Here is a 121896-nt window from a genome sequence, read left to right on the forward strand (position 1 = left end):
AGCATTAACCATAAAAAGAACTCATAAAATTGGGACTTTATCAAAATTAAAAGCATCTGCTCATCAAAAGATATCATTTAAAAATGAATAGACAACTCAAAGACAGGGAGAAAGTATTCATAACATGTAAATCTGGCAAAGGACTTTTAGTCAGAATAAAGAACGCCTATTATACAATAATAAAATAACAAACAACTCAATTTTTTTTTAAATGGGCAAAAGATGTGAACAAACATTTTCCAAAGAACACAGGTGAGTATCCAATAAGCACGTAAGAAGGTGCTCAAGTTCATAAAGTTGTTAGAGAAATACAAATCAAAACTACCATGAGATGTCATTGCAAACTAACTAGACGGTTAAAATTTAAAAGATTGAAAACCAAATGTTAGCAAGCATGTTGTGCAAGCAGAACTTTTGGCATTGCTGGTAGAAATAGAAAATGGTATAACCATATGACCACTTTGAGAAATTGCTTTGAAGTTTCTTAAAGAATTAAACACACATCTAATCTTATGACCCAGTAGTGCCAATCCTCGTGTTTATCCAAAAGAAATGAAAACATATGTCCACAAAAAACCTTGTACAAGAATGTTCATAGCAGCTTGATTTATAACCCAAAACTGAAAACAACCCAGCTGTCTATCAGTAGAATAAACAAACTGGCATATGGATACAATGGAATATTATTTACAAATAGAGTGATGAGCTACTGGTACCTGCAACAATATGAATGAATCTCAAAAACTTTCTACGGAGTGAGAGAAGCCGGACACAAAAGAGTACATATCATATAATTCCAGGTATATGAAGTTCTATAGCAGAAAACCATTTTATGATGCAATCACAACAGTAATTATTTCTAGAAGTAGTGCAGTTTGGGAAAGGGTGTGAAAGAATTTTCTGGTTAATGGGAATACATCTCCATCTTGATGATCTTATATGGATACATGCATTTCTCAAAACGAATTCAACTGAATACTTAAGATTTGTGCATTTCACTGTCTGTAAATTATATCTAAATTAAAAAACAACTCATTTTCTGCAAATAACCACGTTGTGCATTCTCTAGCCCTTTAATCTTTACACTTTCAATAAAGAGTACATTAAGTTTAAAGTCTACTCCCACACACACCCACTTCATCTTTCAGCCTTTTGGACCGTGCTGGAAGGAGTTATCATGAACATTGTGTGAGAAAATAGGGGTCACTATGTCACTAGTCATAAACCAAGGTGGACCAGAATATCAAATAAAGTAAGCTGAATCACCAATTTCAAATAGAAAGAGGCATAAGATAAGAAGGGAAGTTCTTCTTTTGGAGAAACCAAGATGGCAGCATAGGTAAAAAAAAACACAACAAAAAAAGAAGTACAGATTGGCAGTTACAAAATAGTCATGGGATGTAAAGTACAGCATTCTGGAATATAGGCAATAATATTCTAATAACTATGTATGAGTCACATGAGTACAAGATTTATTGGGATAATCATTTAATAAGTTATATAATGTCTAATCACTGGGTTGTACACCTGAAACTAATATAATATTGTATGTCAACTGTAATTGAAAACTTTCTAAAAAAATTTTTAAGTGCCAGTTAGCAAACACAGATGGGTTTCACATGGACCAACCCCTTTCCCCACCACTTTTTGTAAGTTTTCACTTCCCTGATTCTATGGGGCCCCCACTCACTCTCCTCTGCAGTCCTTCATTCTCTCTTTAAAACACCCAGTTTCCTCTGTACAAATCAAAGTTGAGCTCAGTTCATGCTGTACTCTTTCTTCTATTGCAATAGTACCGTACTGATTAAAATCTGCCCTTTGCACTTTAACTAGTGTCCAGTTTTGTCTGCCTTTGACACTAGTTTTGCCACCAAAAAAGAGGTTGAGCCGAAATCGGTTTGGCTCAGTGGATAGAGCGTCAGCCTGCGGACTGAAGGGTCCCAGGTTCGATTCCAGTCAGGGGCATGTACCTGGGTTGTGGGCACATCTCCAGTGGGAGATGTGCAGAAGGCAGCTGGTCGATGTTTCTAACTCTCTATCTCTCTCCCTTCCTCTCTGTAAAAAATCAATAAAATATTTTTTTTAAAAAGAGGTTGAGCAGAGAAGAGCTTACAAGGGGCTTATAATCAAATCATAGAGACAGGACACACAGTAAACGTAAACACAGCTACTACAGGGCACTGACAAAGAAGGAGGTCAAAGATTTTGTAGTAATGACAGAATTTGATCAAGAACATTTTTTGGAAAGGAGAAATCTTGAGAAAGCAATGAGAGGATATGTATATATAAGGTGTCCCCAAGAAATGTATACACACACTTTGAATAATTATAAAGGCAATGTTTATTAAAATACATTTCATTTTCAAAATTGAACTATCAGCTGTTAAAGTGTACATTTTGAGGGACAACCTGTATGGTTTAGAAAAGAGCAAACATCCCATCAGCCCAATACAGTCTTGTTGGGGATGGAAACCGATGGTGTGCATGGATGTTTCTGAATGACAGACAGGAGCGTGAGAGCGGAGGGGTGAGGGTCATGGAGCATCCCGTAACACTGGAGCTGCGACGGCCACTTTTCCAGCCTCCTCAAGGAAAGGCCCTGCCCTTTGCAACAGGCTGATTGTGCACAAATGGGAAAGGCTTTCCTGCCTCAGGCAGAGACTCCTCTGAGCACCTTCTGAGAAGGAGAAGTGTGTATGGGGGATGGGGATGGGGGGGCGCTCAGAGAAGCTGGCCTGGCCTACCTGCGCATTTCAATGGGCAGCTTTTGTGCTGGGACTCAGAACACAAACATCTTGAGCTACTTGGGGTTGAGGTGAAGGTGAGGGGTTTACTTGTTTACTTTCTATTATTTTTGTTTGTTTGTTTGTTCCTCCCCTAGTTTGCTTGGCTAAGGCCACAGTCTGAACACCTAGAGCAAGCACGTCAAACTCTTGGCCCACCGACCGCATGTGGCCCACAATGAATATTTCTGCCGCCCAGCCAATATAACGGTATTAAGAAACATTTTAATAAAAATTTCGTAACTTAATTTTTACAATATCCTGTTATACATATTATTAATAACGAACTACAACGTTCACAAATGACTGATTACTATAATCGTGTTTTATTCATTTCCCTAATGCGCCTGCGTGTAGCAGGCACACCATTTCTCTCCACTAATACTAGCAGCGAATATTCTAGCAGCCAATTGCCACGTCATTAGTCTTGTACTGACTTGTTTGGTGTGCGCAACAGGAAATATTTTGCTTTCAGAGAACAAGAAAAATAGGTTTATTTGCGTTATGCTTATTAATTTGTGCAGTTATTCAGTGCCTGGTAAGTTAATGTTCAAGAAAAAAATATTAATTTTTATTAAAATGTTCTATTATTTTATGTTAATGATTACTCATTTATTTCAGCCCTTTGTATTCAGCATGTCTCTATCAAAATAAACCTACGTTTCTATGAAAATTGAAGCTTTTGTTTTTTTGTGCCCCACATAAACTTAAACCTTATTTGGCCCATGTTAACCTTTGAGTTTGACATGCTTGACCTAGAGACTCTCCTAATCTTATAGCACAGTTTGCATTTATCTCACCTATAAATCCCCCCAGGATTCTTGTAAGTTTCCAAGTCCTTCCACTGGATTTATCTCTGACATCTCTAAAACCATCTCTACATCATTTCCAAGGATTCCCTATCTCAGATCTCCATGAATTCATGCTGTAACCATCAACTGCAAAAGTTTCTTGCGTCATTGTTTTTATTTCTCCTCTTCACCTCCTCAATCCTCTAAGACACAGATCCTATCTTGTCATATCCCTGCTGAAAACCTTCAGTGTCTCCCCTTTACTTCACTAATAATGTCCAAACCCTCAGCACAGAGGCACACCTGGCCCAAGACCCTCTCTGCCTCACTACACATCACTGCTCCCCTCCCTGGCCAACCCTCATCACCTGTATCCCTCTCCTTGTGTCTTCTAGGCGCGGGAGAGTTACCATTTTAAATCAGCCAAGCACTTCCATTTCTCCATACCTTTACTTGCATAGTTCCCTCTACCTCTAATGCCTTCATCTCTAGACCCCCAACCCCCACCTCTGACCAGCACGCTTTACATACCCTCCCATACCAGCTTAAGCATTCCTTCCTCCAAGAAACCATCTCGACTTTTCCAAACAAAACAAGTTCGTCCTTCCAGTCTGCTCCCAAAGTTCATTGCCCTGTTACAATCCTCATTGCTTTCGACTTTATTCAATACTGTAAATACATCACTCGTTTAGTCTTTTATGAGATTGTAAAATCCTTAAAGGTAGACATGGAATGACACACACAATTTGCCAAATAATGATATAACGCCTCAAACTGTTTACCATTTCTTTGTGTCTTAATCTTCGCTTTCCATCTAGATTGTAAATTTTTTGAGTTAAGTGCTTTCATTCCTTGGCACCTTCATTTTTCTCCCCTTACTGTTGTATGAACCTAAATTATTCTTCTATCTGTAAAATGATGGATTAGATCACAGGGTCCCTATCTAGGTCTAACATTTGGTCATTCTAAGAGCAAACAGTGGGAATCATACTGATTCTACAGGGCTGCTTAGGAATATTTATACTTAGGAACTGAATAGGAAAGAGAACCAGGAGCCTTGACGATGCCCCTCTTGCATGCTTCCTTTTACTGCCAACTTGCCTTGTGCCGACGCTGACCTAGGTGCAGTGGACGCAGCAGACAAAACCCCACAGAGGCCCTGCCACCTGTGGGTCTTGCAGTCCAGGTGGGGAGACAGACAATAAACAAAGACATATGGCCTGGTCAGGGGACAACAATGCTAGGAACCAAAAATACTACACTTCCACTATTGACAGCAATAACAAAGTTAATATAAAGCTCTGTGAGGCACTGGAGAGTGAGGAAAGGCAACGCTATTTTACAGTGGCAATCAGGGAGGGCTCTCTAAGAGGATGCTCGCATGTATAGAAAGCACCGCCGGGTGGTCCCCAAGGCCAAGGCCATCCTCCCCATCTTAGGAGGAAAACACTGCAGTGTGGTGAGAGCCACAAAGAGCTCTGAAGGTCCGTGAAGAAAAGAATGAGTAAATAAATGATGGTATAGCCACAAAATAGAATATTATACAGTCATCATAAATGCTGTCTTATAGCTTTTTTATACCTGGAAAAATGCTGACTCAACAAAATATAGAGTGGCAAACTATACTATATATAATCGCATCCAAATTAAAATTATAATTATGTATGTATGTGCACAGAAAGTATACTAGAAGGAACCACACAAAATATTAGTTGTGCCATTGGATTTGGAGAAGTAGCACCCTCCTTACACTTTTTGTATTTTTAATAGCTTCTACCTCAACCATGTCTCACTTATTCTTTTTTTTTTAATTTTACTTAAAAATATTTTTTATTGTGGTAAGAACCCATGAGATCTACCCTATAAAAAAAATTAAGCATATAATACAGTATTGTTAACTATAAATACAATGTTTTATTTTACTTTTTCTTTAAAAATATGCGCATTAAAAACAATTCAAATCATATAGATATGCATACTATAAAAAGTAAAGCTCTCCTCCTGGTTCCTCTCCTCAGAGATTTCATGTTAACAATATTTTTCAACTGTATTTCTATACCCTTAGAGAAATTTTAATGCAGGTACAAGCATACATAGTATTATCTCCCTTCCAAATGGACTTTCATAACATATGCATCCTTCTTTTTAAATTTCCTTTAAAAGACAAATATATTGTGGTATCAGAACATCAAGAGATGCCTCATTCTTTTTTCAACCCTTGTGTGGAATTCTCTTGTTTGGTGTTCTCTAATTTATCTAAACAGATGGTTCCCAGCTTTTTGCTATTGCAACCAGGGCTACAAACAGCAACTGCCTGCAGTTCTGGGTGTCAGCAGAGTTACTGATGTTCAGAGCATCTGAGGAGAGACCATGGTGCTCAGTAGGTGCATGCTGACCTGACTTTGCTGAGGCTCAATACTCCTAGAGTTCTCAACCTGTGGATCTCGACCATCGGAAAACACATAGTATAGTGTGGACAAAAGGGACCACATGCTGACCTGACAAGCTCAGGGGAGGACTGCATGGCAGTCTTGCAAACTCGGAGACCTAAAGTCACCACAAAGGATGGTCTGAAATTAAACTTTAACTAAAAGCAGTTATGGTGGGCAGTTACGTCCTAGGCCAGTGTCTTCACTGACAAGGTCAACCTTTACTGTAACTGAGCCTATCAGTCTTTTTGCATCTATGATAACATATCCTTGAAATGTCTGGCTAACTTGTGACTTCCCTTTATCTGGAGCCCCTGGGGCACAACCAAATGTGCTGGGCCCCAGGACAGATACCACAAATTCCTTCACCATCATGTTAATTGTTCCTGCACCCACCTAAGTATGTGTCCATCATTTTACTTTTTATCCAATCCCAGGGGTTTCCCTGCTTTGCTTATCCCTCCTCCTTAATCTGTCACCAATGAATTTCATGTAACCCACCTATGTTCCTCCTTTGATTGCAATGTATAAATACAGATGTAACCCCGCCATTCTCCAGAGCACTATCTCAGTTCGTTGAGGTTCTGCTTCCTGGCATATGTCGACAGTTTGGCTCAAATAAACTCACCAAATATTCTTTACAGGTTTCAATGTTTTTTTACGTTAACAATAGCATATCAGATATTTACATTACGATTCATATCAGTAGCAAAATGACAGTTATGAAGTAGCAGCGAAAATAATTTTATGGTTGGGGGTCACCACAACATGAGGAACTGTATTAAAGGGTCACGGCATTAGGAAGGTTGAGAACCACTGGGACGGACCGTGTCTTCACAGACCTGGCTTCTCCACTGATTTCTAGGTCAAAATATTATTTCTCAGGGCCCTTCAGCTATGGAGTCATTGCTGAGATTGGCCAGAGCGCCCACTGAAGTCAGGAGCTACACAAACATGCCTGTGGCTGTGTTTGCACTGGGTGCAGACCCTGCATGTCTTCTCTGAGTCTCTTAATTGCCTCCTTTTATTCTTTCTCTAGGCTGAAACCACCCACCAGGTTGGCTTCCACTTTCAGACTCAAAGCACCAGTCTTTGGGGTATAGGATTTGGCTTTTTGGTTAGCCACTGGGGAGCCAACCCAGCAGTGAAGGGAGTCCTTCATCAATAAGGACTAGTGGAGAAAACCTTAATAAGAGTTGAGATGAGTAGCATTGCTAAGACAATTCCCCCCACCATGTCTCCTGGGACTAGCCAGTACTTCCTGGAAACTCCTCCAGGTAAGTCCAGCACCGAGCATGCCTACCCAGCCCCCTGTGGAGTCTCTCCACAGTTTGTTGTGAAATAGCAGCCCAGGAGGAACCACCGCATTGCTTCACAGTTCTCCTTGCCCTGCTTCCCTCTCTCACTCACCCTCAAGTCCTGAAACTTGCACATTCCAAGGAAAGTATCAGCTCTTGATCTCTGCCTCGGGCTCCGCTTTCTAGGGGATCTGAGCTAAGTTATACATGAAAAGGAAAAATAAGCCCTCCTTTTTTCAAAAAGTAAAACAGCTACCCTATAAGGTTTTTTGGGGGAAGAATTCTCAGGAACAGATAAAATCCTGTGTGTGTTCATATGCATGTGAGACATTCATGAAATGTAACCAATGTTGGCCATCATTGTTTAAGCAATAAAAGAATCAATGATACCAAAAAAAAAAATCCTTGTACAAACATATATACATAAACACATACCCTTCTCATGCATACATATGTATAGTTATATACATATTGAACTTTGTGAATTCCCTGGAGGATCAATTTCTAAAAGTGAAATTGGATCAAGGGATATATGCATTTTGTACTGTGATAGGTATTGACAAATTGCTCTTTCAAGTTTTCACACAATTAACCTAGTACATTAGTGGTACTACATCCCCAAATCCCTTGCTGATTTTGAGTACTGTCAAACTTTTTAATCAACTGGTTTTGAAAATCCTGTCGGCATTTTTATAGGATTCTCTTACTGTGTAGATTAATTTAGAACTGGAGCTATCTAAGACTATTGCTATCTAAGAATAAAATGTATACATTTTTAACATTTTCAGCAGAATTGTAAGTGTTCCTTCACATGGGACAGGTATATTTTAGTTAGTTCTGTTAGACTGCAAGGGGTCATTCCTTCCATTACACTTTCTAAGTGGTTTGTATTTTTATGTATTCATTCTGAAAGCAACTACCATTCTGAATGTTCCAATTGCTTCTAGTAACCGTTCAGTTGATTCTCTTGGAATAATACTACATTATCTACAAACAGTGACACTTTTGACTCCTATTCCAAAACAGAGCCACTTAATTCATCTGCCATTAATTCTTTCATTCAACAAATAATTGAGTTTCTACTGTTTGCCAGATAAGGAGTGAGGCTATGAATGAAATACCTTTGGATACAATTTCTAGCACTGTGTTCCCAGTAGAGTGTAATACACATCCTTGTCTTTTTTAGTTAATTTTCACAGAAAAATTAGTGTTCTTATGTTTCATTATTAAATGTTATATAGTGTTTTCCTTGGAATATACAAATCTTTGTCAAGTGAAGGATATATTATTAATCTATACCTTATTAATTATCAAAAATGGATGTTGATTTTTTAAATGCCTTTTTAGCATTTAATAGGATGATTATAATATGTTCCTTAATCTACTGGTATGGCTGATTATATAATACTAATCCCACTTTACAATTATTTCTTCATTTCTTCTCTGTTGAATTGTGTTGCTAGATTTTATTTACCAATATTTTAAATCCCATTGCCATTTTTAATTGATTTTAGAGAAAAAGGAAGGGAGGGGGGAGCGGTTGAGAGAAAGAGAGAAAGAGAGAGAGAGAGAGAGAGAGAGAGAGAGAGAGAGACATTGATTTCTTGTATGCACCCTGCCCAGGGATTGAACCCCCAACCTTGGCATATCAGGACAACTCTCTAACCAACTCAGCTCCCTGTTCAGGGCCCATTGAGATTTTCATGTAGTCTTTTATTCTATGTACTAATATTTCATTCAGGATTTTAGCATACATGAGATTTACCTATATTGTTTTTAAATTATTTAAATGATAAGAAAAGTATGCACTCCCTAAAACTAAAGGACATCAATTTTTGTATTTTTGTGCCAGCAGAATCCCAAATTCAGAAGCAAACAGAATAACAGCAGGAGGAGACTTACACCCTCTACTTAAAATCTTGACTTAATGTTGCTCTACGAGACTTTCAATGAGCTTAACCTTTGATTTGCCAAGATGTAAGGGCTAATCACCAAGAAGTAATGCACAAAGCTTACAGCTGAACAACATGTGTTTATAGTCAAGCTGACCTGATTTTCAGTCTTGACACAGTCATTACTGGCTCCATGACCTTGAGAAAGCCATTAACCTCTCTGTGGTCTACAGAATGGAGACCATTCCTCTAACTACCTTATAGGGCTCTGATGAAGGTGAAACACGATAACACATTCCAGTGGTTAACACAGAACCCAGTGTGTTGACATGTTCAATTAATTTGGCTAATACTATTGGTTAATAGTTTGTTATCGCTACTCTTCTTCAGAACATTCTACAGTTAAAGAGCTCTGGAATCCATATGCTGTAGGTTCTCCTAAACTGAAATGCTTGCATCGTCTAAGCCCCCTTGGTTAACCATACTGCAGGTCGCAAGTCACAGCTTCAAACTCTAGTGAGGCATTCTGGCTCAGAAAATTTACAAATTTAGAAAACATGGATATTTGCTATTCTTAGTTATATCAGCTTTCTTTTTCAGAAATTGAAGCACTTTGAGCCAACACTACACAGAAAAACAAAAGTGATTAAAACAAGAAATTTAAAACACATACATAGGCTTATCTGCCTAAATTAACTGTGAAAATACATTATATCTACAACTGGCAATTGAGTTGACATGGGCTATAGATCTGGTAATGGTGGTAGTTGACAGTTTCAGCCAGTTAGGCTCTTCTTAAGGACTAAGACCAAAAAAAAAATGGAGTCTTTTCTGAATTTTCAGATACAAGGTGGGTCTGTAATGACTGACCCACCTTGCTTAGTGAATTCCACAGAACGTCAGCAAAGCTCAGAAACATTTCTCTCCTCCCAGCTGAACTTGGCAAGAATTTATCATAGTGGCTGCTTACAGATGGTTTCCAGAAACACAGCTGAAGTTTCAAGTCTGGGCTCCATTGAAGTGGCCATATGCAGTTTTAAAAAAGAAAAAATGTGGAGGAGATGGTAGGTGATTCCCTCTCTTAATTTATGATTCCTAAATGCACTTGTCTCCACCCATGGCTGCAGCTAATCAGGACCCTAGAGACCACTGGGTTTATATACATATGACTGCAGCAATTAGAAATGCTGAGCTTATGACCAAAGGAAGATAAATTCTCTGAAAATCATTTTTAAGGCCTGCACAGATGATTGTATGGATATGTTTAAGGAAATGGCCACAGGCCAGGTTTAAGTCTGGTGATATTTACACAGCTCCTGGCACAACCTAGGATTGCTCATTCCTATCCTGCTTTGCATAAGAGTAACCAAATTATATACACTAGCCAGTGGTCGGCATATTCATTAGTCAACAGAGCCAAATATCAACAGTACAACAATTGAAATTTCTTTTGAGAGCCAAATTTTTTAAACTTAATCTATATAGGTAGGTACATTGTTATTAACTTAATTAGGGTACTCCTAAGGCTTAGGAAGAGCCACACTCAAGGGGCCAAAGAGCCGCATGTGGCTCATGAGCCGCAGTTTGCCGACCACGGCACTAGGCTGTTAAAATAAAAGCATATGCACTGAGATACTCTAATCCAGGGGTCCTCAAACTACGGCCCACGGGCCACATGCAAATACAAATATTGTATTTGTTCCTGTTTTGTTTTTTACTTCAAAATAAGATATGTGCAGTGTGCATAGGAATTTGTTCATAGTTTTTTTTTAAACTATAGTCCGGCCCTCCAACGGTCTGAGGAAGAGTGAACTGGCCCCATTTAAAAAGTTTGAGGACCCCTGCAGTCTAATCAGTACTGGGAAAGTGGTGTAATTCCCCATCCCGGGCATTTGCTGTTATGAATGAAATGTGGCCAAAGGTCCCATGATGACCAGACACAAGGGTTTGTTTCTGTCCAGTAAATGTGTAACAGGGAAACAAAGACAACTCCAAAGGCAGTGACCTGGGTGCAAAGGATTTGTTGTCCAAACACAAAAACCACCAAAGTTTTTAATCAAAATTAAAGTGAGAAACTATAATATATATATATGTATATATATATACATATATATATATTAGTTATTTCTAACTAATGTATATATGTATAAATTGTGTTCTTATAAACAAAAAGACAGGAAGGCAATAAAATAAAACATTAATAGTGAGTTGCGGTATAATGGGTAGTTTGAATTATTCTCTTCAAACTTTAGCATTCTACAATTCAAGTTTTCTACAATAACTCTATATTATCTTTATAAGCAAAAACACATACAAAAAGACAGCGGTACTTTTTTTTTTTTAACTAAACAGACTATCTACACAAAAGCTGGAACCATTGCACATTGAAAAGCAGACTTAACCTGGAGAGGAGAATGCTAAGTGACGTAAGCCAGTCCCAGAAAGACAATATCACATGATACATGGAATCTAATGAACAAAATAAACTAATGAACAAAATAGATCCAGAGACATAGAAGCATGGAATAGACTGAGGAATTTCTGAGGGAAGGGGGGGCACTTAAGAATGTATATGCATAGATGCATAACCTATGGACACAGGTGAAGGCCTGGGGGGAAAGTAGGTGCAGGGTGGAGGGGATCAATGGAGGGAAAAAGAGGGGACATATATAGTAGTTTAACAATAAAGATAATTTTTTTTTTAAGCTGACATAATCAGCAATTCCTACTGTAGAGACCTGAGTGTGATCCTCAGCTGAGGCTGCCTCTAGCACCCTACCTGAGACCAGCAAAGCCTTTGGCTGAGAGATGCTGGCAGTCAGATAACACTCCAACTGGAAACAATGACTTGTTCTCTCTAGTAAGAGAACACGGAATCACCCCTCCGGATCTGTCTCAGTCTGCATTTAAGGATCAGTACCATCTTAAATAAAACAAAGACTCTGAAAATAAAACAGGTTCATTATCTACAACAAAGAAAAAGGGCCAATGGAATCATGCACAATACTCCTCACTCTTCCGATACTAGAGATGTGAAAAAATATTGCCCAGCTGGAAGATCAGAAGCAACTTGTTACTATGCAAAGAAAAGGGGAAAGTCTACAAAGGGATGAGAAGAAAGCACATACTTTGAAACACATTCTTGCTCAGAAAGAGCAGGAGCTGATGTAATACTTGATACGCACTGAAGGGTTTGCCTCCTCTGAGGCAATGGTTGACTATTTGTTGTTGTTAATCCTCATCGGAGGATATTTTTGCATTGATTTTTAGAGAGAGTGGAAGGGAGTGGGGGAGACAGAGAGCTAGAAACATCGATGTGAGAGAGACACATCGATTGGTTGCCTCCCACACGCACCCTGACCAGGACCTGGATCAAACCTGCAACCAAGGTACGTGCCATGACCAAAATCGAACCCAGGACCCTCAGTCCTCTGGCTGACGCTCTATACACTGAGCCAAACCGGCTAGGGCGATGGTTGAATATTTTAAGGAAAATTTAAAAGGACACTATTTGCAACTGTACTGGACTCAACCAGGCATGAACTTCCAGAGACACCCACGCATGGGGAAGGAGACAGTTATCAACCAGTTTGTGGCACAACCTGGTTTTCACATACCCCTTCCTGAAGGATTTATTATTGACAGTTTTGGAAGAAAACATATACTTGTTTTTTTATCAAATAAACTCAGGAAAATGGTACTGAAAAATCTATGAGCTTCAAAAGTGGTTCACTCAAGTGTTTACAAAGTCCACTAGTGTGCCTCAGGAAGGTGTCCTCATTGGCCAAGTCGCCTGGGAACAGACTGGCCAAAAGAAAGCCTAGACCAGGGGTGGGCAAACTTTTTGGCTCGAGGGCCACAATGGGTTCTTAAACTGGACCGGAGGGCCGGAACAAAAGCATGGATGGAGTGTTTGTGTGAACTAATATAAATTCAAAGTAAACATCATTACATAAAAGGGTACGGTCTTTTTTTTTTTTTTTAGTTTTATTCATTTCAAAAGGGCTGGATCCTGCCCGCGGGCCGTAGTTTGCCCACGGCTGGCCTAGACACTCATACTTCAATCAAATTGTCTGGTAGCAGTAGCAAAAACTCACCAAAGTGTGCATAGCTCCCGTCTATAGATACATACTACATTAAGTTGAAATATCCCAAACATCTTTACCAATCTCTTTTTCTTAGCCGATTACAAGCTTGGATTTTCACTCACGAATTTTGTGCCATCCACTTAGAAGAAATGCACTATGATTTTCATAGTACATTCACTACACTTGAGAGCCCATTGAGTCTATATTAGATGTTTCAGAATTTAATTATTTTAATGAATATTTTTGGCATTCACAGATATTTGTAATTTAAAAAATAGCTTTCCTATCGTATTCTAACCATTCTAATTATCTCCTAAAGGACTGTATTCTTTTCATTCTTTGGGTCTTGATGGCTTTTGTACCCTCTGACAGAATACTATATTTTGCCTTTTATTATTGTTGGCGTTTGTATTTATTTCCTTCATGAGGCTGAAAGCTATTTAAGGCAGGATTTATCTTATCCATCTTTGTTTGATCTCTAACAGCTGGGAAGTGGTAGAAATTCTGGAAATATGTATTGAGTTGAATTGAATATAATTACTTGGCATAAACAATATGCTGTCCTAGATAAGTGATGCAACATATCAAAAATCGCATTAATTATAACATGCACATCCATCACTCAAAAGCCTGCTCATTGCCCTGCATTTTAACTTCACCAACAGTCTCCCAGATACCTCTCTATTACCTTCACAAATTCTTTCCTTCACTGGCCAATGTAGATCTGTTGTTTCTACTCCTGGAGTTTCACTTTTCTCGTCTCGTTTTTTTCTATCTTACTATAGGTTCAGCCTTTCGTAACAGGCTCTGTGTAAGACCCTCCTAACTTGTCTTTCCCCCATCTGGTGCATCCTCACCACTACCAGGGGAGCCTTCCTAATACAGGTAGGATGTTAATTGTTTTCTTCCTGAAAAACCTCAAAACATTCTGTTACCCCAAAACTAACGGGCTTCTCCCAAGACCCTCTACCCTAATCTCGAGCCAACTCTCTGCCTAATTTCTAGCTAACCAGGTCCACAAGCCGCACATTCTGACCGCATGGGCCATTCACCAGCTCCCAACATTTTACACACTTTCATCACTATGTCTTTGCCTCGACAGTTCCCTAAAATTTCAAAAATTCTATTATGAAGCTCAGATTCATGCAGAGTCTAGTGCAGTGATGGCGAACCTTTTGAGCTCGGCGTGTCAGCATTTTGAAAAACCTGAACTTAACTCTGGTGCCGTGTCACATATAGAAATGGTTTGATCTTTGCAACCATAGTAAAACAAAGACTTATATTTTTGATATTTATTTTATATATTTAAATGCCATTTAACAAAGAAAAATCAACCAAAAAAATGAGTTCGCGTGTCATGGGTTCGCCATCACTGGACTCTAGTATAACAGAAAAAGGTAAAAGAAAGGCACCTAAAAGTTCTTTACCTATCAGCAATCATGCATTTCTTTAGCAGTAAGAGTACAGAAGAACTAAAGCCAGAAGCAGACACGCTCAACATTTCCCTAATATAGACCTATACCATATAGGTATCAAACTCCTGGAGTGTGAAAATGTGATTATACACTTTTAACTCTGGAAAGGCAGGGATTTTTTTTTGTCTATTTTGTTCCCTGGTCTCTCAAGTGCCTAGAACAGTGCCTGCCACATAGTAGAAACTAAATAAATACCTGTTAAGATTCACTTAATGTGTGCCCACTCTGTACCTGAAGTTTCTCTTTCCTCTTCTCACTTCTATCCATGTACACGAAACCTGGGGACACTGATAGGCATAGAAAGCTGTGCCCTGCTCTTGAGGAGCTCATAGTCCAGCACAGAGGGATTATTTGAAATAACTTGAGTGGGGAATCCTCGATGCTAGGCCTCAGTTTCCCCACCCATCATGGAAGAAAGTAGACTAAACCCTCTACAACCCCTGGCCTCTTAAACTTGAAAGTTCCTAGAGGCCCTATGCCCTCACATAGCTGTATTCCCCACAGTACCTGATGCAGTGATACCTTACAACTAAGTGTTGCTTATTGCTGTTTTTTAAATTGACCTGGTTGGGCTGCAATTGTCTAACTTTTAAAACAGAAACAAAATTAGACAGAGAAGGAAACCTCTCTGAGCCTTATATTAAGAAAAGTGCCCTGATGAATAGATCCCAGGGTAGGATGCGAGGCAGCACAAAACAGAAGAGGCAGAAAATCTTCCACACTCAGTGACCAGCTGCTTTGGGCAAATTGCTTAGCCACCTTGAGTCTTGGTTTTTTCATGAATACAGGGAGAATAATCAAACCTACTCACAGGGTTGCGAGGACATAATCAGATAACGAATGTGAAGTTGTCTCTAAGTATGAAGAATGTTCACTAACATTAGTCAAGACTATTCCACTGGTCAGCTCCCCAAGTGTGGCTACAGATCCGCCTCACACCCCTACAGCCTTCTTCCCTGGCCTAGTCAGTCAACCAGGTAGAGTATGGGAGAAGTTTATATTTTATCTGTTAACTTCCCTAGATTTAAACTATTAGCTGTCTCACATCTAGAATTTAAAATGTAGCTAAAATCAGGTTTACTATTGTTGGAACTATTTGTTGATTAATACGGGAAAAGAATATAAGAAAGTCAGGAAAGTAGATTACAATTAGGCATATTTGGTTCATTTCACTTAGGATTATGACATAACAAATAATAATAATCTATAATAATAAAAGCATAATATGCAAATTGACCGAACAGCTGTCCGGATGTCCTTCCGGACGACTTTCCGGACGAAGCCGGGGCTGCAGCTGTGGGATTGAGGCAGCCGCCACGGCTGCGAAGGCCTACTCTTGCACAAATTTCATGCATCAGGCCTCTAGTAATAATAATAATAAAAGAAACTATTCAAAGAGGATGAAAAAATATATTTGTGTTGATGAAGATATTTATTGCAACATTATTTACCGTGGGAAATCATGACATTCCTATCTAGAAGGGGAGGAGCTCCAAAGTTATGCAATGTCCTGGGACCTCAGGGAGAATGCCTGTGGTGAAGCAGAACTTCGTCAATGGAAGTTCCTGAGTTTTAGATTCAAGGCCTTGAAATTTGTGTTGAGCCAATACCTTAGGCCTGTGGTCGGCAAACTGCGGCTCTCGAGCCACATGTGGCTCTTTGGCCCCTTGAGTGTGGCTCTTCCTAAGCCTTAGGAGTACCCTAATTAAGTTAATAACAATGTACCTACCTATATAGTTTAAGTTTTAAAAATTTGGCTCTCAAAAGAAATTTCAATCGTTGTACTGTTGACATTTGGCTCTGTTGACTAGTGAGTTTGCTGACCACTGCCTTAGGCAATGGCTGTGGTGCAATCATTTAATAGACATTTTGAAAAAGATATTGTAGCTGATTGGGGGTTGAAGGAGGGTATAGGGAGGATAAATGGTGATGGAAAGGAAACTTGACTTGGGGTGGTGAACACGCAATACAGTGTACAGATGATGTGTTGTGGAATTATGCACCTGAGACCTGTATAATTTTGTTAACCAGTGTCACCCCAATAAATTCAATAAAAAGGAAGAAAAAGCATAATGTAGCAACATGGAGAAACATTATAATTAACTATTAAGTTATTAAAAATAGCAGAACCCAAACTGTACAACTGTGTAAAAGATGTATATTCAAGTGGACAAGAAAGCTGCAAAATCAGTGTGAAGAAGTAGTCTGATTTGTTCATCCAGAATATCGAGAGTGAATTATTGTCTCCCTTTTATTTGGAGGGCTGTAATGTTGCTTAGATGATTTTAACCCATTGTACACCATAAGCGTCTGTAGATGCAAGTGGCAGGCCTTCACCACACGCCACGTGCGTCTATAAAAAAAAAATGTTTTCCCTAAGTGGCAGCCATGGCCAACTTTAAAATCATTTTTCATGAGAATTTTCAGCTGAAATATTCAAGAACACCCGAATTGTGAGTAATATGTTTATTTTTATAGCATTCATTGCAAATTGATTTTTTAAATTAAATTCAAAATATTGTGGCGTGTGGGATGGTTTCCGTTTTGGACATGTGGTAGTTAACTGGTTAAAATCTGTACTCATTCAGACAAAGCAAGATGTGGACTTGGGAGTTGATGAACACTTCAGAAAACAGAAAAAGCCCAAGGGAGTGGTTTCTGCCCTTCCCACAAAGACTTCTAATTAATGTTAGTGAGTAAACACCTGCGTGGCTTTTGGAAAATAGCTTAGATTTGTCAGAGGACAAGGGGACAAGACATAATACAGAACCATAACCATTAAACTCTCTCATAAAAAAAAAAAACCTACAGTAATTGCTACCACAAATTTAGAACCCAGAAATGTTCACACCACGACAATTTAGTGGGCAGACATCATAATCACATTACGTATAACACCATGTGGTTCTCCCAGAGCCATCCAGAAGAATAAAGAACTTGGATATTTATGTGACACAGGTGCTGCTAGATGACAATATTTAGGTATCTCTTAATCCAGTGGTTCTCAACCTTGGCTGCACAGAGGCCCAGAAATCAGGATTTTAAAAAGATTCCCAGGTGATTCTAATATGCAGCCAAGGTTGAGAACCACTGTCTTAATCCCTTAGCACCTGTAGCTGAAATGCATTCATTGGCATTACAGGCAAAAAGAAATGAATCAAGGAGCTTTCTAATTTATAAAATAGTCGTTTTTAAAAATCTCCTCTTTGGAGCCACGCCTTAATAGTTCATCTTGGGCAATTAAAGCATTTCTTAGATGAGGACTTCTTCCCCATGCCTCTCCCTTTCCTGGGAATCTGCAGTGCTCGCATTTCCCAGTGAAGAGGGACGTTGTGGAGACTGGAATCATCATCAAGTCAAGTTAAATCAATTGTTACGTAGAGATTCAAGCCTAAGTGGATCTTCTTTACTCTCAGAAAACTATCTCTAATTCTTACTTTGTCGATAGCAAATGTAACCATGGAAGCCTTAGACGCTGTGGAACCCAGAAATCGCTTTCTTCTCAGAACTGACAAAAACAAACAGTTTGCTAACTCAATTACTTGTGATTTCTGAAATGTTATGCAGTCCTAGCCAGGATGTGGCCATCACAGGAGGAGCTAAGGGTCAAGCCCCACCGAAGATACTGTTTACACCAAGTCTAGGATGAAGGAATTTAGATGGTATTTAAATCCCATACTCCTTCATCCCACACCAGCAACAACGCTGTAGACAGCTGGTCCAGGAACTGACTTCTGATAACTATTGGAAGGGTCAGAGCTCAGGCTTTATGGGGATCTTTTTCTTAAAAAAAATAAAATAAAATAACACCAAGCTACACTAAACTAATCTAAAATAGCAATAAACAGAAATAGACTAAAAACTTATTCGGTGCAAACTTTTTAGCAGTTCTACGGTGCTTCTGATTTAATTCGGGCAGAGAATGTCCCTGCATTTTTTTTGTAGAATATTAAACATATTCTGGGTGTGTATATATATATATATATATATAGGTTTTTCTCTGGTGAACTTAGGTGAAGTTTTAATTATGGAGAAGCATAATCATTCTGAGCAGGGTGGACCTGGTTTTCTGGTTCCAGCCTTGACCATTCTTAATCGGGGCAAGGCCAAAGACATGTCTGTTACCTAGACTGTGTGGAGGGCAGTAAGGATGTGCTGGGGCGGGGGCAGGTGCCCAGTGGGGCTCAAATCCCCGAGAACCCACAAGATCAGCCCTGCATCACATATCTCACACTGGCTTCCCTGAGCGACAGACTAAGTTGAATTTGTCTCTCGCCATTGTCCCCGCACCTTCTCACATACCTTTGTCCTTGGGCCCAGCGCACATCCCTGAGGTTGAGTCAGTACCTGCTTGGCTTCTGGCTGGTGGAAAACCTCACAAATAGCAAGACGATGCTGAACACATGAAGACTATCGTTCTCCAAGAGCAACATTCTTAAAGCGATAACGGTGCAATTTTGGAGTAGTGGATTTCTATAGTTGGATCAGGGAGTCATAACAGATGAGCCTTTTCAGAGTTCTGTATAAAAGATAAAATGTGTGGCACTGGTAGAAACGTCCCAAAGCTAGAGCTTCTGATGGAAAGTATCGCCACGAACACACTGGAAAATCCCGTACTTGGGATCAAGGTCACCTGTGCCTCACCTGCCTCACCTGTGCCTCTCACCACACCTGTGCCTCTCATCTCAGATTAGCAGGCTCTTTCACACATGGTGCTCATTTGATCCCACAACCATTAAGGAACACGGTGCTGGGCTTACTGCCAAGGTATCCCATTACAGTAGAGAACACACTATCTCTAGAACATTCTCACTTCAGCTGAAAATAAAGCCCTTCCCAGATTGAATGTTACCGTGCCTTCGCCCCGCCTACCCAGGCTTTTCCTCACATGCCTTTTTCTCCAAAATTTATTCCACCGAATCCTAAATTCTTGGGTTTCCCACCATCTGCTATCCTCTTGCCCTCCCGGTGCCACAGACATTAGGGAAACCTGCATCACAGACAATTCCTCACCCTCTCTCAGGGTTCCCAATTGCCCAAACCAGTGCTGTCCAATAGGAATAGAATGAAAAAGCCACATGTATAATTTTAAATTTTTCAGTAGATGCAATGAAAAAAATAAAGGATAGTAAGTGGAATTAATTTCTTAAAAAGACATATTCTGGCCCTGGCCAGTGAGGCTCAATGGTTGGACCGTCGGCCTGCATACCAAAGGGTCTCAGGTTCGATTCCCAGTCAAGGGCATAATACTCCGGCCTGATCGGGGTACTTGAAGGGGGCAATCAATTGACGTATCTCTTTCACATCAATATTTCTCTTTTTCTCTCTTTCTCTCTCCCCATCCCTCCCTCCCTTCCACTCTCCCTAAAAATCAATGAAAAAAAATATTCTCGAGTGAAAAACAAACATATTGTGGTAAAATGTACATAAAATTCACATTTTAACAATTTTTAAGTGTACAGTTCAGTGGCATTAAGTACATTCATAATGCTGTGCAAGCATCACCATTATCCATTTCCAGAGCTTTTTATCATCCCACACAGAAACTCTGTGCCCATTAAACAGTAACTCCCCATTCCCCTCCACTCCCACCGGCTCCTGGTAACCTCTATCCTATTTTCTATCTCTATGAATTTGCCTATACTAGATATTTCACATAAGTGAAATTATACAATTATTTGTCCTTCTGTGACTGGCTTATATTTCACTTAGCATAATGTTTTCAAGGTTCATCTATGTCATAGCATGTCAGAATTTCATTCCTTTTTAAGGCTAAATAATGTTTCATTTTATACATACACACCACATTTTGTTGATTGAGTTATCTGTTGATAGATATTTGGGTGTTGCCTCCTTTTGGCTATTGTGAATAATGCTGCTGTGAACATTGGTGTACGAGCACCTATTTTAGTCCCTGCTTTCAATTCTTTGGGTATAAACCTAGAATTAGTCAAATTATTTCTAAAAGTATATTTTACTTAACCCAATATATCCAAAATATTATCATTTCAACATGTAATCAATAGAAAAAAAAGAGATATGTTACAGACTTTAAAATCCATTGTACATACAGTACTTCTCAATTCAAATGATATTCACCAAAATTCTTGATCTGTATTTAGATTTCATAAAATTTATAGTTGGAAAAGCAGATTTACATATCATGTTCCAACTACACTTTAGAATGTGTAAATTAATTAAAATTAAATCAAATTTAAGATTCAGCTCCTTAGTTACATTTCAAGTGCTCAATGCCCACATGTGGTTAGCAGTGGTTCTCAACCTGTGGGTCGCGACCCCTTTGGCGGTCGAACGACCCTTTCACAGGGGTCGCCTAAGACCATCCTGCATATCAGATATTTCCATTACGATTCATTACAGTAGCAACATTACAGTTATGAAGTAGCAACGAAAATAATTTTATGGGTGGGTCACAACATGAGGAACTGTATTTAAAGGGCCAGAAGGTTGAAAACCACTGGGTTAGAGGCTTCCATATTGCCCAGTGCGGGGCTAACCGCTGGGTAGAAATGTCTCCCTCTGGCCCCACAGTCAGGCTCCATCCTCCCTTACTCAGCCTGCCTCCCACTATTCCCCAACATGTACTCTACATCAACTGATCCTGAACATCAATTCAACACATCTGTATGGAGCGCTGGCCATGTGCCAAGCATTGTGCTACCCCTGGATGTAATGGCGAGCAAAATTATGTTTGCGTGGAGCTCCAAAACGGTGGGGCCAGCAGACTAAAAGCAAGTCACTGCACAAGTAAAATATACTGTAGACTGTTATAAGCCCAATGGGGGGAAAGGGTGCAATAACAGGACAGATGGGCATGGAAAAAATGACCACACAAACAGTGTCTCACAGATATGATAAGTGGCGAGGGGGTGGGGGCGGGAAAGAGTCCGACGAGAGCTCTGGTAGCGGGCTTTATTTAGAAGGGAAGCTTCTCAGAGGGAGCAACTGAAGCTGAGGTGGAAGGACAGATGAACTGGGGGAAGGGGGGCAGAAGGGGGCAGACATGGTAGTGAAATGACAAGGAAGCAGAAGGGACAGCATGTGTAAAAAGTCTTGGGTGAGAAAGCTTTTATCTCTGAGAAGCAAAGAGGTGAGCCGTAAATGCCAGTGTAGACGGTGGTGCCCCAGAGGAGGTAAGCGGGTCAGCAGGACCAGCTCTTGTAGCTCTTCACATCTTATTAAGGATTTGGGATGTTGCAGCAAGTGCCATGGGAAGGCTATTAAAAGATGTTTAAGGTGTTGGGTTGGCATTTCTTTTTAAAGACCACTCTGGCTGCTTGGCAGAGAAAAGTCCTGACTCCTCAGCTTGGAGTCTTAAGGGACCACCTTTCCTGCCTCTGCATCTGGACCAGTGGTTCCCAACCATTGTTTTGGCCATGCCCCACCTAAGCATCTCTAAAATGTTGATACTCCTCTCCCCACCTCCACCCTCACCCCTCACCCCCGTGACATATAATTCTTATTATTCAAAAAGTGAACTATTTTCGTAGAGGAAAAGGCCATTAACTTGCTCTAAACAAGCTTCCAAAGAACATGGCATCCCTGAAAGAGAAAAATAAAAGAACGAAAGGACAGTGAAAATACTGAGGAAGAAATCACTAAGAAATTGTTTAAAAAATAACACTAATAATATGAAGTGATATGAAAAAATAGCAGTTTCAAAACATAATAGAGAACTGAAATGTATATTATAAATATGTCACAATATATATTTATATACTATATATGAGGCCCCTAGAACCATAAGAAATGCAAAACATTCACTGTTAATAACTTATTCTCGAATTGCCCCCCTTAAAAATCAAATTGCCCCCCTGTGGGGTGTGTGCCCCACGTTGGGAACCACTGATCTAGACCCACACTGCTGAGTCAAAGTTCATCACATCCACCATCACTCTTGCTTTGTATTTATTGTCATTTTAGAGGCTGCCTTCCTTTACTGTTCTTCATACACTTGACTCACTAATGCACTTCACCACAACTGCAATCTTTTCCAGCGTGCAGGAAAGATTTCTCGCCTATCCTTACGTGCCCACAGCCTGGAGCAGATATACTGGGCCAATCTGTTCACTCGGATTGAGTTAAGTCTGCTTATAGCTTGCTACTTTCTCTCCCCCAAAAGCATTCCGTGACCTAATTAACTCTGTCTTTGATCCAACTTTTCTGTACTCCGCTCGCCACAAAGACTGGAGTCCTTGAATAAGCCTTGGGCAGCCCTCCAGCACGTGGGCCGGTAATACTGAATTACGAAAAGGGGTTTTGTTTCAGGTCAGGCTAGGGTTATGAAAGGCATCAGCCCATAAGTGACCCAGCATTTCAGGGCTTCAAGGAACTCTCCTCCTACCCTTCAAAGTCCTGGCATGAAAACTATGCCCTTAACAGAGTTCTCAGGAAATTCAAACCCATCTCCAAGAGGCGCTTGCACTTGGCTACTCACCATCCTTAGCTAAGGACTGCAAAAGCATTGGATTCCTTTCCACCTTCCATTTACTGTGGATTGAAATTTCATGATGGGGGGGGGGGGGGGGGAGGGTGAGAGAGAAGAAGGGTGGAAAGGGCCCAAACTTTGTCACTTACAAATTGTGACCTTGGCCAGATTTATCTCTGAGCCTGTTTTGACATTCAAAACAGGTGATAATGCCTCCATCTGCAGATGGGTTGGGAGGATTAAATGAGAAGGGAAAATATCTAGCCTGAGTTGTGGTCACACTGCTTTCTGTGCCTTTAGGGCTTTTTGGGGGGTGTGGGTGGTGGGAGGAAGTAGCAAGTGACCTTTGCCGCCAATAGAAAAGCTACTAGGTTTCCTCTTATTCCTCCTAGTGAATAAGACATTATGAAAACTATCTCGGAAGGGGGGGAAAAAGTCCATTTATGAAACATACTAAGATAAATATTTTCAATATCACACGATTTATGATACAAAAAGTTAATGTGATTTTAACATCAACAGGAGCAGCCTTTTATTTTACCCTCACTCTCAGCAGCCTGGACGAGCATTAACAAAATATACAGTGCAGGGCTGATTCACGAATTCTGAACGAAGACTGTGAAAGCTGAGTAACGATTTAAGGCTTCTCTCCAGAGGCCCTTCCCTAGCAGCAGACCTGGGCTGGGCTGCCCACGGAGACATCATTTCTTGCTGCTTCATCTCCAGCCGCGCGGCCCGGGACTGACAAGGTCCTACGCGCGGAGCTGGATGCTCTGAGCTCTGCATCCGAGGGGCGTGGGACCACCGCGAGTCAAGGCCACTTCCAATCACCCCCAAGGCCGCGGCCACCCGCCGATCCCAGGACTCCGCCATCAGGATCGCACAGCTCTCCTCCCCCTGGCTGAGCGCCTCCCCCATCCCCATCTCAAGCCCCCGGGGGGTCAGCGGGAGGACGAGGTCCGGTCATTGCCCGGGAATAACCCTGCCCCGGGGAGAGCTCGGGGCGGGGAAGGGGCGAGCGCGCCCGCGAGGCCCCGCCCCATCGCCAGATGCCGCGTCGCTCGTGCACGGTGATTGGCGGGTGCGGCCGCGGGATGAATGGGGTGACCGCGGCGGGGGAGGAGGGGGGGACGCGGAGGGTGCAGGCCGGGGGAGAACGCCCGAGGGGCGGGGGAGGCGGCTCCGCCCTGCGGCGCAGGCGGCAAATGGTCCCCTAGCCCCGCTAGTGCCGGAGGGGGTCGCCGGGCGGCCCCGCGCGGGTATAGAGGGCGAGAAGTGCTGTGGGCGCTGGAGCGGAGTCGGTCCAGACGGAGGGTGGGAGCGGCCGGGAGGCGAAAGCTAGCCTCGCGCATCTCTGAGATCCCTACTGGGTGCTCAGAGTGCAAAGATGGCCCCGCTCATTGGAAGAGCTAGTATTGGAATCCGCGTCTGGACATTCACGTTTGGACACGCAGCTATTTTTCATCCCTACACCAAGGACTCTTTTATGACTTAACATTTTATATTCGGTCATTCAAGAAATATCTATTGCGCGTAGACTTTATGCCTGCACACCCAGTGAACAAGGGCAGACTTGTTTGTGCAATCCTGAATTTAAATAATTGGGGAAGTAGGGATACCAGTAAGTAAAAACAATTACAGATTGTGAGAAGTGCTGTAAAATAAGTATAGACTAGTGGCTGAGGAAGGGGAAGTAAAGAGGAGAAATTGCTTTAAGCGAGCGTGATAGGAAAGACCGATGTGAAAAGGTGACTTTTAAGTTGAGGCTCAAAAAGGGAGAGACGAGCATTTTCCTGTAGAGCTATTGTTGTAATGTATCCCGCGAATCACAGAAGGACGCCTCAAGAAGTAAAATTAAAGAGTCACATTTATTGCAATCCGGGACTATGAGGGGCCATTTTGCTTTCCCAACTCTCATAGTGATAAGATTGTGGCAAAACCAGACTTATACTGTATAGGCAAAGATCACAAAGGTATTGATTACATCTCAAGGTTTGGAATGAGGAACCTGGTTTGCAAAAAAGCAGTTTACAGAAGCAGAAGCAGCATGTTATCTAAATTACAGTTTTGGGTCTCCTGAACACTGAGTCAACAGGGACATGTTAACTGGAGCCCTCTGACCTTGGGATAACTGTGCTGTCCTTCCCAGGTAAAGGAAAATGTGCTTTCTAAGACCAGTATGACCACTACAAATGGGATTTTACATTACAATCAATAGGGTATTTAATCAAATGGGATGATTTATATAATTTAGAAAATCAAAATAATGTTTCTATTGTTAAACAAAGCAAATAAGTACAGAAGCCAAACAGCAGGGTTAAAGTTAAACTATAGTTTCTACCTGAGATGATTGTTACCATACTTCACTATATCCTTGTGGCTGTCATATCGAGGATCTCAGTTACTAGCTGTCTATTAGCCAGAGACCACCCATAGCTATATGAGCATCTCCAATGCAGCACCTTGCTTCATCAAAGTGTGCAAGCCAAGAAGCTATACAGAGAGTGTTGGCAAAGGCCCTATTACTCCAATCCCCTTTTCTCATCATTTACATCTGAATTCCCATAGCACTTTTTTTTGGAGGGGCAGAGCACTTTTTACAGCAAGTACTATAGTTTTATTATCTCAACTAGAGGCCCAATGCACAAAATTTGTGCAAGGGGCTGAGCCCTCACAGCTCCTCACTGCCCCGGCTTCATCCAGAAGGTTGTCTGGACAGTCGTCTGGACTGTCATTCTGCCATTCAGTCTAATTAGCGTATTAGCTCTTTATTATATAGGCTACCTAGCACATACCAGGTCTCCAAAGAATATTCAGTAAATATATACTTAGCATCCACTGACTTCCAGATACCCTGCTAGGTGCCCAGGGTAATAGAAAAAGTGAATGGCCCGGCGGAGTGTGGCTTAGCAGTTGAGCATCGACCCAGGAACCAAGAGGTCACCAGTTCGATTCCTGGTCAGGGCACATGCCCAGGTTTCGGGCTCAATTCCTAGTAGGAGGTGTGCAGGAGGCAGCCAATCAATCATTGATGTTTCTCTCCCTCTCCCTTCTCTGAAATCAATAAAAATATATTTTTAAAAAGTAATAAAAAAATTAAAAAGTGAATAGAGCATTCATGAATGTTTTCTGAATATTAATTTTGTCATCTTATGCTTATCCTATACACCCACTGTGTCACCCTTTATCCCCAGTCTTTGGGAATTTTTCTTTATTATATAACCAACTTTCCAGGCTTTTATGCTCTCAGAGCTTAGTTACTTCTTAACTGGCTTATCCAGTAAACTAATTGGGCCTACCCATTAGTGAATGAAAGTACAATGCATTATTCTTCCCATGTAACGTTTGTGTTCATTTTTATGTTTGTGTTTTGATAGTAACATGCAGTGCCTTGATTTAAAGTAATAAATGAAATGAAAATTTGAGGTACTTGACTAGCCCCTTGAGTTGAGAAAATGTTTATTGATGGGTTGGAAATAAGGATTCCTTCCCACTAAACCTTCATTCAATTAAGCAGAATCTTAATTTGTTTACAGAGTGGCCTGCCCTCTTATCTACTGCCTCCTTTTGAAATTTGACAACTTACCTCATATGTGTAAATGTTTTTCTGTGATATGAGAAAACTATACTGGGAAAAACAAATTCTGTAGCTGAAATATTGACATAGTTATCAAAATACTAGGCCTATCTTGATTGTTCTGACAAGTAAAGTAACTAAACTATTTCAATTCTTCTGTCTCTGATTCTGTTTTTAAAAGTAAAACTATTGATGCCATTTGTATTAGTTATGTATTGCTTCTTAACAAATTATCCCAAAACTTAGTGGCTTGGAACAACATTCTTTATCTCAAAGTTCCTGTATTTGAGGAATCCTGACATTGCTTCCCTGTGTCTCAGAGACTGCAATCAAAATATTGTCTGGGCTTGTAGTCATCTCAAGGCTTTATTGGGAAGTTCATTCATGTGGTCATTTGCAGGATTTAGTTCCTTGTGGCTGTCATATCGAGGATCTCAGTTACTAGCTGTCTATTAGCCAGAGACCACCCATAGCTATATGAGCATCTCCAATGCAGCACCTTGCTTCATCAAGTGTGCAAGCCAAGAAGCTATACAGAGTGTCAGTAAGATAGAAGTCACTTCTTTTCTACCGAATCTTGGAAAAAATCATTCCATTATTTTTGTCAGATTCTTTCTATCCTTTATGAACAAGTCACTAGGTCCAGCGCATCTGCATGAGTATCAAGCACCAGAGATCACTGTCAGAAGCTACCAACGCTGTTATCAAAACGTTAACTAATTAAATAAATTTGAGATTCCAACAGTCTGTCTTGCATATCCTGAAACAGCCTATGTCTTAATTTGCTTTCTTTATCATAAAGAAAACAGTCTTTTGAGAGTCTAGTTCAATAAATATTTGTTGAATGCCTACTATGTATCTGGCATAGCACGATGCTAAAGGAGCAAAAATAAATGATACACTTTCCAACCTTGAGTTGGGGAAAAGTATAAGCAAATAATTATAATATTAATATTATAAATGATAAAACAGAGTGCTCTGGTTATGGAGAGAATAGGAAAGAAATGTTCTGTTCTAGGTCATATTTAGAGAAGTAAAAAGTGTAGGGGGAGATGGAAAAAAGTGAAAAATTAGATATAGATTAAGACTATGTAGAAGCAAGGCACTTTATGACACAGTATGCATATAACTAAAACATCACATGACCTAGAATGACAATCACTACAGCTAATATTTGGAGAGCTTGTTTCATAAATAATAGAATTAGCCAAAGTATACCTGTATTATATCATCTTCTCCAAAATCATATAGAACATACTTCTCAACAACAAAAACCACAATACTACTCTGCCTTGCACATCATTTTTGGTTAGAAGTTTGGTTTCTACTTCTTAGAAATCTTTAGCCCTTTTTTTTTTTTCTTATTCCTCACCCCAGGATATGCTTAGGGAGCGGTAGGGAGAGAGAGAGAGAGAAACATCAAGGTGAGAGAGAAACATCTATCAGTTACCTTTCGTACATGCTTCAACTGGAAATCAAACCTAAAACCCAGGCATGTGCCCTGACCAGGAATTGAACCAACAAGCTTTCATTGATTCATTGAACCACTCTGGCTGGGCTTTAACTTTTTAATATGTTATAGGATGTAAATCAATTATGAAATTTATCTTTTGATCATCAGCAAGGTTAAGACACATTGAGAATCTGTCCTGGTTTAATATCTTATGTTTAACATAGCTAAGCCCTGAAGAAGTTGAGGACTGAGACTTGAATTCAATCTTAATTCTGCACTAACTGGCTCTGCAACCTTGGGCACGCCACTTAACTCTTGCCATCTCATTCTGTTGCTGAAAGCATAAAATGAGAATGTATTGGGAAAGGCCTTAGAAATTTCTGAGTAATAAAAAGAGAAAAAATTAGATTCATCTTGAAATAAATATGACAGTTTCTATTGCAAGAGAAAGTGCTTAATATTCAAGATAACTGCTACATTTATAGAAGAGTAAGATATCCCACATTCATACCAATTTAAGACAACTATTTCTCCTTCATGATAACTGTACTTATAGTCTTGCAGGAAGTATAGCACTTTTAAAATGTTAACTATTAAAAAAATGTTAACTATTCTTTGGACCACGTTAATTTTTCAGATGTTAACATTTCAGAAAAGAGGCAGAAAAAAAACATATTATCTTGACTTTAATGGGGTACAGAAAATTAATACCCATAAATACTAATTTTTAAATTATTATAATTGGTATTTTCTTTCTCTTAGACTGAATTTGTGGCTAAGTGGTTCTTAGTGAAAGCACATCTTACTGATTTGCATTTCAATTTTTCCATTCATGTGTTCATTTTATTAGCCATTGGATAAATATTTATTGAGCTCTTCCAGGTGCCGGGCAAGTGCTGAGGCGGAAGGGTGCGGGGGAGGGGGAGGGGACGGGGGAGGTACCAGTGTTGCAAAGTCTGTGCCCTCACTGAGCTTAAGTTGGGGAGGTGATAAACAACAGTAAACAAGCCTATAGGATGTCCGGCAGTGATAAATGCTAAGGAATAAAATAAAGCAGAGTGAAAGGTTTCCAGAATGTGGGAGGCAAGAAAGGAGATATTGCAAATTTAGAGAATGATCAAGGAGAACTCCCTAAGAGGATGACATTTATGGAGATCAAAATCAACCACGGGTATAAGCCTTGGCGCTTTCTGGACAGATTAATCTATGCATTGGGGAAGATTAAGTGCAAAGACCCTGAAACAAGTCTAATGCTTGGTGGACTCAGGGACTAAAAAGGAGGCCATTGTGGGTGGAAGGCAGAACAGCTTTAGAAGGTCAGAGAAATGGTAAGGTGTTAAGTCATGAAGGACCTTGTAGGCCACTGTAAGGGTTTTGATTTGTACTCTTCCTGAGATGAGAGGTTGATGGATGGCTTTAAGCCAACAAGTGACATGATCTGGCTTTGCTTTTAAGAGGATCCTTCAAGCTGCTGGGTTGGAGGCAAAAGCAGAAGTAAAGGTTGAGGAAGAGGGCTATTACAAAATTCTGGGCAACTAATAGTGACTCAAACTCATGGTTTGGTAAGAACCATGAAAAGTTAACGGATTCTGGATATGTTTTGAAGATTGAGCAGGCAGGATTTGGCTGATGCGTGGATGTAGGACATGAGAGAAAGAGGGGAGCTAAACATAACTCTAAGGTGTTTGGTTTGGGAAACTGGATGAATGGAAGTGTCATTTACAGAGCTGGGAAGACCATGAAAGGAGCAGGTGTGGGGGGAAATTCAAGAGTTCGTGTTTTATTATTCTCATCTTGAGATGCCTTTTGGACACCCAAGAAGAGAAGTCATTAATAGGCAGTAAAGCACAAGTCTGGAATTCAGGAGAAAGGTCTGAGTTGGAGAAATACATTTGGGAATCAGCAGAATATAGATGGAATCCAAAGCCATGAAAGGGGGTTGATAATATCACCTACCAAGTAAATTAAAATAGGGAGCATTGATAATACGGATTCCTCTTATAGCCCAGTTGTTCCTGGATAGAGTACTAAAGACTGCAAAAGAAAAGATTAGAGAATTCAGAAATAGTTCAAACTGTTCATTCATTCAGCTGGTATTTATGAGCCCCCACTGTTTGGCAGAGGTTCTGGTAGCCATTGGGAAAACAACATGGCAGACCAGGCATGCGCAGTGCCTTCAAGTAGTTCCCATCCACCAACATGAACAGTCAAGGACAGCTGTAGAGATAAACCTCAGTACATATTACTGAATAGCAATGAAGAGGAGTAGCAGCAAATGGACTCCAAGGTCTGAGGAAGAAAGGAGACTACCTTTACTCTCCATCTGCCTCCAGCAAAGACAAGCCAGGCCAATGGGAACCCCTGGTAACGATAACAAAAAATACAAACTAGAAAATGATTGGAAAAAAGAAAGAACACAGGAAAGAGCAGAAAAAAAAGAAAAGAAAGAAACCAATGGTGGCTGCATAGTAGCATTCTCAGCGTAATTAGATTATACTTGCTCAGCTGGGGTAGTTCAGATGGCGGTACACTGAAGAGTTGCAGTTTGGTTCCGGTCAGGGCACGTCTGGGTTGTGGGTTTGATCCCTAGGAAGGATCAATGTTTCTCTCTCTCTTCCTCTCTCTAAGCATGTCCTCAGGTGAGGATTAAACAAACAAACAAACAAAAATACTCACTAGTTTATCCTTGGCCTATATGTTAGTCAACTTTCAAATGCCCAGAGGTAAGCACAGGCCTCTATCTTCTTTTTTTCAGTTTTTAATTTTTCCTTTTTTAAATTTATTTTTTATTGACAATATTAAAGATGTCCCCCATAACACCCCCCCCCCCCCAGTTCGTCCCCCTCCACCTAGCCCCTGCCACACCCCAGGCCTTCACAACACTATTGTCTGTGTCCATGGGCTATGCATATATGCATATAAGTTCTTTAGTTAATCTCTTCTGGTCCACTCTCCCCTCTGAGATCTGTCAGTCAACACAAGCATATATCTTATCACAAGAGATAGGTTTCATCATGTCATGCAAATACTTCCTAAGCACATACAGTATTTCATCCTTAAATGAAACAAGAGTCACTAATTAGAATTACATTCTAATGAAACTTTCGATTGTATTTCTTAATCCACCTACAAATGCAATAACAATAGAATAAATTTCCCAGGATGTTAAATACTTTCTTTCTTAAGAGTGACAGTGAAGCAACCTTCTAGTATACTTGGAAGTATGTGGTGGGAGGAGATTTGGGACCACTGATGAAAACTAAGAGCAGAAGGAAAAACGCTACCAGAGTTTAATAAAACACAGCAGAAGGAGGAACAGAAGTAGGAAGAAAATGAAGATGATTCAACAATCACTTCTAGGGGGGCTCTCCCATATGGATGCTATAAAGAAATGGATAAGAGTTACAGGGTTTTATTACTGTATCCTAACTGGGTTCATTTTCGATAGGGTGGTTATAAGGACTGAGATGACTCCAGCACAGTGTCTAGACCCCAAAAGGCCAAGAATCTGATTCTGATGCCAACTAAAACACTTTCCTTGAACACTGGCATTGAGTCCTAGGCAATGAGTCCTAGGCATCTTTTGATTTATTTCGAGTGAAGTTGAGGAATCATTTCAGTTCTACTGCTTCTCTTGCAGCTTTATCATAAATGTAATGGTGCTACAATATGGAGCAATTCATCCAGTGGTCATGATAATTAATTTACACTGTTGGGTATAAGATGAGTTGGGGGAGGGGGGAGATTCCTCCTAACATATATGTATTGGGAACCCTACGTCTTTTGTTGGGGGAGAATGAGAACATGATCTTACTAACTTAGGTTTGAGAGAAGTCAATAGGCCTGGGACATGATTATCATGAGAGGGTTGAAATTCTGGAGCAGAAAATGGAAGCACCAGAATCATGATGGTAATGGGGAGGGGAAATAAGAGTTCACTTATCCTATATAATAAAGAGATAATACACAAGTTGACCGTCACACCCTCGCACAAGATAGCCTCCCCCATGTGGTCACAAGATGGCCGTCCCATGTGGTCACAAGATGGCAGCTCCGTGTGGTCACAAGATGGCCACACCCATGTCATCACAAGATAGCTGCCATAAGATGGCTGGCAGGGGGTGGCAGTTGGGGGTGACCAGGCCGACAGGGAAGGGGAGTTGGGAGTGATCGGGCAAGCAGGGGAGCAGTTAGGCATCAATCAGGCTGGCAGGGAAGTGGTTAGGGGGTGATCAGGCAGGCAGGCAGGCAAGCAGTTGGGAGCCAGCAGTCCCAGATTGTGAGAGGGATAACTGGCAGTTGGACATTCCCCAGGGGGTCCCAGATTGGAGAGGGTGCAGGCTGGGCTGAGGGACACCAACCTCCCCTCCCCCTCAGTGCATGAATTTTGTGCACTGGGCCTCTAGTTCAAAACATATTTATTAAGCTGTTATTATATACCAGGGACTCTACTAAGATCTACAGATAAATAACCAGCAAAATATAACATATCCCCCTCCAATGCTTTACAATCTAAAGCAGTGGTCTTTAAAGTTGGGGTACAAGCACTCCATTGACTGAACAAGAGGTACAGTCAGGAAACAACTACAGTGCTGAGTGGAAAATGCTATAATGGAAACCAAGATACACAGATCAACTAAGAGCTATCTATCAAGGGACATGTGAAAATGCATCCTTTGGGGGACAGGAATAAAATATTAGAACTTTATATTTACTTTTATTTTAAAATAAGAAAAATATTTAAAATTTAATGTATGACTTGACAGTTTTATAAGTCAGTGATTTTTCAACCTTTTTCATCTCATGGCACACATAAACTAATTACTAAAATTCTGTGGCACAACAAAAAATATATTTTTTGCAGATCTGACAAAAATAGGTATAATTTTGATTGACCAAGAAAAATTAATAGTAATTACCTACCCTTTTTGCTTCACAGTAACTTTTTTTTAGAGTCTTCAACTGTTCCACTTTTATTTATTTATCTTAACCCTCAGCCAGGATATTTTTCCATTGATTTTTATTTTTTTAAATTTTATTTATTTATTTATTTATTTATTTATTTATTTATTAAGGTATTACATATGTTTCCTTATTCCCCCATTGCTCCCCTCCCCCACTCATGCCCTCATCCCCCTGGTGTCTGTGTCTATTGGTTATGCTTATATGCATGCATACAAGTCCTTTGGTGGATCTCTCCCCCTTACCCTCACCCTCCCCTACCTTCCCTCTGAGGTTTGAGCATCTGATCAATGCTTCTCTGTCTCTGGATTTGTTTTTGTTCATCAGTTTATGTTGTTCATTATAATCCACAAATGAGTAAGATAATGTGATATTTATCTTTCTCTGACTTACTGATTTTGCTTTGCATAATGCTCTCCAGGTCCATCCATGCTGTTGCAAATGGTAGGAGTTCCTCCCTTTTTATAGCAATGTAGTATTCCATTGTGTAGATGTACCACAGTTTTCTAATTCACTCATCTGCTGATGGGCACTTAGGCTGATTCCAAATCTTAGCTATTGTAAAATGTGCTGCTATGAACATAGGGGTGCATATATCCTTTCTGGTTGGTGTTTCTAGTTTCTTGGGATATATTTCTAGAAGTGGGATCACTGGGTCAAATGGGAGTTCCATTTTTAGTTTTTTTGAGGAAACTCCATACTGTTCTCCACAGTGGCTGCACCAGTCTGCATTCCCACCAGCCGTGCACGAGGGTTCCTTTTTCTCCACATCCTCACCAGCACTTGTCGTTTGTTAATTGCTGATGATAGCCATTCTGACAGGTGTGAGATGGTACCTCATTGTTGTTTTGATTTGCATCTCTCGGATGATTAGTGACTTTGAGCATGTTTTCATATGTCTCTTGGCCTTCCTTATGTCCTCTTTCGAAAAGTATCTATTTAGGTCCATTGCCCATTTTTTGATTGGGTTGTTTATCTTCCTTTTGTTAAGTTGTATGAGTTCCCTGTAAATGTTGGAGATTTAACCCTTATCGGAGATAACATTGGCAAATATGTTCTCCCATGCAGTGGGTTTTCTTGTTGTTTTGTTGATGGCTTCTTTCACTGTGCAGAAGCTTTTTATTTTGATGTAGTCCCATTTGTGTATTTTCTCTTTAGTTTCCATTGCCCTGGGAGCTGTATTGGTGAAGATATTGCTTCGGCATATATCTGCTATTTTGCTGCCTGTGGATTCCTCTAAGATTTTAATGGTTTTTTGTCTCCACAGTAACTTTTTAAAAATATCAGGTGCCTATTTTTGTATATAAAGATTTCTGGTACCAATAATTAACTAGTCAGACACACCCTTATTATGCAATGTGACTAATAAGATGCAACTCTATTATATGACCTATATATTTATGGTTCAAGACATGGCATTCACACCCCAGCTGTTGATGTGTGGCCTGTTGTCATTATTTTATTTGACAGTCTAAGGGAAATGAAGTCAGTGCCCCTAACTAAGTAGTCAGGTATTGTATGTTTAAAAAAATTATTGCAACACATTGGCTGAAAATCACTGACATGTCCATAATTTGAAATATAGATATTTTGGTAGTAGGGGCTTAAACTTTTGGATGGTTGAGCACAATAAAAACAATTGAGTGTGACATAAAATGAGATTTTTGGAATGTCAAGTTAAATTTGAAATTTTTAAAACCTGGACCGATAGAACTTGGAAGGGCAACACAGAGCTGAACCAGCCCTGGCCTTGGGCTGTTGGCAAAAAATTCTTAATCTGTGTATCTTGGCTTCCACTGTAGCATTTGCCACTCTGCACAGTAATTGTTTCCTGAGCGTGTCATTTTACAGGCAGAGGGGGTCCTTGAGATTTTTTTATTTCTAACACCTAGCATAGTACCTAACAAACTGAAGTCACTCAATGTTTGCGGAGTCAAATGGCAATTGTCTGCTAAAAATCTCATTTGTGTATGTTTAAATGATCTGATTTGTATATAGTCTGTACACCTGCTTTCCTACTGCAAAGGCCTAGGGCCTGAAACACAGCTGGCACATGATAAACACTACATTGTAAATGTAAAAAAAAATTTTTTTTTTCTACGTTAAATGCTTAACTAAGTTGGATCCAACGACATGGAGTAGTAGAAATATAGCAAGAGGGCACAAGGAGAAAGACTCTTATTTCTGGGACAATATGGCGAAAGTGTGGAATACAAGGATGATACAAACCTCAAATTATCCAAATATCAATGAAAAACAGCAAGGATCTTCTATTTGTGCCCTGAGCACAAAGCATTTTGTCTTAAGTGCTTAACTTTCTATAGCTGAAAAGCTATCACTTAGTCCACCACGGTTCTTCCTTTTACAAATCCTTGGAATAATTTCTGGCGAAGAAATGGCATCAGAATCCCTGAGAAAAACCAGGGTAAATCTATCCACAAGGGAGTAAAGCTATAAACACCAGTTCTGAGTGGTTTTTGTTATTGCCTTATCTTGTTCAACTGCAGACCTTACTTGCGGTGGTCTCCGCAGGCATTTAACCCTTTTAGCTAAAACCAAGGAGAACTAGATCCCTTTCAGAACCGTACCAGGGACGGCTACGAGAGGGGGTTTCTGTCGTCCAAACGCAACGACACAACCATGCCACGCCTGGCATGGAGTGAATCAGAGTTCAGGGCATGGGGAACCTCACAGCCGCTATTGCGCAGGCTCTGCATCCCACGCAGGCTTATTAGGAAGAAAAGGGATAAAATTGCCTAGAGACACGTGAACCAAAGGGGACCGACCCGGGCCTGGGCTACCCACTGGGGGCGAGTCTGAAATTTACAATCACGAAAGTTCTATTGTCTCGCGATTGGCTCTGGGGCCGCATGACATCATAGCGCTTGATTCAGCCTCCGGGCTCCGATTGGCTGGCCGCGCCATTGTGACGTCACGGTCAGCCCACGTTCTGATTGTAGATACCCGGCGCCTTCCTCTTCCCATCGCCGCGGTGCTGGGCGAGCGGTGCCTCCCTCCCACGTCGTCCTCGGCTCCGGCTGGCCACGGGCGCTCCCGCCGCCTCCTCGCCGCTTCTCCGAGCTGCTGTGGCGCCTGGAGCGGAGAGGTAAGCCGACAGCGCCAGGAAACTTCGCCTGGGGCCGCCGCTCGGCCATGACACTCGAGCGAGCTTGTGGCCGGGACGAGAGGGCTGCGAACCGCCGTTAGGTCCTGAACCTGGTGCGGAGCGACAGCTGCCGGCGCGGCCCGCGCTCCGCCGGGGAGGCTTAGGCGCCCGGGTGGCCCGCGCCCGCCAGCCCGGCCGGCTCCGGGGGCCCCAGCCCGGCCCCCCAGGACGGACGGCGGGCGCGGGGAGAGCTGTGCGGGCGCCTCGGGGGGTTCCACCGTGCTTCGGGCTCACCCGCTCCGCGTGTGGAAGCAGCAGGCGGGTAGTTTTGTACACTTAGAGGCGCCGCGGGAGCACACACGGTGCCCAGCCCGGAGGCGGGATGGATGGGCTGGTGCGCTCCGACCCGCCCGCCCGGTCGGGATGAACTCGCGGAAGGGCGGTCCAGGGAGGCGCCTTCTGAAAGAGAGAGCTTTCTTTGGGAAGAACAAAACCTGGGTGAGTTCGGAGAGTCTTCAAGGATCGGGGATCGCTAGTCTGATCCGCACCGAGACCCTGGGCGTGCCCGCCTTTGCCCCGCGCTGAGCGGGCAGTGCCAGTGCAGGGGACTCTCCTGTCTTGCCTCTGCCCCCACCCCCCCGGGAGAGGGGGAGCCTGTTAGCCCCGGACCACTTCAGTGTTTATTAAAACCAGATCATTCGGGGAGGGATGAGGCCGGTGCGAATGCGAGGGGGCGGGGCCTCGAGAGGGACCGGGCGGCCCTTTAAGGAGTTGGGGCGCTGGAGAGGCGGGAGCGGGCGGCGGAGAGGGTGGCGCGCGGCCCGGGAGTGGCTCTGGGCCGGGGGAAGCCCTTGCGTAACGTCTATTGCGAATTGTAAGGAAAAGTGCTCTTTTACAGTTTCCTTGTGAGTAAGACTCACCCTCTTGCTCCCGGGACTGCCCGAGTCCACCCACCCGCCTTGGGGTGGAGGGAGTCATGCCTGGAGCAAGAGTTCTTTCAAATTGTATCCTGCATCCGTTCTGTGCTATTTATTGCACTTTAAGGGTGGTGGTTTCCCCTCCTCACGGTCGTTGTTCAGCTTATCTTCCAGCTTCTTGATTGCAAATTTAAAGAATGCAGTTGGCCAACTTTGGCGTGGGGGTGCGTATGGATGAATACAGTGCATGACGTATGAGCTGGGCTGGGGAGCCGGCGGGAGAATGGTGCGGAGCAAGCAGCCTTAATTCTTTAATAGCGGGATCCGTGGCAGGAAGTGCTGTATAGAGTTGTACGGAAGAGCTGGTGTTGCTTGTTAGGCTTTGTAACTGTTCCCCTAATCGCTTGGTAGATAACCTGTTGGTTTGCACTTGTTTTTCTTGAACGTCCCAGCCAACAGCATTTGGTGCAGAATCTACAGATAACGCACGCGGCCGGTTCTGCACGCCATGCCTGTGGAGGATCACTTTTACTTTCCATCTGTGGTAGCGGCGGGAGGTGGATCACTCTCTTGGTCAGCTTGCCGCTGCCTCGGACTCTCCAGGAAAGCTCCACACTTGAAAGAGAAACATCACTCATGTCCCTTTGAGATTCCTACCCCCAGGTCATAGCTTGTCATTGCCAGGAATTTTTCTGTAGTGTTTTCTCTTGCATTTCCTTTTCTTTTCCATTTCTAACGGAAGGCAAAAGGGAAAATGTTGATGATGGTTACAGATGACCAATTTTACAGAATATAGGGTAGAACTTTGCTGAGAAGTTTGATTGTCAGGTTTTTAAGAAAAATACCTCATAACTTCAGACTATCCTCATCCCCAATTCAGTTTCCTTGTCTGTCTCTAAATAGAGTGTCATGTTACAGAATTGTTGATTTCAAGAGATGATACAAGTGAGAGAGCCTAACATGGGTCTGCCAAGTGTTTCCTTCTCCACTTTTTTTTTCTTCTTGGGGAAGGGGAAGTGAGGTTTAGGGGATGTGGCCAACAATGACATCCGAGAATCTTAAATAACGGAGAATATTCAAAACTAGGTTTTCATGAACACAAATTTCAGTATCCCTATGAAGTCACTTTTGAAAATGAGGTAAGTTATCTCATTCCCTGGGATGAGTAGAGTTTTTGTTTTTTATTAGAGACCTTGATTTTTGGATGTTTGACATTTGCAAGGACTTTTCAGGGATCTTTTTTTTTTTCATCTCCACCTGGTTCGCTCTCGGCATAATTATTGGTTGCCCTCTGGCTGCTATAGATGAGCATATCAGTCCTTGGGTGTCTTATTTCCCACTTGAATTATACAAATCAAGGTAAACCTGGTAACCTTCCTTTAGGATAACTCTGATGCCTAAGTAGATGGTAAAGAGTTCGAGTAATGGTTTTACTTCTTTCTTACTCCGCCACATTCTTCCTCTCCCCTGAGAAATTTTGTAATTATTTTGAATTTGGGTTCCTCCTCTGTTGCCTACCAACTCTTCTGTTCCTGATGGGATCATCTTTCCATTAGTTACCCATAACTAAGTCTTTACATACATTCAGTTTTAGATAATTTTGATGTGAGTACCGTCCTTTAAATAGTTGCTTTCCATACATAATTCTTATGCCATCCTGTTAAAAGTGTTATCCTTACCTTAAAGAATGAGAACTAAGGCCTAGAAGTGCCAAGTGATTTTTCCAAATTCATCTCTCTCTCTCTCTCTCTCTCTCTCTCTCTCTCTCTCTCTCTCTCATTATACCTACCTGCTCCTTTGTCTATCCTTGCACTCCTAGAACTTGTTCAGTGAACTATGTGCCATTTATGTAACTCTGTTACTCTGTAACTTACAAATCTAACCCCATATTTAAAGGACCATCTTCAAGCCATCCAAGATTAACAGTTTGTCATCATTCAGATCTGCCTAAAATCTATTCCCTTCCTTTTAGCCCATATTTTATTCATTCTTTTTATTCATTAACTTGTCAGTTACTGAATATGGTGTGCACGCGCATGCGTGTGTGTGTGTGTGTGTGTGTGTGTGTGTGTTTGAGAGAGAGAGAGAGAAAGAGAGAGAGAGAGAGAGATTGATTGATTGCAGGAGAGGTTGTATTATAAAGTTGAAAGACATCAAAGGGCTTTCTGAATTAGCTTACACTTTAATCCTTTCATACCCATACCTAATCTGCACCTTGGGCTGAAAGGAGGTCGGTAGCAGATTACTGGAGGACTTGTCTAATTATACCTGATAAAGCTTTATGGCAGAGCTATTCACATTAGAAACATCAGTGCCTCATACTCTAGAATTGGTTAGGGTGCTTTTTGTGCAGGAGACAGACAACCCAACTCAGATGGGCTTAAATGAGCACCTGACCCGAAAAGTCCTAATGGCAGAACTTGTTCTTGTTACTCTGAAGTGTTCTCCAGTGTTGTTATATTCATAGTCTGATTTTTCAAGATGACTTCCAACAACAGTTTAGACCAGGGGTGGGCAAACTTTTTGACTCGAGGGCCACAATGGGTTCTTAAACTGGACCGGAGGGCCGGAACAAAAGCATGGATGGAGTGTTTGTGTGAACTAACATAAATTCAAAGTAAACATCATTACATAAAAGGGTACGGGTACGGTCTTTTTTTTTTTTTTAGTTTTATTCATTTCAAACGGGCCGGATTCGGCCCGCGGGCCGTAGTTTGCCCACGGCTGACTTAGGCCATGTTTACCTGAAGAAATTAATAACTAGATAAATATGATAACCTGGGGTCCATCCCAGAACTGAGGAAGTGGATTTACAAAGCACCTCGTCCTAGGCATTTTGGCTCAGTGGATAGTGTTTGCCTGCAGACTAAAGGGTCCCAGGTTCGATTCCGGCCAAGGGCACATTCCTGGGTTGTGGACTCGATCCCCTCCAGTGGGGAGCGTGCAGGAGGCAGCCAATCAATGATTCTCTCTCATCATTGATGTTTCTCTCTCCCTTCTTCTTTGAAATCAATAAAAAAAAAAAAAAATCACCTCATCTACCTGGCTGCTATTACATCTTAAGGAAGGGCCTGTGTGGACATGGGAGAAGTGAGCCACGGCGGTGGCAGTAAAGGCCTCAAAGAATGTTAGTAGTAAAGAAACAATTGGATTAAACTAAATAGAATTGAACTGACATTTGAATTTAGGCTTACATTTCATAGAGGAATCTTACGTCTAGAGATAGAGGACAGGCATTCTTTCAGAGAGGGAGTTTGGAGAGTAAGCAAGTGTAGAATTATTGAGCAAAAGGCAGGTAGTCCCGTTGGCAGAAACTGATAGAGAGGGCAGAAATGGAAGAAAAAATTAGAAAGGCAAGTTGTTGGTGATAATAAAAATGGTTAACTTTTATTGAGCTATTATGTGTCAAACCCAGCACTGAGCACTGTTTACATGGATTTGTCTCAATGACTAATGATTGTTACTATGAGCATTTCCACTTTACAGGTGGGGAAATGGAGGCTCAGAGACACTTGCCCAAGGTCACAAAGCATTCCAGCCAGGTTGTCATATCTCCTAGCCCGCTGGGAGGCCCCACTTTGAGCCATGGCCGTGAACATAGACTGGAGAGAGCTAATTGAACTAGCTTGTTGCTTGGATAAGGTCTGTGTGACTTGGAGACCAATTGGATTTCAGGGCCAACAAGAGGAAGGGCACTCTTAAGATTGGGTGGTAGAAGAAACATGGTATCATAAAGGGAGGATGAGGAAGCTTTGTAATCAGGTGGAAATATCCTAACAGTCCAGCTACATGTCCACACAAATCATTTCTTCCTCTTGAGTCTCAATTTCTCCTCTTTGCAGCCTCTCTTAACTACTTTCTTTGTTGTTGCCCTTCTGCAAGTACATGTTTCTACCACATTTCATTCATTTTGAGACAGTTTTTCATGTTTTAGCATATCTGGGTAGAGATGCAGCTTATAATCAGTGCATCTTCAAATCACTACAAGCATTTTCCACACTTTAATATTACTGTAACTAGGATGCTTCCCACCTTGTAATGAAGTATCGCTAGTGAGAAAAGGCAGATCCCAGTATTGCTAAAGCTCATGCAGCCATTTGCTGGTGGATCCAAGAGTAAGAACCAAGTCTTCTGGGCTCCTTCCATCAGCTAGGTTACCTCAACTCACATAATAGGTGTTAAAATAAACGTTGCCTCATGCTACAGGATTGTAATAAAGCACATGCACATTTCTTTTTTGATTGCAACTCAAGTAATGTGAGAATTTTGGAAGGCATGGTTGTTTAAGGTAGGATGCCTCACCTTTGTATAGAACCTAGCTGCCATGGTTTCTTGTTCCAACTTGCCACCAGCCATAAGAAAATCAACTCTGGGCATTGGCCTTTTTTTCTTTAAAAATACAAGATTTAAACCAACGTGACTTCCAAGGCCCTTTCAGAAGTAAATTTTTTCTTTTCCCTTTTGCCAAGAGCAAATCCTTTGTTTCAGTTTGACCAAGGATAGGGACTGAAAGTTGAGATCACTCAGGTCTTAGAAAGGTAGATGTCAGAATCACTACAGTTTCTCTTTAAGTGGTTAAACATAACCCGGGAGATGTTTTGGCCTAGCAAAGTGACTTGTTTAGGAAGATAACCTGGCCTCATTTTGAATTACTGTAATAGGAACTCCCATCCATCCATCCATGCCCCCAACCCCAATTTCAATCCATAAATTTTATTATTACTAAACTATTTGGTTCCTACTGGCCTCCCGCTGGCATGTTTTGTCCATGGGAAAATTTTTATTTGACTTGTAGGCATTCACTTTTAGACTTGTGTGCCTGGGTTTAAAATATTCGTGCATGGTGAGTGTTCAGAAAAACACAATTCCCACCCTTGCTCGTCCTCCTCCCCCACCATTGTTTGAAGTACAGCTGTGTGTGATGTGTTTAGTCTTGCTAACTGGGATTTAGGAAATAGTTGTTTTCTCTTCGGATTTTTAGTGCTGGTACTGTCACCTTTTCTCCATTAGGGGAATAACCATTTCTTGAAACATAACTGCAATTTCTAACGATAATCCTTATACTGGGTCAGCACCCTACTGTTAGCACATGCCAGTTACAGGTTCCATCTCTATGAAGTTCTACCTTTGCCCTTTCCTTTCCCCATTGTCAACAACTTCCCCCTGTTAGAATCTTTCATAAGCCCATACTAAACAGACCTCATAAAGTCATGTTGGAGAATTGGCCTTTATTTTATGAGTTATTCTGATCCCCAGATTACCTATTCCCCTTTTTTCTTGGCCCAGCAAACAGTACTACGAAGTAATTGTTATGAATTTTTCTTTCCCCAAAGAATAGTTCTCATGATACCAAATTCAGTAATTATTAATATGTTTCCCTGGGGGGTTGGCAGTGTTTGTCCCTAGGGGTAGTGTTCAGGGTACCTCTGCTTCAGTCTTTGGCAGAATAAAGAAATTACTTTAATATTTAAATTACTTAAATACTTAAATTTGACACCTCCGTCTGCCCAATTTGTGAGCTGATACATGCCTCTGTAAAAATTTGAGTTTACTTTTTATGAAAATTCTGAGTATTTATCTCTTCTGCAGATTTGAGGTTCATTGATAAGAGCATCTACTGTGCTTTTTTTTTTTTTTAATTTAAGCAAAGCTGTAGGAAGCAGGTTGAAGAAAGTACCTTTCAGGCTAGCAGCTACCCATCTGGATAGGGTTCCAAATCTGCCACCTATGGCTCTGTTGGCTCTGGCAAGGAGTTATTCCACCTCTTTGAGACTTCTCTGTAGAAATTGGAAGTGATTTTACCTGTGCCTACTATGGAGGGTATTCAAACCATCAGTATTACACATGAAAGTTATCTAGGGAACTGACTTAATTTGATGATCATGGTAAAGAGATCCCTCTATTGTATAAGATGTTCACTGAAGCATTGTCCATAACAGCAAAAGATCAAAAGAGTAGAGTAAATGTCCTTCAGAAGAGTAAATCACACTACAGCTGGGCAATGGAATACTTTGCAGTTTATGAGAAGAATGAGGCTGATCTGTGGGTACTGAATACAGCTGCTCAATACCACATACCGGGCACTTTTCTAAGGCCCTCTATGTATATTTATTTTGGCCTCACAAACCCCCTGAGGTAGGTACCCCAGTTTTGCAGATGAGGAAACTATAAGGCACAGGAAGGTTAAGTGACTTGTTTAAGGCTCCACAGCCAGCAGGTAGCAGAGTCAGGATTCAAACTCAGGCAGGCTGCCTGCAGTCTGCTCGTTACCACCTTGGCATGCTGCACGCGGTTAGACCTAAATAGTAATCTTTGCATTTGCAGCTCTTGATACACAACTGGAAGAAACAAAGCTGAGCTTCTTACTCATCATTACATTCTGGATGTTGACAATATATTCAATATAGAACTTTTGACAGTAACTAACTGTTAGGGAAAAGTAAGCTAATAGGGGAATAACCTTTATGATCAGTCCTTGAAAAAGTGACCTTTTTGTTTTTTTCCTGACTCCATTTTTAGAGATTTTGCCCTTTTGATATAATCAGAAGTGCAAACACAGAAGAGCTCTATAATTATTGGTGTAAGAAATCAGTGTTCAAAGCCCAGTTGCCAATTGGCTGGACTAGCATGACTGGCCAAGGACATCTGGCATCGGTTTCTTTACCTGGCCTTGCCTGGGTTTGATTTACAGAGTGGTAAGATCTCAAAGGTGTGGCCTGGGAGGGACGGGCACCCAAATCCTCTAGTGAGCCTCTGTCTCCAGACGGTCTGATTTCCCTTGGGTGGAGGTGTAAGTCATGTATATTTTGAAAACATCTACTAGGTCAGCTGACACAGGTCCTACTAAGGGCCACTTGTTCAGACTGAAGATAGACATGTTTTCACCACCTTCAGTTCTCTTGGGTCATTAGACTCTGTTAAGTGCGTCTTTATTATATTTCTGGGTGTGGTCTCTAGGTCTGACAGCATTATGTTGGCTATGAGTACCATAATTCCTGAAATAAGAGAATCACAAAATGCACAGAATGGCTTATATATTAACATGGAATATGACAGGTGATAAAACAACTTCTATAGACACACTCTAGGGAATAGATGAATAAATGATTATTAGATTGTGCTTGCTTTTAAAAATGCCACAGTGTAGCCTTGCTGGCATGGCTCAGTGGTTGAGAGTTGACCTATGAACCTGGAGGTTGTGGTTTGATTCCCCGTCAGGCACATGCCTGGGTTGCCAGCTAGATCCCCAGTGTGGGGCATGCAGGAGGCAGCCAATCAGTGATTCTCTCTCATCATTGGTGTTTCTATCTCTCTCTCCCTCTCCCTTACTTTCTGAAATAAATAAAAAAATATTTTTAAAAAATGCCACGGTGTAGCAGGCTTTTTTTTTTTTTTAATACATTTAACTCTGCCTCTCCCTCTCCTCATTCACCCCCACACTCAAACAACATTTATAAAATGTAGGTGTTTAGATTCAGTTTTTAAAAATAAATGTGTTTTTATGTCACATACCTTATTTATATTCCACAGGTTTGAATTTATGTTTCTCCACCCTCTTTTAATTTCTACCAAGGCAACAACACTGCCTTTGTATATTTTGTATGAGTGAGCCTGGAGAACATGATAATTTATTTTGAGTATTCAGGTAATCACATCAGCTAAGAGATGGCAATCAGATAAGAATTACTAACTGCATATAGCAGAAGATGTTGCTTAAACGCCTCTTAAATGTTTCTCTCCCAGCTATTTGTAATTCCAGTCTAATTTAATGCCGGGAATATGATTGAAGTGGAGCTCAGCCTCTTTCAGGTCTTGAAGGGACCCGGTAGAGGCATGCTTGGGATCTTGAAGCCCCTGGCCAGTGCTTTGACATTGACTGTCTTCTCTACAAGTTTGCTTCAACCAAGAAGGTGGCTGCCCTGTGAAACAGGTCAGGGTTTCTCCAAAGAACAGGGCCCCTGCAAGATAGTATCTCAGGACTTCCCTGTCCCCAAGAGGATGCTATAAATACTGTGCTTCATTTCCAGAGCAGCTCTTTTTTGTTTACTTGGCAAGGAAATGTGGGTTTGGAATAGGCTCAGTGACCCCAAAGGAATATGAGTGCATTGCACAGTGAGGAACGTGCTTTTCACTGAGCCCTGGCACAGAGCTGCATGCTTGAGTTTCTCATCTTTTTAAGAAATAGGACTCGCATATTTTATTTTATTTTTTTCTCTTTTAATTTATTTTCTATCTTTTTTTTTAATTTAAATTTTAAATTCTTTTCTCTTTATCCAGAGGGGGGGTGTGGGGGTGGAGGTTCGGGGGAGGTGGATGGGACTGGTATATTTTAAAGGGCTTTCCAGAATTTAAGATTTAGTTGAATAGTATTCAAGGTACTGTTGGAAGACCGATTTCTTTCCTTTTTTAAAAAGTTTAAATTCTTTATTGTTTAAAGTATTACATAGGTCTCCTTTTTCCCCCATTGACCACTCCCTGCCGCCCCCCCCCAGCACATACCCTCACCCTCCAACCCCACCTGTGTCCATTGGTTATGCTCATATGCACCCCACCTGTCTGTGTCCACTGGTTATGCTCATATGCATGCATACAAGTCCTTTGGTTGATCTCTTACCCCCTCACCCCCCGCCTTCCCTCATAGGTTGGACAGTCTGTTCAATGCTTCTAAGACTCTGGTTCTATTTTTGTTCATCAGTTTATGTTGTTCATTATATTCCACAAATGAGTGAGATCATGTGATATTTATCTTTCTCTGACTGGCTTATTTCACTTAGCATAATGCTCTCCAGTTCTATCCATGCTGTTGCAAATGGTAAGAATTTTTTTTTTTTTTTTTACAGCAGCATAGTATTCCATTGTGTAGATGTACCACAGTTTTCTAATCCACTCATCAGCTGATGAGCACTTAGGCTGTTTCCAAATCTTAGCTATTGTAATTGTGCTACTATGAACATAGGAGTGCATATATCCTTTCTGATTGGTGTTTCTGGTTTCTTGGGATATATTCTTAGAAGTGGGATTAGTCGGTCAAATGGAAGTTCTATTTTTAATTTTTTAAAATATATTTTTATTGATTTCAGAGAGGAAGGGAGAGAGATTAAGCATTTTTTCATATGTCTCATGGCCTTCTCTATGTCTTCTTTCGAAAAGTGTCTACTTAGGTCCTTTGCCCATTTTTTTTTTTTAATATTTTAATAATTTTTATTTCTTAAAGTATTACAAAGAGTATTACATATGTCTCCTTTTTTCCCCCCCTTGAGATTCCCCCGGCCCCTACCCCCCGCCCCCCCCCCCGCCCCGTGTCTTGTGTCCATTGGTTAATCTTATATGCATGCATATAAGTCCTTCAGTTGGTCTCTTAATCCCCCCCCCCCAACCCTCCCCAGGCTTCCCACTATAGTTTAACATTCTGTTCAATGTTGCTCTGCTTCTGTATCTACCCCTGTTCATCAGTCCATACTGGTCACCTTTATTTGTCCCAACCTCACTGGAGTAGTCTCAACCTCACCAGGGCCGTCTGAGCCTCACCAGGGCCGTTTCAACCTCACCGGGGCTGTCCCTACCTCACGGGGGCCGTTTCAACCTCACCGGGGTCGTCCCTACCTCACGGGGGCCGTTTCAACCTCACCGGGGTCGTCCCTACCTCACGGGGGCCGTTTCAACCTCACCGGGGTCGTCCCTACCACACCGGGGCCGTTTCAACCTGACCGGGGTTGTCCCTACCACACCGGGGCCGTTTCGACCTGACCGGGGTTGTCCCTACCAGACCGGGGTCGTCCCTACCTCACGGGGGCCGTTTCAACCTCACCGGGGTCATCCCTACCTCACGGGGGCCGTTTCAACCTCACCGGGGTTGTCCCTACCACACCGGGGCTGTTTCAACCTGACCGGGGTTGTCCCTACCACACCGGGGCCGTTTCGACCTGACTGGGGTCGTCCCTACCTCACGGGGGCCGTTTCAACCTCACCGGGGTCGTCCCTACCTCACGGGGGCCGTTTCAACCTCACCGGGGTTGTCCCTACCACACCGGGGCTGTTTCAACCTGACCGGGGTTGTCCCTACCTCACGGGGGCCGTTTCAACCTCACCGGGGTCGTCCCTACCTCACGGGGGCCGTTTCAACCTGACCGGGGTTGTCCCTACCACACCGGGGCCGTTTCGACCTGACCAGGGTCGTCCCTACCTCACGGGGGCTGTTTCAACCTCACCGCCTTTGCCCATTTTTTGATTAGATTGTTTATCTTCTTTTTGTTAAGTTGTATGAGTTCCCTATAAATGTTGGAGATTAAACCCTTATCAGAGATAACATTGGCAAATTTGTTCTCCCATGCAGTGGGTTTTCTTGTTTTGATGATGGTTTCTTTCACAGTGCAGAAGCTTTTATATTTTGATGTAGTCCCGTTTGTTTATTTTCTCCTTAGTTTTTATTGCCCTAGGAAAGTGGTTGGCAAACTCATTAGTCAACAGAGCCAAATATCAACAGTACAATGATTGAAATTTCTTTTGAGAGCCAAATTTTTTAAACTTAAACTATATAGGTAGGTACATTGTTATTAACTTAATTAGGGTACTCCTAAGGCTTAGGAAGAGCCACACTCAAGGGGCCAAAGAGCCGCAGTTTGCCGACCACGGCCCTAGGAGATATATCAGTAAAGATATTGCTACGACATATGTCTGATATTTTGCTGCCTATGGCTTCTTCTAGGATTTTTATGGTTTCCCGTCTTACGTTTAAGTCCTTTATCCATTTTGAGTTTATTTTTGTGTATGGTGTAAGTTGGTGGTCTAGTTTCATTTTTTTGCATGTATCCATCCAATTTTCCCATCACCATTTATTAAAGAGACTGTATTGACTCCATTGTATGCTCTTGCCTCCTTTGTCAAATATTACTATTAATTGAGCATAATGGCTTGGGTTGATCTCTGGGTTCTCTGTTCTGTTCCATTGGACTATATGTCTGTTCTTGTGCCAGTACCAGGCAGTTTTGAGAACAGTGGCTTTGTAGTATAGCTTGATATCTGGTATTGTGATCCCTCTAACTTTGTTCTTTCTCAGGATTGCTGCAGCTATTTGGGATCTTTTTTGATTCTAGATGAATTTTTGGAGAGTTTGTTCTAGGTCTTTGAAGTATGCCATTGGTATTTTAATGGGGATTGCATTGAACCTATAGATTACTTTGGGTAGTGTGGACATTTTAATGATGTTGATTCTTCCAATCCATGAACACGGTATATTCTTCCATTTGTTTATGTGGAAGACCGATTTCAATGGGTGACCTAGTTGAATTCAAGTATCCACCCACCCATTATCCATCTCAGATATTTATTTCTAACACTTCTTTCCTTTAAACTCCAGTCTCATAACTTCCATCAGTGTGGTTCACCTGGATGCCCTGCAAATCTCTTTCTCCTGTTGGCCAACATGGTCAGGAGCACCACCATCCACCAGTTTTCCCAAGCCATCGAGCCAGCAGCAGTACTCGGGTCCTTTTCTCTCCCATCAACCACATCCTTCTCCCACTCCCTCCACCTGTACTCACCACATTTGTCCATTCAGGCTTCTCTGTCCCTCTCTGTCACCCCCTTCCCCTTCCTCTGTCTGCCCCTAGAGCAGGGGTGGGCAAACTTTTTGACTCGAGGGCCACAGTGGGTTCTTAAACTGGACGGGAGGGCCGGAACAAAAGCATGGATGGAGTGTTTGTGTGAACTAATATAAATTCAAAGTAAACATCATTACATAAAAGGGTACGGTCTTTTTTTTTTTTTTAGTTTTATTCATTTCAAACGGGCGGATCCGGCCCCGCCCCCGCCCGACGGGCCGGGCCGTAGTTTGCCCATGGCTGCCCTAGAGGCAAATCAGTCCCTTGAAGATAGCAGTTTCTCCCTGGCACCCTTCTGTTTCCCTGTGTTCTGGTCCCTAATCTGTCTTCACAGTGGTCTTTTGACATGTTAATAGGATCATTTCACTCCACCCTGTAAACTTCATTTACTCTCTCCTTGGGCCATCCTTGATCCAGCTTCATTTCTTGCCACTTTCCCGCCTGCACTTTTAACTCTGAGCACACCACAGACTGTATTTCCCCAAATGTACCTTGTCTGCTCCCATCTCTATTCCATACATATTTGGATGCTTCCTCATCAGTTGCTCCCACCAAAAACAAAAACGCAAAAGCAAAGCAAACTTAATGGGAAAGTCCTGTTCTTCAGAGGTCGAACACTCACACCCTAGGTCCTTTGATCCTTCTGACTGAATTAAATGTTCTTCCCCTTCCTACGTATGAAGCCTGGTTCAATACCTAACCTTCTTGTGCCTCAGCTTCATCCTTCTTAAAGTGAGAATAACTAGTACTTTTCTCTTTGCTCAGTGCCTGGCACGTTAATCTCTGTATTGTTGGTTCCTATATACCATTTGGCATATAGTAGATATCTAGCAATTATTTGCATGTATATCTCTCTAAATATGTACCATTCAAGAGTAATCCATTCAGTAATCTGTGCTAATGGCTCTGTGAAGGTGAGTGTACCTTGATAGCCTGAGACTATATAATATTTCATGAATGGGGAGTCCACCTGAGCCCGGGACTCGGGAGGGCCAGCTTCCCTGCCCAGTGTTGCCATTCTCCCCTCCAGAGTAGAGCAGCAACAGCCTTCAGGCCATACACATTGCTAGACATCCCACATGCCCAGGAGCAGAGATGACTCATGCTTTTATTTTAAAGGCTCTTATTTGCATATTTCCTTGTAGAGCATTCAGGTAGAATATGCCAGTAGTTCACCACACTGGTAGCACTGTGCCCAAGCAAGGAAAGCGTGAACTTTTCCATGATATTTTGGTTGGCTACAACATTAAGCCCAGTTGGAAACAGACCATATAGGTTGGACAGAGTCTACCTGCTTCATTAGACACGTGGTCACTAATTCATTGATCATTCACACTCACTCACTTTTAAGGGTTTCTGTGTGCGCTCTCTGCTAAGGAGCACGGATCTTGCAGGGACAATACAATTATTGGCAAAGAAATAGTAATCCAGTTGAAGAGGTGAGATATGTACTTGAGCCAACAGGTAATTATTGGTACTGTGGATATGATCATGTGTGTTGTACTTACGTTTGGCTGCAAGTGATGGAGATCTCAAAGTAATAGTGGCTCCAATAATGGGATCTTAAAACAAGGTTGAAGTTTCTATCTCTTATAAAAGGCTGGGGTGAGGATGGTGGACGGTCCAGAGCTGGCATGACCAACCTTAGGCTCCTTCTAGCTCAATGTATGACAGGTTTAGAGTGCAGTGCCATCCTCCAGGCGGCAGGTGAGAGGAAGAGGCAAAGAGAGTACAAAGGGCAGAGAATTGATTCATGTTTTCTCTTAGGGGAAGTTCCCAGAAACTGCCCCTATACAATTCTGCCAGGGCTTAAACGGAGCTGCAAAAAAAAAAAGCTGGAAAATCTCATCTTGATTCTGGGTGGTTGTGGGCAACTGAAAAGTCCTGTTACAGAATTTGGGCATCAGCCACCAGTTGTTGCTAACAGTCCCACCCACCACCCACCACCCACGTGGAAGTTGGAGGACAGAGCTGCAAAAGTCCAGTTGCCAAGGAAGCACAGGAAGCACGCCTAAATCAGATTGGGAGGTCAGGAAAGGTTGCCTGGAGAATAAGCAGGAATCTGGTGGAAAGAGGAGAGTTCAAGGAAAGGCTCTGAGGTGCAGGGGGCAGGTAGCTGGAGGGTGGAAGGAGTATGTGAGGAACCGGAAGAAAGTCAATGAGGAAAACCAAAGGAGGAAAAAGACCCTGATCCTGTGGGTTCTAGGGGTCACATTGAGGACTTTGGACATTTTCCTAAGAGCCTTTAACTGGTTTTGAGGAGGGGCGTAACCTAGAAAGATGCTTTTTAGGGGGTGGGGAGCAAGACAAGACTGGAGGCAGGGAAGATCCGTTAGGAAGGGAGAGCATTTATTAGTTGACGTGAAAGTGGCCTTGGCTGCGTAGTTGCTTTCGGGATCAAAGGAAGCGATTAAAAGTCATCTCAATTTCAGAGAGTTTAAGACCTGGGGGAAGATTTTAGCAATTGGTCAGCCTTTTCACTCAACAGATGATGAGACCAAGGCTGAGATGTGAAGTGGCTTGCCCAGGCTCACACAGATGGCTATAGAGCAGCACCAGAAACCGTTTTTCTGCCTAAAGTCTTTCCTTGTTACTGTTAAATGTGCCAGTTTGGGGGAACAGGGCATTGTGGGCATTCAGAGAAGACAGAAGATACTGAGGGTGGGTGGCGTTGGCTCTGGGCCTTAAAAGATAAGTATGTATAATTTGGACAGGAGAGTGGAGGGGCCTGCTAGATAGAGCAGGTTATGTGAGGATGGATGTGGAGGAGAAGCCCAGGTGGTCTGGTGCTCCTGAGTTCTGCAGTTGGAGTACAGTAAGCACGAGGGTGTGTCAAGGAAGATAATGCTACTGAAGGGAGAGCATCTTGGATTATCCAGGTAGGCTCAGTGTGATCACCAGGGTCCTGAAATGTGGAAGAGGGAGGCAGAAGAGACTAGAAAGAAGGCAGCATGAAGAGACGTGGCCCAGTGTTGCTGACTTTGAAGATGGACAGAGGGGCCATAAACCAAGAAAAGCAGGCAGCCTCCAGAAAAGGCAAGGAAGAGGATTTTCCTGTAGAGCCTGCAAATAGGAGCGCAGCCCTGCTGGCATCTCGAGTTTAGTCCAGCGACACTCGTTTTGGGAATTCTGATCTGAAAGTAAGGTAAAGGTGTTGTTTTCAGCCACTGGTGTGTGGTAATTTGTTAGAGCAGCCTTAGAGAACTAATGCAGTGGTCAGTATTTGTTTGCAGAGTGAATGAGAGCTGTGCTTTGAGACATCAATATGACAGATCATTTATGAGTTGGATTGGATAGGAGAAAGTTCTGGAGACCAAGAAGTCCCTAGAAGACAATTCTGGGAAAGAGGTGATGAGGATGAGACTGGAGAAGGTTGGGTGGAGGTAGAAATGGGGGCCACTGACACTGGAGCACCATCAACAGGACCTGAAACCTCGGTGGCCCGTGTCCAGTACAGAGCGAGAGATGGAGCATGCATGCTTTCAGGACTGGATTCCTGGGAAGGCTGTGGGGCTAGTCACAGAAATAAGGGAGTCAGAAGGAAGAGAAGGTTGTAAAGGGAGTGTGCAGAATTCAGTTTTTGACTTGTTGAGTTTGAGTTCAGGAGGACCACATGTATGTAGGTGGAGAGAGATCAGATGGAAACGGGCCTTTGAGATTGGGATTGGAGATACAGGATCAGGTGTCATTGCTCATGAAGTAGCTATACTCTTCAAATTTCTCCAGCAAAAAGCCTCAGCAACCCTTAGGAATACAATGTCACAGTCCTTAATATTAAGAAGTTTTTCCTAGTGTTTTACCTAAATTACCTTTGCTGTCATTTGAATTCTGTATACCCTTTAAAAAAATTCATTTATTGATTGATTTTTGAGAGAGAAACATTGATTTTGTTGTTCCACTTATTTATGCATTCATTGATTGTTTCTTGTATGTGCCTTGACCAGAGATCAAACCCGAAACCTTGGTGTATTGAGACAACACTCTAACCCTGTGGTCGGCACAGGAAAAAAAAAATGCGTGCGGGCGCGCATGTACAGTGCGATTGAAACTTCGTGGTCCATGCGCAGAAGTCGGTATTTTGTGGAAGAGCCACACTCAAGGGGCCAAAGAGTCGCATGTGGCTCACGAGCCGCAGTTTGCTGAGCCGCAGTTTGCCGACCACTGCTCTAACCAAATGCGCTATCTGACCAGGGCAAATTCTGTATACCCTTAAAAAATTATCTTAATGAATAATAATAAGTAATTAGCATATTTAAATAAACTAAATAACATAATTCTGTAACCCCGTCCCTCCTTTGAATATATTTTTTAATATATTTTATTGATTTTTTACAGAGAGGAAGGGAGAGGGATAGAGAGTTAGAAACATCGATCAGCTTCCTCCTGCACACTCCCTAACTGGGGTTGTGCTTGCAACCAAGGTACATGCCCTTGACCGGAATCGAACCTGGGACCCTTGAGTCCTCAGGCCAACGCTCTATCCACTGAGCCAAACCGGTTAGGGCTCCTTTGAATATTTTATCTTGTGTCTCAGGTCCTGTTCCCAGAAGCCTGTCTGCATCTGATTGTTCTCTGTCACCCAGCCGGCCACTCAGGGTCGTATGCCCCTCCCTCTCAGTCCTGACACTGTCAGGTCTCACGCAGTGAGTCAGAGAGGATGGATGCTGTTTGCTATCACACTTCCACATCTGTTTTTAACATACCAACTTGCCATCAAACTATATATAGACTTGTTTTAGACATGGTTGCATCCTGGAAGTTCTTGGTTTCTGAATTCCTTTGTTCTTCATAATAAACCTGGTTGTAATGATGGAAATTCTAGCCTTATTTCTTGAGAAATGGGAGAGAAACCATTTCAGAGCAACTGTGTTGAATGTAATGACTTGAGAGATTTTTTTTTTCCTGTGGCACCACATTGCCAGTCTGTGATGTTTATCTTTCTTTAGTCACTGTCCTTTTACTGGATGGCATTGTTGAAACTTACAAGTGAAAAGATTTTTTTTTTCTATTTTAATTCTCACCTGAGGACATGCTTAAAAGGAGGGAGAGAGGGAAAGGCAGAGAGAGAGAAAAAAAGAGCTAGTGAGCTTCGAGAGAGAAACATTGTGCCTTCTGTTCATGCCCCAAGTGGAGATCGAACCCCTGCCCCTGAACCAGAATCGAACCAGCAACCTTTCGGTGTACAGGACGATGCTCAATCAACTGAGTCACATGGCTGGGTTTGAAAAGATTTTTTAATGAAGACTATATGGAATATACTTTAAATAATTTTAAAGCCAGTAGAGATATGAGGTATGATTAATACTAATAAAGTCATGACTTCCATAAACTACATGTGAAATTTACTTTCAGTTTCAATGAGTTGCTTATATTTCCTTCTCCAGGAAAGGAAATAAGACTGAAACAAGAGATCCCATTCATTCTAACTTGACCAGCTAACTTTCTGTTCTCCCTTCCCTTTGATTTGATTAAAATAAGATTCATGTGTGCAGAATTCTGGGTTGTCATTTACATCAATCAGTATCCTGTAAGACAAAGCCCCCCAAACATCCAGAAAGCATAAACTGAGTGCCACACGATTAAGCCATGTTAGAAGGAGAGGGAGGAGGTGTTAGCCCTGTACGTCAGTGCCCATTATTATATTTCAGCTCTACTGTTTGTAGAGAGAACCCTGCAGATACCTGCTCTGTCTGTGACCACAAGGTGAGTGCTCTGAGCTCTGGTTTGAAAGCATCAAGAGTCTCCCTGACAGACGGGCCTGTGTAACGTAGCTTTATAGTGAGTACATGTTAAGCTTCACACAGGATGTGTTCTCACTGACACCGCTCACTTTCAAAAGGAATTAGCTTCAAAACGATGGCAGTCATGCTCGGAGAGGTGAAATGTCACTCAGTTATTTGGGAGGAGGAGGGAGTGTCATGTAATTTTCTTTCTCTTGTATTCATATTCCTTCTGTTTGTCTCTTTCGCTGTCACTTTTGCTGACCTGCTTTTCTTCCTCTGCTTTCCTCCTGGTGATGGTATTCCTGTGCCACACCCGCAGCAGACACCCCAGTTAGAGGAAGGAAGGAGGTGAACTCACAGGCCCCAGCCACTGATGCTGGGTGTAGATAGTGGCTGGGGCTGCAGCCTGCGGGGGAAGCTGGCTTTGCATCGGAGGAGGCTACCTTAGGAATTTTTAAGAAACGTTTCACACATTGCTCATTAGCAAAATGAGTCAAAGAAACTGGGACCTGATGAAAATTGGACAACTGAGGTGATCGACGGCAAAGGAAAGTGTGGTTTCTAAGAGGTGCTTTGTTGTGGCAAGTTGAAATCAGGAATATGCATTTTTTACTTGATTCTGTGCTAGCGTTCTCTCTTTTTCTCTGTGTATAAGTAAGCAAGCACTTCAGCTTTTTGTGTAGGTTTGATGAGAGGGAATACATTTTCTCTGAAGTTCTACCTAATGTGAGTTAGCACAGGAAACTTGTGTGTCTCATTATTTATGACTTAAAATTTTAGTTTTTGGTGATTAAATGTTTCCACGAGGAGTAGCCTCATTTGGGAAGAGGGGAGTATCATGCTTTGGCTAAAGGAGCTTTCGGAGTTTTTATGTTCATATAGTCATGTGAACACAGCTCAACCTGTTTCATCGGTGTTGAGTTTCTTGTAATAGCATACTACATATAAGTTGAGTTTGTGGGGGAACCTGGAAGAACTTAAGTATTTCATAGAGTAAAATACTTCCTGTAAGTTTTGTTTGTTATTGTTATCTTGCTTTCAAAATGACTATTTATCAACATATTTCAAGGATTTAAGTGTTCATTTTTAAAACTCTATACTCCAAGTCAAATTTAACTCCTAAAGTTAAGTATCAAGACACTCTCTTTTTGAAGTACTAATATGTTTGGGATATTTGCCTTTAAGTCGGGAAGCTAAATTTATAATGTATTTTTAGAAGTAAAACACTATGGAGGGGAAGAATTCTGTACATAATCTTTTTTTAATGCAGCAGCTCTCAAACTTTTTACCAAAAATTGAGAACCTCAGCTTTTGTTTATGTGGATTGGTATTTTTACTCTATTAAAAATTACGTTTACATTCTTTTGAAATAAAAAAATTTAAATAATAATACATCTAAAAATAATAACTAGCCCATTATATGATAACACAACCTATATGTTTATGAAAAATATATTTTCTAAAACAAAAAAAATTTGTGAAAACAGACATTGACATTTGGGACAATCTATTATGTATCTGGCTTAATGAAAAACAGTTGGATCCTCCTATCTGCTTCTGCATTCAATCTTTTGAGATCACACACCATGTAGCCTCTGGGACACTTTACAATGATGAGAGAGATGATACTGAAAAAGGAACCTCTTAGTAGTATTACAAAAATAGTGTCGATCTTATGGAACCTCTGAAAACAGTCCAAGGACCCTCAGTTGTCAAGGCTACACTTTGAGAACCTCTGTTCTAACCAGATCCTATTTATTGTATTTTAAAATGATTACCATTCTGCTTAGCTATGAAAAGATCTTTCTTCTTCTTTAGCAGCTATTGCCTTCTGCTTCCTTCTACCTGAGTAAATTTTTGATTTATGCCACAGGATCTCTAAATGCCACCTTCATACTTGAACTTTATCAAGTGGCTGGTTTTGCCATTTTATCAAGTAAGTGTATCTGCAGGGTACCCTACATAGGTAGGATGACATTTAAGAGTAAACTCATGACTTCTAACAACACTAACAACACTGGTTGCTTGCGTGGATGTTCTATTGGAGGACTGTAGTGGTCTGTTTATAAAATAAAAATGCAAACCAGAAAGGAGTGAGTACCAGACTGAGGTCTTGGAGTAGCATAAACAGCATTTTAGATGTTCATTTTATTTTTTTATTTATCCCATTCTCTTTGCTGGCTATCCATTTAACTATTTGGGCCTCCAGATTGGCTGTTTTTAAGAATAGTTTTAAAAATAGCTGCTTCCTTTTTTGTTCATGCCCGTTTGGTAAATACTCCTTGACCTTTTTTTATTGTTGATTTTGGGCAGTGCTTTGCTTTAATAAAAATTTGCTGCATCCTCTCCCACTCTCTGCCTTGTTCTACTTAACTATTTAATCGTTATCATTTCACTAGAGGCAATCAAGGCTGATTGGGGCTGCAGGAGGTTGGCCGGCTGCCCCAATCAGGGCCATAGGGCCAGTCAGCCGTGGGAAGTTGACTGTGGGAGTGCACTAACCAGCAGGGGGCAGCTCCTGCATTGAGCGTCTGCCCTCTGGTGGTCAGTGTGCGTCATAGTGACCGGTCAACCGGTCGTTTATCGGTCGGTTGCTTAGGCTTTTTTATATATATATGTTACAAAAAGGTTCCTCTGGCCTTTTTTGTATAATGTCTGATCATATAGAGCTGTGCTTTAGGGATTAGTAAATACTCCCCTTTGGTTCACTCTAGTGAATTCTGTCAAGATGTTTAGGATCTCAGGTTCTAATAATGCACTGAGCTACTGTGTTTCTAGATACTGAGATTTTTCTATAGGACATATTTTGCCCCATCAAATATAATAGTCACTGGCCATAGGTAGTTACTGAGCACTTGGAATGTGGTTTGTGCAACTGAGGAACTGAGCTTTAGTTTAATTTTAATTAATTTACATTTCAGTTAGCCTCATGTGGCTCCTGTCCCAGTTATTGGCTACTGCAGCCCTAAGGGTTTCTGGCAGCGTCTAAAAGACTCATGCCCGTCTCATTCTTGGCCTGAATTTCATGCAGGTTCATCCATTCATTTTTACAAGAGTCTATCAATTTTAGAAGTGTAGCAGGTTTCACTATCTCTAGATTTCAGCTTATCACCAGAAATGGAACTAGAAAGGAATGTTGGAGCTGGAAATGTGGAAGCTGTTGATATTGGCTGCTTTTTATGACATAGCTCTTGAGACAGTTCTAGATGAGATTCGAGGGGAAAACAGGATTAAGGGAAGATATTTTAGGCTGGGGAGATTTGAACAGATTTGTCAGCAGAAAAAAGACATCCTAGCAGGGGTGGGGAACGTTTTTTCTTCCAAGGGCCATTTGGATATTTATAACATCATTCACAGGCCATACAAAATTATCAACTTAAAAGTTAGCCTGCTATATTTGGTCAAACATCTAATTTACTCACATCTAATGCCTTGGCAGGGCCAGACCAAATGATTTCGTTGGCCTTACACAGCTGGAGGGCTAGAGAGGGGATTGGAGATAAATGGGGAAACGTTTCAGAGTGGGAGGATGAAAAGCTACTCTCTGAACTGGGAGGGAAGGGTTGACTTTTTAAAAAGTGTTTGAATTGTTTTGAAGTGAAAGTCACATGATATAAAATGTATTTCAGAGTGGTCAATTCAGTGACACTTAGTTCATCCACAATGTTGTGCTTCTATTGCTTCTAATGCCAAAACATTTTCATCACACTGTGCCCATTCCCAGTTACTCTCTGTTCTCCTCTCCCCTGCAAGCCTCCAGGCAACCACTAATCTTTCTGTCTGTGTATTTGCCTATTCTGCATGTTTCATGTCAATAAAAGTATACAGTATGTAACTTTTGTATTTGGTTTCTTCTACTTTGTGCAATGTTTTCAAGGTTCACTGAGTTGTAGCATATAAAAAGTGACATGTCATTTTAAGGAGAGGGAATTTTAAGGCATAAGGCATTCATATTGGCAGCCTGAATCTCAGCAAAACTTCATCCAGCTGGACTTACCTTAGACTAAGACTCCACAGAGGTGGAGTATTTGTGACATGGTTGACCAGGAGGTCTAGTCTGAGCAGGGAAACACCCCCAGGAGCCAGAGCTGGGAGAGTAGGGCAGTAAAGGTCTGGATCTGGTGCTGGTATCTCCAAGAGCAAATTGACTGCCAGAAGGGGCTTGGAGAGGAGTGAGTGGGAGGGAAGGAACTTGTATTGAGAGGTGGAAGAATGTCCTATTTCAACATGGGGTAAATTGGGGTTCTCATGTTAGAGTATGCATGTGGAAACATGAGCCCACCGGAAGCCCACATGAGCCCATCGGTTCTGTTTGTAGATCAGGGGCACCCATAGCTGCCCACTGCAGATGGACAGACCAGGCTTCCAAGGAAGCAAGTGAGTTGGGAGACTGTAATCTCACGCTGCTGGGCGGATGATGCTGTGCTGCTACTCGGAGGGCTTCTTACTCAGTTGGGAGTGGGGTGGTGGGAAGCAGACCTTGCGTTCCCTTTGGCCTCCTTTGATGAAAGCTGAGTCAGCCATTCTGGTTGGTGTCAAGAGCAGTGATGGAGGCCAGCAGTGTCCACAGCAAGGCCAATGCTGGAGCTGTCTTCTTCTGACTGCCTGCAGAGTAAAGGTCAAAGGACTTGACTGGCTTTCAAGGTCTTCCCCATTTTGTGCCCGATCCATTCTCCACTCATTCCTCAGATATGTAATGGGTACCCGTTGTGTGCCAAGGGCTGAGTGGGTGCTGCATGACAAACCGGGCAGCCACAGCCCTTCATCCTCAAGAGCTTAGACACTCACCACATGGTATTGTGTATTTGGGGTGTGATTAGAGTGTAAACAGAGAGACCTAAGCTAGCCTGGGGCTTTGTGGGAGAAGTCAGGGAAAATTTCTTTGGAGTAAGTAACCTTTCAGCAGAGGTTTACAACATAAATATGAGGTTAAGTGGGAAGTGGGGCAGGTGAGTAAGGGAGCTTTCCCTGCTTGGATCTGCCCCAGTATTGGGTGCAGTGAAGAAGGTGGGAGGAAGCAGGTGTGGTTGGGGGACAGTGAGCAGAAGCGGAATGCAGAAGTTGGGCTGGAAGCAAGTGCGAGTCAGTGTACAAAAGGGGCTCTAGGCCAAGTAAGGGATTTTAGGTTGTATCCAAAGAGTAAGGGGACACAGTTGAAAGACTTCAGGCAGAAGTGGCTCGATCACTCTGGTGAGTATAGAGCAGTGGTTCTCAACCTTCTGGCCCTTTAAATACAGTTCCTCATGTTGTGACCCAACCATAAAATTATTTTCGTTGCTACTTCGTAACTGTAATGTTGCTACTGTTTTGAATTGTCATGTAAATATCTGATATGCAGGATGGTCTTAGGCGCCAAAGGGGTCAGGACCCCAGGTTGAGAACCGCTGGTATAGAAAAATGGCTCTGGTGCAGTATAGAGATACTTAGGAGGGGACAAGAGTGACTGCTGGAAAGCCAGCTGGGAGTCCATGTGAAAGAAAATGGTGCCCTGGTCTGGGATGGTGGTAGGAAGAAGTGCATATTTATAAGGTGCTTGGGAGATAGCATCAGCAGACTAAGAGATGACTGCATTGCTCTGGTTCCCTGCTGTATCCTTTTATGCCTTCAAGCCTTTTTTCATGCTGTGCCTTCAGCTTGAAATACTCATCAACATTCTGCCTTGCAAAGTCCTTAATAACCTGGCCACATGTCACTGGTGCAAAGTCTTCCCTGGTCACTGCTCAGAAGCAATTCATTTAGCAAATATTTGCAGAGCTTTCGCGTATTTTATTGTGCTTCAAATCATTGCTGACTTGGTTTTCTAGTGAAAGCGGAGTGGTAATCATGTGCCAATCGATTATATGGTTTCTTGATAAAGTTAAGCGAGAATTTGAAACATTTCACAGGCCCACCCGCCCAGGATCTCAGTTCTTCACAGAGCATGGCAGCCCATTCCCACCTCCACTCCGAGGAATTGGGATACCTTCCTGCATTCCTTGGCCTCCCCCTTTCCACTAGACTTTTAGTGTCAGTTCAAGCCCCACTCCTCTGGAGTAGCCTCTGGATGTCCCAGCTCCACATCTCTCCCTCCCTCCACAGCCCTCGCCCTTTTGGCTCTCCCTCACTTTTACTGGGTGCTATTATGGTATTGGTAACTGTTGTCAACAGAAATAACGTCCAAACCTGTAAAGAATTTTTATGAGCGTTTTATTTGCTCTTGAGGGTGGTTATTTCAAAGTCACATCAACCATCTAGATGCACAGGAACAATGGACAGGGTTTGCTTAAGACAAAGAAACCTGTTACTAAGGAAGTCATGCCTGGGGCATGACTACTCACCATGGCCTGCCCGGTTAGAAATGTATTAGGTCACCTTGTGAGGTTCCCTTCCATAGAACTCCTTTTTTGTCCACACTATGTATATGTGATTCCAATTACATTAGACAAGTACAGACTCTCTCAGGTCCGGTCCACTCCATCCGAAGAGTGCTTATAAGTGGTTGGCATGCCAAAATATCTACAGATGGCTCATAATCTTCATAATTTCTCATAAATGATAGATAAGATATTGACAACATAAACAGCATTTGGATAGGTCTCATAATTTGACTTGTGATATAGGAATGGGTATCATAACCTACAATTTGTGTTTTATTTTTTTTTTTTTATTTTTTTTATTAAATCTTTATTGTTCAGATTATTACATTTGTTCCTCTTTTTTCCCCCAATAACTCCCCTCCTTCCAGCTCCCACCCCACCCTCCACCCTCACTCCCCACCCACTGTGCTCATCCATAGGTGCATGATTTTTGTCCAGTCACTTCCCGCATCTCCTACACCCCTTTTCCCCCCAAGAATAGTCATTCTATTCCCTTTCTATGTCCCTGATTCTATTATAATCACCAGTTCATTCTGTACATCAGGTTATTTATTCACTTGATTCTTAGATTCATTTGTTGATAGATGCATGTTTGTTGTTCATAATTTGTATCTTTACCTTTTTCTTCTTCTTCCTCTTCTTAAAGGATACCTTTCAGCATTTCATATAATACTGGTTTGGCGGTGATGAACTCCTTTAGCTTTTCCTTATCTGTGAAGCTCTTTATCTGACCTTCAATTCTGAATGATAGCTTTGCTGGATAAAGTAATCTTGGTTGTAGGTTCTTGGTATTCAGCACTTTGAATATTTCTTGCCATTCCCTTCTGGCCTGCAAAGTTTCTGTTGAGAAATCAGCTGACAGTCGTATGGGTATTCCCTTGTAGGTAATTGAGCCTCTTTCTCTTGCTGCTTTTAAGATTTTCTCTTTGTCTTTTGCTCTTGGCATCTTAATGATGATGTGTCTTGGTGTGGTCCTCTTTGGATTCCTTTTGTTTGGGGTTCTCTGCGCTTCTTGGACCTGTAAGTCCATTTCTTTCTCCAGATGGGGGAAGTTTTCTGCCATTATTTCTTGAAATAGGTTTTCAATATCTTGCTGTCTCTCATCTTCTGGCACTCCAATAATTCTGATATTAGACCGCTTAAAGCTGTCCCAGAGGCTCCTTACACTATCTTCACACTTTCGGATTCTTTTTTCATTTTGCTTTTCCAATTGGGTGTTTTTTGTGGAATCTTTGGTTTGATTATTGTGCTCCTCTGGTCTGCTATTGGGTATAATATTCTTTATTTCAGTCCGTGTATGCTTACTTTCTAATTTCTTTATCGTAGCATCGAGGGTCTCATTAGTTTTCGTGAGGCTCTGCACAAATTTATGGCAAGCCCTCAAAATTGCGATTCTTAGCTCCATATCCTCCATTTCTGTCATGTTTTTTTGTCTCCGCATCTTTTATGCTTTCTTGGTGCACCCCTTTGTGGTCTCTGTGCGCAGTCTTGTTCTAGCCAAGCCTTAATTGTTGTAGTTAACACTAGAGGGATTTGACCTCCAGGCCGACTGGCTATAGGAATCAGCTGTATGGAAAACGTCTGCCTTCTGGGGAGGCGCTAATCCAGCCTTTGCCTGAGGCGATCGGCAAATGGCTGTGCGCAGGGCCTGGGCGGGGCGGGATCAACAGGGCGGGCAGAGGGAGCAGTTATGGCCACACTCAGTCCCGTTCCCAGAGGCTCTGCTTCTCAGAACCCCGGCAGCCGCTGCAAACCTCAGAGAGAAAGCTGCCCTCAGGTTCCAACTGATGCCGGATAATCCCGCTTCTCCCGTTTGAGTCTGGGTCCCTAGAGACTCGCCCGGATCCGGAGCCCAGAGTCTGAGACTCACTCCCGACAGAAAACGACAACCGCGCCCTCAGCCACCAGCCCGCTTTGCGTGCGCACCTCGGTACCTTTGTATTTTCCACACTGCGCCGCCTCTGAGCCTCGATTTGTTGTTCTCTTTCCTTCTAGTTGTAGAGTCTCTCTTCAGCCAGCCTTCCTGTGGTTCTGGGTGATGTCCGTTCCGTCTTTTAGTTGTATTTTTGAAATGGTTGTTTGCGGCAGCGGTCTCCGGTGTTTACCTATGCCGCCATCTTGGTCTCCTCTCTCAACTGACTTGTGTTTTAGATTGAAGAATAATATCCAAATGGTTCACTATGCCATATCTATCCATAAATTGCCCTTGGATAGGACATCTAAACATGAGAAGTTGGAACAGAGTGTGGAACAAATGGCATTTTGGAAGATAAGTTGTGAGTTGACCTACCTGAAAGAACCTAACCATAGGGTAGGATTTTCACATTAGAACAGCGGTTCTCAACCTGTGGGTCGCGACCCCTTTGGGGGTCAAACGACCCTTTCACAGGGGCCGCCTAAGACCATCAGAAAACACATATATAATTACATATTGTTTTTGTGATTAATCACTATGCTTTAATTATGTTCAATTTGTAACAATGAAAAATACATCCTGCATGTCACATATTTACATGATTCATAACAGTAGCAACATTACAGTTATGAAGTAGCAACGAAAATAATTTTATGGTTGGGGGTCACCACAACATGAGGAACTCTATTAAAGGGTCGCGGCATTAGGAAGGTTGAGAACCACTGCATTAGAAAGTAGGCCTGGAGGGTGGGGGCAAAGTCAGGAGACTCGCTGACCTTTAACACAGTGCTTTTCTACCTTTTTCAGTCTACGTGGAATAGGGTTATCAGTGTCCAAAAAGGTCCTTGGCCTCAGGTTAATCTGATCTTCCAGTTATTGAACAGGAGTGGGACTTACTTAGGCAGTGAGCCACAGGCCTTTTCTAGCCTTTGCATATTTCTGAAAGTTCTGCCTTAAGTTCCACCTCAAGCGAATACTTCTCCATTGTGATCCTCTTTGGAGATGGAGAAATTCTTATTTTTTATGATAGCTCATTCCTCATCTTTTTGTTTTGATCTAGACTAGATAGTTATCCCAGCTCATTACCAGAGGCCCATTATATATTAACTCTACCTATCCATGTTTTTTTAAATTGTGTATTTTTAATTCTATAAAATTATATAGTTAATATTGAGAGAGACAGACAGACCTGTAACTGATTTTATTATATGCTGCATATCCATGGTTTCAGGGGGTATGGGCAAACTCATTACTCTATCCTGGCTCTGGAAACTGACCGGTGTTGGACACAGCAGACATAGTTCTCATTCCATATCATGTGATCCTCCAGTACATGCAAACTGGAAGTTTCCCACTGAGGTTTTTTTCAGTCACAGCCTCACTGAAATCGCTTTATCACTGTTATTTGCTTTTATGTCAATTTCTTAGCAGGCCTGCTACCTGAGAATTAATATGGCCTCATTTATGCTGTCTACAGGACACCAAAGTCTATATAATGATTCATTTGAAAGGGGAAGAAAAACCAAATCACGTGTGTGTCACATAGGCACTGTAACCACTGGTAACCATTGACTCACTGACACTCTATGTTGTATGCGCGTTGTCTTGGTGTTAGGTTGCCTGGGGCATAACTTGTTCCTCAGGAAACCTGAGATTATTACTTAGGACCCAGAAGTGTATTACAGGTATTTGTAGGTTGCTAGTTTGATTCACCTTTTTATCTTCCTAGCAAAGTTAAACTTAGTGTAATTTCACTACAAGAGGCAATTAAGAGCCCAGGCTTTGGGGCCAGACAGCCAGGGTTTGAATCCCCGAGTACAGGCTGAGTGATTGTCTGCAGTTAACTTCTAATATGTGAGCCTTTATTTCCTCCATGAAGTGGAAAAAATAACCCTTTACAGGGTTTCCGAGAAGAATAAATAGTGTATGTGAGTACATAATATGATGCTTAGCACATACTAAGTGTTCAATGTTAGTTATTATGATTATTATCATTGTTGTGTTTCCTATTTTGAATGAGGTTATCTTGAAGCTGGGGACTCTAAAGGATGAATACCGTGGTTTCATAATGAAATCCTCTCAACTCATTAGTGAGGCATCCTGATATGTAATGATGGGAGATTTGTTTGATGCTGAACAGTTAGGCCAGAGTTAATGCCATTTTATCCTATGACCTTGGGTAGCTTATCCCAGTGCGGCCCAACCTTGTGCTACTGGTTCCTTTCTGTGTGACTTAATTCACGGACAGTGGGCCACTTGTCATCATGAAGAGTTTTATGACCCAAGTGGGAGTTGGTTGATTCTAAAGTGAAGCTGCTGAGTCCTACGTCACTGAGCTGGAAAGTGCATGCAAGGGGACTCTGGGATTTCTCATTTATGTGACCTGTGAAATACATATAAAATTTCTCTGTGAACAAGTCAAATATTTTTCTAGTGGCTCACTCAGTGCCTCCAGGTGGGATTGGAAAAATCAAGCTGCTTTATGATGTTTTATTGACAATTATACTAATGACATGAACCAAATTTGGCTGACTCAGCTACTGACTAGCAAAACTGACCTATCTTCTGCAAAATATTATGTACACAGTTAAAAAAAAAAAACAACTGAAAGAGTCTTCTTACTTCAAGTTCTAAAATTCATAAAACAATTGTGTATTTTTAAGGTTGGTTTTCTGAGCCTCTTTTAATAGAATTGAATTTACTTTTACAGGGCTTGTTTGTGGTTGGGTTTGTAGATTCCGTGTTTTAAAAACAGCCCATGACCCTAGACAAAATAGGTACTTAGCAAATGCTTGAACTGTGCATTTGAAAATCCATACTTGCTCTCAAGGACCATTATTATTTATGTAAAACGTAATGCTTCTGTTACGTATTTAAAAATTGGTATCTAAACTTAGTTCTTTGGTTAGGGGGGATTTTTGTGGAATGCAGGCCATTCCATTTGCAGGTTTCCCTTGATATCCGAAAGTGGAGCATTCCTATGAAACCTTTGGTAGGCTGAGATGGTGTGAAGCAAAGAAGCAATCACGAATTTATATGGGGGGAAAAAAATTGGTTCCCAGACCCAAAATTCAATGCACACACAATGTCTTTATTTCATTCACCATCATGGAAACACTTAATTATGTCCTGTTTTATGCTGAACATAACACCCTTACGAGCTCTCTTAGGCTTCTCTGATGCCTCAGGACACATCTTGCTAACAGATGCACAAAGTGAATTGAGACACAGCCCAGATGCTCACAGAGCAAAGCTGCTGCGCCTTGATGCTGAGATGCTGAGTGTGGTTCCTTTCGCTGCAAAACAAACATGAACACTATTTTCACTTTACTTTTCTTCATAAAAATGTAGCTCCTCTTCAGATTTCTCCCAGCTAGTGAAATAGATCTACTTTAAAGCCAAATGGCAGAACACAAACTTTTTAAAAGTGGGGGATACCTGTATTCATAACCCGAGTGAAAGAAATACTCTTAATATAAGTGATCAGTTAACAAATACCAGCCTATATTCATAAATTCATCCTTTAGAAAGTGGAAGATACACAGAATTTATTACTCATTTTTCTGTTCCATGCATTAGCCACAAATGGTTTTTTGTTTATATAAATTTTCTTTTCTTCATAATTTTATTTTTCAATTTACAGTTGACATTGAAAATTATTTTATATTAGTTTCAGGTGTGTAGCATAGTGGTTAGACAGTTACATAATTTACAAAGTGATATACCCCCAAAATGCAAGTACTCACCTGACACCATGCATAGTTATTATCGTATTATTGACTATATTCCCAATGCTGAACTTTACATCCCTGTGACTGTTTTGTAACTACCAGTCTGTACTTCTCAATCCCTTCACCTTTTTCACCTAGTCCCCTAACCCCCAACTTCTACATAAAAGTGAAACCATATGGTATTTGTCTTTCTCTGACTTATTTCACTTAGCATAATACCCTCTAGGTCCATCGCTGTTGTGGAAAATGGTAAGGTTCCATTCCTTTTTTTATGGCCGAGTAATATTCCATTGTATATATGTACCACAACTTCCTTATCCAATTGTCTATTTATGGGCATGTGGGTTGCTTCCACATATTGGCTGTTGTAAATAATGCTAAAATGAACATAGGGATACATATATCTTTTCAAATTAGTGTTTTGGGTTTCTTGGGATATGTACCCAGAAGTAGAATTGCTGGGTCATAAGGCAGTTCTACTTTTAATTTTTTGTGTAATTTACATCTTTGCCAACTCTTGTTGATTTATTGATGATAACCATTCTGACAAGTGTGAGGTGATACCTCATTGTGGTTTTAATTTGCATCTCTCTAATGATTAGTGACATTGAGCATCTTTTCCATTAGCCATATTTGTATGTCCTCTTTGGAGAAATGTCTATTCAGGTCTTCTGCCCATTTTTTAGTTGGATTGTTTTATTTTTTTGGTGTTGAATTATATGAGTTCTTTATAAATTTTGGATATTAACCCCTTATTTATACAAATTTTCAGTGTATATAATCAATGTTTATTTATTCAGCAATTGGGATTCCTATATGATTTATATTTTTAATATACTCATAGAGCATTTTATATTAAACTAAATTAGTGGAAAACATTTTTTTCCTTCATGAGCTTACATAATCCTCAGCAGGGTGCAGTTATATTTGTTGCTTGTGTAGACCCTGCTGGTGGGAACATTAGTAGGTAAAAATGTTGTGGAAGGAAATATTGCAGTATATATTAAGACCCTTTGACCTAATTGCCCAGTTTCTGGGAATCTCACCCAAAAAAATAATTTAATACACAGCTAAAGTTTTGTATGCAAAGATGTTCATTGCAGTATTATTTAAGATCTAGAGGCCCAGCGCACGAAATTCATGCGTGGGTACAGTCCCTAGGCCTGGCCTGAGATTAGGGCCATCTTCTCCAGCTGCTGCAGCCGGCCTTGCCCCCCGCTGCCAACTGGTTTCCCTGTTCACCATCGGGTGATCGGAGCCTGCCAGCCAGGGGGAGGGACCAAGAGGTCAGCCGTTCCCGCCTGTTCGCTAGCCCCGCCCCTGCTGCAGGTCGCCATCTGTGTGTGGGGCGACCAGCAGGGCGGGAGCCTTGGCCTGGCGCTACCTGCATCCCTCGCCACCCACCCCCAGTTCCCCATTTGTCATCGGCCAATGGGAGCCTGCCGACCGGGGAATGTGACCAAGAGGTGGTCAGTGCGCCTCATAGTGACTGGTCAAGCGGTTGTTCTGGTTGTTCCACCGTTAGGGTCAATTTGCATATTACGCGTTTATTATAAGATAGTAAAATGAGATTAAATGACTAGTAATGGGGGAATAATTAAAGCATTTCTATAACTATTGCTCCAGAACTCAAATTATTGTCATTCCCATTTCAAGGTGAGGAATATTCCAGGTGAGGGGGAGACTGAGGCTTTCCCAGCTTAACTTGCCCAGGATCACTCTGCTTGTACATGGTAGAAGGGGAACGTGGATTCTGCCACATTCTCGGTTGCTTTTTGTTTTTACTTTAAAATGAAACTCACAGTCCAGCCTGTGTGGTTCAGTGGTTGAGTATCAACCTATGAACCAGGAATCATGGTTTGATTTCTGGTTAGGGCACATGTCTGGGTTGCAGGCTCAATCCCCAGTAGGGTGCATGCAGGAGGCAGCTCACCAATGATTCCCTCTCATCATTGATGTTTCTATCTTTTTCTCCCTCTCTGAAATTAAAAAAAAATTTTTTAAATGAAACTTTTCTCTATATTCTAGATTTTTTTGTAAAAGACATCTTTTTAAAAATTTTATGGTAATGTGGGGAGGCAAGTAGATGTAGTGGTTTAAAGAGCAGGCTCTGGGTCACTCTGCATGCCATTGGTGTGACTTTGGATAAGTGATTTAGTTGCTCTCTGCCTCAGTGTACTTCTGTGTGAAAACGGGATGTGTAGCAGGACTGGCATGAGGATTAAGCAAGTTATCCTTGTGAATTTATAGCAGAAAGACTACTGGCACATAGTAAGGACTGGGTGCTAGTTATTATAACCATTATGATCTTCAAAGAAAAGGTTATGAAATTTTTAAAACATTTAAAATGGGTTAGATGAGATTCTAAATGGTTATTATAGTCTCTTGGAGAGATATTAATCTGATAGAATGACTTTGGAAAGCTTCCCTGTAGCACTCAGTCATTAGCAGCCCATTTAGTGAAGGGAAATAGGAATTTGTTAATAATTCAACCTCTCCAAGTTTGTAGTTCATGGTAGAGCATCGCTGGCTTCATGTTTTCTTAGGACAACAAGAGTATATACTAGTAAATCCTAAATAAATATGTGGCTTATGGCCCAGCTTAGGCTTGAACTTCTTATATTTAACAAATGTCCCCCTATAAGTGAGCATGTCAATACAGTGAATTTTCACTAATTTGCACTCCAATAATCCTATATAATAAAAGCCTAATATGCTAAATGTCTGGTCATCGGGTTGTCCATTCAACCAATCAAAGCATAATATGCTAATGATATGCTAAGGCTGCTCAACTGCTCGCTATGACATGCACCGACCACCAGGGGGCAGATGCTCTGACCAGTAGGTTAGCTCGGCCGATTGGGATTGAGCAAGATGGGCTGGGCACACCCTGTAACCTTCCTGGGGTCGTTCCCTGGCTGGCCAACCTCCCACGTCCCTCCCTGGCCCCCATCATGCACTGATGGGGTCCCTCGGCCTGGCCTGCGCCCTCTTGTAATCCGGGACCCCTTGGGGGATGTCGGAGAGCTGGTTTTGGCCCAATCCCGCAGGCCAGGCCGAGGCACCGGGCCTCTAGTTCAAAACATAGTTAGGCCTACCTCCTAACTCAACAGGCATATATGAAACTGTGTAACTGATCTATGATTGATAAGATTAATAGCAGAACAGTTCGTTTCTAGACAGTCAGGACTTTCCTTGTTCCCTTATTCCAGCCCGCTTACCCCTGTGCTCCCTCATTCATCAAATAGCACCCCATCCAGGGTGCAGAGTGAGAAGCCAGGAGCTTGACTTCCTTCTTTCTGTCCCTCACCTGGCCCACCCCTCCCCTGCCATGGCCTTAAAGATGTTCTCCATCCTGCATGTGGGCTGTTGCAGTAGTTCTCTGACTTGATCTGGTTCACACCTTCTCTCCAGCCCCAAACCCCACTCTCAGCCCCCTCCCCTGTTTAAAATCGAACACTAAAGCCCTTACCCACTTGTCCAACATCATTTTTCTCTCCCGTCCATCCCAGCCCCCCCCCCCCCCGCCCCCGCCAGCCTTAACTCAAACATTACTCTGAAGCCCTACTTGACTCACTTGTCTCTATGTAAAAAAAGACTCTTCTTTTTTTATCCCCCATTTCCCTGTACATACTTTGTCAAGGCACCTCACTTTGTTGTAGTCATTTATCACTTCTCTCTCTCTTGCTAGACTCTGTCTTGTGGATTTCAGTGCCCCAGCGCCTACCACAGTGGGTTAATTTGAAAAAGAGCTGCCATGAATTGAGGTGCTTATGCATTGTGCTAGGTGTGTCATAGCGCTCATTTAATCTTCACCACAACCCCATAGGGTGTAGGCATTATTATGCACATGATTACAGATCAGGAAACTGAGGTCTATACAGGTTGAGCAGCATACCAAAGATCATGTTACAGAGTTCTGTCAGAGCCCAGGGGAGTGTAGCCCAAATTATACATAGATTCTGTTTTCTTGTATAAAGAATGAGAATCTGTAATCCTATAGGTACCACTTCATTATGAATTAAGTAGTTTAGGTCTCACCTGGAGATCTATCAACCACATGTAGATATAGTTCTTAATTTGAGGACTGAGAGGCTCTAGGATTTAGGGACTCTAAATGTCAGTTTTAATCCGGCCTCTTTGTCATTTGGGGATAGAGAGGTCTCTTTTGCTTTAATCGATTTTAACAATTAGTGTAGAATCCCCAAGAGGTTAAGAACTAATATAACAATTTCTATAGAAAACAGACTAGAAAATAGAATTTTCCAAAGGCCAGATGACTACTTTACACAGTAACATCTGGAAACACAACCCTTTTGTAAAGTAGAGATTATGTCTTTTGATAATTTGAGTGAATGAATGAAAATGATTCACTTTACAGACAAGGTTTTTAAAAAGTAGCACTTTTCTCTAGACCCGTGGTCGGCAAACTGCGGCTCGCGAGCCACATGCGGCTCTTTGGCCCCTTGAGTGTGGCTCTTCCTAAGCCTTAGGAGTACCCTAATTAAGTTAATAACACTGTACCTACCTATATAGTTTAAGTTTAAAAAATTTGGCTCTCAAAAGAAATTTCAATCGTTGTACTGTTGATTATTTGGCTCTGTTGACTAATGAGTTTGCCGACTACTGCTCTAGACTATAAACAGTGAGTCATTCCCTTTATCTCTTAAATGGAGAACTACCTCTCTGCTATGGACCAAATGTTTGTACATCCCCAAATTCATATGTTGAAACCCTGACCCCAGTGTGATGGTATCTGGAGGTGAGGCCTTTGAGAGGCAATTAGGCTTAGATAAGGTCATGAAAATGGGGCTCCCATGATAGGATTAGTGTCCTTCTAGGAGGAGGAAGAGACCAGAGTCCTCTCTCTTCACCTCATGAGGTTGAGGATACAGCAAGAAGGTGGCTGTCTGCAAGTCAGGAAGAGAGCCCTCACCAGGAACTGAATCTGTTGGCACCTTATCTTGGACTTCCCAGCCTCCGAAACTGTAAGAAATAAATTTCAGTTGAAACCACCCAGTCCATGGTATTTTGGTATAGCAGCCTGAGCTGACTTAAGACACTCTCCCCTCCCTTCTCCCACCTGGTGGCATATATATTAATGGTCCATGTAGATGAAAAAGAATCACTGGAAAAAACATAATACAGTTTAAATATGCAGTCAAATTAATTTTCTTCAAGTAGTTGTTTTCATTTTGCTTCTGCATAGGAAGCTTTTCCAAATCAAAGTGTGTCATTTTGTATCTGTCTTCCCCACCAATAAAATATTCTTACCTTTCAGAGGGGGGATGTGTGTTGAGCTGTTATGGATTTGTGCTGCATTTCTATGTTTTGAAATGAGCCAAAAATATGGATTCTGACCCTGGCTGGATGGCTCAATAGGTTAGAGCAGGGGTCCTCAAACTACGGCCCACGGACCACATGCAAATACAAATACTGTATTTGTTCCCGTTTTGTCTTTTTACTTCAAAATAAGATATGTGCAGTGTGCATAGGAATTTGTTCATAGTTTTTTTTAAAACTATAGTCCAGCCCTCCAACGGTCTGAGGGACAGTGAACTGGCCCCCTGTTTAAAAAGTTTGAGGACCCCTGGGTTAGAGTGTCATCCTGATATGCCAGGGTTGTGGGCTCCATCCCCATACAAACAAGAATCAACCAAGGAATGAGTGGAACAACAAAAATTGATGTTTCTCTCTCTTCCTCTCTCCCAAATCAATAAGTAACATTTAAAAAATTATTTTTAAAAAATGGATTCCATCTGCATGATAACCTACCAAATGCCTTAAACACACTTTTTGCTCAGTAAAAGCATGTTGTTAAACAATGATATGTGCCATTTACAACCTAACTCTTTTCCCTAAGATTTTCCCCTGATTGACTTCTCCAAGAAAGAACATTTATAAGGCCTGTATACAAATAGCTAATTTTCTTTTTGTCTCCTGAACCGTGTCCTGCATTTTCTTTTTGGGACCTGTCTCTCCCTTGGTGTTCTGGCTGTCGGTAGGCAGCTAATTGGCTTCATGTTAATTTGATCACTGGCTTCCCTTTCTTTACTTTGTTGCAGCAAATGGCTTTCCTGACAGCTTGGAGTTGAATATTGGTACTTGGGGAGAATTGAAATGAAGGGAAAATCTTGTTATTTGCCAGTCAGACTATTCAGTTACATTAATATGACTTGCTAAAATACTTGCAGTTCCACTAAAATGTAATCACCTTAGGGCCTAATTCACCGTATTTCACTTTTAGTAGTGTCAGGGGGGTTAAACACAGTGGGTACATTTGTTGAAAGTAGCACTTGGTGAAAAGAAGAAAAGCATTGCTAGGAAGAGATCTAATCTTGCTGGGCCGTTTCCAGCGAGGGTTACAGAAGTCGTCATCTCAGCCTTTTCTGGAAAGTGTCCACTGTCGCCTGGAGAGCCGTGGGAGTGGAGGGGCTCCTTCGTGCTGACAGGCAGCAAAGGCCACTGCAGAGCACTGTGGCTCAGACACACTGCTCGCCCCAGTAAACTGTGGACCGCATAACGACAGGGCTCCTCCATGTCATAAAGTGCTGCTTCAACCGCTGTGTGTGTTTGTCCCAGCGGATTGACAAGAAAATGATCCAAAGGATAGAAGAAAGCACCGTTTTTATATCTCATAGTGCAGACAGCTTTTATTAATATTTTTATTATCAAAAACATCTCGTATGGTAAACACAATGCAATATACAGATGATGTATTATAGAACTGTACACATGAAGCCTATATAATTTTATTAACCAATGTCAACCCCAATAAATTCAATAAAAAAATATCTCAAACCTCACAACCCAATACTATTTACCTAAAGTTTTCTACATGTCATTTATGAGAATGGAAAGTGGCAAGGGAATAACTGATTGCAGGAACTTAAGATTTAGAGCATAGAAACACCGATTTACAGATTTATCTTAATTATCTATGCCTACTTATCCACAGTTCTGTAAAACAGGACTTTGCATTCATAATTCTGATGCTGAAACCCTTCAAGATCCCAAAATGTCTCCAAATCATCGAAGATCAAATTTTATTCAGGAAGATGTTATTTGATATATTTAATGATTTTCTTGCTCTATGAAGACTGGCCTGTGTAAGATATATGATCCCTTGAAGTGAATCAGAACATTAAATGGATCAAAACAGTATTCCCCATTGGCTGACTAGTCTGAATAACTATTTACTGGGAAGCTAATTAGACGGCTATTGCTGGGGTCCAATCCCAGCGGGGCCAGGGGTCCCCAAGGGTGTGGACGGAGTCGGCGAAGAAGGAATGACACGAAGACAGCCTTCAGTTGATCAGCAGCCTAGTCAGGACCTATAGCCAGGATTTCCAGCCAAAGTTCTGGTTGGAGCTCTGGTTAGGAACTGATGAGGTTCTGATGTTTATTGTCTTGTTACATCCGTATTTATACCAGCTGATTTTAATCCTGTCAATTTCTATAACAAAGGTTAAGGCGTTTCTTATCTCCATTCCAGGGAGTAAAGATTATGTAGCTTAACTACCCGCCTGGCACGTAATTAAGGGGTTGTATCCCCTCCCTAACCTCAGGGAAAGATCCCCACCTGGGGAAACAACCTTTCTCGGAGAGGTGACCTTGGTTAAAACACATGGCGCTAAAGGGAGCAAACATATTAAGAACAGTATGCTATATATGCCAAGTCCATTGAAACATATGCTGTGCAGATGTTTCTTTCCTGCAGCGACTGTGTCAAGCAGCAAGGATGGACCGGCTTCCAGCAGGCTATGAAAATGTAAGCAGTGAAAACACCAACATGCAGGTGAATGAAGGGTTAATGTTTCATGAATGGAGTCGTAGCTCAGATTGTTCCTTTCCAGCCCCAACCTGCTTCCTTTACAGGTATTTACAGATGCCCTCAAATCACAACCATGTATCATTGGGTCGGGGGGAGGAGGGGCTGGTAGTTGAATTTTTTAAAAATCAAAGGCTTATTTCGTGTTCATTGATTTGAGTTTCTCAATTTTGTAGTTTTTTTTTTTTTTTTATAAATTTTATTGATTTTTTACAGAGAGGAAGGGAAAGGGATAGAGAGTTAGAAACATTGATGAGAGAGAAACATCGATCAGCTGCCTCTTTCATATCCCTGACTGGGGATGTGCCAGCAACCAAGGTACATGCCCTTGGCCGGAATCGAACCTGGGACTGTTCAGCCCGCAGGGCGACGCTCTATCCACTGAGCCAAACCGGTCAGGGCTGTAGATTTTTTTTTAATGTAACTTTTCATTTTGAGATAATTCTAGATTCATAAGTAGTAGTGAGAAATAATACAGAGATCCCTAGCACCCTTGCCCAGATTCTTCTGATGGTAACATTCTGCAGACCACAGTTTGATATCGAAACTAGAATGTGGACATTGTTATAGCCAAGATACAAGATAGAGTGTTCTATCATCCCATGTGCCCTTATATAGCCACATCCACTTTCCTCCTGCCTTCATACCATCGTTAACCCAGGCAAACACTAATCTCTTCTGCATCTATATAATTTTATCTTTTCAAAAATGTTATCCTATATAATAAAAGCCTAATATGCTAAGTGTCCGACCGTTCATTTGACTGTTCAACCAGTCGCTATAACGCCTCTAACCATGAGGGGGGCAGACGCTTCCACCAGTAGGTTAGCTTGCTGCTAGCGTCCAGCTGACCAGGACTGGGCGAGTCAGGTTGGACATGCCCAGGAGCCAACTTCCCACGGTCCCTCCCCGGCCTCTAAAATATTTCTTCTAATTAATTTCCTTTCAATGTGCATGAATCCATGCACCGGGCCTCTAGTGTTATATAAATGGATTGGCTTCTTTCACTCAGCATAATTCTCAGGAGATTCATCCATGTTGTTAAGTGTATAGTAGTGTGTTCCTTTTCATTGCTGAGCAATGTTCCATGGTATGCATGTACCACAGTTAAGTCATCACTGTTGGTGAACATTTTTGGTTGTTTCCAGTTTGGGACTATTACAAATAAAGCTGCTATGAACATTCATGTACAAGTGTTTGTGTGACCATTTCTCTGGAATAAATGCCCAAAAACTTTAATGATAGTATAATATTTAAGTATATGTCTGTACCATGATCTATTTTAGCAGATGACTCTTAGATAGCTATTTAAAGCCTTTCCCACCTCACCATTTTTCAGCTGTTTACCCCCAATGACAATCTTATAGGTCAATTTAATGCACATCTGCTTTTTATCTTCTTAGTATAAGGATTTCTAGAAGTGGGCTCGAGCATGCAATATTTTAAAGCCTTTCCATTTTTAAAGTTTATTTTTAAATTTTTTAAGTGGCTCTAATTTCAGAACACTTTCATTGCCTCAAAAATTCCATACACGTCAGTAGTTACTTCCATCGCCCCTCCCCCCAACCCTTGGCAACCACTAATGTACTTGCTGTCTGTGTGGATCAGCCTGTTATGGATGTTTCATATAAATGGAATCTTACAATATGTGCTCTATGTGACTGGCTTCTTTTACTTAGCATAATCTTTTCAAGGGTTCGTGCATGTTGTAGCATGTACCCAGACTTCATTCCTTTTTGTGGCTGAATAACATTCCATTGCATGGATGTACTACATTTTGTTTATTCATCCATCAGTTGATGGGTAGTTGGGTCGTTTCCATTTTTTGGCTATTATAAATGATGCCACTATGAATATTTGTGTGCGGTTTTATGTGGACATACGTTTTCATTTCTCTTGGATGTTCTAGTATACCTAGGAGTAGAATTGATGAGTCGTATGGTAGCTCTGTTTTCTTTTTTGCAAAGCTTATTTTTCCCCATCACCATTTATCCCTCCTATACCCTTTTCCACTGCCACCCTCCAGCTTTGTTTTCACCTTTTGAGGACCCACCAAACTGTTTTCCATGGTACGTGTACCATTTGGCAATCCCACCAGCAATGTATGAGCATTCCAATCCCTCTATATCAGTGGTTCTCAACCTTCCTAATGCCTCGACCCTTTAATACAGTTCCTCATGTTGTCGTGACCCCCAACCATAAAATTATTTTCGTTGCTACTTCATAACTGTAATTTTGCTACTGTTATGAATCGTAATGTAAATATCTGATATGCAGGATGTATTTTCATTGTTACAAATTGAAGATAATTAAAGCATAGTGATTAATCACAAAAACAATATGTAATTATATATGTGTTTTCTGATGGTCTTAGGCGACCCCTGTGAAAAGGTTGTTCGACCCCCAAAGGGGTCGCGACCCACAGGTTGAGAACCGCTGCCCTATATCCTTGCCAAGAGTTGTTATTGTCTGTCCTCATGATTATCACCATCCTGGTGGGTATTGTGTGCATCTTTTTAAAAGACAAAGGGCCAGAGCTACCTGGGCTGTGCCAACTTGCTGATAGTTGGTCCTCCTAACCTAGCAGGTATGAAGGCCACTTGTGCACACTAATGTTGGAGATCCCAGTGGCTTTAGCTGGCCGTCTCTGGGTTTCTGTAGAAGAGAAGATTGTGCACCTGTCTGCCCCTCCTGCCGGAGCCCCTGACCTGGTGTGCAGTTCTGCGGGGAACCCACCTGACAGGCGCAGCCCTGGAGCCAGCTGTGCTGGGCGGGCCAGCAGCGGAGGCCCAGGGGGCGTACCTGTCTGTGCTTTGTCACTGATCGCTGTTTTGAAACAGAAGTTTGCAGAAATTTTTACACTGAAAAATTTCCATGTTAGTTTGTGTCATAACAACAGCAATTGTTTTGTTCTTTCACAGAAAAACCAAAAAAGTTTTTCTTGGATATTTGTGAGATAAAGACTAGAAAAGCTTGTGGTTTTCATTTTCATAGGTGACATTTCAAAATTGATTGCAGATTATAAACTGCCAAAATGATAGCTTTAAAATATGCTTTAAAAAAAATCAACTATGTGGAGACTTTTAAAGAGCACAATATGTGGACATAGTAGGGCAGTGATGGCGAACCTTTTGAGCTCGGCGTGTCAGCATTTTGAAAAACCCTAGCTTAACTCTGGTGCCCTGTCACATATAGAAATGTTTTGATATTTGCAACCATAGTAAAACAAAGACATATTTTTGATATTTATTTTATATATTTAAATGCCATTTAACAAAGAAAAATCAACCAAAAAAATGAGTTCCTGTGTCACCTCTGACACGAGTGTCATAGGTTCGCCATTAGGGTAACCAGTGTCCCCGGGACTTTCCTGATTTTAATTTTCCTTGATTTTTTACAGCCTGGGAAACTCCTAAATTTCAATAAACCAGGACGGTTGGTTTATTGTCATATAAACCTGCAGGTAACTAAATGGATCCATTTGTGCTGGGGTCCAATCCCAGCGGGTCCAGGGGTCTCCAAAGGTGTGGACGGAGTCGGCAAAGAAGCAATGACACGAAGACAGCCTTCAGTTGATCAGCAGCCTAGTCAGGACCTCTAGCCAGGATCTGTCACCAGGTTCAAGTCAGGTTCTCTTGCCATGTTCTATCTAGGTTCTGTCTTCTGTTGTCTTGTTACATCTGTATTTATACCAGTTGATTTTAATCCTATCAATTTCTATTCCAAAGGTTAGGGCGTTTCTTATCTCTATTCCAGGGAGTAAAGATTATGTAGCTTAAGCGTGATTGTTCATAGTTAAGTGATTGACTACCCGCCTGGCATTTAGTTAGGGGGTTTTATTCCCTCCCTAACTTCAGGGAAAAAATCCCTACCTGGGGAAACAACCTTTCTCAGAGAGGTGACCTTGGTTAAAACACGCAGCGCCAAGAAGGGGAGCAAACATATTAAGAACAGTATGCCATATACGCCAGATCCCTTGAAACATATGCTGTGCAGATGTTTCTTCCCTTCAGCGACTGTGTCAAGCAGCAAGGATGGACCGGCTCCCAGCACATTTGTTTGTTGTTTGACCAAGTTACTTAAAATCTCAACTTCAGTTTCCTCATCTATAAAATGAGGATAATCCCTTATTGAGCCTTTGAAAAGCTAGGTATACAATAGATAATAAATGTTAGCTCCCTTGTTTGTTAAGCTTCAGGCTAGTAATATGTTGGATTGGTTTTATAACCAAATTCTATACTTTAGATAACAGGCCTTTTTATTTCTTTCTCAGTTTCAATGAAATCAAAAGGGGAACATTTACTTTTTAGGGCCATGCTTCTAAGTGGTGCCTTGATTATGTGTAAGTAACCAAAAGGAAAGCTAGCAAGGGAAAGGAAACTTGAGTTTTAAGAACCTCTCTCCCCACCCCCACTGACCTCATTAGTTTCTAAGTCTGTAATCCATGGCTGAGTAACAGATTACTGCAAAATTTTAGCAGCTTAAAACAGTAAACATTTATTATCTTACACAGGCTCTGGGGGTCAGAAAGTCCAGAGAGGTTTTGCCGGGTGGTTCTGGCTCAGGGTCTTCGTTGAGGTTACAGTTGTGGCCGAGGTCACCTGAAGCAGACTGCGCCAAAGGACCTGCTTCCAGGCTCACTCAGGTGGTCATTGGCACAGGGCCTTCCCATAGGGCCGATCACAACAGGGCAGCTGGCTTCTCCCAGAGCCCATGATCTGAGAACAGAGAACATACTGCTGACCAAGATGCAAGTCACAGTGTCTTTTATAACCTGATCCCAGAAGTGAGATTCCATCCTTTGCTGTATTCTGTTGGTTGCTCACGCAACCCTGGTTCAGTTTAGGAGAGGATCACTGGGGACCAGCTTAGAGGCTGGCTTCCACAGACACCAAATTCAGCTGAAACCTTGATCCTCTAATCCAGGTAGTGAAGCTAATAGAAAGTGGCTCAGTTTGGAACTGATGATAATGGGGCCTGAGCCAAAGTCCACATCTCAGCCAGTGTCCAGATCTCTGCCCATTGCGCGCCTTATCTCCTTCCAAGGAGTACAGTTGGCTGTGGCCAAGTGTGTGCCACGATTTCTGGAAGAGACAGCCTCTCGCTGGCACCCCACACCACACAGTTCATATGATTTAACTGAATTCCTTCTGTGACTAAGAACAGCTGCTGGGATTACAGGGAACAAGATAGATATGTTCCCTGCCCTCACTCAGCTGTTGCAAACGTGGCCACTGACACCTGGTTTTGGAAGTGGCAGGTTAGGGATCTCTCCTGCTGTGACGTGGTATTCTTTCCAACAACATTCCAAAGTGGAGAAAGAGCTTGCAGTGCTTAATGCATACTGGTTATACATGGTATGTATGGTGTAACATGTTGCCTGATAGATAGGAGAACTGGTCTCTAACTTAATGGGGCTGCATTTCAGCTTGAGAGATGGTTTGACAGGAAATGATAGTGGCGTTAACACAAACGGAATTATAACCGAATTTGTAGGAATGAAATGTTTTATCCTTAACCACCATCCCAGTCTAGACTCTGGGAGTGCTATTAGTATATGATAACTGTCCAAGTGACATAACTTCAAGAGCTGCAGGGGAATTTATTTGAGTCCCAAAGTGAAATTTACATCTACAGCAGTGGTTCCCAAAGAAGGCCGCTCATCTCCTTTACCCAAGGAACTTTGCAAAAAGACAAACGTCTCAGGCTTCAGGCTGTTGAATCAGAATTTCTAGAAATCTGTTGTTTGAAGCGCCTCGGTGATTTGAGTTGCTGACAGATATGGAACTAAAAGGCGCGAAGGCATGCATTCTTACACTCAACTCATTCGTGGTTCCAACCAGTAGTTGGCACTCTGCCAGGCCTGGGTCCAGGCTCTGTGGAGATACAAATGGGAACATCAGAGGTTTTGCCCTAAAAGAATTGCTTAGAGCTTAATGGGGATTGTGAACAAATGAGCAGATAATTACAGCATAACTGATAATTATGACACTTAAAAAATAAGCCTATAATTTTATCACTGATTGAGATAATGGAAGTGATGATGGCCATGAGAAAATGAGGCCAAGGAGAATTGCCACCCTTTTCCGCCGTCTTCCCATGTAGGCCTTAATTTCTAAGGCCTCTATTACCAAGCATCATAGGTGAATGCAATCGAGCTTTGCTCTTTTTTACCTTGATAGTGTCATTTAAAATTAAGTTACTTCTGTATCTTATGCTCATGGTTAAAGCTGTATGAACTCGGCTTAGCCAGTTTGGCTCAATGGATAGAGTGGCGGCCTGCAGACCAAAGGGTCCTGGGTTCGATTCCAGTCAAGGGCACCCGCCCCCCCCCCCCCCAAAAAAAAGCTATATGAACTCAAACACTACTAATACATATTGTCACCATCCTCCTAATACTAACTGTGTGAAGATGCTTTCTTTCTTGGAAAGCCACAAATGGGGTATTTTAAGAATGGTAGGTCATAGGGTAGGAGACCTGGGCTCAAACTTTGTCTCTACCCACGCTCTGTGACCTTTATCAACTCGGCCACCGTTCTGACTGCAGTAAGTGAATAAACTCATTGGGCATCTACTATATCAGTGATGGTGAACCTTTTGAGCTTGGCGTGTCAGCATTTTGAAAAACCCTAACTTAACTCTGGTGCCGTGTCACATATAGAAATATTTTGATCTTTGCAACCATAGTAAAACAAAGACTTATATTTATGATATTTATTTTATATATTTAAATGCCATTTAACCAAGAAAAATCAACCAAAAAAATGAGTTCGCGTGTCACCTCTGACACTCGTGTCATAGGTTCGCCATCACTGTACTATATGTTAGGTGCTGGGAGTATAAAAAAGGCGTATCAGATAACTGTCCTGGTATGAACACTGATCTTCTACTCACAAAGAAGTCAATGACCAGCATCCCCTTCATGTTCCAACCGATGTGCCGTAAGAATTTTAAAACATGTAATACCCGCCTATTTAGCCAGGGGCACTGACCTCTTTTCCCTGGATTGTGAAGTTAAAAATGACAACAGCCAACACAAAATAGCTGGTTATACGTGGTAACATGTTGTTTGATAGATAGGAAATATATTTTTTGTTGTGCCACAGAATTTTAGTAATTGGTTTCTGTGTGCTATGAGATGAAAAGGGTTGAAAATCACTGTCCTAGAGCAATGTATCTAGTGACTCTTAAAAATCCCTGATTCACAAGTCTCACTATGTGATTCCATCCAAAGTGGAGAATAACAGGTGTGGGTGTGGGCAAGTTTCATTGCCCGTGGATTTTGCAGTGAACTCAGATTAATGCTTAGCAAAAAACTTTCATAATCACTGGATGTGAAGCTGGCCAATGCCAAAGACCTTTGTAATGATGATAGTTATAGAAATAAATATGTTTGCAGCAATTATTGTGTGCCATGCACTATTCTAAGTATTTTACATACATCAACTCATTTAATCACACGAGGAAGGTACTTCATTATGGGTACTTATTTTGCAGATGAGTAAATTAGGGCAGGAAAAGGCAAAGTAACTTCCTGAGGTTGTTACACATGCAGTAAGTTGTGGACCAGAGATTTGAACCTGTCAGGCTCTAGAGTGTGTGCACCTAACCACTGCTACCCAAAAGAGAATGACCCACAGGTGTCTTTGCACACTGCTTTTACTGCTTTAGGTGGGGCAGAAGTCATGTCTGTCCCTGTCATTGTTGTTTTTCTAATGAGCAGTATATAGCCTGGCACATAGTAGGCACTCATAAGGTCTTTGTTAATTTGGGTGAGTTGCTCGCTGCCTTTCACATGACTGGTAGAGTGAAGGGCAGTGACTCTGAGGGTGTTTGGAAGCATAGAAATAAAACAAGTCAAGGGGATGACACGATCCCAGCACTCGGTGGACCTTTTGCCTTGTCTCACTGCAGCCTTGAGGGATTAATTAGTTACTGTCAGCAGGCTGTTTGTGAGAGCTGAGATCTAAGTCCATCTGCGGCGAACTGGCCTTCATCCACCTGCAAGGAGCATTCTGTATGTGGATTAACATTGTTTTTTCTCCAAAGACAGTGTGCTTCAACCGAGCAAAGTCATTACTGCTTCTTGTTCTTGTTTCAGATGAAAATTAGGTCGTCATCTTTAAGGCAATGAAATTCTACGAGAGTAGTTTTCTGCAGTGAGCCCCTCTCCAAATGCTTGTTGGTTAAGTGAATGGGGGTGCGGGGTCCTTATCTCCCCCTGCTCAGAACTGGAGGAAGAATTTTGAATTCGATGGTACATTCTGTTCTTTAGCTGTGAGAATTCCCCAAGAATACAGTCCTAAGATCATGTTACTCTGCCTCTTCGCGCTGCTGAAAAATGATCTACGTCTGAGTTTCTTAGACCACATATATTTATGTATTACCTTCCAAAGTAGAAAAATATATCTTCCTCTCTCTGAGTAGGGAAAGCATAAAGCATTCTTTTGAATGTTTAAAAGGTGTGTGTGTGTTATTCTTTTGGTGTTTCTTTCACCTTGTAAAATGCCTTTACGGATTATGTCACAGGCAGGAGTAGAATATCATTGTTAGAGTTCCAGATCTCTAGCGTGGAGGACTTTTTAATTAACTGGTGCAACCAAGGAGTGGGAGGTGGGGGCGTATCTTCTGACCTTGTCTAATTTTATTTTTGCTGCAACATTTTAAAAAATTTCCCCCCAATATTCATTATACAAGAATGAGGTTGGTCGGCCTCCTTTGACCTTGGAGCTATCCTGTAGCAGTACGTTATAGTGCTTATCGGTGCCCAAATTTTGCAGTTACTTATCTAAGGCCCCAAATAGGGCTGTGTTCTTTCTCTCCATATATGATCTATGCAGGAAAAAATGACTCTTATCAGGGAATCGTTATTAACAAGAGTTTGTTATGGCCTTAGAATAGAGGCTAGCAAGTATGAGAATTCTATGAGGGGGAAAAATAAGCCTAGATTTCCGGAGTGTCAGAATGACCATACCACTGTTGACGAGGCAGGTACTTCGCTCCACCCAAGATTTAATCTGGAGCCCTTGGGTTAAATGCTGACATCCTAAAGGGATTCTGTTGTCAATGTACTTTCATAGCTAAACGTGTGCCAGCCCTAGATGTTTCTCCCTTATGGTCTTTAGGACAGTGTTTTATATTTTAACATTTCCTCTCATTCCTTGAGCTAATTTTCTCCAACCCAGTAAAACCTTTTTAAATTCAAGCAGTGTTGTGACTGCCAAGTTAAAGTGCCATTTAATTTTTTGTGTTATTGGCAGCCAGTCTGGAGAATGTTCCCATGCCTGCTTAACACAAGCTGACTGTTGAAAAGGATGGATGGTCGGAGAAAACAGAAAAGGGAGGGAACTTTCATCCTGACCTCTTGTCACTTGCAAGGCCAGCTCAGCTGACTTATCTTTAGATGAACTGTGACAATTCAAAACATACACTCATAAAAGAGGATGTGATGAGGAAGTTATGCTAAACAGTAGGTACACATCTACAGTAAACATATTTTTAAACCAAAAGCAACGTGACTTGACTGATTTCACAGGAAGGGGGCTCTCAAAGCAAACTGACTGCTCCCTACTACCACCTCCTTAGCAGCAAGAAGAACCTAAAGGTCTCTACCACTCAGCTTTGGAGTCAGCAAATAGCCTAGTTGTGGGTTTAGGAAATTAACTTTCTTTACTTTCATAATTATTTTTTAATCTTGATATTCTTTAAAGCAGATTTGCCTCAAGATCCCAGTCCTTTTCATTTGCCAAGTAGCTTTCTCCTGCTCCAGATATAAATGGCCAGAATGATTAGCATTAGCATTTTTTATATTTTTATTTATTTTTTTTATTTCAAATCTTTATTGTTGAGCGTATTACAGATGTCCCCCATTTCCCCGCCCCCACTGACCTCCTCCACCTAGTTCCCACCCTTCCTCAGGCCTTCACCACCCTATTGTCTGTGTCCATAGGTTATGCATACATGCATGTAAGATTTTTAGTTAATCTCTTCCCGTGACCCCCAGCCCCCTTCCCTCTGAGATTTATCAGTCTGTTCCATGTTTCCATGCCTCTGATTCTATTTTATTCATAGTTTATTTTGTACATTAGATTTCTTGTTCATTTATTTTGATTTGTAGATTCAATTGTTGATAGGTGTGTATTTATTCCCATTTTGTTGTTCATGTTTTTTATCTTTTTTTTCTTCTTCTTCCTCTTCTTAAAGAATACCCTTCAATATTTCATGTAATGCTGGTTTGGTGATGATGAACTCCTTTAGCTTTTTCTTGTTTGTGAAGCTCTTTATCTGTCCTTCAATTTTAAATGATAGCTTTGCTGGGTAGAGTAATCTTGGTTGTAGGTCCTTGCTATTCATCACTTTGAATTTTTCTTGCCACTCCCTTCTGGCCTGCAAAGTTTCTGTTGAGAAATCAGCTGACATGTATGGGCACTCCCTTGTAGGGAACTACTTTCCTCTTGCTTTCAAGATTCTCTCTTTGTCTTTAACTCTTGGCATTTTAATTATGATGTGTCTTGGTGTGGGCCTCTTTGGGCTCTCTTGTTTGGTACTCTTTGTGCTTCCTGGACTTGTAAGTCTATTGCATTTTTATCAAGGCAGATAACTTCATATGTTGCTCTCATCATAATTCTCAACTTCAAGTGACCATCAGTAGATGAGTGGATAAAAAAGCTGTGGTACATTTACACCATGGAATACTGTGCAGCAATAAAAAAAAAAAACCGAATCTCTTACCCTTTGAGATGGCATGGAGGGACCTGGAGAGTATTATGCTAAGCAAAATAAACCAGCCAGAAAAAGATAACTATCACATGCTCTCACTCATATGTGGAATCTAATGAACAAAATAAACTGCTGAACAAAATAGATCCAGAGACATAGAGGCATGGAACAGACTGTGGAATCTCAGAGGGAAGGCAGGGGTGGGTGAGTAGGTGGGATGAGATCAACCAAAGAACTTGAATGCATATATGCATAACCCATGGACACAGACAATAGGGTGGTGAAGGCCCGGGGAAGAGGGCAGAGGTAAGTTAGAAGGGATCAGTGGGGGGCGGGGGGGGGGGGGGACGGGACATATGTAATACTTTCAGCAATAAAGATTTTAAATAATAATAATTCTCAACTTCATCTAGAGAATTGTGATGGAAGCAACTGACTATGCCATCTCTCATTAAGCCCAGCAACCTTCCTTTGGTGTCTGCCCCCAGTCCTCTCACATTTTGTTGTCCCTTTTGGGAGCCAAATGGAAAGAAAGGGGGAGGGGGGATGCTGTAAAGCTTATTATAGTGTCTCTTTCCCCACAAGCCTCCAGCAGACTCCGTTTGATATTGGATCAAAGTGAACATTAATGCTTGCTTAACCTCATGCGGATGATTCACCTGGGCAAGCCACTCCCGCAGAGAGCTAACTAATAGACAGATGGATTTTCCGCATGAGCACTGCTCTCTTCGGGGATTCGGTTTTTGCCCTTTTGTGTTCTGCTTGCGTCAGTATTTCCAGGTCTCTGTATCTTTGCTATGGTAGTTCCAATGTTTCTTTTGAATTGAGGCCTGATGCTCACCTCAGCCCTAAAACACTTAGTTCTGTGTCTGGGGCAAGTTCCTAGCACCTGTACTAATACGTACTTTAGGTGACCCTATGTTGAACTCTCACCCATAATCTCTTTTAATATAGGGAATGACCAGCTCCAATGAATGGCTTTTCTTAGTGAGAGATTTACAGTGAGGCACAATTATAACACAGTTGCATGGTTACCAAAACACTCCTGAATTTGATAGTGTGAAGTGGCTTTTGAAAAATGTCCATAAAAGAGGAATCCTTTAAAATCAATTCTAATTTACTTACCTGTCTCTGTTTTCTACCCTTATCCTGTTTTCGTAGTCATCATTTTCTGTGTGTCGCCCTTGAACTAGTGAGTTAATAGCTTTTGGATACTGTTGTGATTAGGACTTTTTTTTAATGGATCCTATTACTCCCTGTCACCGCCTGCAGTGCCGCGAAGCCCCATAGGTTGAGTGGGTGTCAGAGACTCCTGGCTAAAGAGGTGGGGACGCCATGCTTGGCTTGGTGTCAGCATGATCTGGTTCCTGGGAGGGGCTGACCACCCCTGCGCCTGTCTGCATGTGGAGAACCAGCCAGATCAGAGAATGGCTTATTCTTTTGCTGCATTTCAGACCACAGCTCCTCTTCCATGGTCCCAGCTCCTGGGCTTGGTCCTTGCTAGAACCGTTGCACAGAGCAGCTGTGTTCCCACTGGACCCAGGTCGCCGAGCTGCCTGGAGAGTGATGCAGGTTATTGAGAAGTGATGTCACTGGTCCCCGTGCAGCTTGGGAGATGGGCACTGTAGCAGGCAGGCAGGCTGCAGGCCTGGGAGTGTGGTTGACATTATGTGCAAAGTGGGTCATGCTGTTCCCATGATTCCAGATCAACAGGCAAAGTATCAAGGGTTTTGCAGGGCCCTGTGCCTCCCCCATTCCTTTAGAAAAGTACAAAACTGTGTGGCTCGGCCCTCAGGCCGCTCGGCCCACAGGCAGCTCAGCAAGTGCTCCGTTTACCCAGCGGGGCAGGCCGGGCAAGCCTGGCAGTGAAGAATTCATTTGCTGACATCTTTTGTGCTGTGCCTGTGGCACAGCAGATAGGCTCAGCGAGGGAGACAAGAAGGAAAAAGGCACAGTGCTGTCAGGCAGTCTGCAGCCGGAGAAGAGGGCATGGTGGCAGTGAGCAGTTAAGGGTTGGCAGTCTTCTGTTCCCAGCCTGTGGCCACATGCTCTCTGCAAGTCACGCCGCGTGATTGCTATCTGTGAACCACCTCTGAGCGAGGTTGGGGCACCGGGCAGGGAGTGGAGGACAGGCCTCTCCGAGTTGCTGCCTGCCCTCTACCCCTGGCCTGGCCTGGGGTCCTTGAACATGCCAAGCAGCCCTGACCTTGGGACCATGCCACCCACCGGTCCCTCTCTTGATAGGTGCTCGCGCTCTGCATCAGGTTCCTGCTCTGTGGTCACCTTCTCTAACTGCAGTTCCCACTCTGTGAGCCCAACCCCTCAGCCTGCTTTATTTCTTCTTGCCATCAGTTATATTACATAACCTTTTGTATGTGTGTGTTTCCACCGCAGCCTGGACTTTTGTTCCCTCGGGGCCTTAGTAAGGCACCTGGCACATAGGAAGCACCCAGGAAGTGTGTGATGTGAATGAAGAAACATGCACACGGGAGCGAGGGGTGGGAAATGTGTAGCTGGCCAGACAAAAGTGGCATTGTGCGGAGTAAAGGATGGAAGAAAACCTTTGGTGCCCATGTCTCTTGGTGACTTGTGTAAAAACAAACCTGTCTAAGAAGGTTATAGTGCATGTTGGTTGTGGGCGTGGTAGGAGCACAGTTAGGGGAAAACCTTTATCACAGAAGCAGGCCTGTGAGCCATGGATCAGGACTCTGCTGGTCAATAAGCCCAGCTCTGGGCATCCTCCTTCCTTTCAACACAGACTTTCAGTGACTCTCTCTGAAAACTGTATTTCCCACTCATGTCTTTTCAGAGACTGTTTCACTAGATTTTTTTAAAATATATTTTTTATTAATTTTTAGAGAGGAAGAATGAGGGAGAGAGAAATAAAAACATCAAGGATAAGAGAGAAACATTAATCGGCTGCCTCCTGCACGCCCCCTACTGGGGGTCCAGCCCGCAACCCCTGGCCTGTGCCCTGACCAGGAATCAAACCTCTTGGTTCATGGGTCAACACTCAACCACCGAGCCACACTGGCCAGGATCACTAGCTATTTTATGTGCTCCCAAGTTTGTGAAAAGTTCTGCAAGCCTGAGAGAAGCCTTCTCCAGCGGAGAGAAATGCAGTGTGAGACAGATGTGATGCTGCTGACACCCACCCCTCCAGTGTGCTTTTGTGTGGAAATGTTCCTTCTGAGAAAGACAGGAGTCTCCAGCGCCTACCACTTCCACGGGCCTCTGCTCGAGACGGGTTTAGATCTGGATTATTCAGGACAGATGGTTGTAACAGAATTCTTCAGTGCCTCCAAGTACCGAGTTCCACACTCTGTGGCAGCCTGCTGCTGGGTTCAGTACACTGGGACTGAAATTTCGCCGTATGTTTCATCAAGCTGTTTTTCTGTTGCCGTGATGTTAGCCCAGTTTCTCAAGTTCAACTTTGTCCTGGGCATTGTCCTGGTAATGACAGGTCATTTGTACCACTTTCTTAGGGGCCTTTTTTTATTTTATTTTTAAGTCTACTCATGTTTTTCCCTCCTCCCCAACTCCACGCTACCGGTCTGTTTCCTATCATTTTAAAAATATTCCTGTGCTCCTGTTTCCAGCTTTTCTGTTTCTTCCTTGCATGGAAACCAAAACTGGCCACTAAGAGCTCTCTGAAAGGCCTCTTAGTTAAATATCGTCATGAGCCCCTGACTGACCTTGTCAGGGATCTTCCGGGTGCTAGATCCCAGGATACTGTTATGTGAACCTTATTTTTACAGCTTGGTATCAAAGGTGTATATGCAGCTTGTTTCAGTACGCATCATTCTAACAGCTACTCTTTAGCAAACTGGATTTTGTGTTTGGCTCACAGCGTCCTGAACGTCTCGTTTGTTCGAGGTCTCCAGGCATGCTCCTTTCTGTTTCTTCGGGTTTGGCAATCTTGTACACCGTAGGTGGTTGGTATGTGTGTATCTAATTAGCATGCTAATTTTAGCCCCGTCTTTCCTGTTTAGAGAATGTCTCCCAAGGTGTTAGCACGCCTCCACCTGTGTTGCTGTGCTCCTGGGAGTGATAGGACTTGAAGTGGACATGGTGGTTATCACAACAACTGGGGCTTGCTGGTGGCATTTCATGGACGGGCCAGGGACAGACTGCCAGCGGTGCCCCTGCAGAGGAACCCGTTGCCCACAGGTAGTGGGCAGTATTCATTATGGAGTTGAGCCTGTGGCAAACACACAGTAAGAAGCCTTCACCGTGGGCTTCCTGCACGCCAGGCACTGCCTAAGGGCACTATTTGACCTTCTTAACCTTAAGAGGCAATTACTGATTCTCCCATCTTATGATAGGAGGTTAAATGATGTGTCCAAAGTCACATTGCTAGTAAGTGGGAAAATAAGTTTCAAACCTAGATTGTCTGAGGAGAGGCCAGCTTTGAACCACTTCATCATCGCCAGCCTGGTATGCCTGCTCTCAGCCCCTTCACGCCGAGTACCTGGGTGTTAGGCCCACCAGTAAGCGGTGTACCCATCCAGTCATAGCAGGGTCCAGATTTGAAATATCTTAAAGGGGGTAAGTCTGTCCATCAGCAGTTAGTTCTTCCAATAGTCGTGGCGTTTATGGCCTTGTTCCTCCTTGAGCAGTCCCTCTATTTGCTTTCGATTGAGGTGCAGGGCCTATTCCATCTCAGACGAAGTTAAATTGTGTCAGAGTGAGTTCAATTGCACAAAAACATGATGGTTGTCTTCCAAAATTTGCATTTTCTAGATGATTTTCAATAGATTATGAAAACATAGATAAGGTTAAGCAGCCTTTAATAGATAAAACATTTCTTATTTAAGCATGGAAACATTTTTACGAAAAATTCTGCTGAGGAAATGTGAAGTTTAACAGATTCTTCTTAAGATGCTCTAGAATTTTTGTCCCCTGAAGAGGTTCAGTCAGTCTGAGGGAGGAACGTGGCTCAGGATAAGAATGGTCTTAGGAATACAGTATGTTAAAGAGCTGTTATTTTTTAAATGTTTTTAAATGTCAGAAGTGACCTAGTGAGCCGGGGTGTCAAAGGTGGTATAACTAACCGCTGGCTCTGTGGTGGCTTCTTGGTTTCTAGCCATGGACAGAGACAGTGAGTCACCTCCCTGAGTCCCCTCCAGGGCTGGACAGCCGTCCGGACCAGCACCCTGGTAGCTACTTCTTGGAGTGTCATTGATGGCTTCGCCTATCTCTTATCTCACAGCTGGGCTGGAGAGAGCCCATTAGGCAAACTCACATTAGCCAAAGAACACATATGCTCCAGCATGGCAAGCCAAGGAAGAGAGGTAGCATTAAATGATTAACAGCTGGGTTAATAAAACTGATGCTTGCCTTTGCTCTTGGAAGGTAAAATGTTTGTGGTTATTTCTGTAAGAGTAATGGCCAGGAAAGTTGAAAATGTATGTCTCCTATAGTTAATATAGGAAATCTAGACCATTTGTGTATAAAAAGTTGCCTAGCTGCCCTATAAATGTCAATCTTGAATAAGGGGGAAATGAATAAGGGGGAAATAAGGGATTTATGAAAACTTGGAGGATGGAGTTAGAGACGTAACTATTGATTTGATACTATCCTCAAGATGTTTTATTAAGTGAAAACAAGCAAGTAATATATATAGCAGGTCCTCAAATAACATAATTTCGTTATAATATTGATGAGATGCCATGAGAACTTAACTCTTGTTTTTATCAATTAGCCTATGGTAAAATTGGTTTCATTTTGCCATAGTTCATATTGAAAATGTTAAGTGAGGATTTACTGTATATACTTCTTGGTATAACAGTATTTTTCTAAGCTTCTTTTTTTCTGTGACACCCCGCCCACATTAAGAATATATTTTACATCACAGCTGAGTACATCATACTTATAAATATGATACAATAACATTAAAGATTTATGAAACAGTATTCGTTCTCACTTTCATTATCATTATTTTTAATACTAAGTTAACTTGATCATCTACTAATATATGATCTACATCTACAATCCACAGTTGTAAAAACACCCATTTAGTATGGCCTCTTTTGTGTGCAAAAGAGAAAAATCTTGGGAAGTATATCCAAAAATCTCACCATTAGGTTTCTCCTAGTATTGGGGCTTTAGGGATTGTGGTTGGAGGGAAGTGATAAGATTTTTTTTTACCACCTCTTTTCATTTTTATTTTTATAAAGATAGTCTATCCATACATTTTTTTGTTCCATTTATTCATTCTCTTGTTTGTACCTTTTTAAAATTTTATTTTATTGTTTAAGATATTATAAATAGTAGTACATAAGTCTCCTTTTTTTTCCCCATTGACCTTCCCCCGCTTCCCTAACCGCCCCCCCCCCCCCCCCCCCCGCAGTGTCTTGCGTCTGATTGTTGTGCTTACATGCATGCACACAAGTCCTTCGGTTGATTTCTTATCCCCTCAACCCTCCCCTACCTTCCCGCTGTAGTCTGACAGTCTGTTCAATGCTTCTTTGCCTCTATTTTTATTCAACAGTTTATAATGTTATTTATATTCCACAAATGAGTGAGATCATGTGGTATTTATCTTTCACTTGTACTTTTTAAAAAAATATATTTTTATTGATTTCAGAGAGGAAGGGAGAGGGAGAGAGAGAGTCAGAAACGTCAATGATGAGAGGGCATCGTTGATCAGCTGCCTCCTGCACACCCCCCACTGGGGATCTAGCCCGAAACCCAGGCATGTGCCCTTGACCAGAATCGAACCTGGGACCCTTTAGTCCTCAGGCCGAGGCTCTACCCACTGAGCCAAACCAGCTAGGGCCTCTTTTCATTTTTAATATTTGAATTTTTTACGGTGGGCATGAATGAAATATTAAAAAAAAATAAAAGTAACAAGCAGAGAAAACCACCTTTTCACTGTGGCATTCCTTCCTTTGATACAGCACTTCCTGTCTTTGTCCTCTTGGCTCCGCCTTGTTCTTGCCGCATGGGATCCCCTCCTGTCTGCCACCATTCCCTCCAGTTTCACTCCTCCCCACTGAGATTTCAGCTTCACGTGGTGTTTTTATGGGACTGAGAGAAGTTTAGACTGGCACTTCTAAAGTGAATTCACGGGACTGTGTCTTTCGTTTTCATTTTCAAATTAGAACTAGCAGATAAGTTATTTCTGTGAGTTTAAAAAAATATTTTCGCATAAGGAATTTAACCTTGTCTATAGCATATTCTTGGAAAATTTGTTCTTTTAGGAAATATAGTACGTAAAAAGCATTTTGAGCAGAGCTTAATCAATGTCTTTTTTTTCTTAATAGGTTTTAAAATGGAACATTTTGATGCATCACTTAGTACCTATTTCAAGGCATTGCTAGGCCCCCGAGGTAAGGTGGTTTTTGGTTTTGCTTCCTTTCCTCTCCCTACCCTCCACCCCCTTCCTGGATATAGCCACTTGCAAATATTGTGTGATGATATTCTAGAAAACATTAGCATTTTCTATGATAAGACTAACGCCTTGTCCGGGGTAACAAGGGCCTTGGAGAAGTCCTCTGGTGGTTACTGAAATGTTGCCGCGTTCCGGCTGCTGGAGCAGAGACACAGCTCCTGTGACCCTCTGCTTGTTTTAGCAGGAAATCAAATTATGCTATCAGGCTAGTAGCCTGAAAATGCCAAGATTTCACCGTTATCACCTGTATGTTTTCCTCAATTCTTATGAGTCTCCAGCTGAAACTGGCTTCCAAAATGCACTATTGCACTAGGAGTTTAAAACTCTTTCCCTTTGACCATTGTCAGGGCTTTTTAATGTCCTTCCACATGTGTCACGTCAGCAAGTAAATATATACACATGCACTCACATTTTACTATCTCGTCATCTTTTATTATCTCTTAGGAAGTAAATCAGCTCCTTGATTGCCTTCCTTTAATGTCATCAAAAATGTTTCTCAGGGTCGGACCTATAAAGAAGTAACTCTTTAGGTTCACAGAAATAATTTACAGGGAAACTGCAATTTAAAAACAGATCTTTTAAAAGATTCTCGGTTTCGCTCATGATTTTTAAAACTCAGGATAAAGCAGCAGTTTATTCGTAAGGCAGAGATGAAATCATGTGTGATGCCATTTGTGACAGTGAGGATGTGGAGAGAGAGCCTATGTTGGTGTAACCTCTCTGGAGGGTAGTTGTGTCTTCTGTTGGAACTACAATGCACATGCCCTTTGACTCAATTGTTTGACTCCTAAGAATTTATCCTGCAACTACTCTTGATCAGTTATGCAAAGATGAACATCAGGATGCTCCTTACGGCATTGCTTGTCAAAACTGAAATGACCCAGATGCCCATTCATAGGGGATAGGTTAAATACATTTGTGCGCAGCCCATGGAAAAGAACAAGTTAAGTTAGATCCATCTGTATGCTTGTGTTGGGACAATGCCCCACTTCAGCTTTACAGGACCCCAAATTTCCATTTTCACTAGCTGAAACAATAAAACTTACTAGCTTGCATTACAAGGTCAACTCCTGAGTTATTTCAGGGGCTGAATGCTGTTAAGCAATCCCTGTTCTTGTCATTTTCTGCTTTGCATCCTCAGTACAGCAGCAGCTCTGTCCTCAGAACAGGTCCCCCACCCGTCGTGGTGGGATGGCTGCAGAGGAGGAAGAAATCTCATCTGCATGGGTTTATGAATAAGGAAACCCTTCCCAGAGCCCCTCACCAGCTGTCATCTTCTCAAAGCTCAGTGGCCATCTTTGCTTCACATGCCTATGTCTGCACCTGTCACCAGAGAGTGGGTGAGGATGACCATGATTAGCTAGGTCCCAGCTGCCCGGGAAGTACTAGGCTCTATGGAAGGAGGTTGGATACTTGGCTAATATGGAAAGATGAAGATCTGTCATAAAACTTAAAAAGCAAGGTGTAGACGGAACTTCAAGTAAAAGGAAATGGGAGATTTCTGTGTGTATGCTTTTTGTGTTTTGAAACATAACTCACATGCAAACATCTGATGTTAGTTGCTAAGTGGCAACTTGTTTTCTCAGAATTGACAGCTGAAAACAAAGGTGTTAAGAATCCCCTTGCTGAGCTCACTGGGGCCGGCCACTTCCCTGACGGACTTCTGAGAACCACCAATTCTACAGAACTGGTGGTAACACCTTCTACCGCACCAGCCCAACTAGTGGGAGAGGGTAGAGGCCATCTCCCTCTGACGCCAAGGAGGAAAGCCAGGAAACCTGGGGGAAACTTAAGGTGTCTGCAAGAAAGCAGGCTGACAGGTCCTCCCAATACACATAGGCTTGTCCTATGAGGTCAAGGGAAAAAGCATTGGAGAGAAGGCAAGGTGGTCCAGCCAGGAGGTCAGAGAAGGGACAGAGGCTATCCCTTTTAGCTGCTGTGACTCAGAAGATCCAGGATGTGAAACCTTCGTGTGCTTCTGAGCTCCAGAGGAGGGGGGCCTTGGAGAAGCCACAGGATTTGGGGGCTCGCCAGGGCAGGATACGAGGGGAACAGGCTGCAGAGGTGGCTTCCTGGGAGTCGGCCAAAAGAGGAAGTTAAATCTTGCAGTAGACCAGCGGTTCTCAACCTGGGGGTCGAACGACCCTTTCACAGGGGTCGCCTGAGACCATTGGAAAACACATATATAACTACATATTGTTTTTCTGATTAATCACTATGCTTTAATTATGTTCAATTTGTAACAATGAAATTGGGGGTCACCACAACATGAGGCACTGTATTAAAGGTTGCGGCGTTAGGAAGGTTGAGAACCACTGCAGTAGACGGATAACACCTAGGGGATCTGGCTGCCAGGGAGTTGACTCCCATCCCAGGAGAAGGTTGTCACGTTGCTGCCGGCAGCTACTTAGAACTAATTTTCTTTTCCTCCTCATTCCTGCCTAGGAAACGGGGTGGGAGCAAGGGAGTTCTTTCCTAGACCAAGTAGCTCCCTGGAAACCATGTAGGTCTTCTCAAGCCTCTACTCCTCACGTGGTTCCTTAATACCTTAAGTCAGGGGTCCTCAAACTACAGCCCGCGGGCCACATGCAAATACAAATATTGTATTTGTTCCTGTTTTGTTTTTTTACTTCAAAATAAGGTATGTGCAGTGTGCATAGGAATTTGTTCATAGTTTTTTTTAAAACTATAGTCCGGCCCTCCAACCGTCTGAGGGACAGTGAACTGGCCCCCTGTTTAAAATGTTTGAGGACCCCTGCCTTAAATAGTCACTTACTGGTCATTGCCGTGTCTAGGGTTTCATTACCCCATGCATAATTTAACAAACCTGGTTGATAAATCCAGTTAGTGGAAAATTTAGCTTTCTCTCTCTTTTTTAAGGTTTTTTGGAAAGGATTCTTTAAATTATTATTTTACTTAGCAAAAATCATGAGTAATATACACATTGTTGTTCAGAACATGTACCAGGGAGCTTCATCTTGGATGACATAGACCGAAAAAAACTCAACGCTTCCTCTTGTTGCTCCGTTGGTAATAGGAACATTAGTATTAGGAAACTATTATAAAGTTGTGGTTAGAGTTCTTTTTTTTTGGTATTTGAAAAAGGTTTTGGTGATCACTAACTACTGTTCCTTTATTATTTTCCAGATACCAGAGTAAAAGGATGGTTTCTTCTGGACAATTATATACCTACTTTCATTTGCTCCACCATATACTTACTAATTGTATGGCTGGGGCCCAAATACATGAAGAACAGGCAGCCGCTCACTTGCCGAAGGATTTTAGTGGTGTATAACCTTGGGCTCACCTTGCTGTCTCTCTATATGTTCTGTGAGGTAGGTCCGAGGTTCACGGGCTTTCTCTCACTTAACTCTACTCGTGTTGCTATCCTGAATTGTGTTCCTAAATGAAGGTGGTGGTAGGGGAACTCGGAGAGCAAGTACATTAATTATACTTTGAGTGTGTTTTTGAAAATTGATATTTCAAAATGCCAGTGTTGTTTGCCCCCTGGAATATGTAAAATGGAAGCCTTTGCTATTGATTCTCATGTTTTGTATTATATTTAGAAGTAAAATATTTCAGAAATACTCTTATGCGAGCAGAATACAGAGTGGAAAACGAACAAAATGTGAAAAACAGATCTGTGAGCACTTTATTATAAGTATTTAATAGATGGTTCTTGTTTGGAGGTGGGGAGGAAGGAAGTGGGTGTTACCAGTGTTTGCTTGTGTTTGTGGTAAGTCAGCCTCTATCCTGATCTGATTTCTGTAAATAGGTTTGAGATTTGACAAATTATTTTTTAAAAGCTAAGAATAGTGGATAGGAGATCTGTGTTAAGGTTTGAATGGTTTGCATATGTTCAGACCCAATTATTTCCTCTATATAACTGGAATGTTGGCGACCACATTGATGATCTCAAAGTCAAATGTAGCTTAAATAAAAATGAAAGACAAACCAGAATCGATACTATGTCCTTCCTATTTTGCAAAGTATAGTAATACAGCCTTTAAAAGCTGAGGGAGGGCAGGAGGACTGTTCTCCAGTAGTAAGCACAATTTTAGGGGAAGGACTACACCTTTCAGGCTTACAACACAAGTGTCTTACAACACAGAATTATAGCTACATCTGTGAGGTGGAGAATTAAGCCATACCTAAAACAGACACTTTTAAGCAGTCCTGTTCCGATTTTTGACCTTTTATTGTGGCTTTAATTCTCCACGGAGTAGTCAATAAGATAAAGGGGAGAAGGAAGAGGAGTGCTGAAAACAAATCTTAAAATTACTGTTTAAAGAAAGAATAAATTTGCGTCAGCCTCAGGCTGTGATGGCTCCCTGTCTGCGTGTGGCTGGCTGTGTATGAGGATGGATATGGGTGTATAAGCTATTGGGAAACATTGCATTTGATCATCAGAGGTATTGTAGCTGTGGGAGGTCTGTGTCTTGTTCTCCCACACATATTTCATAAGCCATGGTAACGATTTTGTAACTACAACACTAGATGCTACGTATCATTACTTTTATGCTTGACTCTCTGTCAAATGCTTACAACTCCTCTTTTGCTTTGTTTCTGACCTATTCTAGAACAAAGGCAGTATAATTAGCCTGCAAGATGGAGATGGCAGGACTGGAGGCAGGGCCAGTGTGCAGGAGGGACTCCTGGGCCCAGCACTGTGCCCATCTCTGTGTGTCCAAGGGACAAAACCGCAGCCAGCTGGCAGGTTTTTTAGAATGAACCATTTACTTTCTCATAATTGATAGATGCTAGAGCTATTTCATTAAGAAAGCTCTTATAGGGTTTCTTATTACATATAGCAGTCGTCTAGAGAAAAAAATATGTAAGATTATTAAATCTTATAGAACGTAAGCACCTGATGCCTTGAATGTTTCTCTGACCCTAAGATACAGCAGCAGCTTCATCATGTAACCTCACTTAAACAGATCATTTCCTGGTGAAGAGAGGGGGGAAGTGCTGCATAAATTGCTGCTTTGTATAAATGAGTGAAAGCATTTAATAAGTATAGATTTTCTTCTGACAGCTTCATGAGCACAATAGAAGGCATTGAGCAGTGCCTGTGCATTGACTATAGAGATTTAAGAAATATACAGAGACGGAAAATAACAATTGAACTCACAATTTAAAATATATAGAGAAGTCATAGATAAGGGGGCAATAATTCCTTAAATCAAATTAAGACTATAAACTGTACCCAGGTCAGATATGCCTGAGTTTGAAATAAGCCCTGGTACTCCTGATAACGATAGTTACACTTGGCTTTTTTTCCCCTCTGTACTGACATAATCTCATCAGAAATAGCATGATAACAAACCGTTTGTCAAGTTTTTTAGTTTCATTTTCGCTACCGGTTTTTCTTTTTGTACTTAGCACTTATATTCTAGGGACTACTAAAGCAGGAGGGCAGCCAGGGAGCTGCAGAACAGAACAAGCTGAGGCGGTGGTGGAGCCCAGCGGGCCCTGGTTTCAGAGAAATATCCCAAGAGTTAGAGTTGTTTGCCTGTGGTCACACAATTGACATGGTCGTGATTGTTAATCTTCACCCTCATGCTTATCTGCATATTTGGGTCTGTAAAGAATTTGAAAAATAAATGTTTAGTCATTGATATTTTTGTTTATTTAATCCTGTGGTGTGAATTCACAGCTGCCTTTGCAAGTTCTAGGTTAAGACAAAAAAAAAAGTTGTCTTAACTAAAGCAGACCAGGAGAAATCTTGACAGAAAAGAGATAAGAAGGAAATGGTTGGTAATCACAGAAACTGTAAAATTGCTAGAAGAAAGTAAATACATGACAGTTTTAACATCGAGTAACTGAGTTTCAAATGTAGAAAGAAAGTAGACTTGTTCATAGTTTATGCATTTGTTAGGAAGAAAATTAAGAAGAGAGTCGTGGCATTTCTTTTACTTATCTCATGAGTTTGGTGTTTATTTCCAGGAAAGAGGTCATAGATCCCTGATTAGAAGTATATTTGAACAGTGAGACGTTTTAGATTGAAAGTATAGGACTTTATGCAAGCCTTTTAGCTTTTACTTGTTAAATTATGGGTTGTCTAAGATACAATCAATAGTGATCTTCTTTCTTTTTTTTTTTAAATATATTTTATTGATTTTTTACAGAGAGGAAGGGAGAGAGATAGAGTTAGAAATTTCGATGAGAGAGAAACATCGATCAGCCGCCTCCTGCACATCTCCCACTGGGGATATGCCCGAAACCCAGGTACATGCCCTTGACCGGAATCGAACATGGGACCTTTCAGTCCGCAGGCCGACGCTCTATCCACTGAGCCAAACCGGTTTCGGCTTATTTCTTATTCAGAAATAAAATTTGAAGTTATAAAAGAGAAACAACTTAGTTTGCATTAACTCAGCTTTGTAAAAGTTCCCCTGTAGCAAACATAAAAATCTTGTGTTCCTTTCCATCCTCAGAGAGTCAGGGCATATTTCATCTGAACAAATGCCCCACTGTTTTTGTTTGTTTGTTTGTTTTTTTAACTATCTACTTGTCTTTCCCCTTGTCCCAAACCCCAGATTGGGAATCCCCACCTACCCAATGCGAAACTGTGGCTTTTCCAAATTACGGGGCGGGACTTGCATTTCCCTTGGCCCACCCAGCAAGCTCTCTGAGCCGCTTCTCACTCCTTTGTGTGCACATATCAACCATGAGGTTCCCACTTAGGCAGCTGCTGTGTCCTGATGTGGAACCATTTTGGTGTGTCTGCTGTCTTCTCTTTGCCTCAGCATCACCACTAAGCAGAGGGGATCTAAGTGCTTGATTTGTTATAGTCCAAGAGGGCCCGTCCCTGTTTAGCCTGCTCCCTGCACTGATCCTGCAACTCTTCAGTAGCTGCTGGGGTTAGTATTGCACAGCCCACATGACTTTGAACTGAGAGAACTGCCTGCTAACCTCTCCTTAGGAGGAACCACTGAGCATTCATAACCTGTCCATTAGGCCCAGCTCTACTCGACTGCCCCTGCCCCCTCCAGCACCAGGGTCTTTCATTCTTTGGTCCCTACCCCTTAAAAATGCTCTCCTCCTTTCTGACGTAGGCCCACCTCGGTTTGACAGCCTCTGTCTCATTTTTGAGGACTCGATTCAAGGATCAGTTCCTCTGTGAAGCTGTGAGGGGACATAGCTACAGGCATGATTTTTCAGCGTAGTTTGCTTCCCCATTCCCAAGGAACGTGACACTTTTTTTTTTTTCCCATTAAAGGGTTCTAGTGGATGTGCCTCCTCTCACACAGATCACGGGCTTACAGGATGGCTGTCCTGACAGTGTTTATTCCTCATCTTTTCTTCCCTTGTTGGTCTGGTCCACCCAACGTGTCCTACGCATTAGGATAGAGGAAAGCAAATGCCAGAACCACAGTTTTACTTTATCTCACAAAGACAAACCACAGATTACAAATAAGATTATTTTTTTAGTATTTATATGTGTTTATTCCCTTGCAGTTAGAAGTGTATGTTGTGAGTAGTGGGAGAGAGTTCTCTGACACACACACATTCAGACATTTAAAGTGTAATTTTAAAACAGTGATTGACAGCTATGTATCTAGATTGGCACAGATCCAAAGCTTATTCTTTCTTTCCTTTTGCAATTTTCACATTCACTTGTAATTTTGGAACTACTTAAAAATATGGAAAATAAAATCACATAAATGATATCTATGCACCTAACAAATATTAACATTTTCTTATTGTTTTGAATTTTTTGTCTGTAAAAGAAAACATTACAAAATACATTTAACTTTCTTCTAAAGTTCATATGTTTCTTCTCTGGCTATATTGTCATGCTCTTACTATATATGTATGTATACGTGACAATATATAGTATATTCTGAGACAGTTTTTTTAATTTACATAAATGGTCTACTGTTTATACTCTTTTTCAAATAACTTTTTTCAGTTGACATATTTTGAGGTGAATCCATGTTGAATTTTAAGGTTAATGTATTTGGTTTAACTTCTCTGTGTTATTTCAGTGTTAGAATTCCTTTTACCATTTTATCTGTGTGATTTTTTTTATGGACATAAGGTTTCCAATTAATAATTATGTTGAATATCCTTGGATATGTCTCCTTGTGCACATGTGATTGTGTTTTGTTCTGTTTTTACCAGATACTCATATGAGAGTTTAATGACCCAATCGGACAGTCTCTGTCTTTTAGTGGGGAAATTTAATCCATTTTCATGTAGCATGTTAATTATTTGGAATAATTTATATCTTTTGTGTGTGTGTGTGTGTGTGTACATATTTTCTTTGTCCTTTTTTTGTTTGCTTTCTTTTGAATTTCATATATTTTTTCATTTTACCAATTTAAAAGTTATTCACTCTAATTCTATTAGTTACCCATATTTTTTATTTTTTGTTAATCCTCACCGAGGATATTTTGATATTTTTCCATTGATTCTCTCTCTCTCTTTTTTTTTTTTTTAAGAGAGAGAGAGAGAGTGAAAGGGAGGGGAGAGAGAGGAGAGAGAGAGAAATAGAGAGACATCGATCAGTTGCCTCTAGCATGCACCCCAACTGGTGCTAGGCATCAAACCTACCACCCAGGTACGTGCCCTTGACCCTGTGGTATGCGGGCCAATGCTCTAACCATTGAGCATACTGGCCAGGCCTTAATATGCATTCTTAAATTAATAGAGTCTAAAGTGATTATTTCTATTTTCCTAAATAATACAAGGAGCTTAGAAAAGTTCATCTCTGATTCCCCATCCTCCATTTTATTGTTAGCAAGTGTTTAGTTCCACCTTTTCCTAAGGTCCTAATCAATCATCATTATCACAATCAATGCTTACTGGTTTTTTTTCTCTCACTATTGATCTGTGAAATCCATTCTTTGAGGTTTAGTTGCCTTTTGAAATAGTTCTTTTCTGTTAAGAATACATTCTATGAGTTTCTATTTGACATCATTTTATTTGTATTTATGCTTGAGCAGTATTTTAGCAGAGTGTAGAATTCTAAATCTATTTTTCCTGAGCACTCTGAAGATTTATTCCATTTTTGTACATTTGTAGGTCATCTTTTTCTTTCCAGGTATTTTAAAATTGCATTTTAAAATAAAATAGTGTGCTTAGTCATCCATTTTTATTTACCTCATTCGGGACTGTGCGCCTGAAATCTGAGAATTTGTTTCATTAATTTGAGAAAGTACTCGGCATCTTCTCCTTGACCACCTTTCTCCCTCCATCTCCAGTGCCGCCTCGGGCTCCATTAGACACATGTGGGACAGTCTCAGACTCCACATGCCCTCTCTTTTGTATTTTTTTTTTTTTTTGTAGCTTTCTATCTCTCTTCTGCATTCTTCTAATTCACTCATACTTTCAATTGTCTAATCTGTTATTTCATTAATTTTTAGTTTCAATGACTATATTTTCTTTCTAAAAGTTCATTGCTCATTCTTTTTTCATCCTATAACATGAAACATTGTTGTTGTTTTTCTCCATGATAGAGATGTAAGACAGTGATCTCCAAACTGAACCATTTGCTATATTGCTTTTAAAAATATTCTTTAAAAAGTTTTCTTTCAGCTATGTCTGTGATGCCATGCCTCTGGGAATTAACATTAAATCTACATTAAATTTCTTTACCATTTAAAAAAAAAGTAGAATGGTTTGTTGGGCATCCTGTTAAGCATCTCAAACTAGCAATTGCTGGGGTCATATCAGGTAAATGTGTCTTCCCAAATAAAAGAAAGATTTTAAAAGGACTAACTTCCTCTTTACAGAAAATTTTTTTGGGGGAAAAAACATCACCTTGTAATTAGGCATCAATGCCGTTGGCGTTTTCGGTGATTCATGTAGCATTTCTGTGTTTGTGTTAATAGTGGGGGAGTTGGTTTTGCTTTTGTTCCTTTTGCTGCCTTGCTAGGACCAGACGTCAGTGTTTTCTAAGATTCTTTTGAAGGTTTCTGATGCTGCATTATTGGGAAGATGAAAGAAGCTGAGCATTTGAGGGGATGAGTGTTCTGCCTGTGCTTTCGAGCCTCTCTAACTGGGGGTGGATGCTGTGGGGGTAGCTCCCCAGGCACCTGACAGGAGTTCCCCCCAGGGCTCTGGCTTTGAGCATCCCCCATAGAACCACAGAGCAGTTGCTCTGGAAACATTATATTCTGAACAGTCTTGTTTTTCTTTCCCTTCAGGCTTTCCTAAAATAGATACGTTATTGTGGGAAAATGACATTTGGAAAAACACTTAAGAGACCTTGCAATTGATTATTGAGTTTTATAAAAAAAATTGTATTTTGTTTGCCAAAATCCTTTGAAAAGATATTTATTATTCTGCTTTTTCCCATTTAAGAGAGGTACAGAAAAGTTGAAACATCTGGTGAGATGAATACTTACGAGGCCTGAGCATTGCCTGAAATACTTCCTACTCTTCAGTTCCCTTAACAGCTGAAATTCCTTGCTCAGAAAGAACCCTCTCAGGGAGTGGCAGACTCCATGGTTGCTTGCCCCTTCGTACCTGGCCCTGCCCTGAGGGAATGCCATTCAGCGGGGAGAATGGAGAGAAGGATGCGGCCCACACTGCCTTCTCACCCAGGGGAAGAGACAGGAATGCCTTCCAGTAGAGAGGCAGCTTGGGGTTGGTCCAAAGCCCGGCCAGACTCCTCTAAACTGACCCTGCAAACCTGTGGTAACACGGCTGTGCAGCTGGTATAACAGGAGCACGTCATTCTGCAAACCCTCAGCCGAAGCAAAACGAGGCTGAAAGCCAGTCATTGGCTGGAGGTCTCTCTTTAAATTATGCAAAGGATGCTCTGGCTGGGGCTTCTGGACACAGTAGGAGCAGCCCCACTTCAGACCTAGTCATGGGCTGTTGAGTGTTGGAAGCTATTTTGCTATCATTTGGCTAGACTCATAGCAAAGACTTCTATAGAGCCTGCCTCATGCCAGGTGCTGGGCTAACTCATTTAATGTTCATCGCACTATTATCACCCCCTTTCTGCAGAGAGAAAGCGCCCGGGTGGACCTGGGATCCAAACCATTGGGCAGCACTGCCTCAAAAAGCTAAATCTCGCTTGAGGTTTTTCTCTCCCCAGCCACTACCACCCCCATGAAATATAAAATAAGTGCTTCTTGCCGGGTATGTGGAAGCAACCTGCCTGAAACCACCTCTCAGGAGGCCCGAGCAGAGAGAAAAGAACTGCCAGCAAAGAGGACCAGGCCTGGAGTTCAGGGAGAGATGCCAGACATACCTGTTCCAGGTTGGGCTTGAGGACAAGCTGTTTCTTTGTGCTTTGTTCTAAAGAATTCTCTAGTGTACAGAGCCTCTCCTTATGACTTAACCAAGAGTATTCCATTCAGCTTTAACCCAGTGGTGTTCCCCGTCATAAGGGGAGTGAAACACTTTTGGAGGTCACGGGTGTAAAATTATCTTAATGAGCATCCTTATGCTCCGGACATGAACGTTTTGAAATTCAAAACCACATGCTTTGACCTGACCCTCTTCCGTAACGGCACTGCCGAGATTGGCCAGCTAAACCCTAGAGGGAATAGGTACATTTAATTTTGGAGGAGCTGATGGTTAATTTTATTTTATTTTATTTTTTTTAATATATTTTATTGATTTTTTACAGAGAGGAAGGGAGAGAGATAGAGAGTTAGAAACATCGATGAGAGAGAAACATCGATCAGCTGCCTCCTGCACATCTCCCACTGGGGATGTGCCCGCAACCCAGGTACATGCCCTTGACCGGAATCGAACCTGGGACCTTTCAGTCCGCAGGCCGACGCTCTATCCACTGAGCCAAACCGGTTTCGGCTGATGGTTAATTTTAAACCAATCATCTGCTGAAGATAAAGATGCAGCTAAAGGGCTACTTTTCCACAGAATTGTTCACGGGTGGAGTAGCCCCACTGTGTCCACTAAGGGTTCACACTCAGACAGAGAAGGGCAAGGGAGCTAGGAACCGCTGTGTGATGTTGCATCTGTGCTGAGAATCGGGATTCCTGGGTGCTGGTCCCAGCAGTGCTTCCACAAAGCTGTATAACTTCAGGCCACCCTTCTCTCGCCTGTTTCCTTATGAAAAACATGCACTTCTACTAGGTCTAAAAATACACACTTGGAAGTTCACCTAGAAGCCAAGTTGTGAAATTATTAACCCCACACACTTGGTGGTATTGCTTAGAAATGTCCCTCGATGCATTCTCATGCCAGTGTGGATTGTCTCTGTCTCATGCCAGTGTGGATTGTCTCTGTCTCGTTACCTCTCAGGGGATAATCACCACACAGCTCATCAAGCCATTCTCACCAAAGGAGTTATCTTGCTGCTCTGACATCTTGGGGTGAATGACTGATAAGGGCCACCCAGGATGACATTTTTCTGCTTATTTTTTAAGTGTTTCAAATGACCTTGTTCCTGGAGCTGCTTTGGTAGCATTCCGGAAGGTACCATAGAAATGGATATCTTGCTAAAGGTTTTACCTCCTTTGTGGTTAAATGTGGTGTCAGTTGAGAAAAGTCAAATTGCAGCAGTAGAAATGACTCACTTAATGAACTGTGTCATCCCAGACCCAGCTGTGGCACCCGCCTAACTTTTCTTTAATTGAGAAGGTGCAGGAAACCACCTTTGGTTATTGAGTTTGTCTCACAAAGAGAGAAGAAAGCTTCTCGCTGGGCGTTAATCATAACTCTTCGCATGTGTATGGCCTGAGGAAGGAGAGAGCAGATGTGGTTTGTGTGATGCTGCTGTATCTGTTACCTGGGAGAAGCCAGGTAGAGTGTGGTGCTCCCCTGGAGTGCTCAGCAGTGTCCAGGGACCTGGGCAGATAGTGGGAGCTGCTCCTTGTGGCCTCCTTCATGGGAGTACAGTCCTGCCCTCTTCTGAACTGATTCCCAGAAGCCTCGCCTTTGTGCAGCCTCCTGGCCCTCTCCCCCTGCGGTGAATTTCCAGGGACTGACCAAGGCAGCTCTTTGGAGAGAAGCCCAGCCTGAGCCCTGGAGGGAAAGATGAGATGTTGACTAGAGTATTGTCTCCTTGCAGGGCTGGAGGGAAGGCCAGGACTTTGCTTAGAAAGCCTCTGGGGTCTGTTACTCACAGTCATGAGTCACCACAGGGTCTTAAAGCACAGAACTGTGTGGTTTCCTTCTGACGGGAATGGGGGGAGAGGACGCTGATACTGGCCGCTTTATGGAGGATGCTCTGAGACTCTTAGATCAGTGAAATTTAATTCAGGTGCTGGTCCTCGTGTGTTGCTATTCTAACCCTTCTGAAGCCCCGGATATTTAAGAATTGAACTTTCCATGTCACCAATATATTTCTTAAAGACTGCTTTTCATCTTGTGAACAGAATTCAGATAAATGTCACGTTCAAACCTCATTGAGATACTTTCTTGTATTCCAGTTCCTCCATTTGAAAAGCAAAAACAAAGCCTTTTTATCCCCCTACAAATAAAACATCAGACCTGGATCTGGAGGACAAGAGCAGTACCTTGAGCTGCTGTCAGTAGTCCCGCTAATAACTTGTTGGGCACCTCTGTGTACAAGTGCCCACACTGGGTTCCATGGAGGCGGGAGCCACAGGCACTGCTGAGCTCTTGCAAGCTGCTTCAAACAGACCCATGAACTAGGGCTTAAAAGGGAGCACGTGAGCGAGTAGGTACGAGTCACGCAGAGTGAGCTTGGAGGAAGAATGGACAGCAGGCTGGAGCGCTGAAGGGAGCAGCCATGAAGAAAATAGTTTTAACCGAACTCTGAAGGGTAGACGGGATTTTTAGAGCTGGAGATGGGGTACGTGGTTGCAGAGAGCATCCCAGCTGAAAGGAAGAAAGGAATGGTCGTTGCTTACATTGATTGTGCTTACCCTGCATTCCAGGTGAGATAAGAGAAGCATTGCTCACTCCCATCTCCTTAATTTCCCAGCTTTAAGAGGCGGGAGTATTATTTTTATCCTATTTGAACAGCGAGGAAACAGGCCCAAAGAGATTAAAATACCTTCCCCAGATCACCAGCTAAACGTAGTTGATCAGCGAGGAGTTAGCCTTGTTTTGGCTACTGCCCACATCTGTGCTCTTCCCCTTGGTCGTGTGCAGTGGCTAAGGAGAGGTGGTGGGCTTGGAGGATGGAGGTGGGTGCAGCCTGCTGTTGGCCAGGGAGAAGGATTAGCATGGAGGATCTCGGTGGAAGAATGTGTATTTCTGAATACTGTGCCTAGGATTTAGTGTTTCATTCTGAAGTCAGTGACGAGTCACCAGAGGGTTTTAAACACAGAATTCTCTGGTTTGAGTGGCAGCAATGATCGGTCCAGGGAGTGTTGCAGTGAAGTCTGGCAGAGTGCCTGCAGGAGCCTCTGAGGTAGATGTGTGTGGGGCTCAGCAGGAGCAGCTTCTGGTTTGTGTACTTGTGTTATGCTTCTCAGTATTGGGAAGTTCACCACCCAAGACCTAAGTTTGAGTTCTTTAGCCTCCAACAGGTGTTTTAGGCAGATTTATTTTGTTGTCATTTATGAGGGGGGCAAATGGGATTTTAGGTTAATCCAGGCAATCCCACCTGGATTCCTTGTGAAAGACATTTTAAGAGAAAGGAGGCATGTGACAGAGAGTGCCTCCTGCTCAAGTTAACAGACCCCTCGACCTGTGCCCACACTTGAGGTTGGGGTGTCAATGGGATTATGGGGAAGAAGTTGTTAAGGTAGAAGAAGCAATAGGAGAGAGACAGAGAACAAAGGGGCCTTTGGAGATAGGTTCAGGGAGTAAGGTTGGATGAGGTGCTGCTGCCCACTACTCTCCCAATTGCAAGTCTTGTGGGGTACCTTAGAGTCTAGGAGAAAAAGAACAGAGATACAAAGCATGGGCGTGCTCTAGCAAGAGCATGCCATGAGTCCTGCAGATGGCTGCTACTTGTGCTGGACTTGGAGGTGGTGTCCAGGAGAGGCCTAGCTGCAAATCAAGGCTGGCTGCTGCTAGTGCTGGGCCTGTGGCCACTTAGCGAGAGGTACTGGACACGCCAAGGCCAGATGCTTATTTGAGAGATTTTAGGAAAATCTGAAGCATGAGCCATGACATGCCATTTGTCTGGAAAAGCCACTGGAAACAGCTTGGGTGGGTGGGGTCTCAGGGAATCACCAGGGTGGGCAAACAGTGTGAGCCAGGTGGGAGACTCAGAAATGGTGCCTGCCTGCCAGCTCTGTGGGGAAAGAGCTCAGCAAAGGAACAATGGCCTCTGTCTGCACTTCTGTCTGGGAGAAAGCTGCCCCTCTGCTTCTCACCCTGAAGCCAGACAATTCACTTCCTCCCTGTCTGTCTCCAGTTCCTTTCAAGCTGCTCCCCAGAGCTGGAGCTCAGAGGGAGTGAGTCTAAGTCCGTGAGCAGGCCTTTTAAGAGGAACGGCCTGGGACTCCAGAAGCCTTCCATCTCACTCAGCCTCAATCCCTGCTGGTTTTTACATCCCAAAGTTATGGGGACTTCTCTTTCCAGCTCTGGAACCTTGGGATGGGGCAGGGGGGAGGGAGGGGGGAAGCTGTTGTGGGACTGGGACCCCTTGCTCCTCTGGGGGGACCTCTGCAGCCAAGATATCCCTCCTGATTTTTATCCACCACACGTGGGTGTGAGACCAACCTGTTCGATGCCTCTGCCCCTCCTGTCAGTCTTGATGTGGCTTCTTCTTTCTATCCTTAGTTGTAAGACTTCTCCCAACTGCACTTTGGACTCAGGCTTTTTATCTTGATTCCTGGGACTTCTGATAGGTCTGCATGTAGTATGCTTATCTGGCCATAACTTTAGAGAGTTGTATAAGACCAAAAAGATAATATACCTTCTAATAAATTACCTTGTGGGTGCTGGTCTTTCAAAGATCAGATGAAGAAATCTTAACATAGAGATTGTAGAAAATTAGAACGGAACCTTTAGAGATATTTAGTCCAACCTTGTCATTTTACAGTAAAAACAACCAAGGACTAGCTGGTCCTGGGCCTCCTGGATGGAGAAGGTTGCCTTCCTGTCCCTGGCACTCTTCTTCTGCCTTATGATCCCCGTGCTTCCATCATAGAATGATGCTTCCCCTCCTGTACTCTAAGTCTGGTTGACCTTTGTCCATGGAAAACTGTGTTAACTCTTAATGCTTTTTATGTATCGAAGATGACAAAGTAGAAGGAAGCAATGAAAAGGAAGTGAATGGAACAGTCAGGTCCTAAGCAGGGGGTTCAGTGGCTACACCCACTGCCAGAATTACTTCTGAGCTCTGACTGGGGAAGGTTTAGCAATGTGTCTTTAGACCCTTGCAATCCTTTGTTCCCTGAGGGAGCTGCTCCCCCAGTTAAACTCTCCTCAAAGATAGGGGCATGGGGGAGGCTCTGGAGTCCTGTGTTCTCAGTTATATCTTTCTCAAGGCACTGGGATGCGAATCATTTCTTATTTGAAGTTAAGGAGCTCGAAATCAGTGGTTACCACTCCTAGTTACACATCAGAATTACCTTGAGAGTTTTGTAAAGGCTCCTGAAGACTCTGGTTTAATGGTCTGGAGGAGGCTAGAAGTTAGCACTTGTTGCAAGCTTCCCAGGTGATCCAGTTATGCAGCTAGAATGGGAACTACAGCTCCTGGCTAGTGGTTCTTACCCTCTAACTGCATCGGATCACCTGGAAAGCAACCAACCTGTTGTCACACCACTGGGCTTCGCACCCAGAAATTTCTGACTCAGTAAGAAGTGTGGTATGGGGCTTGCGATTTCTAACAAATACCTGGGTGACGCTGCTGCTGCTGACTTGGGACCACACTTTGTAAACCACAATATTAGATTCTGAAAGGTTCTGTGATCCAGGACTTGGAGGCCCTGCCTTGATGGTCCATCCCCAGACTTTTCGTTCTGAAGGTCTGGAGTAGGCTCAAGAATTTGCGTGTCTTAGACGTTCCCATGCGGTGCTTATGCAGCCGGACTGGGGAACGCACCTAGAGCACCAGGGCCTGTCCTTGGGTTGGACACTGGGATGAGATCAGGCACAAGGCAGGCCACCTCAAATTTCTCCCCATCTGGTGCCAACTGGCCACCCACCAGCAGCACCAGCAGCAGGAACATTCGAGGTTGCCCTAGGCTTTAGGAGGAAGCAGGGACCTACAGTTTACCTGGACAAAGAATAGCACCTCGAGAGTGTTGACTCTAGAACATAGTAGACAGGACATGCACAGGGTGGTCAAATCAGACCTTTCCTCTGGAATGTTGGAGTGGGTCTGTGGGTCTCCTCTAGGCCAGGTGTCCTTACTATGTGCACATGAGGACACTGAGGCCCCCATAGTGAGCTGCAACCCAGCTTGCACCCCAATTCTGGGGTTCTTTCCCACTCTGCGGCAGGTGAATTCTGAGGAATGGGCACAGCTTCCTCAGTCTGTAGAGGTCTAATGCATGGATCCAGAAGATGACACGGCCTCAACAATGATGAGGCGGGACTAAATGACCCTAGACTTATAGCAGTGGTTCCCCGAAGTGTGAGCATTTGTTAGAAATAAGAATTCTTAGAGCCTGCCCCAGGTGGCCTGCTGCTGGATCAGAAACCCTGCCAGCGATCTGTGTGGTAATATGCCCTTGAGGTGACTCTGGTTGGACATAGGTTTAAGAAGCAGTGACTGAGGAAAAGGCTGTGCGGTGATGTACCCTGAGGCACTGGGGGCAGGGCTGGGAGCCTGCGGTTGGGTTTGTGGAGGCCTTGGAATTGGCAGGGTGCTGTGATGGCCTCAGGAATCAAGGAATCTGGAGGAAGTCTGCTTGGAAAGAAGCAGCTTGGAAAACTGCAGCCGGGAGTGCTCCCGGGTGCACTCCTCCTTCTGTCACCCGGTCCATCCCTTGTGAAACTGAGGCTCAAGTCATTTCAACTTAAGCTTTATTCACACTCCCCTGTCATTATGTGTTTTGCTCAGAGCAAACTTGCCTCAGCCAGCCCAAGGTCAATTTTCAGTGATTCTGAAACTAATGAACTTTCATTGATCAGGGCTCTAATGTTCTGATAGTGTTGGTAATTGGTTTTTCTTTTTTTTTTTTTGTAGTTAGTGACAGGAGTATGGGAAGGCAATTACAACTTCTTCTGTCAGGGTACACGCAGCGCGGGCGAAGCAGATATGAAGGTATTGTCCCTCTTTTTTATTTTAAATCATTTTTTAAATTTAAAAAATTGCACAAAAGACAAAATGGCTTATAACCTCACTGTCCAGGTCATCCCTGTTGACGTTTTTAAGAGAACCTTAAAAAGCAGTATGTACACATAATAATGAAATTTGAACAACATGTAAAGGTATAAAATGAAAACTAAAGTTTCCTTCTCTGCAAAAGTAAGTCCTATTAACAGTTTCCAGGGGGAAAATGCGTGCATTTACCCATAGTTATGCATTATTTATGTAAATGGGATCATAGAGTAATGTTTGTTCCTCTGAGCGTCCTCTGTGTGGTGGCCGTCAGATTCTGACTCCCTCCCTGCGTTTGTTCTGACATAAAAGGCTGGAGCGAGCTCTGCAGGGGCAGCCATCTCCTTAGAGCACCTGGTGACACATTCAAGTGGGCGGGGACCTGACACTGAAGTTCCAGTTCCTTTTTTTCTTGGCCTCATGTCCTGTCACCTGCCCCACGCCAGCCCCTGAAATCAGGAGTCCCTCTCAGGTGGCTTTTCTGTCCCGATGGCTCCGCAGGCTCCGAAGAAAACAGGCCGACTCCAGTGTTTCGAGCCATGAAGCCCCCTGTTCTTTAGTCTTGAAGGGTGTCAGTGGGCCTTTTAAAACCTTCCCTGCTGTTATTTCAAACCTCCCCACACCACGCTCTTTGGTTATAAAGCCACTTCTGAGCGACCAGCAAGTGGCTTTAACCAAAGGTCTGCAGGGGCCAGCAGGGCGCTCGGGCTTCTTCGAGGCAGCATGGGGTTCTGGGGTGTCGGGAAAGGTGTCAGAGGAGATGTCCCAGAGAAACATGGATGCCCTTCCTCCTAGATCCGTGGTCGGCAAACTGCGGCTCGCGAGCCACATGCAGCTCTTTGGCCCCTTGAGTGTGGCTCTTCCTAAGCCTTAGGAGTACCCTAATTAAGTTAATAACAATGTACCTACCTATATAGTTTAAGTTTAAAAAATTTGGCTCTCAAAAGAAATTTCAGTTGTTGTACTGTTGATATTTGGCTCTGTTGACTAATGAGTTTGCCGACCACTGTCCTAGATCATCCGTGTCCTCTGGTGGTACTACTTCTCCAAACTCATCGAGTTCATGGACACCTTCTTCTTCATCCTGCGCAAGAACAACCACCAGATCACGGTCCTGCACGTCTACCACCACGCCTCCATGCTGAACATCTGGTGGTTCGTGATGAACTGGGTCCCCTGTGGCCACTGTGAGTCTCACGTGGAGGGGGCTTGGGGACAGGCGTGAGCAAAAACTCCGAATTGAAATGAAGGCTCGTAGGCAAGGAGCCGTTTGCCTAGATTTCTAGGTCAAGCACTGGAGTGTTGTGTCCGGGATGCTTCTAATGAGTCTGTGTGGCCTTCGCGCTCAGTACGCAGCCATGACCTTTTCCTAGTTTAGTGAATGGTCTGTGCTGATTTGGGTAGGAGGAGTGAAATAGTAAATCCCCAGCCTGGGGCATGTTAAGAAACAGGGACAGTGTTCTCTGCCATAAGGGCAGCAGTTCCAGGCTATTTCTAATACTTCTCTGCCACGTGGAAGATGTTGGACTGGCGGGCAGGCCCGGAAGATGCAGTCACACCTTGGAGTGAGCGCCAGAGAACAAGGCTAATTATGAAATAGAGCTTTTGCTACATGTTGCATCAGGGAATCTGCACATTTTCTAATGACCCTCACGTTCCGTGAAACCCCTTGAGCAGGATGTGGGTGGCTTTGGAAAGCTTAAGTTGTCACCTTGGGTTCAGCGTGGGAGTTCTCACAAATGTCCTGATCAAAATTCCTGTCATTCATCACTGACAGATTTGACTGAGAACTTTTAAGCCGATTCTCTTTTTTTTTTCTCTTGGGATAGCACTGCCCTTAATTCAGTCGGCCCACCAAGATTCACAGTCATAGAATTTTAGAACTAGACAGGACTTCCCACATACAGCTCCTTTCAGCTGAAGAGAAAACAGCCAGTAGGAAGGTTGGTGCAGGACCCTCGCTAGTCTTGTTTCTTTTCTCACCATCGATACTTTATGGCTGAGGATTAACTGACTTAACTTTCTCACAGAAACAGCACCTCATTACCTTTGAAGAGTGTTTTACATTTTCCAAGAACTTATAGGATGACAGATTTTAAGCTGGCCTATGAGAAACAACCAGAGAATGGATGTGACTTGTCCAGGGTCACACAGCCAGGTGCTGTCATAGCCAGGGGTACAGACTCATTCCCTGACCCCAGCTTTGTTCACCTCCGACTGCACGGGGAAAAGCCAGGCGGCTTTGGTTGCCTGCTGTGGAGGAGGCGGAGGACAGAGAGTCTAAAAAAAACAACAATTTGCAAATCCTACTGGAAATTAAAAATCATGTGATAAAGGCGGGCCTTTCATCTCTAAGGACTGGACTCTTATCTGTATTAGCAATAAAAATATATGGTCTCAGTACTGCAGTCCTGCAGACTAATTAGGAAGCGACTTCAAAGGCCTCTCCAACGCTCAGCCATGTGCAGGGACAGCCAGCTCTGAGCACAGCGCCCATCGCTGTCTTCCCAAGCCTTCCGAGCAGCAGCCTGGGGCCTGGGCTTGCAGAGAGAAGCAGCTGCCTCAGTCATGGGTGAGGCTCCGGCAGCACAGCCTTTAGGTGTCGGAGCAGGGCAGGTGCTGTCATGGCGGCTGTGTTAGATGCCCACCTGGAAGCTACAGCTGAGCCTGGGCTTGGAGAACCTGATGGCTGCCCGGCCACGTGGAAATTGAATTCCGATCACACGTCTGAGTAGTGCTGCTGCAGTGTTTGCTGGCCCCCTGTTCAGAATCCTCTGATTTTCAGATTTAAAAAGAATCTTGGGTTTTATTTTATTACTTGTTATGTATAAAACACTGACGCATCCTCCTCTCCAAACCCTCTCTGTCCCTGCAGCTTATTTTGGTGCCACACTTAACAGCTTCATCCACGTCCTCATGTACGCGTACTACGGTCTGTCTTCTGTCCCTTCCATGCGTCCGTACCTCTGGTGGAAGAAGTACATCACTCAGGGGCAGCTGGTGAGTGACTCGGCCTCTGTCCCCAGCAGTCGCTGCCAGAGTCACAGAGCTCTTCCTGGGGGTGCTCTTGCTGCCTTCCTGGCGTGATTGTTGTTTAATAGCACCCACACTATGCCTTTCCCACCCTTTCTCATTTGTTCCAATTAAAAGTGGGCAGAGCGGGGAATTTTCTTCATTTTAATCGATGGCGCAATGGTGCCCTTGGGTGTACAGCTCGTTGAGTTGCAGAACGAGGACTAGAAGCTAATTTTCTGATTTCAAGTTCAGTCCTTTGTTCTTAGTTTGTGCACAAAGCATATGTGCATATGTGTGTCTGTCTGTCTGTCTGTCTGTCTGTCTAGGTCTTCTAACTATAATCCAGAGTCCAAAGTGAAAGCTGTCTGCCTGTGTTCCCAGGAATCTGAGAAGGAGCCGTGGAGTGCATGAGTCTAGGGTGCTTGTAGCTTAGTAGGCAGCGAGGATATTTGCTAAGGCAGGTGCGGTGACCTCTCAGCTCCTGAGTGATAGAGTGCCTGGGGGTGAGAATGACACCCGCTGTGCTCTGAAGCCTCCCAGGGTTCGCCGTGCCTGGGACACCAGCAGCTGTCCACACCTGCTGCTGATTTCTCACCATCCTTTCCTTAAGCTTCCCTAGATGTCAGTATCTTATAGACCCCTATTCCTCTCCCCTCGTGAATTCTTCCACAAACTCATCATTAATACAATCGCTACTAATGATACACGCTGACATTTGTGGAATCGACTATGTCGGGCACTCGTGCTAAGTATAAGCAAGCAGTTTGACAGGAATTGTTCCGGTAGCCTGATCTCATGTTGTTACCCCCATTTTGCAGAAAAGGGCCCTGAAGCAATAGGCCCAAACTAGCCAATGGGGGGAGTGGGGGTGGGGACGGACGTAGACATTAAACCCTGGACCTGGCTCTGCCTCTTAACACAGTTTTCTAAAGAAACCAAGCGGATTCAGATCCCTCCAAGTTGATTGAGATTTTTCAAAATTTAAAAATAACAATCTGGGAAAACAAATCAGAGAGCTGAGCCCATGATGTGTGTGGCATTTCATTATCACTTCCTGCCGGCGGCTCTACAGTCCTTGTGAGCTTCCCCCACCCCCCACCCCCCCCCCACCCCCCCGAGAAAGGATAATTGTTCCTTCACCTTCTTGTTACACTCGAAGAGCAGCGAGGAGGAGATTGGCGTGCACCACACAGCTGCAGGTCCGAAGAAGCAGAATTTAAAAGAACCGACCGGGGAAGTTGGCCTCCTAGGAGGCTCTGCCCTTTGGGGCAGAAGGTCGCACCCAGTTTGCCGAGGTTTAATTTGAGCACTTCTCCTAGTTATAACTCAACCTAGAGTTCTTACCTTAAAAAGGAGAAGAAGAAAAAGGAGAAGCCAGTTTTTTATTTAGGAACACTGGTAGCTGGGCCCCAAAGCCAGCGGGCAGAGCCCCGCCCTCTGTATTATTCTTCCTGAAGATGCCTCCTCCAGCAGCCACACTTTATTTTAACACCCTTGCCTCGGTTTCCCAAGCACTTCCACATGCTTTTCAAGACTTACTCATCAAAAACATTCTATGGACTTCAAATTATATCCTGATAAGAGTTTAAATCTACTTGTCAGCCTTCACCAAACCTAAAGGGAACAGAGACAAGGAATAGGGAATGTGTCCAGCGGGATCGGACATTCTGCAGTGACATCACTGGTTCCCTTTAAGCATGTGCCCCACTCCCTTCCTCCCTAAAAAAAAACAACTTGCATCTCTCTCTACTATGTCCCTGAAGTTTCAGTGTGTATTTTGGTGGTGGTGGTTGTTTTAACATTTTCTTTTTGTCTCCAGCTTCATTGAGACATAAAATATTGTATAAGTTAAAGGTGTACAGCAAGCATGTCAAACTCAAAGGCTAACACAGGCCAAACAAACGAGACATGCGGTCCACGGGCCACGAGTTTGACATGCTTGGTTTACAGCATAATGATTTGATAGTATGTGTGTTTTATGAAATGATCACCATAGTATGTTCAGTTAACATCCTTCACCTCGTGTAGTTACAGGGGTTTTTTCTTGTGATGAGAACTTTAAGAAGTACTCTGAGCAACTTTCAAATGCACAAGACAGTATTGTTAACTATTCCCTGAATTTCAGGAAAGGTGGTTTAAGTAACTTGGAGGGGAGGAAGAATGCACATAAGACAGAAAGATAAATAGTTTGGGATGAGTTTAGTGTCTGCTTCATGTTTGTGGTCCCTACAGAAAGGTAGATGAGTGTAATTCACAGGTGGGGGGTGCAGGGTAGGGAGCCAGTCTGGCATGGCCCCTTGTCCACGGCTGTACCCCAGGCTCACTGTGTCCTCTCTTTCCCCCAGATTCAGTTTGTGCTGACAATCATACAGACCACCTGTGGGGTCATCTGGCCATGTTCGTTCCCTCTTGGTTGGTTATATTTCCAAATCGGATACATGATTTCCCTGATTACTCTCTTCACAAACTTCTACATTCAGGTACGTCTCCCTCCCCGGTGGCAGTTGGGCTGTGGGGCTTTATCAACAGAGGCCGTCGTCTGTCCATCTCAGGGGGGCGGGTAGATGCCCTGCTGTGTGCCGGGCAGTGGGCACTAACTTAGTCACAGTGGCAAGGCAGCCCCTGCCTTTGGGAGGGGAGGGTCCCTGCTAATGTAAAAGATGCTAAATCTGTCCCGGACCTCCCGAGTTCTAGATTTTGGGCAAGGGAGGTTTGGGATTTATATGGAAAAGCAAAACTGTTCAGCAGGTTCCTGTGTCGCTTCCCTTAAGACCTGCGGCAGACACGTGGTAGGTGATTTTCAGCCAGAAGTCTCACAGCCCCGCTGCTCTGAACCTCACGGCTAAATTAAATGTCCAAAGAAATTTCCATTACAGTCCATCAGCTATAGATAGAAATCTGCCCTTTGTCCCAGTTTTCTTGCATATCCACTTCTCGTTTGGAGCTCAGCTCATTTCCAAGGGCATGATGTAATGCAGGTTCTTGCTCACAGAGGGGTCCACTTAGGGCAGATTATCTCCGGTGGAGTCTGACCACTTTGCAGCCACTGCTGGTTCACTGTCTCCATCACCCCTGGATGACGTGTGTTCCCGCTCCCGTAGGCAGTATCTGATTCCAGGGCAGGCACAGGCGGTCAGGAGCAAGGACAGAGGCCACAGATGCTCGGCTGGTAGCACGTGGCCGTGTCCAGCAGCCACCTGGCAGCTCAGCCACGATTCCTCTTCCCTGTGCTCTCCTGTACCTTGATTCACACACACCTGCAGGGAAACTAGGTTAGTGTTAGGGTGCTACCCTCGCATAGCACGGCCACTATAGTGCTGCTATCTGCCCTGTGTCTTTCAGACTTACAACAAGCAGGGATCCTCCCGGCGGAAAGAGCACCTGAAGGACCACCAGAATGGGTCCCTGGCCGCCGCCAACGGACACACCAACAACTTTTCATCCCTGGAAAACAATGTGAAGCCGAGGAAGCAACGGAAGGATTGAGGTCGAAGAGTTGCAAACCTCCCAACCAAGTCGTCTGATTGTAAGCACAGTATGAGTTGTGCCTGATGCTCGTTAACAGCTGCTGTAACTAGTCCGGCCTACAATAGTGTGATTCATGTAGGACCTCTTTCATCACTTCAAAACCCCTAGGAAATGTATTCAGATTTAGACAAGTAGACATAAGATTTTTAACATTTCTGGGCTCTCACCGACCCCCGTGCCATGCCTCGGAGGAAGTGTTATTGTAGTATACGACACTGCTGTTGCCTTATTAGTTATAACATGATAGGTGCTGAATTGTGATTCACAATTTGAAAACACTGTAATCCAAACTGTTGTGGTTTTATTTTTACTGTAGATCATGCATGTGATTGTAAATTTGTACAATGTTACAGTAGAGAAACACACATGCCTTAAAATTTAAAAAGCAGGGCCCAAAGCTTACTAGTTTAAATTAGGATACGTTTCAAGTTTTGATTCACTTTCAATAGCTCTGATTAGAAAAATCAAAGACCGTGGTTTATGAAATTAGCGTGTGACACATTTTCAGGTGACTTGTATGTGTGAAATCAGAAACGGCACCTTCGGTTTTGTAATACTGGCTTTAAATCAGGCAGACTCAAATCTAGTGGAACAGTCAGTTTAACTTTTTAACAGATCTTATTTTTTTATTTTGAGTGCCACTATTAATAATGTAAAAAGGGGGGAGCTCTAAAGCAGTCTTGATGAAACTTAAATATATATTCTTTATCTTCAAGATTTTAGGAAGTGTGTAGGATGAGTAGGCCATGTGTCATTTCTGAAGTGCTAAGTGTTTTTATACGGGAAACAGAGCCCATTTTGCTTTCCACTCGTGAGAGAGAGGAGATCAACTCTTCAAGCGGGAGGACTGATTGTGTAACATGTGACAGACTCCCACAGATGAGCCATGGTTGCCAGGGTCCAGACAAAGATTGATTTCTGTACTGCTATCTGTTTTGACACAAACTTCCTTTTAAAATGTGCCTCGCTTACCAAAATTAATAAAGGTGGGGGGAAAGGACCTTCCATAAAAAAAGAAAAATGTAAGGTAAAATTAAACAGATAGCTGTAGCATAAGAGAACTGGGAAATTGGACAGAGATCATTTGTTTAATGTAAATCTAACAGCACCTGTCGTGTTTTCTGCTTAGAATCTAAAGGTTTGTTCAGAACCGCTTGTTTAAAAAGAATAGAGTACTTGTAAAGTCATGTCTCACACCTGTGAGGAGGCAGTGGTCAAACAGATACGGACTATTGTGTGTGTCATTTTAAAGTGTTGGAAGTCAGTCTTTGAATACCTTTTCCATTGGAGGAAAAAATATTCCTTGAACCACTCGTGACCATCTTAGAAAGTCATTGACAATGTATAAACGAATTGTTGGTTTGGTATTTATGTAAATATCATGCTTTAATTTTGCACATTCGTATTTTAGGGAGCCAGGTGGTTCTCTTATTAGTCTTGTGGGTTTTCTGTTTGGAAGGAGTCACAGCATCTGTTTACATTTACCTGATCAAATCTAGAACGTGTATATTTGTAAATGTGTGTCTTCCTAGGTACTAGTTTGCAAAAGTCTTTACATATTTCAAACAGAAACTATAACATTCGGTAGTGTGCTGTCAAAGTGTGCTTAGCTCATCTGGATATTCTTACACTGTTGCAAAAGGTCCGAACATTAATCATTAAAACATTTTTGATTGCCTGTGCTTGCGTTCTGCATTGTTTCTGTGCTGCCAATTATGAAAGACTGGGGCGGGGGGGGGGGGGGGGGGCGGGGAATCCACTCTTCAAAGAACTCACGCAGACAGATGTCAGTAATTTGGTGTGAAAGGTTATGTTGCCCAGCTCACAGGAGGAGGGATCTCCACACAGAAAGTCATGGTGGTGGTCCCTCCCTAGTTCCTTCCTCTGCCTTTTCCCACAAAGGTCCCAGCTCTAAGAATACTCCTTTTCCCTTTCTTCCTTCTCTTCCCACTCCCTCTCTCACTCTCTAGTCTGTTAAAGTTACTTTTCTAAGTCGAGACCAGAGCTTCACATGTCTTTAGTGTAGAGAGCCAGACAGTATACCTGGTTTGCTGACCCCTACTCTAAAGTACTGAGGTCCTGCCTTGGTCCCAAACTTGTATCACTTTCTTTGCCAAAGACCATTTCTTGTCCCAGATCCTGGCCCCTCCCAGCCTACCCCACTGTGGACTTCCAGGTCCATCCATGTCCACCGTGGGAGTGATAACATAAGAGGCCCCTCTTCCTTCCATCCACTTCATACCACACAGCCTCCTGTGTAGGCTTGACCCGGGCTTCTGCGTGCCTTTTAGTTTGTCAATATCACCTTTAACCCTTTGTATGCCATAAGCGTCTATAGACGCCAGCAGGATGGTTTCTGTTTTGGACGTGTGGCAGTAACTGGTTAAGATGTCGTCAGAAACTGCATTTGGTATTTGGGATATTATCTGAAAAGTACAAAGGACAGCTGGAGGTTTGCTGGTGGTGATTAATCATATCCTGTCTTTCCCCTCTTTAAGTCCAGAACAAATGGAAAAAACAGGACATAGAAATCAAACTAGTGGAAATCAAAATAGCTCATCTCCTACTGAGACAACTGGATTGATGAAGCTGAGATCACAATAGGGCTAACTACCCTGGCTCATCGCCCTGTTTACATAAGCTTACCAGGGCTGGGCCAGCCACACCGGTGGTTCATGGTCTGCCTCTCTTCTCATTGCTGGTCTGGTGATGAACTGGTAATGAAAATACTTTGACTATCAGCCCTGGAATTTTACGCACTTAAACTACAAGCTCCCCTTGTAGTCAAATTCTGCCCTGATGACCTTACTGTGCCGAGAGAGTGTGCTCGTGGCCTCGCCCAGTCTTGGCAATCAGAACATCACCCTCCTCCCCTCCGAGAAGTGAGTGGGTAAGAGGGCAGAGCAAGGCAAGGTGTGTGCCCACACTCTCCCCTCTCCTGTGTGGAAGTGAGAGGGCACGTTCGCTCACCTGTACGGAAAAGGGATGTTCCCATTTCCCCTCTTTATCAGCCTTGCCATTCGTGTGGAGAGGCAGGATTTGGGGGTCACATTGCCTGGTTTTGGAATCCTATCTGCATGACCATGAGACCCGTTGCTTTTACTTTGCCGCTGTGTTCTCGTCAGCCAAATGAGAATAATGTTAGTACCTACATCATAGAGGATAAATAAAGGATACAAAAAGCCCTTGGAACCTCCTCTAGCACAGAGTAAACTATTGAAGTGTAATCTGTTACCTTCACGATTGTGTTGTGCTCGATCCACCTCACTGGTCTCTACACTCTCAGCTAGTGTTTTACTGGTATTTCCTTGGCTGGTTGCTCTAGCAATCCTATCAGAAAGGGAAGGAAGTTAGCTTGGTGTGACACTTTCTTTGTTGAATCAGGAGTTGGAAAGAAACCAGCAATCGTTAGGAGTCAAAATGCTCACCATCTATATTCCAGATTTGGCCAGAGTTTACCATTAACTCACCATTCTGGAGTGCCTGGAATCTACTTCATTTCCCCTTTGGAAAACAGGGTGGTGTCGTCAGTACCTGGTCTTCTCTTCAGGTTGTTTCCATGTCTGGATGTGTTTCCTCTGAACTCATTTCAAACAGATGTCTCCTACTATCCCCTCATCAGCCTGAGACTTCAGACGCTAACCTGGTTGTTCTCTACACTCTTTATTTGGAGAAGAGTGTCTGATGGGGTGGATGATCGTGTTTGCCTTTGTTTGTTCTCACCAGCCACTAGTTCTCATTCCGAACATTTAAAATGCATTTTTTTCATCCTTGACATTCTTAGGAGCTCTTCTCCTCTCCATGCCAACCTACTTACGGCACTCGCCCAAGAGGAGAAGGTTCCTGGGCTGATTTTTGCCATAGTTTGTGTGGGGTGCCTGTACCGGGCTTGTGGTCCAAGGTCCTGGGAGACGTGTTGGGCTCCCAACTGGAAGCTGCAGGAACAAGCAGAGTGGAACCAGTCACTGATGATGCTCTGGTGGCAGAGGTCTAGTCACACAGTTATCCCCTTTCCCAGATCATCCAGGCTCTCTTGAACGGGGCTTACTGTCCCCTCTGTTGCCCATATATGTTCTTGAGTTGACCAGACCTTTGAAGAATGTGCCTGCTCCCCTGGGAGAGCACTTGGTACAGAGCTCTGAGCCAGGTGTATGGAGCAAACCGGGGTCTGTGAGAAATGGCTTCAGTCCCCGCAGGAGCCTTTGCTACATTGGGATCATACATGCCCACAGGCACCTTCAGCACCAGATGGTTTGTGGCGAGTGCCATGCAATGGATAGAAACCAACTAACTATAAGGGTCCAGGAGAGAGAACTCTGCTAGCAAGGTATGGAGAAGAGTTCTGTGAAGGAGTGGGCTTAATCTGAGCCTGCAAAGCCAGTCTGGGTTCAGCTGAAGGCTGAGTCAGTGAGAGCACGTGTCACTGAACTATTGAGTGTATGGGGAAACTGCTTATTTTTAAAATGAGGTGAAGAGGAAGAGGGTGAAATTCGGGTGTTGTCATTGATGAAACGAGGAGAATGTTGCTCAGAGTCCACGGGGGAAGTAGTAATTATGCCTCACAGACTCATCCTTAGCGACGCCTCCTGCCCAAATGCCCTCCTGCTAAGGAGGAGCAGGAAGGTGACTGTGCCAAGACGTGGGGCTCACGTCTGAGTTATGAATCGATGGGGATCCTCTGTCTGACGGGCAGGTGCAAAGGGGGCCTCGGCCCTTCTGAAAATCCGTCCTCACCAGACAT

At 42.7% G+C, this 121896-nt stretch overlaps 1 protein-coding gene across 2 annotated transcripts; it reads left to right on the forward strand.

Annotated features, from left to right (window-relative positions):
* Window positions 1-36161: 36161 nt before the first annotated feature.
* Window positions 36162-118833, forward strand: ELOVL5 (ELOVL fatty acid elongase 5). 2 transcript variants are annotated; one of them, XM_070418408.1, is made up of 8 exons: window positions 36162-36303; window positions 92364-92429; window positions 95639-95826; window positions 110478-110555; window positions 111628-111799; window positions 113488-113612; window positions 115973-116107; window positions 116970-118833. In XM_070418408.1, exons 2-8 carry the CDS (start codon window positions 92372-92374, stop codon window positions 117111-117113), a joined length of 900 nt encoding a protein of 299 aa, XP_070274509.1. In that variant the 5' UTR covers window positions 36162-36303; window positions 92364-92371; the 3' UTR covers window positions 117114-118833. The 2 variants fall into 2 exon arrangements, with proteins under 2 accessions (XP_070274509.1, XP_070274510.1); XM_070418409.1 differs by lacking the exons at window positions 36162-36303; window positions 113488-113612.
* The last annotated feature ends 3063 nt before the right edge of the window (window positions 118834-121896 follow it).

The sequence above is a fragment of the Myotis yumanensis genome, unplaced genomic scaffold, assembly GCF_028538775.1.
Source record: "Myotis yumanensis isolate MYYU_CA2020_CCGP unplaced genomic scaffold, mMyoYum1.0.hap1 SCAF_6, whole genome shotgun sequence".
In the NCBI taxonomy this organism is placed as follows: domain Eukaryota; kingdom Metazoa; phylum Chordata; class Mammalia; order Chiroptera; family Vespertilionidae; genus Myotis; species Myotis yumanensis.

Coding starts and splice junctions, on each gene's coding strand:
- ELOVL5 (XM_070418408.1), top strand. CDS start 92,372: ATGGAACATTTTGATGCATCACTTAGTACCTATTTCAAGGCATTGCTA. Junction 92,430..95,638: donor GGCATTGCTAGGCCCCCGAG/GTAAGGTGGTTT, acceptor ATTATTTTCCAG/ATACCAGAGTAAAAGGATGG. Junction 116,108..116,969: donor TCACAAACTTCTACATTCAG/GTACGTCTCCCT, acceptor TGTGTCTTTCAG/ACTTACAACAAGCAGGGATC.